General features: G+C 32.5%; 1 protein-coding gene across 3 annotated transcripts; it reads right to left on the reverse strand.

The window, feature by feature from the left end:
• Nucleotides 1–8,771: 8,771 nt before the first annotated feature.
• Nucleotides 8,772–82,084, reverse strand: Tfpi (tissue factor pathway inhibitor). Of its 3 annotated transcripts, none has more exons than XM_077799058.1 (8): nucleotides 81,859–82,084; nucleotides 43,615–43,737; nucleotides 36,613–36,810; nucleotides 33,049–33,087; nucleotides 28,595–28,771; nucleotides 27,932–28,027; nucleotides 11,982–12,161; nucleotides 8,772–11,019 (listed from the first exon to the last, which is right to left on the reverse strand). In XM_077799058.1, the coding sequence occupies exons 2-8, from the start codon at nucleotides 43,733–43,735 to the stop codon at nucleotides 10,913–10,915; spliced, it is 918 nt and encodes a 305-aa protein (XP_077655184.1). In that variant the 5' UTR covers nucleotides 43,736–43,737; nucleotides 81,859–82,084; the 3' UTR covers nucleotides 8,772–10,912. The 3 variants fall into 3 exon arrangements, with proteins under 3 accessions (XP_077655184.1, XP_077655187.1, XP_026244863.1); XM_077799061.1 differs by lacking the exon at nucleotides 81,859–82,084 and adding an exon at nucleotides 44,409–44,488; XM_026389078.2 differs by lacking the exon at nucleotides 81,859–82,084 and adding an exon at nucleotides 44,065–44,144.
• Nucleotides 82,085–144,179: the final 62,095 nt, after the last annotated feature.

Here is a 144,179-nt window from a genome sequence, read left to right on the forward strand (position 1 = left end):
AAATGAGAGAAGCTGTGATGACTGGATTTTGAAGATTTTCTCCCTAATTAAATGTCTGGATGTGTATAGCTTGTGAAAAAGTGAACAAAATAAACACTTAAAAGTTTTGTAACTTATATTTAACTTTACAATATTAAAGACTTTCTCATTGAACAGTGGCAGATATTTTCAGTAAAAAAAATTGTAATTGTTTATTTCTTCATCTTTGGAGTAGCAATTTCTTGGCAAAATGGATGATTTAGGTAGCTCACAGATGTTCATATTTTGAAACTCTTTGGACATTTCCCTAGAGTGATTTACAAATTTTGTGGAACATTCTGTTGAGAGTGGGGATAATGTTAAAAATAAAAGACTATTGGAAGGTCAAAGTTCTTAGCTTTCTGATTGAAGGACTAAGAAGAGGGAAGTAGGAGTTTCCTCTGGCTTCTAACTTGAGAGCTCCTGTCACTTAGAAGGAGATTTTAGTATCACTGTATTATAGACTTTGCAAAAATACAGATTAAAATTGGATTACAACCTCCAAGACATTGAGGCTCATAGTTGACTTGGTGATTATTAACAATTAATGAAGTACAATAATCCATCACTAATGTTGGAAGAAATTGGCTAAATTTGGCTTCAAGTTCAGTTTGTTTAAAACTTATTAGGACAGGAGCTGGGGTTGTAGCTCAGCGGTAGAGTGCTTGCCTAGCATGAGGCACTGGGTTCAATTCTCAGCACCACATATAAATAAATAAGATAAAGGTCCATTGACAACTACAAATACACACACACACACACACACACACACACACATGCATAAAGTTATTAGGAGAAATTATGGATCAAAATAAAAGATTTTCTACTAGAAAAGCCTGATTTTCATTAATTTATTTTTAATTAAACTTGTTTAGTTTTTTAAAGAATGGTTTAAAAAGAGATTCAACTCTTTTAAAAATGTTTAAAAAGTTTTCATGAGCCTGAAATGCTTCGATCAATTGGTGTAAATCAGCTGCACAGGAATTATTTTCTCCAGAATATATAATGTGGAGGTGCACATATTCACTGCTTCAGAAAATGCTTTTTGGTAGTAAACAAAGCCCCAATATTAAGGCATTTGGAATCTGTCAAAGTGAATTAAATAGTATCATGGGAGCTTCTCACATAATCTTTTGATGTTTGGAAATTAATTAGGGTCTAAAAAGAAAAATCGCAAGTATAAACATTTTAGAGATGGCAAGCTGTATCACCCTAGGCTACTTTTGAATATATACTGCTTAATGACTCCCTTACTCTAGGATGTGGAAAATCAACAATGGCCATTACAGAACATTTTGGGAATCACCAAATATTGATATTAGATGCTTTAAAATAACACTCTCATAGAATTGTACAATATTCAAACTGCAAGAGGTTTTGTTTGTAGGCAATCTAGTCCAATACATGCATTCTAATATGAGGAAATGTGGGGACAGGGAAATTAGAACAGTTTCATCCACCAAGTTAATCTCAGTATTTGTATAAGAAACAACTATCTCTTAGTTCACACTATAAAACTTTCCTCCAAAGCCTGAGGTGAAGTAAAGGCATTCAACATCTCTATATTTGATTAATTTTGTCTTTCAGCAAAGCACTCCATAAATATAATTGAAACACCAACTAGTATTAAAGGATTTCTCACAATGGCTTAGGGCTATTAGCTAACGGAATTCTAACAATAGATTCTAACAGCTATTCCTTATACTTTAGAGTTCCTCATGGGATCATCTGTGGCTTCCTTCTATTCTTGCTATTAGAATTTATTTTTATTTCTACTTCTGTATATGAATTATTCCTCTGTGTTCTTTTCCATTCCTTTAGGAATTTTCTCTTTGTTGTTAGTATTTGAAATTTGTTGTGTGTGTATATGTGTGTGTGTGTGTGTGTGTGTGTGTGTGTGTGTGTGTCTGTGTGTGTGTTTATGATGGGGTGTGCTGTGGGGGAGTTCCTTTGCTGGCTATGATGACCATTTTAATAAATGGAACAAATCAGTGTCCTTTCCTTCTCTACCACTTTTCTTCTATTTTATTTCTTCTATTTTCCAAGAACTTTTGTAACTTCAGGGTGTGCTACTGAATACCCATTTTTTCCATCTCTATGGCTTTTTTCATTCTTAGATGTTTTTAAAATTTTGTTTCACTACTGTATTTTAAAAAATGGCTTATTGTATTTGAAATACCAAGTTTCTTCATAATGTAGTTTTATTGATGTCTTATTTGGCTTTGAATACTAATTCTAAAGATTATACTTAATAGGAAAATATTCATTTTTATGTCTTTCAATAACATGTGAATTTTCTCTATGGATTTTTTCTGAATATTTTAGAAATCATCTTTTATGGGATTTATTGTTAGGTACCTTTGAGTTCTTTCTATTGTGACTGCAAAATATTTTCTATTTTTAAATTTTATATATATATATATATATATATATATATATATATATATAATGCTTTTGATTTCATAGGTTGAACTTATATACATCAATCTTGCTGAACACCAGAATTATTTTTCTTTTTCTTTTATTAGTGCATTATAGTTATAAATAATAGTTGAGTTCGTTTTGACAAAATCACACATGCATGAAATTTAATTTACTCCATTTCAGTCTCTGGTGCCAACCCTTTCTCTCTCTTGCTCCCTCTCCCTGATCTCCTTCCTTTACTTTATGGGTCTTTCTCTCACTTATTTATTTTAGATTGGTGTTTCATGACATATGTATTTATATATACCAAAGGTAGAATTCCTTGTGATTTTGTCCCCTTTCCTGTCCCTCCTCCCTCTCTTGCCATCCCCTTCATCTACTCTGCTGATCTATTCAATATCTTTATGATATCTGCTCCCACTTTCCTTATTTTGTGCTAGTTTCTGAATATGAGAGAAAACATTTAACCATTAATTTTATGAGTCTGACTTATTTTGCTTAACATGTTTCCAGTTCCATTCTCTTGCAGGCAAATGTCATTGTTTTATTCTTCTTTGTGGCTAAGAAGCCATTGCATGTGTTTATACACACATACGCACACACACACACACTTGTTACATTCATATATATATATATATATATATATAATTTATATATTATATATTACATTTTTAATCCATTTATCTATTGATAGGCATCTGAGTTTAGCTATATATTGCACTGCAATAATGATTGATATGACTGTATCACTATAGTATGCTCATTTTACTGTCTTTGAATAAATAGCCAGGAGTGGGGTAGCTAGGTAGTATGGTTATTCCATTCCTAATTTTTTAAGAAATCTCCATACTACTTTCCTCAGTAGTTGTATCAATTTCTAGTTCCATGAGCAACATATTAGTGTACCCTTTCCCCATGTCCTTGCCAGCATTTATTATTATTTGTATTGTTGATAATTGCTATTCTAACTAGAGTAAGATAATTTTTTTGTGTAGTTTTGATTTACACTTGTCCGATTGCTGGAGTTATCGAACCTTTCTTTCATATGTTTGTTGGACATTTACATTTCTTTTTTTGAGAGACGTCTGTTAAATTTTTTTGTCCATTTATTTATTGGTTGATTTGGAATCTGAGGTGTTAAGTTTTTTGAGCTCTTTATATGTTCTAGATATTAATCCAGTCACTGGAATAGCTGGCAAAGATTTTCTTTAATTCTGTAGGCTCCCTTTTCATGCTCTTAATTTTTTCCATTGCTGCACAGAAGTTTTTAATTTGATAGCATCCTACTTATTGATACTTGGTTTTATTTCTTGAGCTTTAGGGGTTTTGTCAAGGAAGTCAGTGCCTTCACCAATATTTTTGAGTGTTGACCCTTCATTTGTTTTTCTAGCAGTTGCAAAATTTACGATTTAATTCTTTGGTCTTCAATAAATGTTGATTTGACTTTTGTGCAGGATTAATAGGTTACTAGTTTTATTCTTCTACATATAGATATTCATTTTTTTCAGAACCATTTGTTAAAGAGGCATCCTTTTTTTCCCCAATATATATGGTTGGCACCTTTTTCCAGTGTCAGATAACTGTATGTGGGTTTGTCTCTGTGTCTTGTATTCTATTCACTGATTTTCATGTCTGTTTTGATGCCAATACCATAGCTGGTTTTGTTGCTATAACTCTGTAGTGTAATTTGAGATCAGGTATTGTGAAGCCTCTAGCATTACTCTTCTTGCCCAGTATTGCCTTGGCTATTCTGGGCCTTGTATTCTTCCAAATGAATTTTAGGATTGTTTTTTTTCTAGTTCTACCAAGAATGCCATTGCTATTTTGATGGAGATATTTTTTGTAATCTATATAACATTTTTTTGTAATATGTCCATTATGACAATATAAATTCTTCCTATCCAAGAATATGAGAGGTGTTTGAATCTTCTCTGGTCTCCTTCAATTTTTTTTTCTTCAGTGTTATCTAATTTTCATTGTAGAGATCTTGCACCTCCTTGATTAGATTAATTTCTGAGGTTCTTGTTCTGTTATGTTTTGCTTTTTTGCCTTGAGATTACTGTGAGTGAAATATATTTTGTGATTTATTTCTCAGCAGAATCACTGTTGGAGGATAGAAAAATTATTGATTTACAAGTGTTGATCTTGTATTCTACTATTTTAATGAATTCACTTATCTCTAACCAGTTTTTGGGGTCTTCTAGAGATAGGATCACACCATTAACAGACAGATATAATTTTACTTCTTTTCTCTTCATGACTGTTTAGTTTCCTTGTCTTGCCTGATTGTTATGGCTAGAGTTTCAAAGACTGTATTGAATAGGAGTGGAGAGAGTGGATATCTTTGTCTTGTTCATGATTTTAGAGAAAAAGCTTTCAGTTTTTCTTCATTCAGTTTGATATTAACTCTAGGTTTGTCATATCTAGCCTTTATAATGTTGAGATAAGTTCCTTCTATCACTACTTTCTCCAGAGTTTTTTAACATGAAGGGGTTCTGGATTTCACAAAAGGCTTTTCTGTATCTGTTGGAATGATCATATGATTCTTGTTCTTAATTCTATTTATATTTTGAATTACCTTTATTGATTTGCATATGTTGAACAAGGCTTGCATTCTGTGGTGAAGCCCACTCGATGATGCTACCTTATATTCCTGATTTATTTTTTAATATGGTTTGCTAATATTTTATAAAGGATTTTTACATCTATGCTCATTGGGCTTATTGGTTTGTAGTTTTCTTTTCTTGATGTATCTTTGTCTGGTTTTGGTATTCCCAAATTCATAGGATGTATTTGGGAATGTTCTCTTCATTTCTATTTTATGGAATAATTTGAGTGATACTAGATTTAGTTCAACTTTAAAGGCCTGGTAGAACTCAGCTGAGAAACGCTCTGGTCCTGAACTTTTCTTTGTTGGAAGACTTTTAATTGTTCTTTTGATTGCATTACTTGATATTGGCCTGTTTAGGTTTTCTCTGTCTTCCTGGTTCAATTTAGGCAGATTGTATGTGCTTAGAAATTAGCGATAGGGGTGCATTGAAATCACCCCTAGAAATTGGTTGATTTCTACTAGAATTTGTAGTTTCTTGGAGTATAATTTTTAAAGTAATTTCTAATAATCCTTTGGATTTCAGAAGTGTCTGTGGTGATATCTCCTTTTTTTTAATCTCTTATTTTGTTGATTTTGGGTCTTCTCTTTCTTTCAGTTATTTTGGCCAAGGGTTTATCGATTTTATTTATCTCCTTAAAGAACCAAATCTTTATGCATTGATTTTTTGTATTGATTTTTAATTCTCAATTTTATTAATTTGGCTATGTTTTTAATTATTTCGTGTCTTCTACGGATTTTTCTTAAACAAAAGTCTTGAGTTCGAGCATTAGATTATTTATTTGGAAACTCTGAATTTTTTTTCAAATGTAGATACTCAATGCATAAATTTTCCTCTTAGAACTGCCTTCATACTTCCTGTCTCAGAGATTTTGATATGTCATATTTCTATTTTCATTTGTTTGTAAGAATTTCTTCATTTTTTAATTTCATTTATTCTATGATTCACTCCTCATTTAAAAGACTATTATTCAATATCCCTGTGTTTATGTGGATCATATAATTTTATTGCTGTTGATTTCTAGTTTCATTTCATTATGAACTCACAGGATGCAAGGAATAATATCAGTTTTTGGTATTTGGTCAGATCATATTGTGATCTAAAATGTAGTATATTTGGAAAAAGTTCCATGAGCTGCTGAGAAAGTAAATTCAGCTGTTTTAGGGTGAAATGTTGTATTGATGTCTACTAGAACCATTTGATTTATAGTATCACTTAGGTCAGAAATATCCTTATTAACTTTATGTTTAAAATGACTTCTCTATTGGCTATGCTGGCTATTACCCAACATTGTAGTATTGAGGTCTATCTGGGACTTAACGTCAAGAATAATTTTTTAAAAATATAACATAGACAGGGTCTTGCTAAGTTGTTTAGGGCCTCACAAAGTTACTGAATCTGGAATTGAATTTGCAATCCTCCTGCCTCAGCCTCCTGAGCCACTGGGATTACAGGAGTGCACCACCATATCTGGCTTGGATATAGCAATCTTGACTGGCAATTGTTTTCTTTTAGAAATCAAAATATCTTATTGCAGGCCATTCTTGATTTTAAGGTCTGGATTGAGAAGTCAGAAATGAGCCTCACTGATTTGACTTCAAATGTGTCCTGGTGATTTTTTCTTGAAGGTTTTAATATTTGGTTTTTATTTTCTATGTCAGGCATTTTGTTATGATGTATCTTGGAGAGGTTATTTTTTATCTTGTCTATCTAGAGTTGTATATGCTGCCTGTATGTGAACATCTATGTTGTTTGTAAAGTAAGAAAATTTCTGCTATTATCTCACTGAAGATATTCTTAATATCTTTAGCATGTATTTTCATGTACCCTTCTATCTCAGTGACTCTTGGATTTGATCTCTTGATGCTGTCCCAAAGTTATTATATGTTCTGATTATTGTTTTTTATTTTATTTTTCTCACATTGCATATTAAATATTCAAATTCATGTATCCTATCTTCATAGCCTGAACTTCTGTCTTCAAGGTCTGGAATCCTATTTTCTACATGACCTAATCTGTTGCTGATACTTTCAAGTGAATTTTGAATTAGATTCATTAAGTCTTTCATGATCAGGAATTCTGAATGGTTTCTTTTCAATATCTCTATTTCTTTCTTAAGTAGGTCTTTCATCTCCTGTATTTGAACTCTTATTTTTTTCTTTGTATCTTTTCTTAGTTCACTGAACATGTAAGTAATTAGTTCTTCATAATCCATCTCTGAAATTTCATTCACTTTCATATCTATAGATTCCTTTGTTGAGGGATGGTGGATTTTGAGAGTAGATTAATTTACCTGTGTTCTCATATTTAAGAGGTCTTAAATTTGCACATCAGCTGAAATGTATCCCTCTCCCTATTTTATACACATGTTTTTTTTTGTGTGTGTGTGTGTATAGTTATCTTCTTTTATTCTAGGGATTTCTCTTTGTTTTTGATACATGAGTAGATGTCCTGAATGGAACCTTGGGTTCTCCTGTGGTTGTTCCTACTTGGGTCCTGGTGGTTGGCTAGGGTTTGTGTCTCTCCAGTTCTATTTGTTGAAGTATTGAGGCTTCCAGTGGGGCTTGTTGCTGTGTGGAGTGAGCGTCTCTCATGTTTGGCTTAATTGTGCATGTTGCTCAGCAGCAGGATATCTGCTCTGTGAACTTGAAATGTTCGAATCACTTTCCACCCCAATCCCCACCCCCGCCAGAGAAAGAGGGAGCCAAGAATAGCAATAATGTTAGAAACAGGTGTAAAGCCTTAAGATAAATGTTTGGTAGCTACTTTGACATCTATAATACTAAATGCTGCCTTTAAGAAATGGAGAGGTCAGCATTTTTAAGAGTAAAAAACCTGAACTAGATCATGCATTAGACAACCAGAGTCTACTGTGTTGTCCACTGTATTAATAATAAAAAAAAAATCCTTCCTCTAAAAAAGCTCTGGATAATTTTAGCTAAGACAATACTTATGTGGTATGAGTAACTCAAAGCTTTGGCCTGACAAGAGCAAGGTGTCCTGTTCTGCATAGCAGAATGCAGGAAGCCAGTCACTCCCCAGACTATAGTCCCCAAGCAAGCACTGACTGCCAAGAGTTGGAAAACCCAAGTACAAATGCTGATTTTACATAAGCATGATAGAGCAGGAAAAGTTCACTAGAAAATAAATAATCCTTCTAAATAGTCTGCAAATATTGTGTCACTTTTTCTTGCTTGTTTGGTCATGAAGGTGATCCAGATTAACTACAATAGTTAGGACTAGAAGTCATTTATATAATATGCAATTGTATGATATTTTTTTAGATACATTTGTTTATATTTATATGATTATATGTGAAATGACTGATGTAATACAAATGTAGCAGAGTAAACAGAATATATAGAAATTGTTAGGATGTAGTATTAATATATAATATTTCTATGACAAGTAAGAAATCATAATATATGGATATAATGAAATGGAGATTATTAGCTAACTACATTTTAAAGAAGTAAAAGCAGAATGGAACTCTGGCAATAACTTTTTGATTTGTTTTGTTTTGTTTTAGGACTCTGTGTCTTTGTGATAAAGCACACTATATTCGATTCCCAGCACCACAGAACAAAAACCTTGAAAACCACCAAATATTTTTAAATAATAAAAAATTTCACAACAGTCAAGTTTATTGGTTAGAATAATAAATTTTACTTCTTATAATGAAAAAAATAAAATCATTTGAGCAATTGATTTTCAGCATGACCACTTAATTCTGACTACAAAGAACAAAGTAAGAAGATGCACATATGTTCTGTATAATGTAATTCTGTATAAAATTCACAGTTAGATGCATTTAATAATACAAAATAAAGGAAGACAATATCATGTTGGAAATTCTTATTTAAAATATAGTAAAAACAATATTCACATGCATTAAACACTGCAAACTATCTCAGTGTATGCTTTCTTGTTTAAGTAATAAACTAATGAATTGTCATTGCTATAAAAAATAAATGAGTTAAATCACCAACATGCTGTTTATATGTCCCTGGTGGCAACTAGCCACTTGACCTAACAACACGTCTGTTATTTAACTATTGCTATCCAGGAACAAATGACAGCAGAGCATATTTCATGAGAAATTTTGATTTCCTGAAGTTTCAAATTCTATAGCAAAGACACAGTTCATGACAATTATTTATGTACCAAACATTGAAAATAATGGTATAAAATTTTCTTTCAACCAAACAAGTTGATATTATTTTGTGTTGATATTTTGTACATTGTATGTTAGAACTTTTCACATTTCTCTCTTGAAACACAGTGACTCTGAAGATGGCATCAGCCAAACCCTGACTTTAGATGAAGATCCTGGAGAGCATCACATTTTAAAATACAAAATCAGCTTATAAACTTAGTGATTAAAGATACTGAAGTAGTTTTATTAGGTAAATTCAAAACTATATACCAAAATTGTGGAGGTGGGATTGTGGTGTTAAGATATGGAGTAGTGGAGAAATATACTAAATTTCTACGAAATTAACTCAGTGCTGATGGTATAGGATACAGTAGAGCGCAAAAAGGCTGGGGGTTGGATGGACTTGACGGGAAAGGAAAGAAGTGGATTTGGAGAGGATTTGTGTTTTTTTATATGAGGAAAAATAAAAACTTTAAATTGAATTAAAACTTTCAGTGTGGAGGAAGAGAGAGAATGATAATTCAATAGCTTAGGAAAAGTAATGAAACCAAACAGACAAAGTGGTTTGTTATTTCTAGATGACAAGTTCAAGTGCCCATGAGAGACTTCATGGAAAGTTATAGAAGGTGAATGTCCAGGATGCTTTTGAGTGCAAAAGGGAGTGTGCTCATTACAGTAGGAAAGACACAAGTTTGAATATAGGATAGGGCTATAACTCCACAGAAATGTTAATAAAAACCCCTGAGTGCATAGGACTCAGATTTTCTTTTTTGCCAATAATTTTCCTGCCACAAAAATAACTTTTTTTGAGCATTAGTTATTGGTTGCACTGTGTGCAAAACCTAATGACTAAATACAGGTTTCAAATTTTCACTATTTTGGGTGAGAGAACAGTTTATCAAGTTATAAGATTAGGAAGTACATACAAAAAATTCCTGTGTTAGCCATTAGAACTTTCCTTTTCCATAAAGTTTTTTCACATGAAGTGTATTTAACACACGATTATTCAACTATTTTACTGATAGAATGGGTCATAGACAAAAGAAAATTTAAGCCAATCAAAATCAGGCAGGCACATTATGCAGTGTACTGTTCTTTGTTCAAAGACAGCTTGGCTCACTATTGATGGAGGTACTGATAGGTGCAAAAGGTGAATAAGCCATGCCAATGAATGGAAGCACAGGACAGAATTGTATTATTATTGGTGATTTCTCAATGCTCAGTTGAGTGATCTTTATTAGAATCAGGTGTTTTAAAATCATTTTATATGTGAAACCCAAAGGTTTGCTTGTTCTTTAATAACTGCATTTCTGAATCTGGTCATAGACTATAAAAGATATCACTCATACATGATTGTTACAAATAAGTGCAAACATATTCTCAAATAGATGGTCATAAACTGAGGGGAAAACCTAAGTTTATGTGATTAGTAGTATGATAATTTGTAGTTAAATGAGGAATAGTTAGGGCTCAAGTTATAGAATAAATTCACATTAGCTAGTTAATAAATTGTACCTAGAATAAGAAATTCGACCAGATTAGAAGAGGAATTCTGATACAAATGGATTAATAGCAGGTATAAGACTAGAAAATTACTTAATTAACAGGTCCATTAACAATATGTTAGCAAAGGGGAAAATAGAAGCCATAGTGAAATGCTTTGTATAAAATATTTAGTAGAATTAATGCTTTCATAGTATAATATTTATATATTTTTAACAAAAACTTCTTCAAATAGTATTTTTACTGGCTGCTTCTTTCTTTTTCTTTTTGTTTTAATTAGTCCTTCTTTTGATATTCTTTGGATGAAACCTGCAAAAGGAAAAACAACACATTTATGAATGATAAGGAACAAAATTTCTTATAATATTGAACCTAAAGATGTTATTAGTTTAGCTAGGCACACCTGTAATCCCAGCAGCTTCTGAGGAATGAGGATCCAAGTTTGAGGCTAGCCTGTAAAATTAGTGAAACCCTATCTCAAAATTTTTAAAAAAAATTTTAAAAACTCAGAATGCAGCTCAGTTGTAGAGGACCCTGAGTTCAGTTCCTATTAATTTGAAAAGAAAATAAAAGGTGATCAGATTAAAAGAAAGTGATTTTGCAAACATGTATGAAGACATGAATGGTGTGAATATACTTTGTGTACAATCAGAGATATGAAAAATTTTGCTCTATATGTGTAATACAAGTTGTATTGCATTCTGCTATCATATATAACAAATTAGAATAAAAATTAAAAAAAAGAGTTAGCAAAAACGGATAACCATGTGCTTCACAAAGGATTCCATGCTCAACTTATTTAGCAGAGTAGAAATGTGGCTGTTAATGATTGGTGGAATTATGGATGATTCTTATCTTCTTTATATTTTCATAGTTTCTACTCCATTATAAACATCATTTTATATTCAGAAAAAAATAGTATATATGTTAAAACTTTGTACATTGCCAGAAAGCTTAAAGGAATTTTGGTATAATTCTTTAAAATAAATTCTTAGTACATAAGAAATTGACAAAGAAAATGAATTTGTTAAAAAAAGTTAATGAATTTGTCTTAATTGCTTATTTTTCAATGATGACACATCAAGAGGAATTATGGTTAATGTATTATGTGACATCTAAATTTAGTTGAGAAGAGAATATTTATTAACTAAATCACCATAATTTGTTTTGTAAAATAAGGGAAACTAATTTCATATTTTGATAGATTAAAATTCATTTATAATTTCAATACAGTTGCTATTCTAAATACAATTGAAAGAATATTTTCTTACCTTTTTTACATGACCTAATACATGCTCTTTTAGAAGTAAAATTATTTTCATTTCCGCCACATCCACTGTACTTAAATGGGCGGCATTTCCCAATGACTGAATTAAAGTAGTATCTCTTTTCACTGGCTTGACACAGTCCTCTGTCTGCTGGGGTGAGACACCATGAGGGACCATGAAATTCTAAAAACATTAAGAAAACATGGTAAGTATTTTGTATGTAATAGAGAATATTACATATGGTTTATAAATTAGCTTTGTGGCATGTCTAAATAAAGTAGTAATCTTAATGAATAAAAGTAATACATTAATAAAATTTATGACTTCAAGTTGCTAAAAATGCCTAACTAACTGCAGATATACATAATACTGAGGCCTTTCTCCAATGAACATTTGCTGAAGCATGTGACATATTTGTTGAATGGCCAAAGTAGCCTTGCATGGTTAAAGTAGCTGGGCATAACCCAAACAATCACTATTTAATAACTTTAAAAAATTTTTTAAATTATGTGTGTAGTTATACATATATTAAACTATGAACATTTATATACACTTTGGTCATGTATGTTCAACTCAGAAAACAATTTTGATGAGCAAAGTCTCACTTGCCTCATTCACTGTGTGACTCAAGGACTGAAGCTGGAGAAAAGTTTTTTCTCTTAACTAAAAGCATTCTGAACATGATAATGCAATAACAATTTCAAGTACAGACATTTAGGTGTAGTAAATTTTACACTTCAAGGAAGGAGCCCAGAAGAGATGTTTGTCTCAATAACAACATTTTTCTCATGAATGGAAGCATCGGTTCTGAATAAGCTAAATGTATTTGAAAAGGAAGCAACATTGCTTTAATGAGTAAAATACAACATGGACCAGACAGTCAGGTTGATCTGTCAATGGGACTAATTAGTTTCAAAAACAAAAGAAAAAATGCAATTAGGGTAATGAAAATAATAATAATAAAACCCCACTCACTTCTGTAAAGCAATGAAGAGAATTAGTTTCAGTTTAATAGCGGTGTTTAGCTTCTCTGGGAATGTCTACCAGTAAATGGAAACTGGCACTCTATATTAAACAGCTAAACTGCTTGATATAAATAAGGCAGTGCATAGGTAAGTTGCCTAGTGGTGGTGAATCAATGTTAGAAAACTTTAGTGCTTTTGCCAAATGTGAGATGTGATACAGCACATGTAGATGAAGATTTGCCACATGTTCAACATTGTCAGAAAACTGAACTTTGAGGAAATAGTAACCAAAAAGGTACATAGATTGTGTTTAAAACAAGAAGCAGTCCTTTGGCAAATGAACCCTAGATGAATAGACTGTAAAACAGAGAAGTAAAATGGAGCAAAGTGAGAAAAAAAAAACCTGAATTCAATAAATGCATTTTATGCCATTTCCTGATTTCTAGATATTTAGTAGATTAGAGTGTTTTGATATAATAATTCAAGGAATAGAGAAAGACTTTGGAAAATTTGTGAATGAGTAAATACAATGGGAAGAAAATATACAAAAAGTTTTAGAATGACAATATTTTGAGTGAAATTCAAGAACTATAATCCAATTAAGAGTCTTCTTATTCAGTCATTGACTAGGTATGGTGAACAGTTATGCAGATTAATGGATTTCATTGTGGCATATTTGTGCATGCACATAACATAATTTGACCAATTTCATTTTCCAGTATTTCCCCTTGTCCTCCCTTCTTCACCTGACCCCTTTTCTATATCCTTCAACTCTCTCCTCTGGTTTCATGAGATCCTCCCCCCCCCCCTTTTTTCCCTCAAGCATGCATATATGAGAGAAAACTAACAACTCTTGACTTTCCAAATATGGCTTATTTTGCTTAACATGATGCTCTCCAGTTCCATTCATTTTCCTGAAAATGACATGAATTTGTTCATATATATATATATATATATATATATATATATATATATATATATATACCACAATTTCTTCACCCACCCAACTGTTGACAGACATTTAGGTTAGTTCCATAACTTGACTATTGTGAAGTTCACTGCTATAAACGTGTATATATGTATCTCTACGGTACATTGACTTTCATTCTTTTGAGTACATGCCAAATAAATAAACACTGCTTTTAAAAGAAACTTCTAGGATTAGTAGAATGAAAACATTCTTCATAATCATGTAGTCTAGACTTATTCAAAATACATTATCTGCTATTTTAAATTATTGGACATCACATGTATCATCTTAAGTCAAAGTTAAGATGTACTTGGTGAAAATATGTTCTAAACATTCTATAAAATATTGACATTTCCTGTGAATGGTTTATGTGAGAGAATTCTACCAGTTCAGGAGAGGTATGTTGTAATCAGGTCTAACTATCACATAAACTATTCCAGTGGAGTATCAAATTTTCATATTATACAATATAAAATGGTTATCAAAAGTTAGCATTCAATGCCATCACCTATATTCAGAAAGAAAGCAAAGAGGGTAGAAGCAATTTCCATAATTAGATAAACATAGGAAATTGCTATTTTTATTTTTTTTCACAAGCACTCAGGTGGCTTATATTCTCTATATATTATAAAATAATATGACTTATACATCAGTTTCACTTTAGCATTGTATACATAAAATGTATCAGCCCACAGTAAGTTGCAGATAACATGTGAATGTACTTGTAAATTTGTTAAGAATATGTTTATCAACAAATATTATTAGCAGCAATGCCTTCTTTAAGGCCTTACTTCAAGATAAAGAAAATTTTCTGGGGGAACACACCTCCTTCTTTCCGCCAATACAACAATGTGTAGTAATTCTGTCCTCAAAATAAAAATCAAGGCAGGTTCCCAACTGTGGGCATGCTAGCCTAGTACAAATGGGCCTATGGACCCTAGGCTGGTGGTACTGCAAAAGGAGACGACTATCAGAGAATAAGAGCCAGGAACACTAGTTGATAACTATAACTAGAAGAGACTGTTTCAGCAGTGGTGAATCCATGGAGGACATGCAGCAGGTATAAGTGGGGACATTTACCATGGCTTCTGTTTTTTTGTTTTTTTGTTTTGACCATTCAGCAATCCAACAATGTTTAGTAATGACTAAACCTACTGAGAAGTCAGAGGGAAAGTATTCCCCATAATACAGGGCAGGAGGAAGGCGGGCTTGTGGTTTGGGAACAATCCATTAATGGTATAGATACCATCAGAGAAAATTTCCCTACCAGTTAAATTATCCAAGGCACCAGATACTTTTTATGACTTCTGACTCTGAGAGTGTCCAGCTGTTGCCTCTAACAGCCCGGGATCTGTTAGATCTGTGTGCAGATGTGCATTGCTCCTCTTGGAGGATGCCAGCCACCACCAACACAAAGACCCTAATAAAGGCACTTGGCTTGCTCTATCTGATTTCCATCGCTGCTTACACAAATAATCAAACACAACGCAGCTTTGACTAAGTTAAAACTTAACCTTAGAATCTAAGTTTCTAAGAATAGACATAAGAATATTTCCATAGTGGTTTAGAATTTAAAATTAATCACTGAGGATATTGTTTAAAAGTTCAATATAATTATCATCCATTTGAGAGTTTTTACAAGGTAAATATTCTTCAGAACATGAATTATAACTGAAATGTATTTAAGATCTATTTTAACTCTGACCCATAAGACTATCATTGGGTTAATATGGAAAAAAACACAGTAGAATTAAAATAAGGAAGTGTATAATTTCTTAAGAATATCCTAGCCTCAGGAATTTGGAGTCCTTTGTTAGAATTCAGGTAAGTCTCCAAAGGTAAGGAAATTGAATTTTTTGCACCCTACGAAGAGATAAGCTTGACTATTTTCAATTAACAAAGTATTCTAGAAGTAGTAAATCACCTATTCAAAACTCAGACTTTTATAAAATCTACAATAAAAGAAAATATACAGGGATTGAAGTAATTGTGTAATGTGATTTCTTTGAACTAGATCAAAATTATTCACAGAAATTTAAGATACAATATGAAGCCATTAACTTCACCATTATTCATTTTCAAAAGATAATTTAGTAACCAAATGCATTCTGTCTTGAATCTATCATTATTATTAAGTTGAATAACTTCTGTGTAGAAGGATTTTGATAGGTTTCAGAATTCAGATTTACCCCACATTTTTTTTTTCCTGTCAGTAATAACAGTCATCCAGTATGTTAGCTAAAATGTAAGGTGGTATATCAGATTCAGTTTCACAAGTAAAGTGATTTATGTAAATTTACTTTGAATTTTGTACAGGAAGCATTGAATCTTATATTCACTCTGAATGTTTATTGTAGGGTCTTATTTTTTTTCATTTTACATGCTCTTTAAGGTTTTATTTTTAAAGAATTGAATATTGTCATTCTTTTATGATTTTTCCCATATATTTTTTCAATAAAGAGAAAAATAAATTTAAACAATTATTATAAATTGCCTTTTTAAATTTTCAAATAATATAATAGTACAACAAATGTAAAACAAAAGTTCCTTCTAATTTGATTCTTGCACTTCAACCATACTCAATGTTTGGGTAAACATTTTCTCCAAAATGTTTGCCTATGCAAAACTATATTAATACACTATTTTACATCTCATTATTCTTCATGACAATATTTTGTGGATATGTTTACATATTTTATCTATGCACAGTATTTCATGTTATGAATGGATTGAAGTTTATTTAGTTAATTCATTTCTCATGGATATATAGATTACTTCTATTAATCTTTTATTTTCAGTTCCAGACAATGGCTCATGAATGTCTCTGTATTGGGCCAGATGCTTCTGGAGGATATATTTCTAAAAGTGCAATAGTACAAAAATTATGTTTAATTTATAATCTGGCAAGTGTTGCTGAAATTTTCAATAAAATTTTACACAAGTTTATATGCCTATGATGATGTTTAAAAGTACATAAACATTATTTAATGAAACAAAGACCTCCCTTCTGTGCCTTTATTAACTATGCACCACTTTTTTTTTAAAAGAGAGAGAGAGAGAGAATTTTTATTTTATTTATTTTTTAGTTTTCAGCGGACACAACATCTTTGTTTGTATGTGGTGCTGAAGATCGAACCCGGGCCGCACGCATGCCACATTCCCAGCCCTGCACCACTTTTTTTTACCTCCCCACACCAACGAAAATAGAAGTATACTAAATGGAACAGGTAATTGTTTACAGTTCTCTGAGGTTTGACAAAGGATCACTTACACAGAATCTAAGGTGACATTAAATTTAAAATGCATTATTTTATTTACAATTTACAAATAAACAAAAAAATCACACTATAATACATGATTGATTCAAAGCTTCATCATAATTACAACCATGTTAACATGTTGAAAAATATGCACCTTAGAAAGAATAAAATGACTTAGTTTTGTGTCAACACACCAAACACACACACACACACACACACACACACACACACACACACACATATAAAGCCACACATAAATGAGAATGAAAAATTTTATATGTTTTCCATGAAGCATAAAACTGAGATGGTGTCCCTCAGTGGGAAAAATAATCATTCCAGAGTTTTAATAGATAATGATCTTAGACGTTACAATTCTGCAAAATAAAGTAATTTATGTTAATTTAGAATAGATTGATTTACTTTATATTGCTGGGGTTCCTCCAACAACATCTTTTCATCTTTTACTTTACTTCATGGTGAGTTTAATTAAAAAAAAAAGTAGAAGAGAGAATAAAATGAAATATTCTAGAATATTGACAGCAATTGTTTCTTTGTAATGTGAATATGGCCAATTTAGATAGATAGATAGATAGACAGATGACAGACAGACAGATAGATAATCTGAATTTACATTATTTGAGTTACATAATATAGATAAGGCCTTAGAGGGAGTCCAGTGTCCCCAAATGGTAAATGAAAGGCTGGAGATCTGTACAAATCTGTTTCTGAGTAGGAATAAATAGTAAATCTGCCATTCTCTCTGTGCTAAAGAAAAGAACTTATCACCATTCATTAGACCAGCAGTGTTAAACTGGCAGGGATTTAATTCCATACCATGCTCAAAGGAGGACAGGAATTGAGAAACCAGTCACTTCAGGGATTATTTTTGTTTTCTGTGTGTGCTGGACCACGTAACTGAGGGTGAAATATAGAAGGTGACAGGGAATCTGAATTCAAAAGGTCACAGGGACTAAATTGTAAGAAATCTTGCCCAGACAGGAAAGCCTCCACAGATGAAAAATGAAAAGAGAAATTGACTAGAAAATTGCTGGGGTGGATTTCTTTTCCTAGATACTGCCTAATCCATGAACAGAGTTCACAAAGTCATGACCACTCAAGGATTTTTCTAAACAAACCATAAAAAGAGAAAACAATACTAAAATGATGAATTATCAAACAACTTTGAATGTAATTTTTTTCTAGGACAAGTATGTGTGAAATACATTAAAAAACTTTGGGATTGCAAAATTAAAAACTCTGTAAGATTTTAATAAAATGTGAAAATTAATGTTCATTTAGTTCTTTGATTGTCTTTTAAGGAAGAATGGGATTTTAATAAGCAGTGGAGATACATGGGTATATGAGTAAAAGAAAGTAATACCACAACAGTTGGATCGTTTGTAGTTGTTTCAGATATGGTGCAAACTCTAGGCTACTTCGCCAACAAAATAAATAGAAGAGGACAGTTGGATGCAAGACTGGAAAAGTTGATTTGGCCACATTAAGAAGGTTAATGTTAATATATTTGGATTTTATGAAATAAACTTTAATGAACCATTGAAATGTTAATATATTTGGATTTTATCAAATAAACCTTAATGAACCATTGAAATTATGTAAAGATTCTGATCTTGCTTAATGAACACACTCATCTAGGCATGTGTTGGTTGAATCTAGTAACTTTCAATAGAGAAGGCTATAAAGTGACCCTTGCTATTTTATCAGAAGGAATAAAATAAATCACCAGTCTCAATGTAGGTAGAAAGAGAGCAACAAATAAGTCAAGTGTTTCTACACTAGGTGACTTAAAAGATGGATTATTTTTATAATATTATGAAACATCTTTATAAAATAAAATATAATTGTTTCATAATTTATTTTTTTATTGTGTCTTTCTTTCATTTTGGCTTTACTTAGAAAAATCCCTAAAGAAAGATAGGATTAACTATCCCACAAATTAGCCAGGATCTTGGCAAAAAAAAAAAAAAAATCCAAGATGGATGACTCAAGAGGTTCTGAGAAGACACAATTTTAATTTTGGCATTACTCAAAGAATGTGCAATATTTCTGTGACTCTAATCTCTTTTAACAGCTGTACAGTTAAATCATTTATTGATTAAAATCCTTCCTCTATTCAACAGTTACATCTGTAGAGAACAAAACCACCTTGTACTTATTATTCTTATGATTCCAGTCTTCATTATAATTTCTATGATGCAGAAGATGCACAACTCTTGTTGAACTGAACTGAAATTAGTATGCAGATGTGCAATTCAGGTCATAGAGTTGGAAAGACAAGTTTTACAAGTCTTCTAATCAGAAATGATATCTAAATGTGCAAAAATAAACTTGTATTTTTAATTTTGTTTGATGTTTTCAAGTGCTATATGTTATTTCAGATAACAATACTTTGAAATATATTAAGATACTTCAGTTGGAGATTAAAGATTTTTTTATATTAAAATTATAAATAACATTTTCAAGTAATACTCCTTCATTATGTTATTTCTTTTTCTGCTATAAGCCTGAGATGGAACTAGGTCATGATTATCATTATCAATATCATCAAAGACAACCTCAAAAATTAATACTTCTGAGTTCCTTTTTTTTGTGTGAAACATGGGATTAAAATGTTTGTATTGTTTAAATATTTACAAATATCCACTTATAATCAATGAGGAACTTGAGCCTGAGAGAAGTTGTATGATTCTTTTTTTTTTTTTTAAGGTCACAGAGCAAGTGGAGAAATAAGAAGTGGAATTTAAAAACACATCTTTGTCTATAAAGTCAGTGTTCTTAACCACTATATGTTATTCAGAGAACTAATCTGAAAATTAAAAAAAAATTAACTCAACAAACACGTTTTAATGATTTTTTTTTCAGCTAAAGAGAAAGCTGGCATAATTTCTGACTCATATCTGATCCGCAAATTGCCTCTTCACTCAAGAGTCCACAGTGTCCTAGATGTGTCTTAACCATAGTCACATGCCTGGATTGGAGGTTATCAAGTTTGAACAGGAGAAAGATAAATAATTAAAATAGATCTCCAAACAAGTAGGTGGGGAACAAGTCTTGGGGATGACTGCACTGAGCCAACTGGAGTGTTCCAGTGTTTGAAGGCAAGAACTTTATATTGGCATGTTCACTCTGGACTGACTCTAGATAACAGACCAAAAGTTCCAGGCTTTTATGACCTCTGTGATCATATCTCCACCAGTCAAACTGATCCATTTTATGGCATTAGCTATGAATGAAAGCTAGAAACACCACCCCATGGTGTCCCTATAAAATGTAGAGTTGGGATTTTCCGAACGAACAGGTTTTATATCAGTGCTTCTCAAATTCATTCCTGCATTCAAGTAGAAAAATGGCATTCAGAGAATTACACACAACAGAGTCACGTGAACTTTTCTAAACTATTCCTATCTCATTCATAACCTGCCCTGTTGCCACCAATACTATACTAAATTTATATTACAATGAGGATCTCTCTCTCTCTCTCTCTCTCTCTCTCTCTCTCTCTCACTTTTTGGCAGAACATGTCTTATCAAATTAGTAGTAGTAATTTATTTTCTAGTAGTTTGGATTGTATTACTCTGTAAATAAATTTTGGTTAATAAATAATAATAATAGTTGTATAATAGTTTATAACTTTAGGAGCTGTAAAGTTCTTTCTTCTTTTCTTGTTTAAAAGTATATTCAGGTTGAGAAACTTTTTTCTGGAAGACTCTTATGACTGGGACAAAAAGATATCTTTGGTTGGACTCAAGATGGTCCAGGAAGAAAGAGGTTAGAAAGACAGGCAGTGGTCAACTAGGGTGATAGCATTTGGATGGCTTCAATTTTGGCAGAGATGAAGTGCTACATTTTTGGTTTTTTTTTTTTTTTTTTTTTTTTTTTTTTTTACCAGCACTCCTGCCAGGAAGCAGAAGTCCTGATGGATGCTCTCCAAAGGATTTTCTATTTTTGGAAAGCTGTCTTGCCAGAATCAGCAGGAGGCACCAGATTTACTATGCGGGCATATTGAGATTATGAGGGATGTTTTTATGCTTCTTGGTTTGAGAACGAATGTATTTGAAAAGCAGGATCCTCCTTTGGAATTGTAGGTGGGTTGTGGTGAAATGGGGTTTTTCTGAATTGTCCGCATGCTCATGATTGCTGGGGTACACAGATGAACGTGTAACTCTTTGGGGGTGTTTTCTTCCCCCCAAATGGTTGTGCATTCCTCTACAGGTAATCAGTCACATCTTCACAAGAAAAGGCCAAGTATGTGGGAATATTCTGTTGCAAATCTGTGAATCAACTCTATCAGTGCTGGTATTTGGCTTTTGATTAGGTCCTTTATCAGCATAATCTTCTTCCAGAAGGCCGATGATAATCAAAAACAATTTTAATGTATTTTTATATATGAATATATGTATATGCTTTTATTTTCTTTCTATGTCATTTTTCCCCACACATATATGATATCTGGCCACTAGATCATACATTGAATACAGTCAGGTCAGAGAGGGAGTTTCAAGTAGCCAAAATGGTCTTCAACATGACATCCAATCATTCTCCCTGGACTTGGTGGCTGTCATGGAGCAATGTGGCCCTGGATGAAGTAGGTAGGTGTTCCTTTCCTCAGTCAGGGAGCAAGTGCCAGAGACTGGGTTTGCAGCAGGCTTTTGAAGTCTACCCAAAGATGATTTTTTCCAAAATATCATAAAGTTGATGTAGTCCCAAGGCAGCTGTTAAGAGTTGATGTATAGAAGCAAAGGGGGCTGTGAGAATTGGGAAAATAACTCACTTTTTCCATGAATGGTCAGGTCCACCCCAAAGGCCCAGAACGGATATGAATACTTGAGAATATTAGTTGTTCTTTGCTAGTTAGTAATTTACCAGTAAGATAGTGAGAGGACTATATTAACTATGCATGCAAATGTTAAAACTTTATTAATGGCATTCTATCAAAGACATCATAGATACTATATAAATATTAATAAATGTCAAAAGCCCAAATATTAACATATTCATAAAATGCTATCCAATGCTAATAAGGACATGGATACATAAATGCAGAAGGTGATCAGAAAGACTTGGAAAGTATGATCAGCTTTCTTCCAACCATCATTTGTTCTTTCTTTTGTAACTGTGGATCACAAAATTAATAAACAAAAAAATATGTAAGTCATCTGTTATGTGCTTAACACTGGGTTAAATGCTGGGGGAAGGGGTAGGCTATAAAATATATAATACATCATCTTTTCCTTCAAAAAACTTGTAATATAGTCAATGAGGCAAAGCAAACTCAACATCAAATAATACAAGCATTTAAAAGAACCACACTAGGAAGCCAGAGGAAAGATGAAGAAGGCGTCTTTCTTTTTAAAGTTAGTGAAATTCAGCATAGATAAGAAGATGAGGAGGGCCAGTGAGTGTCAGGTGAGAGATACCACATAGACTATCTCATGGACTGAAAAGTGGATGACCATTTGTGTTTAATGATAATGAATAGACAGAAATTTCAATGGACAATTTTTATATTTAAGGGAGAAAATCTGGACTGGGTAGAGAGCTAATAGATAATGCCGACAAATTTAAACCAAGTATAGAAGGTTAAATGAACACAGGAAGAATACATGTGTAAAATTTTTTCTTGTTTCTTTTGTTTTTTCTATAATGAAGCAAAAATATATAAACTTTCTGATAGCCTTATCATAAAATCATGGATGTGCAGAACAAAAACAGTGATGTCCAAAAGATCATACATAATTCATCTTATATATTACTCTCTCTCCATATATATGTATACATAAATACATTTAATTGACTTATATCAGGTATCTGACTTTCTTATGTATTATACTCACATATAATATCTCTCCATTACATATGAACTTCGTGATAACTGTTTCTTTCATGTCTATATTACCTGGTTTGTCTGAGCCAATATTACTTCATGTTTATTTTGGGGGCATATCACATCCCATTAAAATATACATATTTTAAGTAATAAAACATTTCATAGGTTTATCAAAATGACAGTTCAGCTTTGCTGCCAATGCATGTATATTTAAAATAACCACATATTTTAAACTTTTTAGCATTCCCTTTTACTGTCCCTATTTTCCCAGTTTAGATTTATATTGTTTGAGTAAACTAAGTAGAATTTGGAGCAGATTCACAATCTGAACAAAATAGACCAGACTGAAAATGGAAAAAAAAAATGAATGCCTCACTAGAAAAAGCAATAAAATTTAATGAATGGTTGCAAGAAAAAAGTGATCAAATTACATTTTCAAGTGTTCAAACTGGAATAATAGAAATAAAACAATGGCAGAACTTGGAATGTGTGGAAAGTTGGAAATATTAAAAAGGTGAACAAAATGATACAAATACTCTGCTTTTGCTTTTGACATCCCATGATATTTTTGCATGCCACTGATCTCAACTTGTTTTTAATTAACACATCTAAACTTGTTGTTTCCATGCATAGATTTATTTAGTTGTAGTGTGAAATCTTCTTTAAAAGTTAGTTGTGATTTTGAGACTATATTTCTTGAGGTGTTAACCTGAATAATTAGATTTTTTTTAAGTGTTTGAAATATCTATTTCTCCTATATATTGGAACTTACAGAGTTGTTTTTACAGATGAGAAACCAAGGTCTGGGGAATTAAATGTATTTCTCTGAAGTACAAGGGGGATAATAACACTTGGTAATAGTATTATTTTAATAGTTGACAAAGTATCAGGCATTGTCCTGAGAGATCTGTACATTGACCATTACTATGCCCATTTTACAGTGGGAAGGTAAGACTCCAAGTGGTTAGAGAAATATCTTAGGGCCACATAGCTATTAAGTGCAAGAGTAGTGATTAGAACCTATATATATATATATATATATATATATATATATATATATATATGGTTGTAGATGAACACAAACCCTTTATTTATTTATTTTTATGTGGTATTGAGAATCAAAACCAGTGATTCACACATGCTAGTTAAGCGCTCTACCACTGAGCCAAAACCCCAGACCTAGAACCCATATCTTAGAGCTACAATATCATATGGTCAATCACAGGGGTGAAGTGGAGAAGAACAAGTTGTGATATGTTTTCATTCAGAAGATTATGCATAAACTCCACTCATCTAGAGAAACTGCTTTAGAAATATTTCTCTCACACATATAGAGACACATTTGCTATAGCTAAATATCCTCTTAATTCAGCTGATTAAATCAAATAATGCTCTCATTTGTACTCCAGGATATGCTTACAATCTTTCTTTTTCTTTTTGTACTGGGGATTGAATACAGGGATGCTTTGCCACTGACCTACATCCCCAGCCATTTTTATTTATTTATTTATTTATTTATTTACTTTGAGAAAGGGTCCGGCTAAATTGCCCAGGGAGGCCCTGGGTTTGGATCCTACTGCCTTAGCCTCCTGAGTTGCAGGGATTATACACATGCGCCACAACATTCCATTTACAAATCATTTAAAAAATGGTCTCTAAGGAAGAGTAAGGTACAGTCTTCAAAATCACCCATATAGTCTGGTAGCAAAATGATGGAATAACTTGTAAGTAGAGGTGAAATGTAAAAATTTAAAAAAAAATTGAAATATATAAATAAAAAATTAAACCTCAACTGTGCTTAACCTTGAGTTGAGCGATTACTTAAAAAATATATACTCAAACCAACATACAATAGTCTAGTAGTTACAAATAAGTAGAAATTTAAAAATAGTTTACCAAATCATTTTCTAGTAATGATAAACACTAGACAAAATTTCTGAAACACTTTTCTAGTATCATGAAGAGAAACATTTGAAATTATAATTGCAAATATCCCACTTAAATGATTGATGATAATTAAATTTTAGAATATTTAAATACTGTAAGGATTGTTATTTAATGGAAATATTTTTTAAAGAATGCTGTTTATGTTGTATAATTCCTTCACACTGAGTTGAAACTTGTAAGTTTTACATCTTTTCAAAAGAAACTGATACAAAGATCCTTACACATTTGTTAAAAACCTTGAATAACAAGGTTTCACCTAAGCCAAGAACTGAATTTCCTTAAATTATCATCTAATGTATTAAGATTATTGCAAGCAGTGATGAATGTAATTTTTTTTTTTTTGAGCTGAGAAATTAGGAGATCTTTATAGACGTCAGTACACCCCTTGGATGAAGCAGAGGAGGGATTATCTTGGTTTTGAATGGAGAGGAGGGATATCCCCACACTGCCTTCTGCATCCTGCACAGGGCAGCTCAGGGATCTTGCAGGTCTTAGGAAGAATGCAACCCTGGCTTCATTGCTAAGCTCCCCATGCCAAGCCACCCTTACTATATAAAACTCTCAAAGTAGTTATTTTAATATTATTTCATGTTTTAGGTTAGGAAGATTGAAAAACAAAAGACAAGGAAAATAATATATCTTATGCTTCTAGAAAAAGAGGAAAAAGTATCAAACGAATATAGATTTTTTGAGGCAAATATATACAATCGAAATTTTAGAAGTTTTCTAAACAAATGAAGGAAGAATTTGCCTTAATTTTAAAGGCAATTACTATGAAAACATATTTTAAATGCCTACTATTTTAAATAAAATCCTTATTTATAGTTTCTTTTAAATTTGTACTGTCATTTACTTCTTTCTTAGTTAATAAATTATTTTATAACCACTTATTTATTACACTTCAATATGCTTCTTCATGAAAGCATAGAATGGACATCTATCAGAGTATTTAAAGCCTGTTTAAATTACCTTCTCACCCCTTTCTTCATTTCCACTTTTTTCCTGGTAGTACATTTGCAAAAAATCATGAATTTTATACTTCATTAAACATGGAGGTAAAAGAAAACTATTTCCTAAACTACTCTACTTATTTTAATGATAACTGATTTAATATCTCCCCTTTAATTGGTGTTGGACTCAAACAGAAAATACTGAAGCATTGAAAAACGATTTCATACATTTGTAGACCTATTGTATCACATGTATCTTTAAGCCTGTTAATTTTGTCATTATAAACTTTCACATCTTTTAAAACAATAAAATTTAAAATTCCTTTGACATTTAATATTTAAGTGTCTAAAACAAAACATCTTTGAAAGATATAGAGCTGGTAGAAATAAACAATGCAATGAAACCACTTATTTTTACAGATAAAAAAATAAAAAACACAAAGATACTCATTATAAGGAAAGCAATATTTAAAAAATAAAACATAGGTCAATTTGGTGTTAAGGAAACTTTCCTGATTATAACATCAAAAATTCTGAAGATAGTTTGAATTTAGCACATCTTTCAACTCCCAGAGAACATTTTCATTCCTTTTATGGCCTCTTATGTGTTAAGCAACTCCTGACTACCTATGATTTAAAGAATTTGCTAACATGTGAGACAACCATTCTTTCTTGAAGATCTCAACACAAACAAACATTTTGCAGGGAGATAGTTATGCTTTAGACTTCAAATACTAATCCTCATTAATCAGGAGGACATGGAAGGGTGGGGATGCGGGTGTCGATTTGGAGGTCTAGATTGGGTAGGACTAAAGGGTGAGAAGTGTACAGACACAACCTGACTTAAGAGTATTTCAGATTTTGAGAACATATGCAATGTTTCCTCTTAGGTCTCGAGTTCCTTACACTTTCCAGTCATTCTATAAGAATGTTTCAAATTCTCTTGTGACTCCCAAGGTGTGGTTCTCAGACTAAAGCAATAGTCACAGGTGATTGGGTAGCTGTGGGTCTAATCTGGATGTTGACAGACCTCATTCCAGACAACTCTCAAGCAACCTTTGCAGTGCTTTAAATACATCTGGGCAGAAATTTTGTTTTCCTACTATTTTTTTGTTATAAATAAATGATATTTTGATTGTGAATCCCATCTGATTCAAACACATGACCAGGGTAGTTAACTCGTGGACCAAACTCTTATTTATTTTTATACTAAGGTTATAATCTTAATAGCCACAGAAATACCTGCATCTCATGTGAAGTTTAGAGTTGACATACTTAGATGGACTGCTTCTAAGTGTAATCCTCAATTTCTGAATGAACTTGTGATTTTTAAAATTTAGGTAGAACTTTATACTGTTAATTTTCTGCTTTTTAAGTGTGTTTCTAACTGTCTAGATATTTGTGTTTTCTGTTGTTTTCCAGTACTCTCACTATTTTCTGAGCTCTATGTTTGAGGGAACATTTCATTTATCCTTTTAAAAAAATCTAATACATATATGAACAGGGTAGAATCCAAATGGGAATCCTGAAGAAGTCCAAAAGAAGTTTCTGTCCAGAGTGACATGCCTTTTGGGGATGGTTACTAAAAACACATTTTGTAATGTGCCCTCTGACTAATACCAGAGAACTTGCCCAGGGTCAATGCTCAATTTAGACCACTTTTGACATGCCACTTTCAATTCAATGATTTATCATCATATAGTGAAGCTAATCCCTAGTACTATCTTATACCATAAAATTGGCACCAAATTAAATATCATATGAAAGTTTCCATGTGGTACATAAAAGCCTACTTCAAAGCATACTTAGGAAATTACATACTTAGGAGATTAGGAAAATTATCACTTTTATAGGATTAAAAGTCTTACACACTTAGAATCTTACTATTTTAACATGCCCATTATTAAATTAAAAAGTAGGATTTATTTTTTAACAAAGAATACTTCTAATACACAAACCATTTTCACTATTACTATTTTAGTATTTTTCTGAAATATAAAATGAGATTCTTACCCCAAAGGCTGGGAACTTTGGTAGGTTGGGAAGTCACAGAGATATTGTTTATAGCATCAAGCTGCTTTCTATAATCATCCACCTGGAAATCATTCACTGGAAAAAGTACAGCCCAGTATGAGAATATTGTAATATTTTTGTATTTGTACACATAAAGCAAAGCACAATTTTACTCACACTGTTATGTTAAATTAACAAATACTGAATAGGGAATGTAACATAAGGTAATGTTTCCATGTTCTTGGTTAAAAAAAAAGTATAACAGTTAATGTGTAAGTCATCTCCTTAATAATCAGCAGATAAAACTTATTGATTTAGGGTGGCTATTTCAAATTTACTATTTGATTCCAAATTTTGATAAGAATAAAATATTTCAGCAGGCCTACAATTATGCCAAAATTATACTATACCATTATGTGTAAAATTAAATAATGTGTCATAAAGATAATATGAGATCTATGGAAACAATTTAAATGTCTTACTTCTCTATGCTTTGTTTAAAAAACAAAATCAATAATGAACTTCTTTCAGATCTAATCATTACAAGAATATCTTCATTTACATGGCTAAAACAAACCCTAGATAAATCTGAATGTCTTCTATGATGCCTTATTTTTAAAGGGTGCCTATGAATGGTTTAAAATGAGATGGAAATGTACTTACAAACATCCTCACAGGTGTTCCTGCATTCTTCCAACGATTCAAAGTTGTTTGGATTGCCCAGGCACCCACCGTACTTGAAACGCTCACATTGCTTTGACTGATTGCTATAAAAATACCTGGTAATATAACCTCTACAGATTCCAGCATCTTCCTCCAAAAAGCAGAAATCTGGCTTTTCTAAAAATCATAAAAATATCAGAAAGTAGTATTTTTTGGTAAATAATTTAGTTATATTCACTAAATTTATTAATAACTAGCTGGTATTTAAAGAGTAAACTTGAAGAATAATAAGTACAAATCTCACTTTTCTGAAAACTATATAATGTGCAAATTATTCACCATTCTATTGTAGTATTTAGAATAATGATTATACAACCATTGTCACACACAGTTTTTAAATTAGCTTTTCAATCTCTGCATTTCTCACAATAAATCAATAGAGAATTAACTTGTTTCTTTCATGAATGGAGTGAATAAATGATGTGGGGTTATTTTATCATGTGCTGTCCTTGTTTTGGAATTACAAATTAGGATGGTAAATTTTGGTTTAATTATTTATATTGAACTTTGTGCATCAATATTTAGGAAAGGTCTATGAATCTTTCATATTATTGAGGTGTAGGGTATCATTAGGTAATGCAGTACCATGTATTGCTTCATTAAGAATGGCTTAAATTTTAAAATTTGGAAAAGAAGATTTGAAGGGTACGGAAGCTTTCATGGTTATTCTTAGAAGTTCCTGAATTCTTAGGCTGAAATTGATATCTGTGGTAGGTATGACATCCTCCATTGCTGCAACTTTTCTTTTCTTCAAGCACTGGAATGATTCCAACAGTGCAGAGGCAGAAAGGAAATACATGTTCAAGGATTGAAGAGGCTTTGGCAAAATCTAATACCACTTCTTTGATAGTGCTCCAAACCAGGCTAAACACAGCTGTCACAAAAGTTGTGATCTACATTGCAAGCTCTTTCTACATGCATACTCTGTAAAGAGAATCTAGCTGATTCTCAAATGAATATGATCACCAAGCTCATTGGGCTTGAATATTGTGAACAAAGCTCCAGTTTCTCCAGTTTTTCTTGTAACTCCAGTATTATAGTGACTAAATGTTGCTTTTATATCTTACAGTAACTTGTTCTTCTATCTCAGGGAACCAATGCCCACCAGTAATATACTATGAAAAAAGTAATTTTTTTGTAATCTAAATGATATCTACAGCAGTTGCAGATCTGGAGAAGCAGCAGTCCCCTATTAAAAAGTTGTTAATAAAAATTCCTATTTTAGTATAATTTAAAGCTATCATCTATGAATTCTAAATGTACCAATTTGAAGTCAATTTATGTTTATCACCTCTTTTTTTAAAGTAAATCTTAGTATGATTTCCCTATTTTCTCCTATTTTTCAGAAGTATCTACTTAAATGGCCAGTTAAATTTGCATGTATTTAATACATGCAACATGATGCCTTAAAGCATATATACATGCTGAAAGTTAACATGCATGATTTCCCATGGTTATCATTTCTGTACTAGGAACACTTAATACCAGTTTTACTAGCATTCCTGGAGATTATAATATGTGGTCACTAACTATAGCCACCATGCTGGATGATAGGTCTTTACAAAGTTTTCTCCAATCCAACTGTAATTATGTGTTTTTTGACTAACATCTTCCCAGTAACTCCCCACCAATCACCTTGACCTCTACTGGTAACCACTACTGTACCCTGTTTTTAGGTCAGCATTTTTAGGTACCATATATATATATATATATGAGTGAGAAAACATAGTGTTTGTTTCTCAGTGTCTGGCTTATTTACTTGATATTCTTCAAGCCCATCAATGTTGTGGTAAATGACAGAATTTCATTCTTTTCTATGATTGAATAATATTGCATTTTTAGAACATATCATGTTTTCTTTGTCCATTTATCTGTGGATGATCACCTAGGTTCATTCCATATCTTGGCTTGTTGTGAATAGTACCTCAGTCAGCATGGGGGTGTAGCCATCTATTCAACATATACATTTCATTTACCTTTTATTTATGCCCAATAGTGGGACTTCTGCATTATGCATTATTTCTATCTTTAATTTTAAACTTTTGAGGACTCTCCATACTGTTTGCCATAGCACCACACAAATTCACATTCCTGATAACAATGTTATCTTTGTCTTTTTGATAATATCCTTTCTCATAGGAGCAAGGTGAAAACTCACTGTGGTTTGATTTGCATTTCCTTCATTATGCCTGCTGTTGATCTTTTTTTTTGTTCCACATAATATACCTGTTTTTCGAAGTGAATGATATTATGACTTACATTTAAGTGAAATATATGGGGGAAGGAAATACAAAAAATTCTTTAATTTTTCAAAAATATTTAGTTTTTAGTTGTAGTTGGACACAATACCTTTATTTATTTATTTTTATATGTGGTGTTAAGGATCGAACACAGTGCCTGGCATGTGCCAGGCAAGTGCTCTACCACTAAGCCACAATTCTTTAAATTTTTATAGTACTTTTTTTTTATAAGGGAAAGGAAAGAATACATTCAACTACTATCATTTTGATTTGTTTTAATTGGTATGTACTTATAAAATTTTATATACTCTTAACAGAGGATATAAAAGTTTTATGTTTAAGAGAAGTGCATAAAATATTGATTATAAAGAAAAAAATATTAAATATAATTTATGCTGATATACAATTAACAAATTCTGCATCTGAAAGTTCTTATTGTTCATATGTGGCCCCATTGGCAGACATGAATTTATTTTAGTGCACAGTTGAAAACGCAAACATGATTCTTAGGCCTACAAATTAAAATATGGTTATAAAGCAAGAAATTAGTTTCCCATGTCCGTAGATAAAAGAAGTACCATTCTTTCAAAATTGCATACACTTGTTTGCTATAACTTGAACTTAAAATTGAGTGTCACAGAAAGTACATTTCTAAGCTATATACAAATTTTCATAAGCATAGAATTTCTAATGTGAACGTTTGTTTGGACCTACATATTTGGAAATTGCTTTCCAACAAACTTTTTCCAAGGCACTGAAATGAATGTCTACTGTCTTTGCAACTATATCAATGTTACAGAGTCTTCAATTTCAAGTTGATTGAGGTCTTCCTTATATATTTGTTTTAGCATTTAATCATTTTTAATGTTCATGTAAATATAGTTTTAATATCTAGTTTCCATGCTTCTTATCAATCAAGAATAATTAGCTTCTGAATTATTAAAGACATTATATAGAAAATTTTATAGTAAAAAAATTTTCCTGCATATACTTTTTCTAATTTTGTTTTTGGGAAAAGTCCATGTTTCAATGTTGGTATTTCCTTTCATGAAAATAAACCAGGCACAGAAAAATAAGCACAACATGATCTCACTCGTATATGGAATACTAAAAAGTTGATATCATAGAAGTTGGAAAATATTTTGTAAATAAAACTCCCTTTCTAAATATGCTGTGTTCTTTGAAGTTACAGACAGTTAAAACTTCATTTACTTGAAGTGATAGTCATTACTTCCCTACAAGTAGCGTATTTTAGAAATTATAAATAAATGCATATTCATGTTGCTTATAAAATTTTGCCATTGAATTTGTACAGTTGGATTCAAATTTTGGTCAGTGAGTTATGTCTAAAGAATATCAATAAGTTATAAATTTTCAACTCTTTCCTCCACAATTAAATAAAAAAATGAACTTTAAATTTTGTATTTTTTCACATTCTGAGTTAATAACTTCTTCTCATTGTTTAAATGTAAAAAGCCATAAATAGTAACTGGAATAAATCAGTTTCTAAACCTATATGAAGAGGAAATTGCTTTTTTTCCATCTGTTTATAATGTTGTTTCTTGTCCTGCTATGATATATTCACTAAAAATACTCAGTTCTTATAAATAATCATAAATAATTATTTTTAAAAACCACAAAATCAAAGATGTTCATGCACAGAAAATAATGCTGACAAAGGTAATTATTAGTTGCTACATAGCGCCACTGTTTTTTGCATATAAACCTATTAACAACTCAGAGACAAGCATCCATTCAGGTAGAGATTGAATGAAATTTGCTAAAGCCACACAATGCTGAGATTAACATGGGATAGGAGAGTAAATACCTAAACTGGAAAGGCAATTTACTGGAGAGGCAACACTTAAGTCATTATTGGAAAATGTTAAAATAGCATGTGTGGCTCTGGATTATGAGTAATATAACTCTAAATACCACGATGCTTTAGAATAAGAACAAATACAATGTTTGGAGCCTCTTCCACCAAATATCATGTAAATTATTTCTTATTTTTCATCAGATCCATGGAAACAGAACACCATTTCAAACATCATATAAATGTATGATCAACCTTGTATCAGAGAAACCTAAGAACTGAATATCTAAATGCCTTTTGCATGAATTCTATTAACATGTATGTAAATGAATGTTCACCTTTTTTAAATGTCTTCTTTGATATCTTCTTTGGATAACCTGCAATAAAAACAATACATGTGTATCAATTGCAAGAGTTTATAATGTAATATTGTGACTTTGAATTTAACAAACTAGGATAATATATTCATTACCACTTAGGTTATCCTTGTACAGAATATCTTAAGAATTAAAATTCTTTTCATTTCCTTCAAAGATTATTTTTCCAATTATTGTAACCACAAATCCACCACATTTAAGAAATATACTTTAACAAATAAATAAAGACATAAAATTATACATAGTAATGGGTTTCCATGTGCTATTTTGATACATGCATATGAGGTTTGAAGGAAGTTAAACATATCTTCTCAAACATAAATCATATCTTTAGAATGAAAACTTTAAAATTTTTTTCTTCTAGTTTTGTGAAACATATAGCACTTAGTGTCATCTATTGTCACCCTAGTGTGCAATAGCATACCAGAACTGCTTGCTCCTATTTAACTGTAACTTAAGACCCACTAATCAACTTCTCCCAGGATACCCTCCTCTGCTTTGCTAGTGTCCCCTGCCTCTGGCTACACCTTTCTACTCTGAACTTCTATGATATCAACTTCTTAGTATTGCATATGTGAGAGAGATCATGTGGTGCTTGTCTTTCTGTGTCTGTCTTCTTTCACTTAACACAGTGATCTCCAGTTCCATCCATGTTGCTGCAAATTACAGGGATTTCATCTTTTTCGTTTTTGTTTTTTGGAGGGGGCAGGGGAGTGGGTCAAATGTGCTTCATTTTAATAGTTTCTTTCATTGTCTTTAGGTCCACTGATATTTTCTTCTGTGGACTTAAACTTTCTTACTTTATATATTATAATTTTCAGGTTTAGAATTTCCATTTAGTTTTTTGTTTATATTTTTCAGTTTTTTCCTATATTATGTTCATGCTTTCTTCAAATTCTATAATGTATTTGTAATAGCTATTTGAACATTCTTAGCTGCTACCTTTGTCACCTTTATTGTTTCTACCTATTTCATCGAGTCATTATTTTCTCCTAGTTATGGATCACAATTTGCGTGTTTTTTTAAACGTTTAACATTATTTGCAAGGACAGATGATAATTTTTTAAACTACCATACTACTGATGGATGGATTTTGTTGTCTTCATTTAAAGAATGTTGAAGTTTCTTTTGGTGGGTAGTTAAGTCACTTGAGGATCAGCTGGATGCCTAAAGGTTTGTCTTAAAGATTTGTTGGGGCAAATCCAAAGTACTTTTCATTCTAGGTATAATTTAGTTCTATTATAAAATTAAATTCTACATGGTTTTCAGTTATGGGGGGCTTCTGGAATTGTTCTATTAATACATCCATGATAATTATTTCCTCAAACTCATCAGATTTTTATTAAATAAGTGCAGAATTTTATTAAGAGACAAACTCAGAGGGAATTCTATCCAGATTTCTGAGTTTTATTTTCCCTCTGTGCAAATTCATTGTCTTCCATATATTGTTACTAAAGCTACATCTTCCCCAGCCTCCTAATCCCCAGTCTCCATCTCCTTCAGTCAAAGTTTCTACAGTGCTGCTTTGGGGTTCCCTCCCCTTAACAGTGGTCTAGAATGATTTCATGCAGAAAGCAGGGCAGACTGTGAGGCTCATCTCATGCATTTCCTTTCTCTCAGTGATTATAATCCTGTACTACCTTTTGATTAATGTTTAGAAACAGTTGCCTTGTATATTTTATGCAGTTTTTTTTTAAAGTTCTTTATGTTCGAAATGAATACCCAGCTCTACTTAATCCATCAAGGCTCAAGATAGAACTCTTTCCTTAGGTGTTTTTTTTTTTTTTTAAAGTCTAGCAGCATTTTTTCTATACACCAGCTATATCCCAAATAGTATCCTACTGTATAAAAAACACAGGGATTCATACAACAATATTAAGTGGATTTTGAAGAGATAATGAATGACGACAAGAGATTTACATTTATTTGTGTGCTTGTCCATTATGATGTTTTAAAAGATTAGAAGATGGGATGTTACTAATGACAAATGATTATATTTGATAACTTCTAAGTAAAAAATCTTTTGCACAATGTTGAATAATAAGACTTCTGAATTAGAAAAAAAAAAAGGAAACAGATGTGAGTGTCAGAGAAAAGACCAGTTGATGAAAATAAATTGGCTCCAAGATAAAAAAGAATTAAAAACCTACATTCTTTTTTGCTACTGGGGATTGAACACTGAGGCCCTTTATCACTGAGCTACATCCCAGCTCTTTTTATTTTTTTATTTGAGACAGGGTCTCCCTGAGTTGAGTAGGGCCTTACTAAATTGCTGGGTCTGGCCTTGAACTTGCAATCTCCCCACCTCAACTTTCCAAATCACTAGGATTACAGGTGTGTGTCACTTCAACACCCGACCCTGGCGGGTTAAAGACGAAAGAAAAAATGCAAAGCACATGTCCTAGTACCAGATAAACAGTAGTTACTCCTGCAATAAACAACAATTATTACTATTGAAAAAACTACAAACTTTACCAACTCTAGAAGGCAAAAAATTGAACAAAATTATTATGAAAACTAAAGAAATGGGCCAACCATGCCTCTAACCAAGGTATCTGATGACCAAGAATGATTTTCAAATCAACACAGGATACTTGGCCCCAGCACTTACAAGAGAAAACAGTGTGTAGAAATCTTTTATGGTTGGAAAAGGACCTAGCAATCACAAATCCCAATGGTACCACTGAGGACCACTGAGCTGCCTGATCTGTGCTAGTGACATTCTTATGACATCTATGGTGAGAGAATGTACAGCTGCTGCTTTGCACAAAACAAGGTATCTAGTGTTACTAACTGAAGATGGTGCCTCTATATATAGCACAACTGTTCCGGCAAATACGGAGAACATGCCATGGGGGAGTATTGTGGAAGAAGCTGGGGAAATTAAATGACTCTGATTCTTCTATATTTCAATTATCTGCTATTCTGAAGAATAAACTGAGATGAAAACATTCCAACTGTTTTTTTTTTCTATTGACCAGTATTTTCTAGTTAGTACCTTGATAGTCTTAAACTGAATTTTCAGGTTCATTGTCTAAAGAGAAAACAGCTGTAAGATCATTGTGTACAACTAAGCACAGATAAGAGGTCTTTTCCTACCAACTCATAGCTAAGAAGAGAGGCTGAATAACATTTATTTTATTGCAAGTCTAAACTGTCCTGTAGCCTTAAGTGTTTTCTTCCCACTCTATTATATAGAAGAGTGGACTACAATAAAACAGGTTTAATCAGCTTATAATAATAACATGAAAACTAAAAATAGAATTTGATCATGAAAACCAAAATATGGAGATATATATATATATATATATATATATATATATATATAACAAGTTATTTAGTTATCCAAAAGGTGTATATATATATATATATATATATATATATGACAAGTTATTTAGTTATCCAAAAGGCATATATATATATTTCTTTGATAAAGTTAAAATAACATTCCATTACTTTTTTCTGAGATTATCAACTCTATGATTAGACTCAGTAGCCACCAAGATTCTTGGGTCAGAAACCTACCAACTGCACATTTTTCTTTGCACTCTTCCAGACTTTCAAATCGATTCTGATTTCCTTCACAGCCCCCATATACAAATTCTTCACATTGCTGAGTGAAAATATTGAAAAAAAATCTCTTCATCATAGCTTTGCATGGCCCATCATCTGCCTTCAATGCACAAAATGAATGCATCAATTTCAGTGGTGGCAACTCAGTATCTAGAAGGTAAAAATGGAAAAATAAATAAATAAATAAAACAGGCAATGTAAAAAAACATGTACTCCTCCACCAAAGCCATAATAATGTTCTCTCTTTTCTTTTCATTTCTTTTTTAATATGTTCCTATTTTAGGGAAAGTATGACAACAATAAAGCAGGCTCATTGCAAAACATGACAAGTTATTTAGTTATCCAATAGGTGAACGTTTATTAACTAAATGAGATTCACCTTATCAACTGTTAAAGTTTATTTTTCATCAACTATTAAAGAAAATATAGTATATCTTTTCTAGACTCTTGATAATTATAATTAGTTAAATATTTACCAGTTGATAGACATGGAATTCAACAATGACAATAAGGCAACTTAACTAAGAGAATGTGTTCACTCACTGGAATAGAGACCTGCTTTTGACTCAGGTTTTAAAGACAAATGCTAGTGGGCAATTTTTTGAGTTTCTCTTCCTAATCCATACGTGTGTCACTTTTTACACATGAAACATCTTTAATAAAAATGTTTAGTAATGTTGCAAAAGTTCAAACAAATCTTTCTGTTTTAAATGAAATGAAGAAATTTCTTGACCTTGAATTATAATTTTGATATTTACTTATATTAGTCACAGAAATATTTCCTATTATGGGAAGGATATTCACAAAAAAGAAAACATCGAAAGTTTTAAAATTAGATTTTTTTATCAAGTCCAGTAATATTAATAAACAACTAGTTCTGTTTACAGAATTTTCCAGTGAGATAGCTTTAAAATTATAGTTGATTGGGGATGGGTTGGGCATCTGGTGGTCAAATCATAAAAATTTTAGTTAGTCAGGAGAAGTGTATTCAGGAGCTCAATTGAACAGCATGGTCATTCTAGCTAATAAGGTAGTTTCTTATTGAAAAATGCTGAAAGTGGATGTAAAGTGTTCTCACCACAAAAAAAAAAAAATTGGTAACTATGTGAGGTAAGGCATGGATTAATGAACTAGATTTAATCCTTCCACACTGCACATATAATGTGCTAGATTTAATCCTTCCACATTGCACATATACTTTAAAACGTTATGTTTTTCAAGAATTTTTGTAATTGTAGATAGACAGCATGGCTTTACTTTTATTTGTTTATTTTAATGTGGTGCTGAGAATCGAACCCAGTGCCTCACACGTGAAAGGCAAGTGCTCTGCCACTGAACTACAGCCCCAACCCTGAAACATCATGTTATACACAGAAAATACATATCATCCCATTTATCATTTTTAAAAACTGAAAAGAAACTAAAAAAATAAATAAATAAAATTGTGATTGGTACAACCGAATAATGACCAAAGAATGCTATAGAGTACTTTTCAGATATTGTCTATGTATTGAGTGTATGTACACACACACACACACACACACACACACACACACAGATTTCTATCAGAATTTTGTATTGTTGTGCTGTTTGATATAAGTGACAATGATTATTTATGGACATGTAAATTTTCTCTTAACTACCAATACAACCTTTAAAACTTTTGATCACTATTTTGATCTATTTGATAACTGAATTGGCATTTTGTATTCAAATAAAATAAATTGAACTAACAGGAATGAAAGAATAATACATTTTTCAGACCCCAAATTTGATAAGATAGAACTAATATGTGACAGAGGATATTATGAGAGAGGGAAACTTTCAGCACCAAACACGATTGTTGTGGACTCCCTTATTAATAAGCTATAATATTGGTCAAACCTTTAACTAAATTTGAGTTCTGTGTATTTGAGCATTTGCATTTCAGCTTTTCTGGGTTTCTATTCAATTGGCCCAAAGAGTTTTGTGTTTGTGCTTTTGGTTTTTTTTTTGTTTGTTTGTTTGTTTTTTTTTTTTTTTTTTTTTTTTTTTTTTTTTGCTACTACAGGGGTGCTTAACCACTGAGACACAAATAGCCATTGTTAAATTTATTATTATCACTTTTTAAATTTTGAGACAGTCTTGCTTCAGTTCTCTTTCTTCAGCCTCTCAAGTCACAGATCACAGTAATAAGTCACCATATTCAGCTGCCAATATAGTTTTTGATTTTTTTTTACTTATAGCATGGTGTCATCAAATTTAATCAATACACATAGTATTTGCAAATAATTCCATCATAATGAATTAACCATTCATTAATGTATACAAGTTTTAATTTCATTTGCTTTTTTCTATTTCTTTATCTAATATTTTATGCTGATAAACTTTTCTGATAAATCAATATTGTCTCCCAAAGGTTTCTGTGGCATATTAAGAGTTTCTGAGCAGGCAGGAAGCTGAGGCAGGAGGATTGCAAGTTCAAGGCCTGCCTTGGCAACTTAAGAAGACCTTGCCTCAAAATAAAGAATAGAAGAAGCTAGGTATATAGCTCACTGATAAAGCAACGCTGGGTTCAATCCCTAGTAACACACACACACACACACACACACACACACACACACACACACACTTTCTGATACCTAATGATGTGCACTAAAATTCATACTTATCATAATAAATACTTTTATTCGTCCTTGATATTTCTATTTTTAAAAATTTTATGCAAAAATATTTTCCTATATATTTTAAAACATTAAGAATTTGTATTTCAGAAGGTTGCTGAACATACTTTCCATAGATCATTATCCATATGTAAGCAAAAATGACCTGTGGGGAGAAAATATTTTCTCCCTTTAAATACTGGTTATAATTGTCAAATGGTATATTTGATATGATATATTTATAAATAATTATAAAGTCTGTTCATATTCCCTGTCTTAAGAATTTTAGAATGCTATAACTCATATTTTGAATTGCTAAACTGTGAAAACCTAGAGTTTTGCCTAAGGACCCAAACTGATATATTTGACTTACAGAAGACCAACAGTTAACTTAAAGAATTGGAACTATGAGCTTGTATGCTCTGCACACATTTTGAGGGTACTGAAAAAAAAACTATCTCATTGATTTGATAAATATCTGATGTCAGAATCAGACCTCAGAATTGCTTAAATACTTTAAAGAAATGAACCAGGAATAAAAATAACCTGGCATTTTGAATCTTATAGCTATAAACTGTTAACTCAGAAATTTTTACAGGTCTTCTCATAGAATACTATGGATTCTCACTCCCAAATAAAGGTGACTTTAGAACTTTAGAGACTCCAGTAATTGAAGCAGTGTTTCAGGTAGACTCCTTTAGTACAGATCAACACCTATGATATACACAGGTAAACACATAATACCCACATTTCCAAATATATTCAGGAAAACATTCTTATTACTCAAAGATTTAAATGAGATTCATTTGCATTAATAGTTACACTGCTTTCTCTCAATATAGTTGATAGTCTTTATCATCCAGCTAAATCTTTTATAGCTCTCATCTGGAATCACCTGCCCGAGATTCAGCCTGCTATTCAATAACTTCACCACAAGAGTGTGTCAGTGTACCACAAAGTAAAAGATTGCAAACCAAAGCGTCCTTATGTAGTTATTGTAACAACAATAGCTAGTATTACTGAGTAATTACTTAGCACAAAGAGGTACACACAAAAAGATATTCTAATACAAAGATTTTTAAATAATTATATCATTTGATGATCTCAAGTTTCTGAGATTGACATTATCTTAATTTTACAAATTATGAAATAGCATTGCATAAAATTAAGCAAATATTTCTCAAAGTCACACTATAAGTGATGGATGTAGCATTAACTCCCAAGCAGTTTTACAGCAGAAATCTCACTCATTCTTAATATCTATGTGATATTGTCACATACCTCTATGACTTATTTATGGCATGATTTAATTATAAAATTTTTGCTCAATTATTTATAATTTTCTTAAATTTACTCTATAAAAATAAAAATAGTTTCAATAATGAAAGGTGATAACTCCATAGCAAATGGCTAAAGAAACACTATCAACTTTAATTGACTGTATTTTATTAATATCATTCCTCTTATTATTCCTTACTGCCATGCACAGTTTAAGGCATTTCTTACAGAAGTTTTGTATTAGAATACCTTTTCATGCATCGACCTTGTGATCCATACTTAGGCACAGCATCCCTAAAATGAAGGATTATTTCTGTGTGTTGTCTGACACACAGTGCTTCACCACTCCACTTGAAAGAGATGGCAGTCTTCCTTGTTTTCCATTGCTTACTCAGATAAATTATTTGAATGTTAATAATCCTTTGCTGATCATGTATCTGTTAGGCATTGTGGCATCTCAGCAAGTGAACAGTAGATTGGATAGCAGCAACCCCTCTCATGGAGTATGTAAACCTTGCAGACTTACATAAACATTTGGGAGATTCAGAGTGCCTTGCAAGTCTTTAACAGGATGCCTACCTGAGGGAATTAAGGCTAGCTTTCCTGAGACTTGAAATTGAGACCTGAAGAAAATGTCTATAAGTCGGGATTATCTGCTTCTGATCACAGGGACAATATCATAGTAATTGAATCTGGGGTAGCCACACAAATAAAATTATGGTTTGCATTCAACCATTTTTATAGTTGATTCCAGGTTTTTTTTGTTCCACAGTTGAGAATGTGTCCTGGGATTTTGGATCAAAGGCTCAGTAAACTATTTGGTGCCTGAGGAAATGTCATGTCCTGTCTGTTAGAACTCTCATCCTTGGGTCACTCCTCTGGGAAGCTAGAGCTCTCAGGTAACAGAGGCCACCTGCCATATGGCTCTCTGACTAAAGAATTCAACTTCTATTGAAAGGAAAAATACAGATAGGTTCTCTTTGCCTTCTCTTTGCCAGGAAAGTGTGCCAGATGCCTTTATGCTGTTTCCAACCATGTGGAAGTAAGTTATGACAACACTTATTTACAATTTGGAACACTGGAATTCAGAGGGTTTAAATAACTTTTAATTTCACAAAGGTATGAATGGAAAACCACCTCTGTGAACACAGGCCTGCTCAGTTCTGATTCTGCTGAAACATAACTGCCTTTCTCTAAATGTGTTCTGCTAATCTTGTGTCTCCTAGTCCAAAAGCTTAAAAAAATCAGTACTTTTATTTATTATTGTGTTTTCTTATCAAGAAGTTTATCCTACATCCTCATACCTGCTGTTTGGGCTGATTGTTTTTTTAAGTCTACAGTTGACTGTGAGAGAGGTAGAAAAATTCTGTATATTTTTCTGTAAATGATAGTACCTTATTTCAATGAAACAATATGTTTCTATAAAGTGATGGTATGATCTTGGCATCATGTGACAAGTTGTATCTCCAAAATTGAATTCATTCAGATATGGTATCATGGTGTTGCAAGATCAATGAAAAATAAAACAGAAAAAAACAAACAAAAAACAAAACAAAACTAAGACTATGTAACAAGTAAGCCAGGTGGTCTTCAAGTCTATGCTATAATCAAAATCGTTTCCTTTCCATCTAGGTCAGCAAGCTACCTTGTAGTGACTTTAAGATTTGACTTAATTATTGACAGGCTAATTCTGGTTTCCTGGATGACTGTGGCATCAGCAACAATTTCCTGCCTGACTGTGGCAGCTCCTACATAACTGGCATACATTTTCTCAGTCCTTCGAGGGAGACTGGACAGAGAGAACACTGGGACCCATTCTCTTTGTACCTCCCAAGATGAGCTTGCCTATCTTTATCTTGTTGGGATATTGTCCTCAACATTCCTTGTCCCCCTAACTTTCAGGATGTCATTACTTATCTCATTCCCATTTGAGAAAAGAGTTAAATAAAGGACTAAAAATCATCTCATAAGGTCCACATTCCTATTGTCCAAAGAACAGAATGGTTTTTATTTTCTTGAATATCTAGGAAATTTTTATAACACTGTATTTCCAAGCCAAGTTCTCAGATCACCAAGTTTGGATGAGTTGCTTTCTCTTTGTATCAAGAGCAGCAGCTTCTGCATGCTCTTTCGCTCTGTGCACTACATTATAGGGAAATGGCCTGTCTACCCTCCAGGCTCCCCTCTGAAACTGTGAGATTCTTAAGTATCTGGTATCAATCATTACTGTTTGCTTTGAACCAACCCATTTCAGGCACACACACACACACACACACACACACACACACACAAAACGTATTCATACATCTTTGTTAAAAGGGAATACACTGAAAATCATCAATTTAAAGTGGTTAGAGATGTGAAATTGAAATATGTATTTATGGAAATGTCTATCACAAACTACCAAATAAATGATAGAGGCTATCACAATGTTAATATTCTCTATTACCAATAGCTTGAGATGTCTGTCAATAATTTACTAATTTGCTACAAAATATAACTTTTTACATAAAGTATAAATCTAGATAACAAATGCTATGAAGCCCTTTCCTTGTTCTATTTTTCATTAAAAGTATGTTCATTTTTATACTCAAGAGTTTTTTGAGATTGGAACTAACTCCCATTACAAGGTCCTGTGGAACTCTTCCAGACTAGATTCTTACATTAGCTTCCTTTCTGAAATTCTCTTTTTGGAGATATGGGCAATAAGGAGAGAATGGCTGAAACCTCCAGTATCTGTAGTTTCCTTTTCCATCCCACACTACTTTCTCCCAGTTAAATGGTGGCATCGTGTTTCTTCAGCATTTGCTCCCTGCAATATTTCAGAGCGACTTCAGTGTTTAATATTGTAGCCCAGAGAGTTTCTTGCTCTGGTGATTTGATTTTGGACTGAGTTTAAAAAATTATCATATCACGTATAAGAGGTGTCCAAAGAGAAATAGACTTTTTAAAAAAAATCCTACATGAAGGAAAAGAAAAAAAAAACTTGAGAAGTTTGACCAACTAAACAAGATAAATGTTTGTAACATTTTACCTGTGATATTTGTATGTTCTTCATCTTCCTCAGGAACAGCATTAAGAGGCATAGGGGCAAGACTAAGCAGCAGACATACAGAAGCCCAAAACACGTGTTCTTTCTTCATTGCATAAATCATCTCTGAAAAATCAAAACATACCTAGTAAATACAGTGCTGATGTGAGCCCATCTCTAGCCTTGCTGAAATGCAAATTTCTGTGACTTTAAAAACATAAGCATGTACATCTCTAAGACTCATATATGCCATGAATCATATTTAAAATGTGTAGGATACATTTAAATTTACGGAAAAAAACATTATTAGTAAATAAAGTTAATAATATTCAACTATACAGGTCATATTTCAACACTGAAAATACAATTTCAAGGGGCAGTGACTAAGAGCCATGGGTAACTGCTAATCTGTACAGCTGTGTGTATTAAGGTCCATTTCATGTGAAATCATACTTTCCATAGTTCTTACAGCTATTCTTATTTTTCTTGCATTTTTCTGTTATGTTCTTAATGCAACTTTCAGTTAATAGTTCTTTCTCCCTTTGCTCTGATCCCTCTTTTAAAGAGGAAACACATTTTCAGAAATTCCAACTTTGTTTCCTTTGCGGCATATTTGTTTATAACTCATTTCCTAACCAGGTTTTCTATGAGCTGCCAGACAGACAGAACTGTAGACCCCCCAAAATGATTAACATTTCAGCCAGTCCCCCTTGCCTGTTCATCCTCCCCAATTTAGACTGATCTGTTTTAAGAGTCTCACAGAAAAGTGACTATAAGTAGTGAGCTAACCTTCTTACCCTTGAAGGGAAACAGATTTCAGCAGGAGAGTGAGGCTTTTCCTGTTCCAGAATGATTTAAAGGTCCAGAGCAAAATAATAATGGGAAAATATGAGCAGCTCTTAAAAACAAAATGAACTCTCCTTTGAAACTAAAGGTGAAAGGAAATGTGTAATGTTCATGCAGCAGAAAAAGAGGAAAGAGGTAACACGTGCTCATGTTCAGCCACTGACGCCTGCAGAGTCAGGAAGGAAAGCAGTAAACACAAGGACAGGGTCAGATATTCCACCCAAAGCAATTTAGAGACTTCTCTGGGTTTGTTGTAGTCACAGACACAGTATGCACCATTATACGAAGGAATGGTATACCAGTGAATTTAGGCAGTCTTAAATGAAAGAGTAATAAATTCAATTTTACTTTAAGCTTCCTTAAACAATCACTGTGAAATGTATGATTTATTTTCTCATGACACATGGGAAAGTTTAGCATATATCTGATGTTTAGTCAGTGGCAGGATTATATATCTTGTCATAGCACACTATGTGAATCCACAAAATATGTATGCTTGCATACATATACACACATGTATAATATATGCACATGTGATTGTGAAGGCTCTTTCTACTAAACTTCTCGATATCATCTTATTTTTTATCATCTTATTTTTGAAGACATTTTTCAGTTTTTCTATTTCCATTTGATTCTATGGTATGCAATCCCGCTAGACATTGAGTATAACATGTAGCATTTTTTTTTTTTCATTACATGGCTTAAATTAGGTAGAAGTTGAGTGCTTAGTGAAGAATTCAAGAATTAGGACTCCAAATCTATCAAGTTACTATCTCTAAAAAAGGAAGCCTAACGTCTTCACCAAGTTTAGTCATTAAGTCTTTGGTTTCAAGAATCCAAAGTAAACTTGGACAAATTTAAGTCAAAGGTAATTAGACTTTGTTCTAGAAAATGGGACCCATGTGGGACTAGAGGGTAGGTACACATTGCATGACAGAAACAACCAGAGCTAGGACACTACTGCTATCTCCTCTTGCTGCTAAACGATTTGCAAAGTTTTATTCTCCCACTGCAGCACAACTTTTTCTACATAGTTGGAAACAAGGTCATTTACCATTTTTGAAATTTTAAACCACAAAGTTTCATCCATCCAAATAGTGTGAATACTCTTTATATCCACTAGGGTCAAACAATTCATAGTTTCAATTTGTGAAAGTGCCACACTTTACCCTAATACATTTGAAGTGAAGCACTTCAGGAGAACTTCATGGATTTAATGGGCCCTAAATAAAATTTAGTGGACCCTTAACCAGTCAGGAACATGGAACAAGAAAATGCAATACCTTGGTAAGTGTGTATGGAATTATGTTTTAGGGGTGGAGTGAATGAGCGTAGTTACCTGAAGGAGGGGATTGTTGCTTCCAGAAGGAAGAGTGTCAACAGGCAAAGCACTGTCTATATACTACAGCACACTATAGCTAAAATAATTGTGAGGATGATAATATAAACAATTTAGTTGAGCATAGGATCTATTGACAAAGAGTTTTTAAAAATGGGGGTTTTATGGTTGCAGAGTAAATATTTTGAGGATATGTCTTTACATGTAAAGGAATAATTTATCTGAAATTCAATTGAAAATGTTTTTTTTTCTTTTAATAGACTTTTTTTATAAAACATTTACAGAAAATTGGACAAAGTTGGGTGGGAAGCTGGAAGATAGGCATTTGCTTTTTTATAACATTGGATCCAGTGAGACATGCTAGGAAAGGTATGTGAAATGCTTTTAACTAATAAACAGTACAACAGTTTCATAGGTCTGTCTGTCTGCTAGAGTTGATGTATAATAATACTAGATTTCAGTCTAAATCATTTCTAAGTGGGCTTCTGTTGGGCAACCATTTGATTGAAACAAAGGAGGTCTAGATGACACATTTGGTAAAAAAATGTTCTCTCTTAAAAGTCCTTGTATGCTTGTTCTCAATACTTTTGAAGGGGGAATATTAATTGTTTTCACTATCAACTTATGGATTACTATTATTATTTTATAATCACATTTTACAAATGTGATCATCTATGCCATTTCTGTTACAGCATACTCATATTAACAGCATAACTGTTTTATGTTTTTTCTTCCACTAGTGTACCAGCTTCAGTGTTTCTCAATGAATCCTGGACCACTGCCTTTTCTTTCACCACTGACAGTTGCTCCACATTTCCCACTAAACTCTAGGCCAACATTCAGCTGCCAGTTGGTGTCAGGTTCAGGACGCTATCCAACTCAGCAGTGTTTTTCTATTGACCTCATATCTTTGTTTTATTTTCTTTTGTTCAAATGAATTACCTTGAGCACTGTAGGGCTCTTAAGAGGATGTTCAAAACTCTGAATAAATCTAAACAAAATGTGGTAGCTCTACATAGTTTCTCCCCAAACCTTTTATTCTTAGCGTTTCCTTTGTAGTCGCTTCCAATGTACAATGAAATCCAGATGCCTTGGTAAACTAAACGTCTTTTCATCTACTATAAAGGAGCACATACCTTGGCTGGAGTTTCTACTTGACCAATGGCTTTCTCTAGAGGCAGTAGCTAGGCAAACTCAAATGTGTTTCCTTCTCAGATTTCACTCCCTTGGACTACAAGATGGTTAAAGGCCCAGTGAGCTCTAGATCAACCAGTTTCATCTTTCATTCTCCAAGGTATTCCATTACTATTCCATTTTCCCAGCATGTTCAAACCCTGTTATGATATATCCCACACAAACATTTCATTTTAAATTCTTGGTGTTATCTAACACAGTTTGCCTGCTTTAGATTTACAAAATAATTTTTAAAAACATGTAAAGAGTGTATAGAGACTTTATAAACCTGACATCATGATCATGATCATGATCATCATCATCATCATCATTTTGGACAGGGGATTAAACCCAGAGAAAATTAACCACTGAGCCATATCTCTAGTCCTTTTTAAAAAATTATTTTATTCCCTGACATTCTTAACATCATTCATTAATATGGTGCATTTGTCACCATTAGCATACCCAATATTAATCCATTATATTAATTGAAGTCCTTACTTGAAGCAGGTCTCTTTAGTTTCCACTATTCCTTTTTCTGTTCTAGCATCCCATCCAGAATACCACATTACTTTCAATTGACATCTCTTCTAAGGATCCCCTGGCTGTGGCAGTTTCTCAGACTTTTCCTTGTTTTAAACGTTCTTGGCAATTCTGAAGAATGCAGAATTGGCATTTTGTAGGATGCTCCTACAAATTTGTCTGATATTTTTCTCATAATGAAACTATGATTGTAAGTATGGGGGAAGAAGATCATAGAGTTAATATGCTATTTTTATCACATCATACCAAGGAGCAACATTCCAACATGATTTTTGACTGTTGATATTGACTTTGATCACTTGGTTGGGGCAGTTCTTGTTAGTTTTCTCCAGTGTGGAGTTATTTCTGACTTTCTCTTGTCCATACTATTCTCTTTGGAAAGAAATCACTACATACATCACACTTCAGGAGTGGGGAGTTATGTTCTCTCTCCTTGAGATCAGAGTATGTATTAAAATTGTATGAGATTCTTCTGGAGCAGGTATTTGGTCTCTTCCACTTGTTAAATTATTAAAAGCTTTATTTTTATCTGCATGAATTAATGGATATTTGCTTTATATTTTATATCATCCTAAAATACAATTTATATTCTTTTTCAAGTTGTCCCCAAGCTTTGGCCAGTATGAAAGCATTGATCTGGCTCCTATACTTATTTACCACAGCTTCATTAATGTGGGTTTTCAATTTTTTTAGTGTCTCTTTATTTTCTGTTGCTACAAGATACTCTGGGCTCATATTGTTAGTTTCTATCCCAGTCACAGACGCAGCCATTTATCTAAAGAGACCTAATTCCTATCATTGGAGATTTATGCTAAAAAAAATGTTCTGGGCACTTGGTATGTTCATTGTTACTGGGTGTCACTTCTTTTAGGCCCTCTCTTGGACAGTAAAAGAAATGCCTTTGTATACTGCCTTAGGTAGAAGAGGACACTATATTTAAAAATATCTATGTCCTCTTCTGTGGCTGGATTTTTCACTAACATAATGGCCTCAAGTTGCATCCATATTGATGCAATAGCAGGATTTTCTTCTTTATTAAAGCTGAATAATATTCCATTGCTTATGTAGTAGATGTTTTTCTCCATTCATCTATTGAGGAATACTTGAGTTGTTTTGTCTTGGCTATTTTGAATAATGCTGTAATGAAAATTGGAATGCAGATATGATTCTGATATCAGCTGTTTTTAGAATGTTCCTAGAAATTGTATTAATAGATCATCTAATAATTCTATTTTCATTTTTAAGTAACTTTTAAATCAGTTTTCATTGGTGCATTATAATTATACGTAATAATGGGATTCATTGTTGTCTTGCACATAATTAAATCCATCTCATTGTATAGTACTTTCACTGTTCCTCCCCTCTTCCCTCCCTTGATCTGCTAGCTCTACTTCTGTTATTGCTGTTAGTATTTTAATTAATGCATTATATGTGTGTGTGTGTATGTGTGTGTGTATGTGCATGCTGGATGTGTTGTGATATATGGATATAGAATAATTTGGTAGATTTAAATCTGTGATAGTTCCAAATGCCTTACCCTCTTCCCTGCTTTTACTCTTTTGGCCTCCCTTCTATGTTTGTGACATCCCATCTTCTTTTTTTTTTTTTTTTTTTTTTTTTTTTTTTTTTGTACTGAGGATTGAACTCAGGGGCACTAGACCAGTGAGTCACATTCCCAGCCCTATTTTGTATTTTATTTAGAGACAGGGTCTCACTGAATTGCTTAGCACCTTGCTTTCTGCTAAGGCTGGCTTTGAACTTGCAATCCTCCTGCCTCAGCCTTGAGGATAAGATGCTCCACAACATTAATTATCAGGGAAATGAAAATCAAAGCAATAATGAGGTGCTGCCTCAGCCTCCAGAGCCCCTGGGATTACAGGCTTGCACCACTGCGTCCAACTGACATCTTTTTTTTATTCCTTTCTTTTCTTTAACTTCCACTTATGAGAGAAAACATTTGACTCTTGACTTTCTGAGTCTTGATTACTTCACTTAGCATGATGTTCTTTATTTTCATCTCACCAGCAAATGAAATAATTTCTTTCTTCTTTATGGCTGAGAAAACCCCATTGTCTACATCTAGTTGGTCATCTGTTGATGGGCATCTGAGCTGGTTGCAGTTTGGCTATTGTGAATTGTACTGCTCCAAACATTGGTCTGTACGTATCACTATAGTATATAATATATTATTTTTTTGAATAAATACCCAGGGGTGGGATACCTGCTTCATGTTTTTCCCCTTCCTTTGGGGAATCTCCATACTGCTTTCTAGAGTTGTATTAATTTGTGGTCCTACCCACAGTGTATAAACATACTTTTTCTCACACATCTTTACCAGCAATTATTGTTGTTGTATTCTTGATTATTGTCATTCTCTATGTAATGAGATGAAATCCTTGTGGTTTTGATTTTATTTCCCTAAAGAATAAAGTCATTGATCATTCTTTTCACATATTTGTTGGAAATTTGCATTTCTTCTTCTGAGTATATGTTTAGACATTTTTCCCATTTATTTATTTGGGTTATTTATTGTATTTTGTTGTCTTTTTTTTTTTTTTGGTAGTTCTTTGTATGTTCTGGATATTAATTCCCTATTGGAAGAGTAGCTGGAAAAGGTTTTATTCTTTGGGTAGGCTCTCTCTCATGTTCTTCTTTCATTTTTATGATGAGCCACCATACCATTTTCTATAGCTGCTTCATCATTTTACATTTCCACCTAAAGTATGCTAAGGCTCCAATTTCTCCATACCCTCATTAACACCTCACCTTTTAATTTTTTATGATAGTCATATAAACAAGTATGAGGCAGCACCTCATTATTGCTTTGATTTTCATTTCCCTGACAATTAATGTGGATCATCTTATCATATACCTTTTATCCATTTGTATGTTTTATTTGAAGAAAAACATGTTCAATTTCTTTATACAATCTTCAATTTATTTATTTATTCACTTATTTATTGTTTTTATTGAGTTGAAAGAGTTTCTTATGTATTTTTGAATTAATCTCTTATCAGGTATATAATCTAAAATATGCTCTCTCTCTCTCTTTTGCTTCTCAGCCATGAGGTTAATGATATTGTTCTGGCACACACCCTTGCAGTGATGTGCTACCTTTCCCAAATCAATCTGGCCAACTGATCATAGACTGAAGCCTCTAAAACTCTCTGCTTATGATAATGACAACAAAGTTTGAGTAGGTATCAACAAATTCAATGTTTTTGAGCATCAGACTTACTGCCAGAGACCTCTGAGCAAGTTAAAAATCTTACTGCACCTCAGACATGAGAACACCATGGAATCAATGATAGTATTTGAATGGCAAATATCAAGCAAATAAAAAATCTACATATATATGTTATAGAATCTCATAGATACAGATCAGCAACAACTATAATTCCTATTTTCATTACAAATTCCTGAGAGGATTAAATATATCCATTCAACTAATGTTTTGTACTGTGAGTTCAAACCTTCAAATCTGCTATTTATTCAATACCACGTGTGATCTCAAGGTCAGCCAGGTTATTTAGTCTTAGGGAATATATATATATATATATATATATATATATATATATATATATTTATAAACTTTTACTAAGGTATGATTATATTTATTGTGATGCATGCATATTTGACATAATAACAGGCAAATATTAAAATTCTTTTATGGCAAAAACACATTAGTCCTAGCCCTCTTCATCTTCTTTATTCCATTACTCCTTCTTAGAGACAATTAATCAAATTTGTACATTTTATTCCAGCATTTTTATATGCTTTAAGTACATGCATACTTTTACATATTACACATAAAATTAGGATGATGAGCATTATGTAAGTTTCTATAAAAACTTTCAAGAGATAAGATCTTATAAGGTCTGTAAGATTTCTTTTTTTTTTCCTTCAGTAAGTTTTATTATATGAGAAGCACTCAGAAATCAGGAGAAAACTTAATGTAACTCAGTGTCTAGTAAATTATTCCAAATGAGGGGGAAATTCAACATCTTTTATAGCACTCAGAATTCTCCTGAAGAAATGCAGCCATCATTTCTTTTCTTTCTTTCTTTTTTTTTTTTTTTTTTTTGTAATTGGGGATTTGGCCCAGGGGCACTCAAATGCAGAGCCACATCCTTAGCCATTTTTTTTTTTTTTTACATTTTATTTAGAGACAGGGTCTTGCTAAGTTACTTAGGGCCTCACTAAGTTGCTAAGGCTGACTTTGAACTCATTATCCTTCTGACCCACTCTCCCAAGCCCCTGGGTTTACAGGTATGCACCACTGTGCCTTGCCCATTTATTTCTGTTTTTATAGATAGCAGAGTTAAATGTAAAAGAAGACCTATACATGTCTGAGTTATGAAGGGATGTGGATTCAGTCTAGTAAAAATGCACATACAGACCTAAATGAACAGAAATATATCCCTTGTTCATGGATAAGAAAATTTAACATTAAGATGGCAGAATGCCCCAATTTGATCTGCAGTTAGTGAAATCCCTTTTAAATCCCCAGCAGTTTTTGTTTTGCTTTTTAAAGAAATTGACATGATAATGTTAAAATTCATGTGGAAATTCAAGAGATCAAGGATAATCAAGATAGTCTTCCAAACAAATGAAAGACTCACCTTGATTTCAGAACTTAACTAAAAGCTACAGTCATTAAGACAGTATGACAATGATATAGGATGCACATGTACATTAATGGAAAAGAATTGAGAGTCAATAAAAATACCCATATGCCTATGGTCATCTGAACTTTGACAAGGAGGGGGTCAAGACTATTCCAGGGCAGGGGGGAAAATAATCTTTGCCACAGATGATGCTGAGATAATTGAATAGGCTCATATAAAAGGATGAGATCAGACCCCTCCCATTACCATATACAAAATTAACTCAAAATAGATCAATGACCTAAATTCAACAATAAAACTTGCAATATGTTTCAAAAATATAGAAAATAATCTTTGTGATCTTGTGTTAGGCTAAGTCTCTTAAACATGACACCAAAAGCAAAATAGCAAAGGAAAAAAACCAATTGGATTCAATAAAGTTTAGAAACATTTCCTACAAAATAATTTCTCTAGAAAAAAAAAACAGAGGCTGAAGAAAAGCAAAGATAATTGAAAATGATGTATCTGATCAACAATATATGGTGAAAATATAGTCAAATGTTTCAATCAAAAATTAACAGTGAATAGAAAATATTTGAGAAAAGTCTCTCTATAATAATAACATTTACAGACTTTTATTTCTTGTCGTTATTTCCTAAGGAATCTGTATAAGAATTGATAACATAGCATTTATGTCATGTTAGATATTATAAATAATATAGAGATTATTTAAAGTACATGGAAGGAGATATAGAGATTATATGCAAACACTATGCCATTTTATATGAGGGATTTGAGCATTTATAGATTTTGGTATCCTAAGAGGTCCTGGAACTAATCCCTCACATATATACAGATATTATTATATATGTGGAATTCTTATTACAACTCAATGATATTTAAAGATATGTAGCCCAATTTTAAAAATGGGGAAATGGTATGAACAGACATTTCCTTATAGAAGATATTCAAATAAACTATAAAAATATTTAAAGATGCTTGATATAATTAGTAGGGGAGTCAAAATCAAAATTATGAGAAGTCACTTCACACACACTACAATGTCTGTGATCAAAAAATCACATAACAAGCATTGGCAAAGATTCCACTTTTAAGTAGTGAAATATGTGTTCACATAAAAACATGCACACAAAAGTTCAGGACAATAATATTCATTAGCCAAAAAATGAAATAAATCCGAATATCCAGCTGATAATTAATAAGTAAAATGGGCTATATCCATACCATGAAATACTAAGGAGTTATGTCCTGATGATATTACAACATGGATGAATCCAGTGAATATTATGTAAGTGAAAAAAACTAGTAATTTATGAGGTGTCAATGATAAGCAAATCTTATTTATTTATTGTTGAGGGATGATGGTATTGGGTGAGAGAAGTAGAGGGAATGTTATTTCATCTAGTTTCTTTTCGTGGTTTTAAAAAATGTTCTCAACTTGGATGGTATTTCACATTGAGAGATTGGATAATGTTCTCAAACCCTGTAATTATACTGCTAAAACCATTAAATTGAACTCTTTAAATGGGTGAATTATATGTTTTACATGAATTATATCTCAAAAACGCCATTTAAAAAGTAACAAAAAAAGGAAAGAAAGAATATATGTTCCCCCCTCTAATAGCTTGTCTTCTCATTCTATTGATTATGGATTGCTTCCTTTGTAGAAAATTTTGGTGTAAGTAGTTTCTCTTGTCTATTTTTGCTTTTGTAGCATATGCTTTTTAATCTTACATCTAAGAAACCATTGTCAGGATCAAGGTCCAGAAGATTTTTCTTTAATTTTTTTTCCATAAGTTCTTCAGTTTCACTTACTTTCTATAATAACCAAATTCATAGAGGCACAGAGTACAATAGTGATTCCAGAGTCTGCAGATTGGGAAAAAATGGAAGTTTTTCAATGGTTACAAAATTACAATTATGCAAGAGGAATAAATCCTAGAGATCTGCTGTACAAGTGATTACTATAAACAACAGTGTTTAATATTTCAAAATGTAAGGGTATATCTCAAATTAATTATTCTTACAATAAACAGAACAGAAACTAGGGGACACACACACACACACACACACACACACACACACACACCTTTGAGAGGTGTTGTTTGTCTATTACCTTGATTGGGGTGAATGGTTATCTTGGGTGTTTCCATGTATTCAAACTCATTGTTATGGTTTGTATATAAAATGTCTCCTAAAGATTCAAGTGTTGAAGTCTGGTCCTCAATGCAGCAATATTCAAAGGTGGGGATTTGGCAAGTAATTGGATCATGAGGGTTCTCACCTCATCAATGGCTTAATCTATCGAGGGACTCATAGCTAAATGAACTATAAGGAGTTGGTGTGAAGTGTAGGACATGGAACTTATTTCGAAGGTGTGGGTCCTTGGGAGTACCCTTAGGGGTGATACCTTATCCTGAACCCTTTTCTCTTTCTCTGTTTCCTGGCAGCCATGAGGTGAGCAGCTTTCCATTGCCACATCCTTCTGCCATAATGTTCTGCCTTATCTCAGTACCAAAGCAGTGGAGATGGTCAACCATGGACTGAAACCCTGAAACTGTGAGCTAAAATAAAATTTTACCCAGTTTAGTCTTTTTGCTCAGGTATTTTGTCACAGCAATGAGAAACTAACACACTCACCAAAATATTCATATTAAATATGGGCAATTATTTATACATAATTTAGATCTCAATAATATTATTTCAAAACACAACAAATTATATGAATAAATCTACATTGAAACATATTCATCTATATTAAGCAAAACATGACTTCTTATGTATATCTCTATTCTATAACCACATAAATCATTCTAACCTACCTTTTTGATTAATCTATAAATTCCTACTCCAACAGTGAGAAAAAAGACTATCACTATCAACTCAGCCACTTAATTGTTCATTTCTCATACATATGTATGCCAGTATTAGAATTATTAATCCATATCTTCATAAGAAAAAATTTTGTTAATAGCAGTGCAGTGTTTATGTGCAGTTCCTTTTCCCTTTACATTTGCATATTCCACTCATTTCTAAATTATTTGAGCTACACTAACCCCCATAACTATTTCAGTAAGGTAGTTTCATACATTTGTAATATAGTATGATTTTCTTGTCACAGTGTGTGTTCTTCCTGGTTGTCCTGATCCAGGAATGCACTCTGTCATTGATTCATCTATGTAGTATCATAGAATAGTTGACTATCTAAAAATTCCTGTACTTCCCCCATTCACACATCCTTTTTTCTTTTCTAATCTCTGGTGATCTTTTTATTTTCTGTATAGTTTTGCCTTTTTCAGAATGTCAAAGAATTGTAATCACATAGTATGAAGTCTTTTCAGGTGGTGTTCTAGTATCAGTGATATACATTTAAGGTTTTTCGATATCTTTCTATACCTTAATAGCTCTTTATTAGTTTTAGACCACTAAGTAATATTCCATTGTGTTATTTTACCACAGTTTTCTTACTTATATATAGATGGCCATCTTGGATTCTTCCAGTTTTTCTTAATCATGACTAAAACTTCTATAAATATGTGTTTAGTGTGTATGTGTGGACATAAGTTCAAATCAGTCAGACTAATATCTAGGAGAGTAATTGTTGGATCATATATTAAAACTATGCTTACCTTTGTAAGAAATTGATGAACTGCCTTTCAAAATAGTAAAGCCATTTTGTATTTCTATTTGCAATAAGAGGACTTTGTTACTTACACCATTGCCAGTGTTTGGGCTGCTGTTTTCTTAGGTTTTAGCTATTCTAATAGGTTCTTCTTCCACTTCATTATTGTTTCAAGTCCCAATTCCCTGATAATAATGATAAACATCTTTTCATGTGCTTATTTGCCACCTTATATCTTCTTTGTTCAGGTGTCTGTTCAAATCTCTTTTACATTTGTAAATTGTATGTCTTCTTATTGTTGAACTTCAAGAATTCTTTTACTCTTTTGGATATATGCCTTTTATCAGATATGAGGTTTGCAAATTTTTTTATGGGGGGAGTCACATATTATATTGTTTTCAGTGACTGTCAGGATGCAACACTCAGTGTACTTGGTTTTGTGGGATTTTTGTCTTTTTATTTATTTTTTTTTTCTGGTTGTGCATCACATCACACTAGTGTACTTGGAAATTCACTGATTTCAAAAAACATTTACTAGATGTCACAAATAGTTCTATTTCTCAGAGTCCATCTGTTAGAAAGTACAATTGGAATATTTTCCTTGATATTTTGATTTATGTTTCTTGACTTAACATTTACGTTTTTCTGCAGATGCATAATATTTTTACTTTATTTTTTTTCATTTGGTTTATATTGCTCTGCCCAGGAAACTATAGCATCACTTTAAAACTATGGTTAATCAATTTAAATTATTTTTTCCCAAATGTTATAACTCTTAAATAATCCAATCTCTATTATTTTAGGTTTCTCAGTATGGACGCTGCTATAATGGTGCTTATGAACCCAATCAGTGGCTGGTCTTGTTCAGAACACAGTATTCTCAGTTAAAGAATCCCTAAAAAACAAATGCCAAATGTTATCTTTGATATAAGGAGAGCAACTAAGAACAGAGCAGGGAGGAAGAACATGAGAAGAAGATTAACATTAAACAGGGACGAGAGGGGGGAGGGAAAGGGAGAGAGAAGGGAAATTGCTTGGAAATGGAAGGAAACCCTCATCGTTATACAAAATTACATATAGGAGGAGGTGAAGGGAAAGGGGGAAAAAAACAAGGGAGAGAAATGAAATACAGTAGATGGGTAGAGAGAGAAGATGGGAGGGGAGGGGAGAGGAGAGGGGATAGTAGAGGATAGGAAAAAAAAGAGAGACTTTTTGAGTTAAACATTGATTAAATTAAATAACCAAGCTGATAAAAGATATGAAGGACAGAGAATTCAAGGTTATCCTGAGTGAGTTGTGCTAGTCATACAATAAGGAACATTTGAATAAGTCCTATTTGGTGTGCATATTAGGGAAACATTTACTTCTGGACACATTACATAGTTATAGCTTTCACATGAGGACCTATCTGAGGGCCATTAGAGACATAATGGGAGCTTGTAGATGTTTTGCTGTATCATCATCATCATCATCATCATGAGGCAGAATCATTTCACAATGGGAAAGGTGTACAGCTTATTGAATAATAGGTCATTCCCAGTTACCTGTTGAAGTTTATTCCCTATCATTCTTTTTTCCTTTGGCTTTATGGACACAAAATTTTGGCTCCATTGAAGCTGCTGATTCTTAAATAAACCAAACTCATGCTAGATTTAGTATTTTGAAATGGCTACTTCCTGTTCTGGAAACACTCTTCTACAATGTAATGGAATGGCAGACTCTGTCTTTCATTCAGGACTCTGGTCAGATATTCCCTTCTCCCCAAAATTTCCAAAAGATCTTTAAGTACAATATTTAAAAGGAAAACCATCACAAGTTTCTCTGTCACTGTCTTCATAATCTGCTTTTTTTAGGTTCTTTGTCATTTCATGAGTGAGTTGTAGGAGTACTTTATATCTTACATATTATAGATATAAATTCCCAGTCAAATAATATATATACACACACACACACACACACACACACTCACACACACACATTTGTAAATATATAAGATATATACATTCATACATATGTAATATTTCCACATCAGTAGGAAACTATCTATCATTCTACTACATTCTGTCTCTATGAACTGCCTGAAAATTATAAATTATAAAATTATAAATTTTTTATGACTTCTTTCACTTAGCCTATATTTTCAAGCTTCACTAAAGTTGTGATATATATATATATATATATTCATTTCTTTTTACTGCTGAAAATATTGTTATATTGATATGCCACCATATTTTTGTCCATTCCTCAGTTAAAGAACATTGTGCTGTTACCACTTTGTGGATATTATGAATGATGCTTGCATAGATTTTGGTGTGAACATATGTTTATATTTCTCTTGGGTATTAAGAGTAGAATTGTTGGATCAATGGTATATGTGTCCCTTTTTCATTACTGTAATGAGATTACTAAGGCAAAATAAATTTACAAGGAAAATATTTTTGTTTGTTTGTTTGTTTAGTTTTTTCCTCACATAATTGATCTTGGAAAGTCCAAGATCAGGCAGTCTCATTCACTTGGTCTTTGGTGAGGGCCTAGTGATTGATTGCATCCTGTTAGGAGCTCATGCAGCAGTGAAAGACTATATTGCCAAATAAAGCCAGAGGGTATTTCAGGAGTTGGTCTTAGTCATAACAACTTGCTCTCACAAAAGCTCAGGATCCCATGAGAGCTATCTTAATCTATTTCACCTGGTTCTTCTAATTACCAGCGACCTTCTACTGGATGACCTCTTAGAGGTTCCATATAATTTATCCCAACCTCTACCCTAGGGACCAAGCTCTCAACACATGAAGTCTTTGGAGACAAGCCACATACAAACCATTGCACACTGTAAATCTACATTTAACAATCTGATGGACTGTCAGACTGTTTTCCAAAGCAGCTGCACCATGTTACATTCTTATCAATAATGTCTTTCTTTATTTCTTTCTTTCCCTCTTCCCTCTCTCCCTCCCTCCCTTCCTTCCTTCCTTCCTTCCTTCCTTCCTTATTTTCTTGGTACTAGGGATCGAACCTGGAGCACTTTACCACAGAGCAACATCTTCAGCTATTTTTATTTTTATTTTGAGACAGAGCATCACTAAGTTGTTCAGGCTGGCCTAACACTTGAGATGCTCCTGCCTCAGCCTCCCCAGGTACTGGTATTAAAAATGTATGCCACAGAGTTCAACTCTTGCTTTATTTTTTAAATAAAATTACCACTACTCATATATTTACTTACGTTTTTAGCTTCTACCACTAAAATGTTTTCTATTCTTATATGCATGTAGCTTTATTATTCCTGTCAGTTTTACCAAAAAGTAAGGAAATAAGAGACAAGTAAGGGAATAAATCTATCAATAATTTTTTCAATTTTATTCTTTTATGTTTGTATCTATTCCAATTTTCTCAATGTAAATAATTTAAATATTTGTGAACGTAATTTTATGTTCTACAAATACACTTAATATATGTGTAAAAGTTTACTTGAGTGATACATTTTTTTCAAGTCAAATAAGGAAAATAATGATTGTTGAAATTCAAGCAATAGAGATATGGTAAGTATGTGGAGAGATTACTAAGGAAAGGTATGCTTAGAAGAGAGGCAGTAGGTCAAAAGAAATGCATTATTTGCTTCTTCAGAATTTATGCTCTGAATTTGCTTAATGAGAAAGAAAAAAAATGGCCTTTAATGAAACTAAGCAAGGAGCTTAAAATGGAAAGGAAAAAAGGAAGACTTTGATATTTTTCACTTGTTCATATGAGCTCTTTTATGGGAAGGCAACTCATACCAAACTATACTTCTATCCTAAAAGAAATAGGATACGCATCTTAGAAAACTGACACTCAGAAACAGAGTATAAATTCACTAAATAGGACTAGAGATTAATGTTTGAACCCACATCTCTATGACTTCAGAGTTCATGCTCAGTTTCCCATACAAGGCTACCTTCACAGAAATTGGCCCAACTTTTCCTCCAGTTGCCTACAGGGTGATTGTGGTTTGCTGGTACATGACTGCACTGGAGATGGCTATCACCCATGTGGAAATCAAGTGCCATTGCTCAGTCCAAGTAATCTCCCAAGCTGTGTTCCAAGTAGCCTCTTTCTTTCTCCTTTCCTATCTTCTTTCTCCCTTTTCTCTCCCTCTTTGCTTTCTTTCCCTTTTTATGTTTGTCTAGTGATTTAGAGGAGTGGTCTGGAGTACAGGCAGAATTGTGTTATATTTATATTATAAATTTATATTAAATTTATATTAAAGTCCTAATCTCCAGGACCTTAGAAAGTGGCTGTATTTGGAAGAAATAACTTCAGAGAGCTAATTATGACTTCAGGTGACTGAAGGTAGAAACAGATGCACAGAGGAAAGGATCATCTATAAATGGAGAGGGCTAAGGAGAAATCAACCCTACTGATCCCTTGATCTCAACTTCTAACTTCCATAATTTAGGAAATAAATTCTGTTGGTTGTTTTATCTGTATGTGGTACCTGTCTTGCAGCTCTAACAAACTAATACAAGCTAACCACATAGAACTTGAAATGATTAGTTCTGTGACTTACTAGTTATATAAATTTGATAAAGTATGTTTCTCTCTCTCTCTCTCTCTGTGTCACTATTTATTCATCTATAAAAATGAATATTTATGAGATTCTACCTCACAGTGTTTTGTGAGCATTAAAGGAAAATGAATTAGAAATATAACTAACTCAATAAATATTAGCAACAATTTAATAAATGCTAGCATAATTTTATAAGTAATTCTTATTTCCTTGTGTTTTATTTGTTTGTTTTGTGCTGAAAATTAAACTCAGAACCTCATGCATGCTAAACTTAACCTGCTTTACATCTAGGCTACATCTCTAGCTCCCATGTAGTTCTTGATACCATTTTGGGTACACTGTAAAAGCAAAAGATCATAGTCAATTTAATGATGAGAATATCATCTCAAACTCTTAGAAGGACTAAAAAATATGAAAAATAACACTGATTTAGAAAGAACTTACAGCCAAATTGAGATTTATTTTCCTTTTAAATTGGTTAGGTATGGAAATCAAGAATTGGTAGACTATAAAGGAATAAGGTGAATCAATATACATCCCAATGTAAAATGAATGTTCTTCTAAAGGTTCAAATCCATTGGAATGAAAATATTTTGGAATTTTGCTTTAGTGCCTAGAAGAGAAAAACTCAAAGGGAATGGCAATGGATATTTATGTGAACGAGAATTTATGGGATGGTCCAAAGAGCAAGAAAGTCATATAGACTGAAAAAGACTAGCAGTATATTGATATTATGGTATGTTGGAATTAATCTAACCATTATGTTTATGGTCCATTATTTTGGGAAAGGCACAATACAACTGATAAGAAGTTATTGATTTATCATTATTTCTGGATACGTATGTTATTTTGTCATCTTTGAATTTATTTAGAAAAATCACATATGTATTATAAACATGGTACTAATATACTTTAAATTTTCTGTTTCAAATTATCTTTATTGATTATATACTTTTAAACATAAAAATTTTATGATTAATCTCTAGGTTCAATAAGTACTTTGCTTATGTCTAAAATAAAGAAATTTTATTTTTGACTGTTTTCTTGTGGTCTACCAATAAAAGGCAGAAAAAGAAAAGAAAAAAAAACTAAAAACAAATCAACAATGATGAAAAATATAACATGAAGAATCCTTCCATTTTCTCCTCAGCAGTTCTATACTACGATCCTGGTTGTGTTTATTACTTCCATCTACTCAATTTGGCAGGTCTCCAGGGGGCTATGCTTCTGCCCAGGAAAACTCAGCAGTCTGTCTTTACTGTTAACCTCTGTACCTTTTCTCCCCCCTGTATTCATTTTTCATTTTGGGTGAGTTTGTGGTACATGAATATCAAGGAAAATGAATGAAGAAAATGACTGTGGTATGGAAAGAAAGATAGCAAAGTAAGTGGTAATTCTCATAATTTCTTACTCTCTTTTAATGGTTTTGAAAATACTTTGTAGAAATAGTATTTTTAACTGAAAATTCAAAAATATGCACAATAAGGAGTCTGAAAATTGATTTTTTTTGTTAAAAATATTTCTTAGTAGACATAAGTCATGTTCCTGAAGGGAGAACATGCAAAATCTCAAGAAGAGATCTGAGAGCCAGATTTTTCTCAGGAAAAAAGTATAACCTTAAAAAAAAATACATTGTGGGAATGCAAATGTTTGGGTAGTTTCCCAGGAGAGATCTGAGACTGTAACTGCACATTTACCACATACCAGTCTAACAAGTCAGCACAGAGCCTTATTTATCTCTGTCAGCTTTCCCCCTGGATCCCACATTCCTTGGGCCTAGAGTCAGCACCATAAGCATTATTTTGGCATCAAGCTTATTTATCCAAGACATAAAATTAAGATAAAATTGTAGTTCTGGAAATATGGTATATATGTCACATTTATTTTAAAAATGATACTGGGAGTATAAAAATATATCATTACAAAATATTACACATTTTTTTAAGGATTTACTATTTTTTTTTCAGAATGGATTCTTATCTGCTAGGCTACTGCATCATGACAATAAAATAGTGTAACCAAATGGGCAGGGATATTGAATTTATTTGAGAGGCACACACTCTCTTTTTTGATAATGTTTAGGTGGCAAACTCTAGAGGCAGAACAAGATCCTGGATTACATCAACCCAGAGCATCCTTAATGAATTAAAAAAAAATAAGATTTATGGAGTAGAGGCCAAAGTCCAATTTAGGAAAATATAGTGAGCAAATATATTATCTCTCAATACTTTTTTTCTCTTGAAATAATACCTTAATTGTGGCTTAAAACAGATAGTTAGGCAATATCACCAAGGGAAATCTAGAACAAATATCAGTTTCTCTTATCACTAATCTTAAAAGTACAACTGATTAAGTGATAGAAGTTTTTATTGAGATTATTAATATAAGCTTAAATTTAGTGAGTTTCTTAACTTAATCTCTATACTCCATAGTGATTATATTTTTTACTGTAAAAGTAGTTCTACACACACTTTTCATCCACATGTATATAGAGAATTGAGTTTCAGCCCAAATCTTAACATTAGTGAAGCATGTGGGTCATAAAACTAAGAAAACATGGAATTTGCCTCTTGCACCTGGGAATAGGGTACAGAAGTTCACCTAGTAGTCCAAGACTGAACGAATAAACTAGAACATGACTATACAAAAGAATGTCTAAACAAGGAACTTGAAAATCTGTGAAGTATCATATTTTTTCTCCCACAAACTTAGAAGAAATAGAAACCATTTATATACACATTAGAATAATCTTGGCTGAAAACAACAGTTGTAAAGAGCAAATTCTATTTTATTTGAGATCACTTTTAAGCACCTAATTATATACTCTTGAATTATCTGGGATCAATTTTCATATTGTATATTAATGCCTTGTTTGGGTTTTCTCTCCAGATGCCTTTCATACCATTTGGTAGGTAAATTACAGTTAGTCAATATATTTATAATAATTGTAATGCAAATAGCAGCTTCCATTAGCTTTATTATTATTTAGTTTTTCTCCTTTGTTTCCTTTAGTTACGTTAAGGAAATTTTATCTTATCCTAATTTTATAAAGGAAAGAGACAGTGTGGTTCAAAATTATAAAATAAATTCTCCAAAAAGAAAAGAACCTTGAAAATGGCAGTGGAGGTATATCTCACTGAAGCAAAAGCCTTTAATTCTTATCCTATACTAACTATATCTGTGAAAAAAATTAAGTATTAGTATAGTTTATATTTACACATTGACCAAATTAGTATGATTTGTTTTGATAAAAATGGCAAGTAAGAATTGGAAAAAGGCACCAAAGTCTTGATAAAGAAAATTATCATTTTACAACGAACTGATATTCCAACCCATGTTGTAGGAACAGTGTTTGGAACTCTGGACATACAGTGTTATGGAAGAAGTTTATGTTGATAAGTAAATTGGTAAAAAATTGATAAAATCCCCCACATACTTAATGTAGGCAAACTTCAGTGAAATAGTCCAAATTAGAGATCTCACAAGAAGACTGAATCAGACCCTGTTGAAGGTGGCTTTCCTTTGCTATCATCTCCAAACCAGCCAGCAGAGTTTGAGTGGCTCTTGACCAGGGAAGGACACAAGGGACCTTGTTCAGAAAGCACACAGAAGCTGTCTTGTTCTACTGAGACTGCTATAACAAGATATCACAGACTGGGTGGCTTAAACAACTGAATTTTTTTTTCTCAAAGTCTAAAGGCTAGTAAATCTTATATCCAAGTGCTGGCCAATTTGGTTTCCTGTGAAGATTTTCTTCCTAGATTGCAAATGGTTGCCCTCTTCTCAATAAGTCATCACATGCCCTCTCCTTTGCATGTGCATGGAAAGAGAAAGCTCTCTTTTTTCTATTTTTTAATAAAACCATTAATTCCACTGGATTTAGACCACAATCTATCATCTCATTTAACCTGGTTACCTTCTGAAAGTCTTATCTCCAAACACAGTTACACTGTGAATTAGGGTTATAATGTATAAATGTCAGGGAAGATAATTCAGTTGAAAATTGGAATCTTCCTGGTCTTTCATTTGTAAATGTGTCTCAAACCATATCCCTCTAACTTTCAGGATCATGCCCTCATTAACTGCCATGAATGAAAAGGAAATACTGCTACTGTGTCTCATCTCAGCTCAAATGATGTCTCCTTAAAGTACTTCTTTGGAGACCAGAGACAAAATTGCTCTATGGTTATGTTCTATTACCTTTTATGCTTTTAAAAAAACACTGCACTTGTAGTATGCTGAGCATCATAAGTCAATCCCTCAAAACCAAAGGCTGAATGTTTTCTCTGATATGCCAATGCTAATTCACAGTAAGGGTTATGGGGGTTAGGAAAGAATAGAGTTTCTTTGAATTAGGTCAAGGAGACTGAAGGAGGGGATTAGGAAAGAGGGGCATGAAGATATGGTGGTAGGAAGGATAGTAGAATGAAACAGACATTGTTACCTTATGTACATATATGACTATATGACCGGACATGTACAACCAGAAGAATGAAAACTTCTACTCCATTTATGTATCATATGTCAAAACACATTCTACTATCATGTATAACTAATTAGAACAAATTTTAAAAAGTCATCATTGCATGTATCCCTATCACATTATGTAACTATTTGTGTACCCTCTGTCTTTTTTTTTTAAAATCAACTATATGATTTTTACATGCAGAATTTGTATCTGTTTTCTCTGCTACTTAATAAACTTAATGAATACTTGTGAAAAAAATCAATGAATTAAAGGATCAGTTAAAAATTTTTCTACAGAAAATAAAAAGTCACTGGCAACATATTTTCAAAAATATATAAGTTAAAATTATCTTAAACTGTATGAATAAATGAGAACGTATGGATCTTGATTACAAATTAATCCTCTATTAGAGAAGATAATAATTATTCAACTAAATATTTCTTCCTTTTCCCTGCCCTCACTGCCTATATTCTGCATTCATAAAGTCTGATTATTGTCATTCCTACTGAATGGACAATAAAAAAGTCACACCAACATCTGGCCACAGCTGATTTGCCAAAGGGGCAATATCTATACAGAGTCAGCTCAACTGCTGGTCTATAGAGAGAATGGTTGCACAGACACCCACAGAGGGCTGAATAGTGAGAGTATTTTAGAGAGGCTGTCACAACCCAAAAGTGTCATGATACATACATTAAAATATGGAGAATTTCTTTTTATATTTTTTATAAAATGTGTCAATAGCAACATAATAAATGCATTCATAGGGTTTTTTCTATGTGTATTTTGCAACCATTTTAGTATTTCAGAGCATTTTACATTAAAAAAATCTATGGGGCTGGGGATGTGGCTCAAGCGGTAGCCAGCTCACCTGGCATGTGTGCAGACAGGGTTCGATCCTTAGCACCACATACAAACAAAGATGTTGTGTCTGCCGATAACTAAAATAAATAAATAAATATTAAAATTCTCTCTCTTTCTCTCTTTAAAAAAATCTATGGTATATTCCTGTTGTGATATAATTTCTATGATTCTGTTAAGCTTTAAAACTTAAATGGTTCATAATTTAATCAGTGAGTGAAAATTTTCCCCACATGGATATGTATTTTGTTTAGAACTATGTATGATCCTTTAACCTAATAAAATCACACTGATAAATAATTATAAAGCTATGTAACATGCATTCACATTTGTTTAAGCAGAGAAAATTATATTTTTAAGCCATGTGTAAAGTCATCAGGGCAACATAAATTTTGAAAGCTGTACACAAAAATGAATGTGTACTTTCAGATCAATGAAAATGATCTTCATAGAGAAAAAGTGGTCTTCATAGAGAAAAAAGGATAGTTTTATAAGGCACTGTATTAGTTATGTGAAGTCATAGATACATTTTGGACAGTTTTCTTCAACTTTTTAAAATGTCTTGGTCATCTTGTGTTTTGGTTTATGAAGCACCCAAATTCAACTCAGGCAAGAATAGTTTGTGCCCCCTAAGGAATAAATCTTTAATCTACATTAATCATTATCCATTTCTCGGAAATTGGTTTAGATATTTCTACATGGTAAATCTGTGGTCAATGAGATGTGAAGAGAAATATGCGGTCTTGCAGGGTTCTAGATTAGGCCCCTTTGAGAATGATCTTTGATGTAAATGTGGCTACAGGAGACATGGTTTCTCCTTTGACTTGTTCTGTCTCATGTTATGCCTGTGACTGAAGTGGCCATCAGATAACATTGAGCAAGGCTGACCTAAAGTAAAACAGATTTGCTATGAATGATGGAAAGAAGAAGATGGAAAGAACCTGAATTCTATATGACTTAACCACTCTTGAAGCATTCTAGTTCTGTATGTTATATAAAGTGGGATAATAAGTGCCACATTATTTAAGCTGTGTGTCCTGTAGTTTTCCTTATTTTTTTCCTACCAGCAGTCAAATGTAACCTTAAAATTATCTTGTTTGCTTTTAAGAACAAGCTATTAAATAACTTGCTAAACATATATATTTTTTTAATTTGAAGGTGCTTGAAGGAATGAGAAAATTAGTACTACAAACCACTGGCCAGAGTTCATTTTTCTTGTCTTTAAATTTGTTTTGACATTAAAATATTGCCAAATACTGATTTCAAAAAACATTTCCGGTTAATTTTTGAAAGTTTGACTAAAGATAAAATATGGGAAACATGAAGCAAAAATCTGCAACTGATAAGTAAATTAATATTAGAAACATAGTGTTATTTAGAAATAAAATAAAAAACAAATTCCCAAACTAACTGCAGACTTTATTGATCATTTACATATACCAAAAAATTGGTTAGTCAAGTAGGAAAACTGCTATTGGATATGACTTTTTTTTTTAACAAGAAGTCATAATTTTCTGGAGAATTGCTTAATGTAAAATTTCCTAGGAGTGAAAACACAACAGTTTATATTTTAAATTATGATCATTTCACTGATTAAAAAAAGCTTATCCTCCCTTTCTTTTAGATATACAAGTAGTTGTCAGGTTTGGTTTTATAAAGCAAGGAAGTTTCTCATAAGAATGAATATGTTAAAAGCTGTTCAGTATGAATATACAAATTCTTGTTTTTCATAATATAAGACTAGAAATAAACATAATCTCATTGAAGGAAACAACAATATCAGGCAGAGTGAATATCTTGATGTTACAGTAAAATGGCATACAGCATGAATCAACATTTTTTTTTTAAATCAAAAACTAAAACAAAGGCAGGTCATGGAGTTATATACTACTAGAGCTAAAAGAAAAGATAAAGATAAGTGTCAGAATTATCCTGTATTTTTAATGAGGAAACTGATACGCAGAGATTAATTTTCTTTTCAAAGTCTTGCATTTGCATACTGGCAGAGCTTCAACTCAAAACTCCAAAGTTAGGCAACTGAAAGCTTCACAAACATCTTCTTCCCGACTCCTCATAAGGAATTTCCGATTACTTACAATCTAGAAATGAGCATTTAGTCAAACCATAACTAGGCAATTTTAATTTTCTGTTTTGGGGGCCAATGTTCTACTAGTAAATATCTAATTCACAAAACTTATCGATTACAACATTCATTTTTCTTATTTTTGGGATGCATATTTTTGATGAAGAAAAAATAATTTTTCCTATATAATAGTAGGGAACATTGATTCTTTTGGCCAGTTTAAAAGAGATGAGTGACAGCCCTGCATGTGGAGAAGGAAAATAGAAGTAGTAAAGGAGGTAGGTGTGTCGTGGGCGTGTCAGGTGAAAAGAGAATGAGAAGAACTGAGGAAATGTAAACTTGTAAACATGTTTTTTTAAAATTTGTGACTGAGGTCTGAAGAGAATGTGACATACTATCCATGGTTTACTACTAAAATACAATGAACATGAAATAAAATAAAAACACATGATAAAGGAAATAATGCTAAACTTTCTTTGTGGTAATGAATACTATTTTATTATACCTGAGTTGTCTATAAGTACTAAGACTCTAATGGAAAAAAATGTGGAATTATTTTGCCTGGATATTATATTTAAAGCATAAGACTTATTTTTAAAGAAGGTAGTATTCCTTTTTAAAAATTAATTCATCTTTGTTCATCACGATGATTCTAATTTTGAAATTAACTCAATATGTTTCAATTCAGAGTTCTTTGTACTATGCTGCTTTGTTGTATTCATTGAGAAAGTAAACAAATAAACCAAATGAAGATTTGTGAAAAATACAGTTCTCCTCGACTACTAACGCTGGTAGCTTCAAATTGAAGGAAATTAGAAACGTTCAAATGTATAAAATAAATTTTGGTTTAAAGGGAGGACGAAAAGAATTAAATATATTAAATGTGCTTTTCTGCTATACATGCTAAGGATGAGAATAATATGGAGAGACCTTTGACTGCCTATGGCTATCTTTCCTGCCTTTTGATTAGCTCTTTTAGTTATCTTATTGTTCAGTAAGATAGGCATAGGCTATATCAGGATCAAATTATCTGTCTATCTCTTAGTTAATTAATATGTTAATTAAAATTAATCTACTAATTCACATAGAGTTAACATCTATTTTTAGGAGGTATACCTATTTGTAAAGACATAGAAAGATAGTGTGGACTTTTATGTGAGTGTTCACATTAAGCCTTTGAGTTATGGCTTAAGTCAGGTTGATATTACCTTTTTTATTACAAGGATCAATAGCTAAAGCCAGGCCAAGTTTTTTATTTTCCTGTAAAGTCTGTTTTCATCCCCGTTTTTGTTTCTGCTTAGACAGATACATTGGAGACTTCTCCACTTTCTACTTCTTATTATCTCAGCTTGTGGTGTGAGAAATGGAAAACAAAACATTAGCTCATATTCCTGGAGTGATAGAGAATACATATGAAGTTGCTGGACTTAAAAACAAAACAAAACAAAGAAACAAACAAAAAAGCTCATATATAGAAATTTTCTACAAAATATTACTGTATTATGTCTGTTAGGGTAAAAGGAGAAAAATGTATACTCAATATATATGAGGCTATGTCTAGAACATTTGGTTATAGATAAATGACAAATCAGGTAATTTACTAGAAAATTGTTATGTCTTCAAATATTAACTACAGTTTTTATCCTTAAGAATACTAGACATGGCAAACCAATAGTAATCTAGTTTTTCAATCCTATGAGAGCATTTCTCATAATAAAAATCAAGGTCAATGTAGAAAGAAAAAAAAAACAGAATTCTTATTGTCCTCTAAAGGAAAGTATTTGGGAGGGATCTGTCTGAGTGTAGTTCAAGATTGGAACTACAGCTGGTGGTGACTACACCCATTTGTTCAGATGACATCCTGAGGTCAACTTCTCTGAATCATCCCTCTAAAGGAACAGGGAGCTCCAGCCAGCTGAGTCACGCTCTTCCGAGAGCTGTTAATAAGTGGATCTTCAGCCACTTCCATTCAGACAGTAAAATGTCAGACTCATGAAAGAATAAGAACCAGAACCATGAGCTGCCCTGAGAATGATAAGCAATCGGTACTACTTTCTTTTTAATTCACAAGATTCAATAGTTTTGTTTTTCTCTATATTCCTAATTCTGAATGTTCTTTATTTTACATTTTTATAAAGGTTAGATTTTAAAATTAGCATTTCTTTTTTTTTCCTATTCAAATCCTACCTAGAATATAACCATATAATAAGATGAAACTTCTTGTTAAATACCATGCTTAAGGAAGTGTGAATCAGGCGGTATAGCGATACCAGACTTCAAACTATAGTACAGAGCAATAGTAACAAAAACAGCATGGTACTGGTACCAAAACAGGCGGGTGGACCAATGGTACAGAATAGAGGACACAGTAACCAATCCACAAAACTACAACTATCTTATTTTTGATAAAGGGGCTAAAAGCATGCAATGGAGGAAGGATAGCATCTTCAACAAATGGTGCTGGGAAAACTGGAAATCCATTTGCACCAAAATGAATCTGAATCCCTATCTCTCGCCGTGCACAAAAGTTAACTCAAAATGGATCAAGGAGCTTGATATTAAATCAGAGACATGGCATCTGATAGAAGAAAAAGTTGGTTATGATCTACACGCTGTGGGATCGGGCTCCAAATTCCTCAATAGGACACCCATAGCGCTAGAGTTAACAGCTAGAATCAACAAATGGGACTTACTCAAACTAAAAAGTTTTTTCTCAGCAAAAGAAACAATAAGAGAGATAAACAGGGAGCCTACATCCTGGGAACAAATCTTTACTCCACACACTTCAGATAGAGCCCTAATAACCAGAATATACAAAGAACTCAAAAAATTAGACAATAAGATAACAACCCAATCAATAAATGGGCCAAGGACCTGAACAGACACTTCTCAGAGGAGGACATACAATCAATCAACACGTACATGAAAAAATGCTCACCATCGCTAGCAGTCAGAGAAATGCAAATCAAAACTACCCTAAGATACCATCTCACTCCAGTAAGACTGGCAGCCATTAGGAAGTCAAACAACAATAAGTGCTGGAGAGGATGCGGGGAAAAGGGCACTCTTGTTCATTGCTGGTGGGACTGCAAATTGGTGCAGCCAATTTGGAAAGCAGTATGGAGATTTCTCGGAAAGCTGGGAATGGAACCACCATTTGACCCAGCTATTCCCCTTCTTGGTCTATTCCCTAAAGCCCTAACAAGAGCATGCTACAGGGACACTGCTACATCGATGTTCATAGCAGCTCAATTCACGATAGCAAGACTGTGGAACCAGCCTAGATGCCCTTCAATAGATGAATGGATAAAAAAAATGTGGCATTTATATACTATGGAGTATTATTCTGCATTAAAAAATGACAAAATCATAGAATTTGGAGGGAAATGGATGGCATTAGAGCAGATTATGCTAAGTGAAGCTAGTCAATCTTTAAAAAACAAATACCAAATGACTCCTTTGATATAAGGGGAGTAAACAAGGACAGGGTAGGGACGAAGAGCTTGAGAAGAAGATTTACATTAAACAGGGATGAGAGGTGGGAGGGAAAGGGAGTGAGAAGGGAAATTGCATGGAAATGGAAGGTGATCCTCAGGGATATACAAAATGTCATACAAGAGGAAAGGAGGGGTAAGACAAGATAATACAAATGGAAGAAATGATTTACAGTAGAAGGGGTAGAGAGAGAAAAGGGGAGGGGAGGGGAGGGGAGGGGAGGGGGGATAGTAGAGAATAGGACAGACATCAGAATACATCAGACACTAGAAAGGCAATATGTCAATCAATGGAAGGGAAACTGATGTGATACAGCAATTTGTATACGGGGTAAAAGGGGGAGTTCATAATCCACATGAATCAAACCGTGTAATATGATGTATTAAGAACTATGTAATGTTATGAACGACCAATAAAAAAAAATAAATAAAACATTGATTCTGAAAAAAAAAAATACCCTGCTTAACTTCTTTGATTGCAATTTTCTGGGGTTGTAGAACAGAGATTTGATTTTTTTAAGCTACCTCAAATTCTAACAAGCATATTAATTTATAAGTGAATAAAAACTTATCACATTGTAAACTTTTGTGTCCTGCAAAGGATCTAATGTATTAAATATAGTAAAATTATATATTATACAGCATATAATTAGCTGGGCACAGTAGCACACACCTGTAATCCCAGTGGCTCAGGAGGCTGAAGCAGGAGAATCATGAGTTCAAAGCCAGCCTCAGCAATTAGCAAGGCACTAAGCAACTCAGTGAGACCCTGTCTCTAAATAAAATAAAAAATAGGGCAGGGGATGTGGCTCTGTGGTTGAGTGAGTGCCCCTGAGTTCAATCCCTGGAATCCCCCCACCAAAAAAAAACATACAATTAATGTTCAGCTTTGCAGATATTAAAAATTGAATCTGTTTATTAAAATGAAATCAAAACTTACAGAGATTTTAAAATGATATAATATTTTCCCTTGGCTATCAAAAGCATAGTCTCTTCTCTTTTTGAAGATTTCTTATTTCTAAAATATCTTATCTCACACCTACCTGAACTCATGTCAATTTTATCTACCTTTGAAATGTTTATCTCGCCTTCTTTAGTATATTATTGTTTGACACTTTCACTGAATATAACTATATATACTCTTTTGTAGAGACATTGACACACATTTCAGATACATGTTTTATGCAGGTGTACAAGCTCCCAGGGGATTTTAATAAAGCTGTGAACTCCCTTTTAAAGTACAAATAAATACATGAACATATATTTTTTTCACAAACGTTCTTGAAGACCTCCCATGGACCACCACTCACTGCTGTCCTTTACAGGTGAGTCTTTCAGAACCTATTAGGAGGGATAGGAAGTCACTTGTATCTCTCTATCCTCGAAATAAGTAGATAAAAAAATACAATGCACGTAATTGGTGGTGGGAACATAAGTGTGATACAGAAAATATTGGTGCCTCAGTAATATTTTCACTTTTTTGAGATAGCTAACTAATGATTGCAAACTTTAAAAGGTTTGAAAAGAGTTTCACTCAGAGTTGACCACATATAAAAACAGATCTCCCTTGCTATGTGACTTTGAGGCTAATCTAAACAACCTATGATTAAATGTCTTCCCTCAGTTGGTGTGTTCTTTAACAATTCCTTAATAAAACACATATAAAAATAAGTTAATTCTGGGAAGTCTGAAACTAGAATAAATTAACAGCACTGATAGGAAGGCCTGAATACTTCTAAGATTATCTAAAAAAATTTATAATCCAGCTTAGTTCCAAAACAAGGTTGCCATCTTTGTTATGTACCTGTTTTCTTTCTCATCAGTTAAATAGACTTGCTCAATAAGATTAAAACTTCAGAACTTTGGGCCTACTTTTTCTTCTCTTAGGTGCAAAGTCTCTGGTCTAATTCTTAGGTCCTTGATTCACTTTGAGTTGAATTTTGTGCATGGTAAGAGATAGTGGTCTACACCCAAATGACTTAAAATAAGCATACTACAGTGATGCAGCCACACCAAAGTTTATAGAAGCTAAATTCACAATAGCTAAACTGTGGAACCAAGTTAGATGCCCATCAATAGAAGAATGAATAAAGAAACTGTGGTATATAAACACAACACAATGGAATAATTACTCAGCATTAGAAGAGAATAAAATTATGGCATTTGCAGGTAAATGGATGGAGTTGGAGAATATGATGCTAAGCAAAGAAAGCCAATCCCAGAAAATTAAAGGCCAAATATTTTCTCTGATTAGTGGATGCTAATCTATGATTGGGGGTGGGGTGGGGTGAATTGGTTAAAGGGAGGGTAAGAGGGGTAATGAGAAATGGGTGGAATAAGATGGACATTATTACCCTAGGTATGTGTACTACTGCACAATGGTACATCTCTATATCATGTACAACCAGAGAATTTAAATGTTACACTGCATTTGTAATTATGATGAATTAAAATGTATTCTACTTTCATGTATAAATAATTAGAACAAATGTAAAATTTTAAAAAATACAAAACTTAAGTGAGATACATAAGAAACTGAATAAGGTACACATTCTTACACAACTAACATAACCAAGTCCCAACATTAATACAAATTATGCAAATAATTTTGTTATTCAGGTTTATTTTACTTGTCTCAATTGTTATTTTTAATAACAAGCCAAAACTGTACTCCTTTTGAGTAATAAGCCAAAACTGTTGCTCCTTTTAAAGAAAAGAACTTTTTAATTTGTATTTACTCTCCCTAGATTTCTATAGATAGAAATAGCTGAGGAGCAGGGGAGAGGTAATAATTAGGAGAAATGGTGACAGGAAACTATCAGAAACTGCAATCTGCAGTTCCTGATAAAACTTTTAGGCTCCAAGGAATTAACATTGAGCACACGTAGTTTTGGTACCTATTGAAGAAGTGACAGCTTGATTGATTTTAAGCATGTAGAACTCATTTGTCATCTAAAACAGGAAAAAATCAAATAAAATAGCTTTCCAAATAGCAATTATCAAGCCCGGCATGGTGGCATGCACTTGTAATCCCAGCAGCTCAGGAGGGTGAGGAAGGAGGATTGCAAGTTCAAAGCCAGCCTCAGCAATTTAGCAAGGCCCTAAGCAATTCAGTAAGACCCTATCACAAGATAAAAAATAAAAAGTGCTGGTGATATGCCTCACTGGTTAAGTATCCCTGGGTACAAAAAAACAAAACAACAGCAAGGACAAAAAACCTAATAACTATTATCATAAAAACACAATGAGTAAATAAACTAGTTATTTCAGATGAAATAACCGTTTCATAGAAACAGAAAATTTGTTTCCTTATATAAGCACACAATATATATAGTCACTTGAAGGAGTTCTTGTGATATAGCAGGCAATAAATATTGTTTTTTTATACAGGCAAACAAATATATCATAATACCTGTGCTCTTAAAATGTTTCATTTCACTTTATTCCTTTCTTGTTGATTAAAGGTATCATTAAAATACAACTAAAAAAAATAGTCCTACTGAACATGCACTAGACTCATCCTGCCATCTGAAAACAAAAAGGAAAACAAAAGCAAAATATATAAAATAATATTGGTCAGTGGAGGGAACAGATCCAACAGAGAGGAAGGACAAAGTTTATCCCTATGTTCCTATATCTCTGGTGTAAGGCCTGAGGAGAGGTTTCACACTAAATTTCAGGGGGCTCAAACTCTGAGAGAACCCAGTGGTCTCCCTGAGTTTAGGAGGCCACAGCAACTATGGCATGAGACCTTCTGGGAGACCTCAAGCATTCAGCCACATACTCATTAGAGCGTGCACGACAGAGAATCATTCAAGTCCGGATGACGAATCACTTCATCCTTGTGGGGACAACATGGGGAGCACACATATAACTGGAAATAGTTCTTGTTCACAAATTGCAAAAAAACACAATTATTGAAGCATCAAGTTGAGAGTTCAGAAGGTTGTTTGCCTCAGTAGTAGAAAAAAATTAACCACAGAATAAACATTGCTTTATTCCTGCATAACAAAGATTAACAACAAGAGAGCAAAATACTAAACTGTTTTCCAACAATTTTAGTAAAACCCAGAAACAGAGCTCAAGTATATTAGAAAAATACATGATATATAGTACCCAATAAGGTAAAATTCACAGTATCAGTTATCTACATTCAAATTGCTATCTATATAAAGTACACTAAGATATACTCCACAATGAGAAGAGTCAAAATGCATAGAAATAACATAGAAACTAGAGTTAGTAGAGAAGGATGAAAACTGCAATGTTAACTGTATTCCACATGTTCAAGAAGCTAAAGAAAATACTGAGTGCATTAAGTAGAAGTTTAGAATGTAGAGACCAAATCAAATTTCTAGAGACAGAAACAATAATATGTGAGATGAAAAACGCATTAGATGGTGTCTACAAAACGAGTAAGCACGGCAGAAGAAAGGAATAGTGAACTTGAAGAAATAGAGACTGCAAATTAAAATGCAAACAGACACAGACTGAAAGTCATGAACAGAGCTTTTGTGAACCGTGAGGTAACTTAAAGCATTTTAATTAGTTTATATGTAACTAGAATCCTGAAAGAGGAGAGAATATTGAAAGAAATAAAATAGCAGTATTGGAAATGAAGATCTATATAAATGAAAAAGGAGACTGTAAATCTAAATGTATTCTGAATAAAAACTTTAATAGCCAAAGTATGGAACTAACAAAGATGGCCTTCAATGGATAAAGAAAATGGATGAATAGATAAAGAAAATGTGGTATATATACACAACGGAATATTACTCAACCTTAAAGAAAAATGAAACTGGCATTTGCAAGTAAATGGATAGAGCTGGAGAATATTATGAGAAGTGAAATAAGCCAATCCTCAAAACCATAAGTCAAATGTTTTTTCGTGATATGCAGATGCTAATTCACAATAAGGGGACAGGAATAGATGTACTTTGGATTAGGTAGAGAAAAGTGAAGGGAGGGAAAAGGGTAGGGAGGTAGGGAAGATAATAGAATGAATCAGACATCATTACCCTACATAAATATATGATTATATGACTGTTGTGATTCTACATCATGTGCAATGAGAAGAATGAGAAGTTATAGTCCATTTATGTATGATGTGTCAAATGCATTCTACTGTCATGTATAACTAGAACAAATAAAAAATATGTGTTTGAAATCAATATAACAATATTGTGGTGCATTGGTTATAAAGTATGTGAAAACAAAATGTTTGACAACAATAACACAGAGGCCAGGGAGGGAAAATATAGGTAGACTGTGTGAAGTTTCTCAAACTATAAGAGAAGGAATTTAATATCATTTGACGGTAGACCATAATAAATTGAAACATCCATTAAAATTAAATAATTACAGAAAGTACAGCACCATGAAAGATCAAATAGCAGTATATATAACTCTCAATCTAAAAGAAGGCAATACACACACACATGAAGTGAAGCAGGAAATGAAAACAGAATCAACAGTATAATGATAACAATGTTGAGATTTAAAACCAGGCATGCCACTTATCCCATCAAAGGAGAATGGTGCAAACATTCCCACTTAAAGGCAAATTTTGCTTGAGAGATGGAAATAGCAAGAACCAATTACATATTGCCTTAAAAAACCCAAATTTTTATGTGAAAACACAAGTGAAAAATACAAAATATTTTACCATGTTGACACCAATCAAAAGAATCCTAGGTTAGGTATGTTAAAATAAAATAAAATTTAGAGCAAGGGATGATAAACACAGCTGTTTTACAGTGATGGGGAAACTCATCAAGAGGACAAAACAATCCTAAATGTCTAGATACCCAATATCAGAGCTTCAAATCACATGAAGTAAAAACTGACAATATAAAGAAGAGTAGATAAATACAGAATGACATTCAGATATTTAAGTAACTATGTCTCAATATTCAGAAGGAAAAGTAGGCAAAAATATTTCATGAAGACATTGAATATTTGGTTTGCACTATGAAATAACTTGATCTCATGGACCTTTATAAAATATTCTATTCCACGATGGCATAATACATGTACTTCTCAAGTGCATACAGCCATTTGTCAAATTATATACTATTCAGGGCCATAAAATGAGTCTTAATAAACTAGGTGTCATTCAAATTGTATATACCCTTAAACTAATATAATTAAATTGGAAAAAAAAACATACAAGAAAGCTATCTGAAATCTTTGTGGAAATGCCAAAGTAATTGAAAATAATACTTTTCTTAATAACTTATGGGGGTCTATGCTGAAATCACAGGGAATTTATAGAATATTTTGAACTGAATACAAACATAGCATACTAAAACATTGCTAAAGAAATATTTAGGGAGAAATATTCAGTAATAAAATAACAGAAATCAGCATAAAAATCAATGAAATAAAAATAAAAATAAAGTCAATGAAACTAAAAATTGGCTTTTTGGCAAAATATACAAACTTGATAAACCTTTAGGTAGACTGAGAAGGAAAAAAAAAAAACAACAAAAGCAAAAGGCTCAAGTTAATAAACTTGGCAACTAGAGGTTTGCATTACTACATTAATACATATTATTAACTTTATACCAATAAATTTGGCAAACCAGATGAAAGATACAAATTCCTGGAAATACACAAAACATGATTTAAAAAGCTTACTCAAAAAGAAATAGATGATCTGAATAGTCCTGTAATTACTTTTTTAAATTTAATTATGTACTTTCCCAAATTTCCCACAAATAAAACTCCAACCTCAGATGTCTTCATTACTGAATTTTATCAAAAATTTTAAGGAGAAATAATTCCAATTTTATAGGAACTCCTCCAGAAAATTTAAGAGATTGGAGGGAATTCTTGCCAAGCCTTCCATTAGGGCAGAATTATCCTGATACTGATACCAGAAAAAAAGACATTATGAATGTAACAATGTGATGTAAAAATGTTCCAAATTCCAGCAAGAAGACCTTGCTTTCATCTTTATTCAGGAAATCAACATTAAAATAATTGTACTTTATTAATATGTTAATTAAGAAAATATGAAGAGATTTATTGTCAATCTAGAATTCTCAATTCTAATTAATATAATTTTTAATAGTCTTTTATTCTGGTAAGAGAGATATAACATGAAGTCTGCCATTTTAACAATTTTTAAGTATACCTAGTTATATTCACAATACTATGAAATCATCACCAATATCTGTTTCCAAAATTTTCCATCTCACCAAACAGAATCTCTGTACCTGCTAAGCAATTATTCACCATTCATTGTGTCCCTGGTAACCTCTAATCTACTTTCTAATTTTATGAATTTCTCAATTTTAGATATTCATGTATGTGAAATCATACACTATTTGTCCTACTGTATCAGGTTTATTTCACTGATCCTAATGTTTTCAAGGTTCAGTCATGTCTCATGTTTTAGAAATTCATTCCTTTGCATTGGGCATATTTGAAATCAGTAGCACAAGAAAGGGTGATAACAAACACATGACATTTTTATATAAAACCATTTATCTGGGATGAAACTAATCTGGGACTTTAAGGCATCCTAAATGGACTTCAAAAATATTATCAAAATATTTTCAACAAACACCATTACTCTGGAGAACCATGCTATTTCTGAGATTACCTCCATTTTTAAATATTGGGAAATGAGGAAGGAGATGATGTTGTTAGGCAAATTATTTTGGAGTTCAAAGTTTCAATGGTAAAAAAGCACTGGAGGGAAGCTCAAATGAGGTTGGAAGCAGAGCATGGTAGCACCAAGGGTGTGTAGTATAGTATAGGGCTGCTAGTGCACACTATATATGGTAATAAAAACATACATTTTTATCAATGCCTACTGATGGATGTGTTCACATTCTCAGTGTTGAAATCAACTTCTCATGCTCTTATATAAAAAATACACAATATTTTTTCAATCACATTTGGATTGATTGAGAAATTGTTGGCAGTAAATTCAAGTCTCTACAGAGATCTATTCCACCAGATAAAACAACTGAGATAGAATTACTGCAACATTGGGACTCCTTCTGTGGTTCATGGTATCCTCTTATTTGTTTTAAAACAATTTTAAAATATAATTATTCCAACTAACAGAGGATATAGGATCCCAAAGAGAAGTCAGAGAGAGCTGAAAACGGTGAATTTGACATGGGACCACTTCTTTCTGCAATTGATGGTTTGAAGAAGAAGGAAAGTGGCTATGACCACCAAAGTGGCTTTTGGCAACTGAATCCTAGGTTCTAGTTCTGTAAGACATGTCACTTGGAGATGTGAAGATAAGACAATAATAATGAGTCCCTGGAGTAGACACATGTAATACCGAGAAAGCATCAAGAATCTCAGAGAGCAATGCTCTAATCTGAAAAGAACTTACTGGGAAAATGTGCACTTTTTCATTTTTGTGATATTGGACACCCAGAAACAAGGGCTTTGATACAAACTTCATGACAATAGAATTCATATTTCTCCCAGTGCACAAGGCAACAACAATATAAAAACAATGTAGTGTTCAGATATTTCTTTAAAAGGTAGCAGAAGCTACTTTTGATGCTGAGTATTCAAAAATATATTTTTTATATATGAAAAGGCAACCCATCAATTTAATTTACCTAAATGAGTTAAATTAGGAAGACAATAAAGAAAAAGGGGAGGTTAGTTGGTTGGGGAAGGTGTTTATTAGAAAACTAGATGAGTTGGATTGTAGTACAACTCTTTTATTTTTTTTTAAAGAGAGAGAGAGAGAGAGAGAGAGAGAGAGAGAGAGAGAGAGAGAGAGAGAGAGAATTTAATATTTTATTTTTAGTTATCGGCAGACACAACATCTTTGTTTTTGTATGTGGTGCTGAGGATTGAACCTGGGCCGCACACATGCAAGGTGGGCACACTACCGCTTGAGCCACATCCCAGCCCCTGTAGTACAACTCTTAAATCTTGTCTACATAGCAAAAACAAACAACAACAACAACAACAACAACAAAAAACAATTATAATGACATAATTAAGCCATTTTAATCTATACATTATAATTTATTTTTTAAAATATACTAACAAATTAATATAAAAAGTTTTTATTCCTAAGAGTGTTTGAAAATTTTATTTTGAATACTTCCCTTCACTTTTCACTTTTGATCATGTTATTGGCAGTAAAGCAAATGCTTACAGATAAGAGAAACAAAGCGAACCAAAATAAGCTTGTCTGGTTCATCATATCTGATAGAGGACACATGTGTCACCAAAGTGTCCCAACAATGTTCCATGGTCATCTGAAGAAGACAAATTTGGTTTCCCAACATAATACTCAAATTATTGAAAGTATTTAAATGTTTACTCTTGCTTTAAGACTTCGTGTTATTATGTTAGCTATCTATGTTTGCAATAATATTTGCAAGGCTCTATTGATCCTGTTAATAATATTTTATATCATTTTGTTAATTCGTAGTCCCCAAATTTGCATTTCATCTAATTTTTCAGAGCCAAAAGTTAGGCAAGATACAAATAATATGACATCCAACAATCATGCACTGGAATGATATATTAGAAAGAATCCTTAAAATGATTTATGAAATGATTTTGTCAAGTCTGAAAACTTTGTAATATTTTAACACTGTCACAATTTTCCCTCTCTGACATAAACATTATGCCTTTACATATAAAATATAACTCTCTGGGCTGTGTTTCCTGCTTGGGTTTTGCTCCTTGGGTTTATGTTATCTCATATTGTACAAAGTCATTTTGTGACCAGTTTCCAGAGCACTGAGTCACAGTGTGGCTGTTGCTTATCTTTTTTTTTTTTTTTTTTTTTTTTTTTTTTTGCCAAAAGAGACTGTTCTTGTTTCTCATTTTCTGATAATTCTTTAATACAAATGAGCTCTTTCCATAATTAAATAACTATTTGTCACATTGTAGTCCTGTGGATGTGTGCTGTTATATTTTGGGCTTTTCTTTGCTACCAGAAGCAAAATTTAATATCATTTCATAACCAAAAGGAACAGACAATACTCATGTAAGCATGTAATCTGTTGCTTCAATTGACAAAATTTCATGGTATTTAGTTTTTTTATGATATATATAGATTTGATCATAAATATTCTTATTTAAGTATCTTAGAATATGAGAGAGCCTTAGATAATTAAGTATCTTAGAAACCAAATAAAAATATTTCCATAGTGATTAGTTAATGAAGGCAAAAATATTTGAGTTAGGTTATAAGAATTATAATGTTTATATTTCCTTTTTAAAAACATCAACTAATAGCAATGTAAAAAAATTCTTTAAACAGGAGATGATAGATGGTTGATATTATAGTTCTTTATATGTTAGTAAATAAAATTTTATAACCAGATACAATTACTAAAGAATTCATTTACAATTTTAAAATAATAGAGAAACTGCACCTCATCAACTGCTCACAAGAGTGTTCATGATCTGATACACATAAACAAACGTTGCTCATATATTTGCTCAAGAACTAAAGGCAAATGCTAAGATCTGAATTTTGCATTGTAACATGAGTCTGCTTTGTTTCTGAGGAAAAGTTGATTTTCATTTTAAAGGAAGAGATGGTAGTTCTCCTTTCCCGGTCCTCCTCGCCTGCTTTTCCCCCAAGAAAAAGAATTAAAAGTTATTTCTCATGGGCTAGACAGCATATTCCCAGGTACTCACGAGTAAAATCTCTGACGAAAGTTCTTGGAAAGATTTTTTCAAAACGGACTTGAGGCTATTTTGTTTTCCCTTCCAGGTATTGAAAAGAGGACTTAACTTCTTCACTTCTTTTAAACAGATCAAGAAAGTGGGAAGTGGAGAATACTGAAAGAAATGCAATCTGATCCTGCTAGCAGGGAAAGAGTGAGGTAAATTGGAGGATTATCCAGCCCAAAGACACTGTGTGTTTAGGAAGAGAGAGGGAGCCTTGGAGTCTGTTTCAGAGATCACCAGCTGGGAGTAGCCTGGCTTCCTGTTAGGTCATGCTAGCTCTGACTCTATTTAGTCTCATTTTGCCAAACTCTTCAAAAGCCTGCTGTCCCCCCACCCCCGCCCCCATTGTGAAGAAACAAATGAAGGAAACAGTTTGCACTGTTTCAGATGTTACAGGAATTTTTAAATAACTTTTTTTTTCTGCTTTCCAGGATTTTTTTAAACTTTATATATTTCATTACATTGTTAATAAGTGATCTTTCTTTTTGCAGCTGATTTCTTATCTTCTTCAAATAATTTCACCCACACTGTCAATACACTTCTGAAAAAAAAAAAATATATATATATATATATATATGGATTATCCAAGGTCACTCGGATAATGTGTTGCCAAATCAAAATGTCAGGCTATGAACCCTCTTTGGCTACTTGCTTACTTTGCAACTTTGGCCAAGTTATTTAAATTCTCTCTGCCTCAGTTTCTTTTGGTCTAAAATGGTAATGATAATAATTCCTAGGCTTGATAAACATACTAAATGGATTAAAATGTGGAAAGAACTTAAAAGGCAAGCCTCAGCACATAGCAAACCTGCAATAAGTACTATAATTATTGCTGTTGTTCATATTATTATTTTTACAGAATATGTAAATATTTAGAGAAGTTACACAGCCTTGTGCTGTTATAAATCTCTATCATTGAGATTAATGCTTGGTATTTCCTTAATGGAACTATGGTCATAACAAGCTAAGATCACTGGAGATTTGATAAAATGGCAAAATCTAATTTCACTTTGAATGCTGAAGTCATTTGAGCCCCTAACCCCAAGTTCCTTGTTTTCTCCATCTCAGATTCTCTTTGCACTTTTCAACTTTCTCACTTATTTCCTTTCACCTTTAAGCCAGAGGTAATCTTTCCCTTTGTGTGCAACTTAATTGCTTTATTTAATTCTTGCAATTAGACCCTGAAGATCTGTTCTGTATGCTCATTGCACAGGTCTAAGAAGCTAGGTCCTGTGTACCGGGCTGTGATTCAAATCATGCAGCCTGAATTCAAAGCACAGGGGTTAAATCCTTCCCATGATGCTTCCTCTCCTATGTTCTGAATTTCATAACATTAACACCGACCATATTGTTGCCTCATGTCCAGCCCCTCAGCCATGACTCATGTTCCCCTCTTACTCATGTAGTTGCAGATAGAGGCTTTGTAGGCTCTCCTGAGGTAGACATAAATTGTACCCATCAGATTTCCTTTCTTGAAAACTTGAAATAAGATGGAAAAAAAGTAGACATGACGGCTAGACTCAATGAAAGAGTGTGTAGGGAAGGCCTACACAACACCATAATGGTTGTGTTCAAGATAATGATGTGAAGAAAGCTAGTTCAAGGTGAATGATGAAGAGAATAGAGGTGAGAGAATATGTAGACTCTGAGAGAGAGAACTAGGGAGAGATAAAGGCAGGAGTAGGAGTGAGAAGCCCGTATTAAGAGTTTGAAATCAAAGACATACATGAATAACTTATCTTCAGTTTTTGATACCATTAAGTATCTCATTTTTTTTTCAATTTCTAAATGAAGATTTTTTTGTTTTTAATCCATCTCCTAGGGAAGCAGGAACAATTAGATATATGTCAGGGATAAGGGGGAAATACTTGACTTGTCTTCCTATCCTTTCTGTGGTATATTATATCATTTATTTGAGGATGTTTGCTGCCCTGCTCTCTGGTCTCTCCTTGGTTTCCAGTGAGAAGAATGTATTTCCTTCCCCATTAGCACCAGATTTTGCTACATTAGCAAATTGGGCAAATAGAATTAATAGAAGAAAATATAAGTGACAGCTGAGTAAAATTTTTATGGACTTCATGGACAGTTATTCAGTTTTATATTCTATAATTCTTGTCCAGTTTTTCTGCTAGATGATTATTTAGTTTGCAATAAGGGCTGTTCTTTCAAACTGGATCACAAGATGATTAAATGGAGCACCCATACATGAAGGGGATTGAGATGCTCCCTTTGCTGGCAAAAGCTCTGCAGATTTAGGGGTGATTTGCTATCAAGCATAATTTAGGAAGAAATGAATAATGCACATCTTGCTTCCATATTTTTTCCCCTGGAAGATGTAGTAGGTTGACTGTATCCATGGGACCACTAGAACCCCCCTTTTTGGAACTCAAAAAAGGAGTTCTTTCTTCTTCCTACATTCTTCATTGCTGGGTATGAAGTAATTTGAGGAGAATGCTTTCTGGGAAATTGATTTATGGAAAGTCCCAGATTTAAACAGAGATTAATTAAACAATAACATTAAACAGCAACAAACTTGAAATATGTTGCAGATTAAAATAAATTTGTGTTAAGCAATGTAGTTACAACGAAAGGGTTTTCAGGAATTTAATAGTCATAAGCAAGCTGACTCCATCTGTAGGAAAATTCCGTTCTTTCAAATTGTTTGGATTTTCATATGAATATCAGAATAAATATACTCTTACAAACTTGAGTACCAGAATCATTATGTTACTTATTTTATCTAGCTCATTTTTCTTACTAATAAGATACAAGCTTAGATAAGTTTTAGTAGAATGGTTATTTAGAAGTGGCTGTAACATGGGGGACCATGAAGATTTCATCATGATTGGAAGGGTTTTTTTTGGTTTTTTTTTCAGTCTCACAGAATGCTTTCTGAAGTCTTAATCATAGCTTCCATTATTTAAAGGTCAACATCTTCATCAAGTGACCTTTCATCAGATAAAACTACTCACTAGAAAAACAAAGAAGGCTAATATTTATATGACCTATGTCTAAGCATTCAGTTTCTCAATAAATATTACTACATATTGAAAATTTTAAAAAAAATCTTATGTTTCACATAGAGGGAGACAAAAGCAAGCTGAATTTTTTTTCTAGTGTTCTAGAATCAGATTTTCTATTTTAAAGAACAGGTATTCTTTTCTTTTTATAAAATGATGCTATTGTCTTCTATATAAGTTTTCAATGTCAATGTGCATGGAAGGTAACAAATAAGCTGCTAATATCTTACGTATGTGGAACTGAAAACATTCCTATTTTAAATGTACTGATTTTTCTTTTCAATAGCCTTTACCACAAAGCAGGTGACATTCTTGGCAAGATGTGTGAATTTTAACACACAGCTCTCTCTGGTTGCCATGCATGGCAAAAAAAAAAAAAAAAAACCCTTCTGAATTTCCCTCTCAGAGGAGGCTTCTTTTTGCCTCCATTTCTTTTTCTCTTGAGGAAAGCAAGCAAACAAACTTTATTTGTGCTGGAGCTACATTCCTCTTTATGATAGCATTCTCAGTGTGGAATGTTCACATCAATTTAAGTCTTGCAACATTAAGTATAAATCTTGCAACAATTTTCTTGTGGTACAGGAGAAAACACACAAGAACAATTTAGCATTTCCCTTTTTGTTTATAGTTTTTTTTTTTTTTTTCCCTGTTCTGTGAGGAATTGATATGTGTTAGGAGTGTCTAGCAGACAAAAATGTCCTGTTTCTTTCTGTCTTTTTTCAACTCTGTGGAAAATAGGAGGGGGAAAAAAAAATCAGGACTCAGGCTTTTTGCTCAGTTTGCTTTTTTATCCTTTTTGAGAATTTTGCTAACAGAGAAAAAAAGTCCAGATGGAAAAGGAAGCCTCCTGTGAGCATTCGATAAGCAGTAGAAAAAGTGCCCAAACAAAACAGAAGAGAGATCAGTGGACTAGGGGAAAGGGATTCAGAGGGAAGGAGGAAGAATGGGAAAGGGAAGAACAGTGGAATGAATCTGACCCAACTTTCCTATGTACCTATGTGAGTATACCGCCCCACCCACCCCGCCCCGTGAATCTCACCTTCATCCACAAGGCACTAATTAAAAACAAACAAAAACAAAAACAAAACCCCAAAACAACAAAACAACAACAACAAAAAACCTGTAAAAATAACATAAATATCATTAAAGTAGAGGGAAGGGAAGGGGGGGGGAGGAGAAAGGAAAGGAAAAGGCAAGGACTAGGGACTGAATTAGAACAAATTATATTCCATGCTTGTAATAATTATGTCAAAATAAGCTCTAGTACTATATATAACTAAAAGGAACTAATAAAAAGGAAAACTTTTTTTTAAAAAGTGATCAAACATGGTCCAAGTCTCCTGTCCCAGGTTCTGCCATGAGTGATGAAGATAGCGTTGTTCTGCTAAGGGTATTCTCTTAAAGTTCACATTTCATTAGAAGTGACATTTTATTTAACACAGAATCATCATGCCATTAGGTACCAAAAACTATTCTAAGTTAATTAGCAATCTGGGCTAAGTGAACTTGAACTCATTTGATTTTAACCACTCTGTAAGATAACACATAGAATGCTTAAATGCCTCGAAAGTATTAAATCCGAGTCTAGAATCCTTGAGTTTAACCATTTAAACCATTTTTTATTATCGCTAATTTTATTTATCATTTTCATGGCATCTTTCTTGAGCATTGTTATTGGTACTATATTAGTATATATGTAATTTGTGGCACTCATTTATATAAATTTAGTATGATCTAAATCAGGAAAGTTGGGTCTATATTTCCTTCCAATTGGTATAGCAGCAAGCTCTTTATCCTTCTAGAATAGACTATCCTTTCATTTCCAAAAGGATTCTCAATAACTTTAAGTTCACCACACTGTGTGACTTAATAGCCTTCTAGATAAAACATTATTTCCAATCCCAGGTTCATCTGTCTTTTCAGGATAGACTCTGGCACATTGCATGAAAAATCTATATTTTCATTGCATGAAAAATGTGTATGTACATACTGGGTTTGAGAGACAATTTAATTGACATCGTAGATTGTCTTATTGATTAAGAATGCTAAGGTAAATGTGACCTCAGAAAGAATTATCCCTACATCCCCATTCCCGTTGTTTCAGGCTGTTGGTAGAGAGCTAATCTCCTATCCTGGTCTCAAAGATCCTGGCTGATTAGATAATGTGATGCTGTCCAGGATTTCAAAGCACACAAGACCCAACAACCATCCTCATTGTTTTCTTGATTATAATCTCAATGTTTCACTGAGGATCAACTGAACTAAAGAAGAATCAGTTTCTAGACTCTTTTCTCATTTCCTTCATTGAGAACAGAATTTCATTTTAGAGATGTTCCAGTTTCTGCAGGTAATAATGTAGTGGTATAGACTCATTACAACTTTTCCTGATTTATTGACCTTCTCAGTAGTTAAGTTTTGTATTTGCCCCAGATTCATCAATGTAACATATCAACACTCTGGGAGAGCTAATTCCTTGTTGCAGTGGGTTGTCTGTGCGTTGTAGGTTATTTGGCTGCAGCACTAGCTTCTGGACACCAGATGCCTAACAACTGTCCTTCAGTGTTGATAACTAAACATGCCTACAGCATTGCCTTCTGCACTGCTGGAGGACAACATCCTCCCCAATTGAGAATAGTTGTTTTACTCTGAACCCAACTCCTGCAAACCTTATCCCATCTGGGAGTTTTAACTAACTGATCCTCTACAGACTAAATAGATGTCCCTCTTCTCTGGAACCATTCCTCCAGGAATTTTCTTTTGTGAGCTTTAGGGCTCTCTGGTGTTTTCATACCAAAGTTCATCTGGGCATAGAATGGGGCTGTGCAACAGATGTTCATTTCAAATAAAGCATAATACTAGTAAGTTTCCATTTTAAAAATTAGTTAGTTACAGAAAATAAGCTAAGTATAAAGAAGACAAAATTCAAATAATACACATTCATATGTATTTTCCAGCCATAGGCATTATGAATAAATTGTTCTCAGTCATGGATCATTCTGAAAATAGAAATATATTTCTTTTCCAAAAAGGGAGTATAACTTGTCTATCAGAATGTGATCTATTTTTATTCAATTAACTTTTTTATGTTTTATGGTTCTCTAACATTATTTTAAATAGTTTCATGTTCTTTAATTGCAAAAATATTTGATTACTTATTAAAACAATCTCCTGTTGTTAGAAAGATCCATGTTTATAAATGATTACCAAAGACATGAAGTCCAGTGGCAAAGTATTCTAGAAAGCCTGTTAGTTATCACACTGGTACCAATTATGGATTTTTACTTCCAAGAAATTCAGTAAGCCCCATTACAAGAAAATAGCAGGTTGTTGCGACAGCTCCATGGATTTCTACATTTTGTTGTGCAAACGAACTCATCTTCAATAGTATAGTCTGATACTAATAAAAGATTTATCACTCAGGACTAAGATTCTTCCCTGGGAATATGGAAGAACAGAATTTGAAAGAATAGAGATGCTTATCTGATAATATTTTTCTAGGTTTGAAGCATCAGAAAGAAGTTTAAAGCAAGAGTAAAATTGGTTGAGCGTTGAGCAGAGGAGAAAGTGTGCTAGGAGTTTATTGAGTTTATTAAAAAATAAGACTTAGATCAGAATACAAATTCACCTAAGTGAAGGTTAGGACAAATTATATGTAACGTGTACAAAGGTACATGAAAATGTATCTGTATTTCATTAGAGTCAAAGGTTATGTTCATAACCATATATAATCAAAATTTTTTTTCATTTATTTTTTAGTTTTTAGGTGGACATACCATCTTTATTTTATTTTTTTGTGGTGCTGAAGATCGAACCCAGCACCTCGCGCATGCCAGGTGAGCGCACTGCCAATTGAGCCACATCCCCAGCCCCAAAAATGTTTTTAAATGACACTGGACTATTAAAAATTGAATATAATTTGTCTTTTTAATCTATCTTCATCAATTATATTTCTAAGTGCTATGTAATAACTGAGTTTGGATAATAATTTTTAATTCAAAATATAATTCTACTTTTCTCTCTTAGTATGTTTGTGTTTTCACTAATCATTTTAAGATGAAACAGAAAAAAACTGATATTGGCCCATGTCATTTGGAACTTTGAAGAGAAATGGCTCATTAATGTGATGGTTTTGTAATTACCTATTTCATTTGGTGCCATGAGACACAGTCTATAAAAGCAAAAATGAATGGCAGACAGAGTTTGATTTTTGGTAAGAATCATAATGGTATTGCAAACAGATAATCTTTGTTGTAGACACATTTAAAAAGTTATTTTCTCTAAGAGTGTGAATTTTTATTAAACTATTTTTATTAAAAAATTTATTAGTAATTCACAATTGCTAGACTGTGGAACCAACCCAGATGCCCTTCAATAGATGAATGGATAAAAAAAATGTGGCATTTATACACCATGGAATATTACGCAGCACTAAAAAATGACAAAATCATGGATTTTGCAGGGAAATGGATGGCACTAGAGCAGATTATGCTTAGTGAAGCTAGCCAATCCCTAAAAAACAAATACCAAATGTCTTCTTTGATATAATGAGAACAACCAAGAACAGAACAGGGAGGAAGAACAGGAAGAAAAGATCAACATTAAACAGATACACTAGGTGGGAGGGAAAGGGAGAGAAAAGGGAAATTGCATGGTAATGGAGGGAGACCCTCATTGTTATATAAAATCACGCATAAGAGGTTGCGAGGGGAACGGGCAAATAAACAAGGAGAGAAATGAAATACAGTAGATGGGGTAGAGAGAGAAGATGGGAGGGGAGGGGAGGGAGGATAGTAGAAGATAGGAAAGGTAGCAGAATACAACAGTTACTAATAGGGCATTATGTAAAAATGTGGATGTGTAACAGATGTGATTCTGCAATCTGTATTTGGGGTAAAAATGGGAGTTCATAACCAACTTGAATCTAATGTATGAAACATATGTCAAGAGCTTTGTAATGTTTTGAACAACCAATAAAAAAAAAGAAAAAAAATTTATTAGAAAAAATTCAAAGTAAAAAAGTATAAAATAACTTAGTGAATAAATATACCTTCTAGGCATATTTATTGAGCATCAGCTGTGTGACAATGATTGGTGTAGGATTTTTAAAACCAGCAAGAATGACAAAGATAAATCACTTTGCTTTGGCAAATTTTATTTCACTTCAACAAAATGACTCTTATTAATGATCACAATTCTAACTTAGTGAATGATGCTACAGCAAACTGAAGAATGTCTCATCTTTTAATATATCTCTCTTTGAAAATCCTTAGGAAGAAGTTATTCCAAAACTTCATGTAAACTTATCTTCTTTCTAATGTCTACAAAATTGTGTTAGTGTATCTTGTGAAGGTTTTTGAGGGGTTATCCAATACACAAAATGTGAAGACAAATTTTTATTCATTGCATATTCTGATAGATTTTTAAATTTTGAAGTTGAATCCAATGTTTGGATATAATATTTTATATCAATGTCTAGTCACTAACCCTGTGATATTATCCATGACAACTCTCTCAATGACACTGTATAAATTTCCTTTTAGTCTTATAGGCAAAAGATGTCAGGCTATAATTTTAAATATTCAATTCATTGAGTAAAAGCAATGTAATTTTTCTTTAAATATTAAATATTTTATTTTTGTTCCACTGGGACTTTTTAATTAATTATGTTAATTATGTTATTTGACCATTTTTAATTATGTTATTTGACCATTTTTCCATTAAGGTATGAGTACATTTTATTGATTTATGACTTATCTCTTTTGAGAAGCTAAAAATTGAGATGAAAACTAATCTGTTTTTTGCTTTTAATGAGTTCCAAAATTTGGTTCTAGAAATTAAAATCAGTCATTATTTGCTAAAGAATTAGGGACATACTATGTATGCATATTATTTGTATCTCTATACAGATATATGTTTAAGGATATACAGATGAATGTTTAAGGATATAATGAAATATTTTCTCTATTATTATTTTCAATTGTCCTAAAACAGAGAAATCTAATGATAGTAGCAGTAATATAATAACAATGATACACATTACTAAGTACCTATTACTTGTCTAGTATTCTGTTGTACATTTTACAAGTAACTAATTTAACCCTTAAACAATCCATTGAAGTGATTATTATTATCTTAAATTTAATGGAGTCTGAGAATTGAAAACCTTCATTAAGTTGACTCAAGTTTTCACACTTTGAGAAAATAAGTAGCCATGCATAGTTTAAATCTGTTGCTATCCCTTGCTTAGAAAGCTTTCCTGTGGGCTCTGCTACATTCACACCCACCACACAAGCAATTAGAGGCAGAGTAAATGAAATTCTGAATTCCATTTATCAGGCCTCTTTTATCATAATGAAAAGATTTTTTTATACTCTTCCTTCTTTTATCATGTTTTATTTTCCTAACACAAAGAACTTAAATTTTTTGAGAAAGATGGGTGCTTGATTGAGGTCTTCGGATGGGAGAAAATTGGAATGTGATCAAAGATTTTAAGAATAGAGAGGAAGATAGTGGGACTTCATATTCTGTGAAAATGATTCATTCTTGCTGATAGAGAGCATGGGACCATTTGTGGTTAATTACTGCCCTCTGTTGACAGCACGGCATAGAAATTTTTATTTATGTTAAAGAGTAAGGTAAAGTTAGAGTTACAAGGCCATTTATTAAATCCCAAAGCATTGTAATGCCTTGCCCAACACCCATAGCTAGTTACTGTCAGGACAGGATGATACTCAATGGGTCACCACTGATGGCCAGTTTTGTGTCAACTAAGTTAAAAACAGTAATTGCCTAACAACAGTATTTTGCGCCTGGCAACATTTTTCCATTTTCTGAGCCTCAAACACAAAGTTTATAATAGTAAAAACAATTAAAGAAATTATATTATTTTTAAATATTTAAATTAAATGTTTATTCACTTAAAAATAAATGTTAAATCAGACAGTACAGAAAAGTGGAAAATGGAAAATAAATATCTTTTGGTCTCCACTTGATTCCAGGGATGGCAAGGATTATCTCTTTCTACATTGTTTCATCAAGTACTTACTTATACTTGTCTATAATTTTTTTCAATGTTGACAAACTATGCTCTTTCTTTCTTTCTTTCTTTCTTTCTTTCTTTCTTTCTTTCTTTCTTTATTTTAAAGCTTAAAACATGTCTTAGAGAGTGAGGTTGGATGTTCTAAATTTATTCCATCGGGGGCGCTCGATTTAGGTTTGTCTCACCATTGATGAATTTTCATTTTGATGACCCAATGAAGGTGCTGTCTGCAGGCTTTTTCATTAAACGTTACCCCTTTTTTCTGCTCTTGTGTACAAGAAGATTTGAACAACAGAATTTCTCGACTAAAATTTAAAACATCAAAGTAATTATCCTTTTACATTCTTTCAGAAAGCAAAAATTGATTTTGGAATGCCAAATATTATTTTCTCCAAATTGCTGAATGTCATGACCTGATTCAAATTCATAGAGGACTACACAAATTATTCACATTAGTTTTCAACAGTTGCACTTGGAAGGCAAGGAAACTTTCTATACTAAACAATTTATGCCACTCAAATTTATTATATGTAGATCTATATGTAACATAATAAATGTTAAAATATTCTTCCTGTTGGTAACTGGATGAACACGGACTACTCAAACTGATAATATCATGACTTACTCAGAATTTTAAAAGTTGTATTAAAATTTTAGTTTCATGTGTTTTTTTAGTTTTAAATTTTGATAGTCATTATAATTTATATGTTGAATTTGTGTCTTACTGAATGATTTCCCATGCTTTGGAAAAAAAAAACACTTTTGAAACATGAAATTTTAAATTATTTAGATTTAATTTAACTTATAATTTTGATAAAAATTTCAAATTGCATATACTTAAATAGAATTGAGCACAATGACAATCTTGATTATGGTATTGACTTGATTTAAATGAATGCAAGGCATTAATGGTATGGAATGAATATATAAATACTTATGAATTATATATGTAGTATTTTATTAATCATCTCAGCATAACATTCCAATTAACCAAATATCCAAATATATACCAAAAATTCAATTGAGATATCTTAATATTTCTTCAGCTTTCATTCATATAAAAATTATAGTTTTACAACATATTTTGTCCTTAAGACAAGTATTTGGCCAAGTAAGATAGAAAATACTTTATGTAATAATTTCAAAACTTGATTAACAATTAACATATGGTTACCATAATGCATTGCTGCCTCTCATCTCACTGGAAGACCAACAGAGCATTTATAGAATTGTCTATTCATCAACTTTTTTGGAGGAGGGTACTGGGGATTGAACCCAGGGGCACTTAATCACTGAGCCACATTCCTAGCCCCACTTTGTTTATTTATTTATTTATTTTTTTAATTTTGAGATAGGGTCTCCCTAATTTGCTGAGAGCCTTGCTAAGTAGCTGAGGCTGGCCTCAAAAGTGCAATCTTCCTGCCTCAGCCTCTCAAGCCACTGGAATTACAAGCATGCGCCACAGTGCTCAACATTTACCAACTATTTATTGGTTTCCTTTTATGTGCCACTACTAACACTATCACAGCAAATAAACCAAATAAATATTTCTGAATTTTTGAAACTTATAATTTAATGTTTTTCAACAAAGGGGTAAGAAAATATTCAGGCACATAACATAGCTTTTGCCCACTTAATGTGACACATAAAATTTCTCAATTTTTCTTCCTTGGTATGATGAATTTTGACTGACTTGACATCTGGTTTTAGTATAATGCAGTCATAATTAAAAATGCATTTACCAGAAGACAGGAGGAAAAGTCTGGCTTTAATTTAGAGAATAAATGAAAGCAGAGAAATAACAGGAAATTTTCAATGTGCCCATTAGTATCCTCAGTACTTACAATTAAAATTGAAAGTGGAAAGAAACAAGGAAAATATAAATTTTAATTAAGTTTGTTTTTCAGCTTAGATTAGAAAAGATAAGCAGACTATGCATGATCAATTGATACCATACATGTAATAAGCAACACAAAACCACATCTCGACATCCCCATGGAGTCGTCATGATAAGCAGCAATTATTCACATTGCAGGTTCAGGAAAGCAAAGCTAGTTAGAAATATCGTACTTACAAATTCAGTTCCACTAACAGCAAAACCAATTCAGGAAAGAGTATTTTCAAGTCACGATTTTTTCCTGAGTTCTATTGGTATTGTTCAGATCCATATACTGGAAATTAATTAGACAGTTTAGAAAACTGGGCGCCTGCCAAATCTCACTTGAACTGGAAAGAATATAATTTCTATTGCTCTGACAATAGTCATTTTTTTTTCTTTCAATTATCCAAGTCATTCAAAATCCAGGTGAAATTCATTTTCACCAAAAGTCAATCTAAACATTGGGAAAGACAATACCTGGTTTTCAATCCCTTAGGAAAAAATTAAGCACATAACCTAACATTAGTTTGCCATTTTCTTTGGGGAAAAAAAAGTAATAACTGAATTAATAAGTTAATTTGGGGAGAAAAATCTTGAGTAATTAAGAGGAGCTACAATACAGCAACCAGTTAGAGGAACTCACTTTAGCTGGGAGACAGCTCATTTCTAAAAGTAGAAGTGAAGGCTGAGCTAAAGATGAGCTTCATAGAGGTGATTTGTGCAACCTCACAAGATACTGTTCTCAGAAGGGTTCCATGTTGGTTCAATGCTCTATTACTATATTGAAATTTGGTGAAGGGGTTCACATTGCCATTTTGCACTGGGCCCCCATTTACAAAGCCAGTCCTGGTGAGTATATGCACAACAAGATGCAAAACAAGAGCAGATAGACTGGTGGGTGTATGTGAGTATACTTTTATGTTAGCTTTTATTTTACAAATGAAGTAGGAAGTGATTTGTCTTCCTGTGCTGCATTCTGGGTTATTTCCCTAAGACTCATAATCAATCTATTAACTCTTCAGTTAATATAGTAATTGAACTTACTGAATTTAATCTTAGAAGTTCTGCTTTCAAATCTATTCTTTCAAATCTGCTGTTTATCATAATTTGCTGACTTTGGCTTTATGTTTTTGGTGTATTGTTTTTTGTCTTTAATAACTTTATGCCTACTTATTTTCTGGTCTTTTTTTTCTTTTATGTGTTTATTCTATTTTTGAAGATTTTAGGACACCAATCATCCTGTTATCTTTGCTAATTTTCACTTATAATGCAAATAATTGTGGAAATGAACTCATCTTCACGGTACAATCATTTGTGAGAAATCTATCTTGGAAGGTGTCTTTCCAGAGAGGTTGTGCATTTTCATGTATCAGGCTTCCCAAATGACTTCTTAGCTCATGTGGGAACCTTCTGTTATCATATATGACAGGCATTTTAATTTATAAAGTTGGTATGATTCATGAGGTTTATAAGAATAACTGTCATGATAGGAAAGTTGTGGTAGAAAATATATAATCTATGATGTCAAAGATATGACAATTTCCTCTTGAAAATGGTACTAATGTGCAGGAAAAAAAAAGCTGCACAAAACTCTATGAAGATGTTTGCTTTAAACTTAAAATATTTTTTTAAAAAAATTCTATTAGTATTTGTATATTATTAAAGCTGTGCAAGTTTTACTTCAAATTTATTAAAAATTTACTGCTTTAAGTTATTAGAGAAAATGAAGAAACTACTAAATTGTAACATTTGGGGTTTACATATGAGGTGTCCCCCAAAAAATCTCATTTATAAGACAATGCAAGAATATTCACAGTTGAAGTGATTAGATAGTGAGGGTTGTTGATTAATACACTCATATGAATTAACTGGATGGTAACTATAGGCAGGTAAGTTGTTGGAGAAAGTAGATTACTGGGGACATGACTTTGGAGTTTATATTTTGTCCTTGGTGAGCAGAGCTCTCTCTCTCTGCCTCCTGGTGCCATGTCCTGAGCTGCTTTCTTCCAACATGCCCTTCTACCATAATGTTCTGCTTCACTTGGAGCCCACAGCTATGAAATTGGCTGAACATGAGCTGAACTTCTGAAATTGTGAGTCAACATAAATTTTTCATCCTCTATGTTGTTCTTGCCAAGTCTTTTGGTCACATAGATGAAAAATCAGGCTAACAATAACTGTTGTAGTATTTTATTTTCTTGATCTGCTATTTTTTTCTTCAGTTTTCCGATAATCAATTAGCAGTTTAAAAGAGGAATGCATTTTACTTTTAAATATATTATGTAAATTTAGCCAGGAGTGTTAGCACATACCTATATTATCATCTCTGAGAAAGGCCAAAGCTGGAGGATTGCAGGTTTGAGGCCAACAGACTGATACAATACTTCAATTTCTCAAGTAAACAAATGGTTTTAAATAAATGATATATTGTTCCAAAAGGAAAATCTAATATTTTCTCAAGATTAGAAGACTCATTGGCCATATTCTCTGATTGAAATTTTTAGAAACAAAGAATTATGACTCATAAAATAGATTTAATAATAAACTTAAGAAAATTCTTTTTCTTAATGTTTTTATATAATTTAGTAGTTAAAAATCACATAGCCATACATACTTCATTTTGCCTAATATACATTACTCCTTGTTATCAATAATAATATCTGGTAATGCCTTGAAGTATCTGGGTTACAATCCATGACTCCTCAATTCAGTGAAAGAATAATCCTTGAAACATGATCAATGTTTTGCCAAATTTTTTTTTCAAATTAAGAAACACATTTTAGAATTTGTTTCCAAAAAAAAAAAAATGGGAAGATAGTAGAGTTTTCTAGTTACACCTTTGTCCCCTCCACATACAATTTCTAATTCTTTTTATTTTTTAATTTGTTCTAGTTAGTTATACATGACAGTAGGATTTATTTGACACAAGAAGAGTGAAGCAGAAGGCATTGCAATATCAGACCTTAAAATATACTACACAGCAATAGTAACAAAAACAGCATGGTATTGGCACCAAAATAGACATGTAGACAAATGGTATAAAAATAGAAGACACAGAGACAACCCACACAAATATGGTCATGTCATACTAGACAAAGATGCCAAAAACATACATTGGAGAGAAAAATTGCATAGTCATGAAATGGTGCTGGGAAAACTGGAAATCCATATGTAGCAAAATCAATTTCTGATGTTTTTAACATAATGTATTAGTGTGGTACATTAGTTACAATTGATGAAACAGTATTGAGCCACTACTGTTAATTAAAGTCTGTAGTTTACATTAAAGTTTACAATTTTTTACAGTACTGTTGGTTTTGACAGATACATAACATCATATATCAAAACTATGGTATTGCAGGAAATGGTTTTACTTACTGCCTTAAAAATCACCTGTGCTTCAACTATTCATCTGTCTCTTCCCCATCAACCCTAGGATCAAACCACTGGTTTTGTAAATGTTTTACTAGTTTTGCCTTTTTCAGAATGTCATATAATTAGCATCATATAGTACTTTAGACTTCCTTTTTTCTTAGAAATATGTACTAGAATTCCTCCATACATTTTTGTGACTTAACAGCTCATTTGCTTCATGGCTGGATAATATTCTGTTCATAAGGATGTGTACTGTATTTGCATATCTGCTCACCTATAGAAGAGCATTTAGTTTGCTTCCAGTTTGATATAATTATGAATAAAACTCCTCTAAACATTTCTGTACAGGTTTTTGCATGTTTTTAATTGATGCATTATAGTTGTACATAATGGGGAGATTTGTTCTACGTATTCGTACATGCACAAAATATAGCAAAGATAACAACATAATCTGGCCAATATCACTCCTCATCTGTACAGGTTTTTGTGTAGAGATGTTTCACCTTATTTGGTATATACATAGGGGTATGATTTCCTAATCATAAGGCTATATTTAGCTTTTTAAGAAATTGCCAAACTCTTTTCCAAAGTGGTTTTAACATTTTGGGTTCCCATTAGCCATGAATAAGATTTTCTACTGCTTTATATCTTTGCCAGTATTTGGCACTATACATTTTTTTTTATTTTAGCCATTCTAATAAGTGTTTAGTAGTATTTCAATATTGTTTTAATTGGAAATTCCATATGATATTGAATTTTAAGATTTCTTTACATATTTTGAATATAAATCCTTTTGTAACAAATGTTTTGGTAATGTTTTCTCACAATCTGTAATTTGTGTTTTCATTTCATCCATGACTGACTGTTTATTTCCAGCCAGAGTTGTTTTTTGGAAATAGTCTTGAACATTAGAAAACAGAATAAAGAGTACAGATCATTATTCATTAACTCATTTTTCTTTGCTTGAATGGAAAATCTAAATAATATTCCTTGATTTAATCTGAGTGGTCACTGGATGTCACTGTTGTATTACCAAATATGACTGTTTTGTTAACATGGACAATGATTTGGGATATTTTGTAAATAAGCACTTTATTAAAAGAAACAAATCCACGTCTTAGGTGCTTTTCAACAAGATTTAGGTCAAAGCTATAAGGTATATCAAGAATTAGAAAAAATTAAATTTACATGCTAAAAATTTCTTTTTATGCTTACAGACATGCTTCAAATATCATTCATTGAGAAAACTGTACAGAAATATAAAAAATATTTGAATAAAGACTTTTTTCCAAAATATAGGAGTGAATTTTAGTCTACATATACTATATACTAACATTTAAACTTTTTTGTTATTTTGCTCTCAAAACATTTTAAATCATATGTGCATATAAAATTTTTATATACACTCGACTACTAAAAATTTATACATTTAATGTAAAATCAGGTTAAGTTCATCCTGTATACATTGTCCATTGCAATCTGATATATTACTGAAAATTTTATAGTTAAGATTTCTTAGGAAGAATCTATCTGAAGAAAAGCAGTTTTACTCCATCAGCATATGACCAAAGATATCATAACCAACAGAGAAATCTGTTTATTTAGATAAGGTTATTTTGCAAAATAATCTTTTAGCCTAGATGTACTACATGCATTATATCATTTAATTATATTCATAAAATAGTATAATGCATATTTAAAATATGCTAAAACTGGTCAGGCACATTGACAATGGCTCATGCCTATAACCCAAGCACCTCAGGAGGCTGAGGTGGGAGGATGGCAAATTTGAGGTCAACTTCAGCAATTCAATAAGACTCCCAACATGAGGTGCTGTCTCAAAATTTTAAAAAATTAGAGACTGTCTCAAAATTTAAACAAAAAAAAAAGGATCGATAATGTAGATATATGGTAAAGCACACTAAGTCCAGCTACTAGTCATATAAATATATATGACTAGTAACTATATATATATACATAATGTATGTATATATATATATAGTTATATATAGTAACTTCATATTACTTATGATATTATGTCATACCGATCATTCCTAATTTTTATGAAACACAGTCACTTACCCTAACAGCCAAATATTTTTTAGCAAGAGATAAACTTCTGCCTTTTTAAAAATGCTGCTATCTGTGTCTCCTATTTGTAATTTAACATCATCAGGAACTGACCATGCATACTAAATATTAACATTGTACGGTAAAATATTTCAGAATACTGGAAATAGTAACATATATTTCTTTAGAAATATGTTGATATCTTTTGTTTTTCTCTTTTCTTTTTATTTATTTGCAATGCTGGAGATCAAGCCTACAGCCTTGCACATGTCAGGTAAGTGCTTAATCACTGAGTCACAAACCCAGCCTGATTGAATTATTTAGAACTATCGCCCAGGACAACATAAGTAGAAATTGTGTACATAGGATTCCAAAAAATAATAATGATAAATTAAGGATAATTAAATAGTATAATACATTAGTTTTAGGAAAATTATGGTAACCAAAGAGTAACTAATCTATCATCTATCTATCTATTCATCCATGTGGGACTAAAATGTTGTTAATGGAAATTTTCATACTCACTCAACATTGACTAGAATAAATTAAGCAAAATTAATATAATTTAATATGTATGTGCATTAAACTGATATAAGCATTTATTACCCCAGTTAATTATTTACTATGCATTATAAAGTGGGAAAACAGTATAAATATGTATATCATCAAAATGTGCTGTTGTCAGGCCTTTTGGTCACAGCAGTAAAAAAAAGCTGCCTACAACAAAGAGTATGTGCACATGATAGGTATAATTATAATAACTATTTATAAATGATATGTCACATTTTTAAGATCAAAAGCTTGGTGATATTTAATGTCTACTGCCAAAAAGTTTTCCTGTAAAGGAATCATATGAACAACTAAACTGGAATCCCAATTAAGTAATTTTCAATAAGAGTCATGTCTGCCAAGTTATCCAGGATAATTTTGCCAATCAAAATAATAGTTTTCTCTCCACAAGCAATCAAAAATAAAGGCAGGGTTTTTTCCCTTGAAATTCTCTTTTTAGGAAGAAAAATGGATTGTGTTTGACATGGAAAATAGGAAGTATGCATGGTGTTTTATTCAGCTTCATCACTGTGACTAAAAGACCTGACAAGAACTTTTTAGAGGAGAAAAAGTTTATTTGGCTCACTGTGTCAGAGATTCAGTCCACAGTCAGACAACTCCATAAAAGGTTCTGGCACCCAAACTAAACTATAAATTTACTAATATTGAAAATAACATTTCAGAAATGGTGTTGTAGAATTTGATCATGTGTTTAAATGTTTTTATGTAAAAGTTAATGTCCACTGATAGCTAAAAGACTTCTGAAACAAAAAGAAGACATTTACTTAGATATTAAGAAAATTACGAAGATATAGTTACAGAAACCTCATGACATTTGCATTTGAACAGAAAGCTAAAGTAATATAACCAAGTATCCCATATAGATGTCCTATGAGTATAAGGGAACTCAGTGTGTAATTGTTGTGGCTTAACAAATTTGTAAAGAATAGGTGGATTTTATAGAAGGTGGAATTGACAATATGTAGAAAAAAATGAGATTTTTCTGGACCTCTTGCTATATAAAAGTGAACATTAGATGAATAGAAGACCTCAGTGTGCTAATAGAAAAGAGTAAAAGGCTCTATATTTGTTATTTTAATGTGAAGAGGTATCTTGCTTAAGTCCATAAGAATGAAATAGATTTATTTGCACTTTACTTTAGTGAAAGACACATTAGAGGAAATATTTTTAAATAATTACAGATTTGGAAAATAACATCAAGGGATTAGAACCTAAAATACACAGAATTCTTGTCCATTAATTTTAAAAATATAGGAAACTAGAAGAACAATGTGAAAAGTATTTATGGATTTTTTGGAATTATCCAGTGAACTTCATGAAGAGATGTTCAAATTCACTAATGATAAGATAACCACAAATAATTAAAGAAAGGTTATAGAATTAATGTTCATTCGGATCTGTCTCAAATAACACCTTTTATTATTAATATCTCTTTATAATTTTCTTTCATCTTAACTACCCAAAGCGCCCAGGTTTCGATAGACAAAAACTATTTTCTTCATTGCTACCATGTTATATGCATCTGATATGAAAGAAATAGAAACCCAAACAATATTAAGTTTTGGAGAAATCATAGAAAGTTGAGAACAGACTTATCTTGTGATGCAAATATAAAGTAGAAGAGGAATTTTGTAGGGCAAATCCCTTTAGTGAAATCATGACTGTGTATTTCCTATGATACTGCAGTCCTATTACTGAGCATATGCCAACAGGGCATTTTCATGATCCATTATTACTTGTCTATTTGTGACAGCAGGATATTGGGGTACATAAGTGTCCTTATGCAGACAAATGGAAATATGAATTATAATGGAACACTGTACAGACATTAGAAAAAAGAACTTAATAAACATGTGACAAAGACTTTAAAATATAATGTTGAATGAAAATAAGTATACAAATATTTATAGAAAAATATTTTTTGTAAAACTTAAAAGCACATATACTAAACAACATGTCTTTTTAAAAATAAGCATATATGCATATTAAAATTATACCATGCCTGGTGATGTGGAAGCCAGTGGAGGATAATAAGAAAAGTTAAAAAAAAAAAAGGGGGGGGAAACAACTGAATAAAAGTCAAGGAAAAAAGGCTTGTACAGATGGTAACACTGGCAGAAGATAAAGGGTACATTTAATTAACTTCTTCCCCTTACATGATAATAAGTCATCTACATATAGTGTATATATATATATATATATATATATATATATATACACACACACACACACACACAAAATGTGACATTCATATGTACATGTATGTATTCATTAACTGTTCAATGTTACACTTTTGGAGAAATTAACAATTTGTTACAAAATAAAATAAATTTGTTATATATTTATTTACTTCCTGCATGACTTGATAATTGTTCTCTATTTTTCACTGAATTGACACTTCATCCCAGAATAGTGGTAATGTATAAACCTTTATTTATTCTTTTCCTCCAATTATTGAAACTAGTTCTTTAATCTGTAATTCTTTATTGTATGCCTAGGAATAGTCAAACAAAATTGTTTTAAATATTTTTTTTCTGAAACTTAATTACAAAGTTTAAAGAAAAAAGTATAGATATAATAGTGAAATAAACTAATTACAGCAACAATATTGATCAGTTATAAGAAGAGACTACTTTTCAATTTATCTTTTGATAATGTAAATTTATTGCTGACACCTCCAGCAATGACTCACAGACTAATTCTTCAATATTTAAATTGGCTTGACTATGTTTGCCAAAACAGAACATGATAGAAAAAAAAATAACCCAAGTAAAAACAAAAGTAAGTTAGACATTGAAAAATACTTTTAACTAAAATTCTAGCAAAACATACAAATTATGACTGATTTTACTTGATCAAAAAACAGATAACTTAACAAACAAAATACCATATATTCCTTAAGGGAGTTCTGTATTAATTTTTCTAACATTTACTGTTGGCCTAGCACTTGCTTTGTATTCATCACCTAATTTAATCCTCAGAAGAGCCCCATGAACTAATGTGTTTGAAGTTCAATTGAGAATTATGATTAACTGCATCTAAAGTAAGCAGAGATATTTATTTAATACAGGAAATGAGTGCTTACAAAATTATTGAAAGGGCTGGAGGTAATTCATAATTGGGTCCCTAAGAATAACTTCTAGCCAAACACCAGAGAAGAACCAAAATACTAGGGGTTCTGTCTGAGAAAATCAACAACATGGAGTATCTGGTCACTGATTCTAGAAATTACCTTCACCACAAGGATAGAGCAAATTAGCATTCAGCAGAAAGGAAAAATCTAGTAACCCACTGCCTGGGCCAGAAAGCAGGAAACAGGAAACTGCTGTTGGAGTGTAAGCATCTAGTCTACAGAAGGAAACAGTTACCTTGGGCTTAGGCCCCCCCCCCCCCCCATAGTGATTTAGATGTTAACTCTGAGTCTCAGGCAAAGAATCACTTTACAAAAATTTAAATCACCTCCACAGCTGTAGTTGCAAGTAATCTAGGAAACTTACCTTTTTAGTTTCCTATCTGGGTTACTGAAATGGAGCTGGAATGTGTGCTGAGTACATCAGTACACTTCTCAGGAGCACACATTTAGGTAATGTCTCATGAGTTAAAACAAATTCCTCTTATAGAAATAACCCAAAGAGATTTTTCAATGTAGAAAACTTGAATAAAATGCATGTTTTCCAAGAGATGGAGAAGTTTTAAGATAAACTATGAAAACTATAAAAATTGACCCAAAATTCTCTAAATGATCAAGTAATATGAAACCAGTAGTTCAACCTCCTACTTTGTCAAGAGGTAGAATGGGAAACATTCTCAAAAATATCACAATGAATAGTAGTGTTTATATATAAAATAGGTGATTGTTTATATTTTAAAAATGCAAGATCATACTTTAGAAAATAATTCTGATTATAGTTACATCACAATTGCCTGGCAATTAAAATTAGGAAGATAGGGGCCTTTAACCATCTCTGTTCTGACACTTACTTGGACGCACCCTGAAGTTTTTACCTTAATTTGTCTTCTCCATTTAACTTTCTATATTAATCCCTCTAAGTAATTTCAGTGTACATCAAACTACAACCTAAGTTTGGCTTGAGAATTTTAATCTTGTATTTTATCTAATAATATTACTTTATCAATACTTGCATAAAACTTTTATTTTAATGAAGTCATCAAATTATTGTCTACTTCCTTTCACATCTGAAGCCATAATTATGTATTTATACTTATACATTTAGAAATAAAATGACAAAGATTTGCACCCTGACTTGTGAGCTCTTATTACATCAAGAAGGGGGTAAAATTAAATATTATGTATCTATATCCTAATCTATGGCAATGTTCCTATATATCTTTTTATTTACCTATCATGATTTTCACTACTACCTATAGCTCAAAGGATACCCAGCGTTTTTCAGTGCCAGAGTATAGTTTTACTCTCATTTATTAGATGTATGTAGAAAATAGTTTAATAAATGAACTATGTAGAGTTCAATCATTTTTAGGGAGTTATTTTCAATTTAAAAACCTATTGTATAATAGAACTAACTTTAAATTTTTATGCCATAAAAGCAGTCTTATAGCTATTTTAAAGATTTTAGAGAGCAAAACATTTTATTCAAGCTAAATAAATTCATAAAATCTTGTTTAAGAAGGAAGAATTTAATTTAAAGGGAAAGTAAATATACTTTGACTTAAAAATGCTTCATATTAATAAATAGAATTGCACTATATAACTTGTTTCATGTTATTGTTTTCTGTAACCAGAAAGGCAAAGAATGAAATGGAATGTAAAATGAATATGATAAGGAACAATTAGCACAGTATCAGGAATAAATACTAAAGGTAAAATGATTCTTTGTCATTTGGCAGAGTAATAGTATCTTGTTTGATTTTTCATAAATAAGCTTTTTACTATTTATGAGGAAGCTGGAGCATGCCTATATATTTGCAAAAAGTCTTTTTAAAGAAAATGCTGTCAGTTCCCTCTCCAACTCCATTCTGGAATGTAATATTTTGAAAGCAAAATACAATGCAGTCAGGACCACCCAATTCAGATCGCAAATCTATTAAGCTGTCTGCTGTTTACTAACCTGTTGTTAACTTGCCCATGTTAAATGATAAATCTATCAAACCTGACTACTATTTACATCCATTTTCTTACCCATCACTATATCTGAGGTTTGTTTTTTCCAACCTAGGACATTTTGAAAGCACATTTAAAAGATATTCAAACTCACTACATACTCAATGATATTTAATTGCACATTAAATATAAATTTTTTCAGTAACAGTGCTTTTTTTTATTGAATCTTGAATCCAGGGGTGCTTAACCACTGAGACATATCAACAGCTTACTATCTATATCTATATCTATATCTATCTATCATATATATATATATATATTTAAGACAAGTTCTCACTAAGTTGCTTAGGGCATTGCTAAGTTGCTGAGGATGGCTTTGCAGTTGCGATCCTCCTACCTCAGCCTTAATAATATATTATCTTTCACAAATCTTCCCATTAAGATAAACTTAAATACCTTTAGTCAAGTCTGATTACAAGAATGGTCTTACACTGCCCTCATGGGTTGCCCTTTGCTTCCAAAATTAAGAAAGTGCTGTTCATTTGTGTTTTTTAAAAATGTATATTGTTCTTTTAACACATTGATGTGAGATATCTGTTTCTTACTTGAGCAATTAATTTCAGCAGAAATTCCAATCATTTATATTGTACTTTATTTTTAAAAATGATTGTTATTTCTATGGTTCCCATGTACTTTTCTTGCATACAGATAAAAAATATATGCTTTACTAATTTCTACATAATAATTTAGTATGGTTTAAGATTTTATGTTTAAATGATAGTTCTTTAAAAGTTAGGTGTTTTACAAATATCAAATTGTAATTTTCTTGAAATGGATAAAAGGAAAGTTTATATTTAAAAAATAAGTTTTTCATTCACTTTAGCCACTTGAAAGAAAGAATAATTTGACATCCAAAAAGAAGACAAGCAAAATCTCAGAACAAAAAAAAATTGATGATTTAAAAGGAATAATTTTAGCTTAATGAATAACTTCCTATAGTGTCATCAGGTTCCTGATTTTGATGTGAAATGTTTTTAAAAAAATTTCACCACCTGACTTATTAGAACCACTGATCTGTAACATTAATTAAGATCATTAAATTGCCCCATTGTCTCATCACACTTCCTGGAGAGCAGAAGGTAAGACTGGTGAATTCCGTGGGCTGGACTCATTGCTATGCTTCCTTCATCATGAAAGTGCCTTCCTGGAACTGATAGCTCAGGGATGTTCTGATTAACAAATGTATAATTGTGTTGTGTGATAAAAGATAAAGTTTTAAAGAGATACCAAAGCCTGTTAAAGAATCTCAAGTACCATGGCAATGGCTTCATCTTAATCTCAGTGTCTCCTGGTTATACATACTCTCATGGTGGAAGAATGTAAGGGAATATCATGGTCCTATTACACTTCCCTTTTTCCTGCCAAGTTACATAAAATGTTCAAATGTCTATGCATACTTTGGGAAATAGTTTTAATAGAAATATCCATATTTCACACTGACTGTATTCTGACCCCATTATAGTATATTAAGATAAATTTGGAGTACATTAGCTTTTTCATTTATGCTAGGAGGGGACATAACTAATTTTTCTTAATTTATAGGTGCAATACTATTTAAAGGAAGAGAATGTTCTATGTAGAATTGTAGTTATGAAATGAACAATTTTTTGAATTCTAAAGGCATGTTTAAACAAACAGAACTTGGCCATATCTTCAAAGAATAGGTTACTTATACTAATAATAGGTTATTATTTGAAACTTAGAAAGTCTTAGAAAGAAAATCAATAGGAATCTTTTAGTTTCAAACTTTTAAATGCTCTGTAACATCACAGTTAGGAAACTATTGCAAATAAGAGAGAGAAAGTTAGCTGATTTAAAATGTATCAAAACCAAACGTCGTTTTCCTGCCCTTGGAAAATAGCAATAACATTTTTGAAATTGACTTTACTTCCTTCAGGGTCCATACTAACTCTTATTCTTAAGAGTCTTTGATCAAAAACAACGAAAATCTGAAAAGATATTCAATATCGTGTGCTAGAATTCTTCACAAATTGGCATCAAAAGCTTAGTGGAGACAGTATGGACTTCAGAGTTTCACACATCTGGGTTTTAATCTTGCCTCTGCTGCTCAATAATTCTGAAACCTCTGGCAAGTTATATAAAGTAGTTGAGACTGAGATTTCTCATCTGTAAAATGAAAACAGTGTCAAGTTGAGACTGAAGCATGGCCTTCAGATTCTAGGAAAACATTTTGCAATAAATACTAGATTTGCAAACCCAAGACTGACTGGATGTTGTATAATCAGAAATCAAATCTTTGTAACTGCTTTTGATGTGCATGAATAATAATAACAGCTATAAAAGACAGTATAATCATAAATCATGTGGTTTTAAAGGTAGTAGAAAGTGAGGCTCCTGTGAAAATTATTTTTGTTAAAATCATGTTGATTTAAAAAGTTAGCTTGTAGAATGTTGCTCAGTGTTAGAGTATTTGTCTAACATGTGAGGCCATGGTTTTGAAACCCAGCACTGCAAAAATCACCACCATCACTACCACCACCATCATCATCGTCAATCTTGAATGAAAGAAAAGTATCATGATATTTTTTTAAATCAAAAAATATGAAACTAAGGTATTTAAATAGGTTCCAATCAGGAAGTAAAAACCATCTTATATTGAAGTGATGCCCACAGCATCACACTGCTGTTTAGTTAAATGTTGGTGCCTTTGGTTCCCAAACTTTCAGGATAGTGCACGGCACCAAACGTCTGCAATAATCTCTGGCAAATGATATGTTTAGAATAGAAGAGAACATTTCTTCTAATAATCATAGAGAATAGTAATGTCAGGTCTGGCTGATGTTAATGAGCAGTGAAAGGATCTTAATGAAACTGTATGATGTGTGAGCTTTGTAATTGCTGCAAGGCTTGGAAAGGAAGATCTGAATTCCCTTGATTAAAGGAGGTATGCTTCAGCAAGTATGCATGGACCATCTTATTGTGTGACATTTCAAGACACTCATAGGTTAGCTGCCCTGGGGCAGAAAAATTAGATATGGAATTTCAGATCCAAAGGGGGATTTTATTTGGTAGCAAATAATGCTAAATTCTGGAAAGGAATAGCATTTTTTTTCTCTTTTTTACATGCTCCAATGAATTTATGCAATAACTTTCTTCAGATTTTGTTGAGTAAAGAAAAAAATTTTTTTTCCTTTTCATGTACAACAACCAGATTGCTGCTCTACACTATGCTTCCCTGGTCTTTAATGATCTGGAGAAGGTTCCGAAGGGAATGATAAACATAGTACTTTGTTCATCCCTGCCAATGGTCAATATGCCTGATGGAATAGACCGAGTAGGCATGTAAAATACCAGGAAAATTGCTTCTAAGTGGAAAGAGAAAATCTACATGGTGTATGGCCTGAAATACTTCTTGGGGCACTGGCCATCACACTCTGCTTTTGTAAATGGTATTCTAGAAAATGCTGGAGAGATGAGGCACACTGAGCAGAATAAAGATCAAGTACAAAAATCAAAGATCATCAATATTGTTTTATTTTCAAAGTTGTCTAAAAATAACCTGTAAGTTATATTAACTTTTTTTGAGCTCTTTCTTTATAATGCAAAAGTATATGAGCTATATACTTAGTGGGCATTCTGAGTATGTAGGTATAATGGATCAAGTTTGCAGATTATACATGTTCATGTATTTTTTTCATGATAATAAATGGTGTGAGATGAGTCCTCCAAGGAAATCTTATCTCTTCCTATTATTATATATCTATTAACACCAAATCAATATTAATATCATCATATAGGTATTTCTTTAAATATATTATAACAAAAAAGGTATTTGAAATTTGAAAATACTATTTTGTTTAGCAATGCCTTGAATAGGAATTTATTTTGTAAGTCTTAATAAATACAACACAAAAATCATTAAAAATGCAACATCTTGAATTTATTGTTTATATTGTTAGAATCTTCAGTTGCTCAGTTGTCCTATACTAAGATTTGTAGATGACCATCATATCTCTTTTTGTCAAGAGGTCTTTGAAGAATTCTCCTTTCTATACGTATAAAGTCAGTGTTAAGCCTTCTCACATGGTAAATGTTCTAAAAGTAAAAGAAAATCATGTAACTCCTCTGAGAGGATAAATATAGCCTGTATGCATCATTGTGAAAGAGAAGAGATTAAGTTGTTCCCTGGAAGTTGCAGGTATGAATTGAGAACACTAAGTTATAAGGTTGTGTTAGAGATTTACTTTTTATTTAGTCAGTAAAATTCCTGTCGAATGGTCCCTGCAAGTTACATGATTCAGGGTTTAATTCCTCAATAGTGTAGACTCCTCCAGGATTACAAAAGAGATTAAATAAGCAATGACTCTTCTCACAATTGGGTAGCAACCAATTTATCTTTCTAATGTTAACTTGTCTAAAAGACACTCTCATATATTTATGTCTTTCTAGGAAGCAAGCTATCAATATCTCAAAAATAGGGTTAAAAACAGACTAGATAAACTATTTAAATTAATATGCAGAAGTGAGAAAAACTTTTTATATTATAAGGGACAACAGTGAGAAGCTGGAAAGTTTTAGCACTATTTACACACATCATCTATAACACATAATCAAAGAATAATAACTTTCATCAGTATGATCTCTGTAGCTGCCTGATGCAACTCACCAGAATAAATAAATTATCTCCTAGTTTTGAACGGTGATAAACACAAATGCAGCATCGAATTGTAAATTGCTGGGTATATAATGAGGCAATGGGATATTTATAAAAATAAGTGTCAAGAGTTGCTCTTGTGTTACCACCAATGATTATTAAGTCCAATATTCTTTTCTCTTGTCAAGTATTCCCTAAGAATTTAGTACTTTTATTTTTTTTCCTAAACACATCAAAGAAGAACTTTTTAAAATTTAAATTTACATATGTTGTTGGTAACCATCCTTAAACTAGAATTGAAAAATACTGGGCTCTCAAAATTTTAGCAATATTTTTCCAACAGTCAGATTTTATTGGGCGGGGGCGGGGGATAAACTCTTAAAAATTTGTGTAGGAAAATTGAGAAATTATTTAGTTGTTCTCTGAATATTTATATCTGAGATGATCTGGTGAGAGTACTTTAGGGATTTAGAAAGCTATCATGACTTTAAGTCCAGAGATGTGTCTGCTCTTCCTCACAATTGACTCCTAGTATCTTCCACAGCACCTGGCACTTACCAGGTGTGAGTTGGTATTGTCATCCATACCCTCCACAGTACAAAAGAGAATGTTTCCATCATTATAGAGATAGTTTTCCATAGCAGTTTCTTATTCCCTTTACAAAAGCTAGAACCTTCTAATATTCTTAGAAGCACCACTCAGAGAAAAAAAGTTATTTTATGATTCCATTTAATTTATTTATTGTTTCCTTGTAGTATTACACACACTAAAGATTCTTTTTGCAAAAAACAAAGACAAAAAAATCTTCAAAGCAATCTTAATTTCTAACTTAGGGACAGGATACTATGGGAAATGTGATCTCATCACTGTGAGTTCATGCACCAGAAAAAGAAGGAAACATACTTTTGGAGAAGTAAGACTTTTTCGTTAAATAATGAAATAATTGTTTTTGGAAGTCCAATTGAAAAAAATGACAAAATCATGGAATTTGCAGGGAAATGGATGGCACTAGAGCAGATTATGCTTAGTGAAGCTAGCCAATCCCTAAAAAACAAATACCAAATGTCTTCTTTGATATAATGAGAGCAACTAAGAATAGAGCAGGGAGGAAGCGCAGGAAGAAAAGATTGATATTAAACAGAGACACGAGATGGGAGGGAAAGAGAGAGAAAAGGGGAATTGCATGGAAATGGAAAGAGACCCTCATTGTTATAAAAAACTACATAAAAGAGGTTGTGAGGGGAATTGGAAGGAAAAACAAGGAGAGAAATGAATTACAGTAGATGGGATAGAAAGAGAACATGGGGCGGGAGAGGGGGATAGTAGAGGATAGGAAAGGTAGCAGAATACAACAGTTACTAATAGGACATTATGTAAAAATGTGGATGTGTAACCGATGTGATTCTGCAATCTGTATTTGGGGTAAAAATGGGAGTTCATAACTCACTTGAAACTAATGTTTGAAATATGATATGTCAAGAGCTTTGTAAGGTTTTGAACAACCAATAAAAAGAAAGAAAGAAAAAAAAAGAAGTGAAGAAAACAGCAAAAAAAAAAAAAAAGAAAAAGAAAACCAACATACTGAGTAAGGCATTCCTATGGTGACATCCTCTGAGAATGTCACATTTTACTAAAATTGTCAAAGCAAAACTAAAATATCTGCTTTGTGACATTTGTACTAAAGATATGTGATGGATGGGTGAGATCCTGACATAATCAATTTAATCAAAAACTAAAACATTAGCAAGTTGTGGTCATCAGCTACAAGATATTTTCTTTTTTTTTATTTTTTATTTTTAATTTTTTATTGGTCGTTCATAACATTACATAGTTCTTAATACATCATATTACACGGTTTGATTCAAGTGGATTATGAACTCCCACTTTTACCCCGTATACAGATTGCTGTATCACATCAGTTCCCCTTCCATTGATTGACATATTGCCTTCTAGATTCTGATGTATTCTGCTGTCTGTCCTATTCTCTACTATCCCCCCTCCCCTCCCTTCCCCTTTTCTCTCTCTACCCCTTCTACTGTAAATCATTTCTTCCATTTGTATTAACTTGTCTTACCCCTCCTTTCCTCTTATATGATATTTTGTATAACCCTGAGGATCGCCTTCCATTTCCATGCAATTTCCCTTCTCACTCCCTTTCCCTCCCACCTCTCATCCCTGTTTAATGTAAATCTTCTTCTCAAGCTCTTCGTCCCTACCCTGTCCTTGTTTACTCCCCTTATATCAAAGGAGTCATTTGGTATTTGTTTTTTAAATATTGACTAGCTTCACTTAGCATAATCTGCTCTAATGCCATCCATTTCCCTCCAAATTCTATGATTTTGTCATTTTTTAATGCAGAATAATACTCCATAGTATATAAATGCCACATTTTTTTTATCCATTCATCTATTGAAGGGCATCTAGGCTGGTTCCACAGTCTTGCTATCGTGAATTGAGCTGCTATGAACATCGATGTAGCAGTGTCCCTGTAGTATGCTCTTGTTAGGGCTTTAGGGAATAGACCAAGAAGGGGAATAGCTGGGTCAAATGGTGGATCCATTCCCAATTTTCCGAGAAATCTCCATACTGCTTTCCAGATTGGCTGCACCAATTTGCAGTCCCACCAGCAATGAACAAGAGTGCCCTTTTCCCCGCATCCTCTCCAGCACTTATTGTTGTTTGACTTCCTAATGGCTGCCAGTCTTACTGGAGTGAGATGGTATCTTAGGGTAGTTTTGATTTGCATTTCTCTGACTGCTAGCGATGGTGAGCATTTGTTCATGTACTTGTTGATTGATTGTATGTCCTCCTCTGAGAAGTGTCTGTTCAGGTCCTTGGCCCATTTATTGATTGGGTTATTTGTTATCTTATTGTCTAATTTTTTGAGTTCTTTGTATATTCTGGTTATTAGGGCTCTATCTGAAGTGTGTGGAGTAAAGATTTGTTCCCAGGATGTAGGCTCCCTGTTTATCTCTCTTATTGTTTCTTTTGCTGAGAAAAAACTTTTTAGTTTGAGTAAGTCCCATTTGTTGATTCTATTTGTTAACTCTAGCGCTATGGGTGTCCTATTGAGGAATTTGGAGCCCGATCCCACAGCATGTAGATCATAACCAACTTTTTCTTCTATCAGATGCCGTGTCTCTGATTTAATATCAAGCTCCTTGATCCATTTTGAGTTAACTTTTGTGCACGGCGAGAGATATGGATTCAGATTCATTTTGGTGCAAATGGATTTCCAGTTTTCCCAGCACCATTTGTTGAAGATGCTATCCTTCCTCCATTGCATGCTTTTAGCCCCTTTATCAAATATAAGATAGTTGTAGTTTTGTGGATTGGTTACTGTGTCCTCTATTCTGTACCATTGGTCCACCCTCCTGTTTTGGTACCAGTACCATGCTGTTTTTGTTACTATTGCTCTGTAGTATAGTTTGAAGTCTGGTATCGCTATACCGCCTGATTCACACTTCCTGCTTAGAATTGTTTTTGCTATTCTGGGTCTTTTATTATTCCATATGAATTTCATGATTCTTTTATCAATTTCTACAAGATATGCTGTTGGGATTTTGATTGGCATTGCATTGAACTTATATAGGACTTTTAGTAATATTGCCATTTTGATGATGTTAGTTCTGCCTATCCATGAGCAGGGTATATTTTTCCATCTTCTAAGGTCTTCTTCTATGTCTTTCTTTAGGGTTCTGTAATTTTCATTGTATAAGTCTTTCACCTCTTTTGTTAGGTTGATTCCCAAGTATTTTATTTTTTTGGGGGATATTGTGAATGGAGTAGTTGTCCTCATTTCCGTTTCAGAGGATTTGTGGCTGATATACAGGAATGCCTTAGATTTATGCGTGTTGATCTTATATCCTGCCACTTTGCTGAATTCATTTATTAGCTCTAATAGCATCTTTGTAGACCCTTTTGGGTCTGCTAGGTATAGAATCATATCATCTGCAAATAGTGATAATTTAAGTTCTTCTTTTCCTATTTTTATGCCTTTAATTTCTTTCGTCTGCCTAATTGCTCTGGCCAGTGTTTCCAGGACTATGTTGAACAGAAGTGGTGAGAGAGGGCATCCCTGTCTTGTACCAGATCTTAGAGGGAATGCCTTCAATTTTTCTCCCTTCAGAATGATGCTGGCCTGTGGTTTATCATAGATTGCTTTTACAATGTTGAGGTATGATCCAGTTATCCCTAATTTTTCTAGAGTTTTGAACATAAAGGGATGCTGTACTTTGTCGAATGCTTTTTCTGCATCTATCGAGATGATCATATGGTTCTTATTTTTAAGTCTATTGATGTGGTGGATAACATTTATTGATTTCCGTATATTGAACCAACCTTGCATACCAGGGATGAATCCTACTTGATCATGGTGTATAATTTTTTTGATATGTATTTGAATCCGATTCGCCAGAATTTTATTGAGGATTTTTGCATCAAGGTTCATTAGAGATATTGATCTGTAGTTTTCTTTCTTTGAGGTGTCTTTGTCTGGTTTCAGAATCAGGGTGATGTTGGCCTCATAGAATGAATTTGGAAGTTGTCACTCTTTTTCTATTTCCTGAAATAGCTTGAAAAGTATTGGTGTTAGTTCCTCTTTAAAGGTTTTGTAAAACTCTGCTGTATACCCATCCGGTCCTGGGCTTTTCTTAGTTGGTAATCTTTTGATGGTTTCTTCTATTTCCTCTATTGTTATTGGTCTGTTTAGGTTGTCTATATCCTCCTGACTCAATCTGGGCAGATCATAAGACTTAAGGAATTTTTATGCCTTCACTATCTTCTATTTTATTCGAGTATAAGGATTCAAAATAATTTCTGATTATCTTCTGTATTTCTGAAGTGTCTGTTGTGATATTGCCTTTTTCATCCCGTATGCTAGTAATTTGGGTACTCTCTCTTCTTCTCTTTGTTAGCATGGCTAAGGGTCTGTCAATTTTATTTATTTTTTCAAAGAACCAACTTTTAGTTTTGTCAATTTTTTCAATTGTTTTTTTTGTTTCAATTTCATTAATTTCAGCTCTGATTTTAATAATTTCTTGCCTTCTACTTCTTTTGCTGTTGTTTTGCTCTTCTTTTTCTAGGATTTTGAGATGAAGTATGAGATCATTTATTTGTTGGTTTTTTCTTTTTTTGAGGAATGAACTCCAAGCAATGAATTTTCCTCTTAGAACTGCTTTCAATGTGTCCCATAGGTTCCGATATGTTGTGTCTGTGTTTTCATTTAACTCTAGGAAGTTTTTAATTTCCTCCTTGATGTCTTCTAAAACCCATTGATCATTCAGCAACCTATTGTTCATTCTCCAAGTGATGCTTGATTTTTCCTTCCTACTTTTATCATTGAATTTCAGTTTCATTCCATTGTGATCAGATAAGATGCATGGTATTATCTCTACCCCTTTATATTGTCTAAGAGTTGCCCTGTGACATAATATATGGTCTATTTTTGAGAAGGTTCCATGTGCTGCTGAGAAAAAAGTGTAACTACTTGATGTTGGGTGGTATAGTCTATATATGTCAATTAAGTCTAGATTGTTAATTGTGTTATTGAGTTCTATAGTTTCCTTATTTAACTTTTGTTTGGAAGATCTGTCCAGTGGTGAGAGAGGTGTGTTGAAGTCTCCCATGATTATTGTATGGTGGTCTATTAGACTCTTAAACTTGAGAAGAGTTTGCTTGATGAACACAGCTGCGCCATTATTTGGGGCATATATATTTATGATTGTTATGTCTTGTTGGTGTATGGTTCCCTTGAGCAGTATGACGTGTCCTTCTTTATCCCTTTTGATTAACTTTGGTTTGAAATCTATTTTATTAGATATGAGTATGGCCACTCCTGCTTGTTTCTGCAGTCCATATGAGTGGTATGATTTTTCCCAACCTTTCACCTTCAGTCTATGAATATCTTTTCCTATCAGATGCGTCTCCTGTAGGCAGCATATTGTTGGGTCTTGTTTTGTGATCCATTCTGCTAGCCTGTGTCTCTTGATTGGTGAGTTTAAGCCATTAACATTTAGGGTTATTATTGAGATATGGTTTGTTCTTCTAGCCATATTTATTTATTGATGTTACTAAACCTGATTTGTTATCCTCTTTGACTACTTTCCCCCCTTTACTGTCCTACCTCCCATTGTTGGTTTTCAATGTTATTTTCCATTTCCTCTTCCTGTAATGTTTTGCCAAGGATTTTTTGAAGAGATGGTTTTCTAGCTGCGAATTCTTTTAACTTTTGTTTATCGTGGAAGGTTTTAATTTCATCTTCTATCCTGAAGCTTAATTTCGCTGGATACACGATTCTTGGTTGGAACCCATTTTCTTTCAGTGTTTGAAATATGTTATTCCAGGATCTTCTAGCTTTCAGAGTCTGTGTCGAGAGATCAGCTGTTATCCTGATTGGTTTACCCCTAAATGTAATCTGCTTTCTTTCTCTTGCAGCTTTTAAAATTCTCTCCTTATTCTGTATGTTGGACATCTTCATTATAATGTGTCTAGGTGTGGATCTCTTATGATTTTGCATATTCGGCGTCCTGTAGGCTTCTAGGATTTGGGATTCTGTCTCATTCTTCAAGTCTGGGAAGTTTTCTCGTATTATTTCACTGAATAGACTGTTTATTCCTTTGGTTTGGAGCTCTGTGCCTTCTTGTATCCCAATGACTCTTAAATTTGGTCTTTTGATATTGTCCCATATTTCTTGGATGTTCTGCTCATGGTTTCTTAGCAGACTTGCTGAGCTGTCTATGTTCTTTTCCAGTTGAAATACTTTGTCTTCATTGTCTGATGTTCTCTCTTCTAAGTGATCTACTCTGCTGGTAGTATTCTCAATTGAGTTTTTAAGTTGGTTTATTGTTTCCTGCATTTCTAGGATTTCTATTTGTTTGTTTTTTATTACCTCTATCTCCCTGTGAAATTGATCTTTTACTTCCTGGATTTGTTTGTCAATGTGATCTTTCATTGTCTGATTTTGCTGTCTCATGTCTTCCTTGAGACTCCAGATAATCTGAAGCATGTATATCCTGAACTCTTTATCTGACATTCCATCAGTTGCAGCTATTACCTCTTCTAATGTTGAGTTGACCTGCATAGCTTGTAGTCCTTTCTTTCCTTGTCTTTTCATACTGCTCGCGTTTCTTTCTGCTTGGTGCAACTGTTGTGTTTTTGAAATTTACCCCCTGGCCTGTCTTTCCAGTGGGCCGCAGGTATCTTTGCTCCCCCCGCTCCGGCACCTTGCCGCTCCCCAGTGTGCGCCACAGACTCCAGCCTCAGGGCGATTGCCTATCAGGCTCTGCGCCCCTCCGTGCGGAGAAAAGGAGCTCCCGCAGTCGAACTTTGCACGATGGAAATCTGTCTGGAGCCCCTCGATTTCGCTGGAAATTGGCGGCGGCCGACTATGGGTTCGGGCGGGGCGGCCCAAGCCGCTCAGGGTGACCGCCGCTTGCAAAAGCGGTTGCTGGCTCCGGGACTTGACTTCTGCACCCGCCGCGGTGCCACCTGAGGAGCCGGTTATCTGTGGCCGCGTGGTTAGGGACCGGGATGGAGAAACAGCTGCTCCCAGAGCGAGCGCTATGCCTTCCGGGGGAGCCCGGATGGCGGAGGCCCACTGCGGGTTCGGGCGGGGCGGCCCAAGCCGCTCAGGGTAACCGCCGCTTGCAAAAGCGATTGCTGGCTCCAGGACTTGACTTCTGCACCCGCCGCGGTGCCACCTGTGGAGCCTGTTAGCTATGGCCGCGTGGTTAGGAACCGGACAGGTGGGGTGGCTGCTTGCAAAGGGAGAGCTAGGCCTCCCGGGGGGAGCCCCTTGCCGGAGTGGCTAATGTCTGCGGACTAGACCTCTGTGCCCGAGTGGCCGCCCAAGATCCACTTCTCTGGGACAAACTGTCACTTCCAATAAACCTACCAGATCACGGCTGCTCTCCTCTAAAGGGAATTATGCTAGGAGTTCCTCCGTATGTAGGCTGCAGCTGTCCAGGTGGGTCTTTCTTATCCCGTTAAAGTGGAGACGTTGGAGTCGCTGCTTCCTCGCCGGCCACCATGTTGGATCCCCCAAGATATTTTCTTATTGCTGCTTTTAACTTAGATGTTTATTGAATACTGTTTAATCAACAATTAATATCCTGTCACTTTCATCTATGAAGAATGTAACTTGCCATTAAAAGTGTTTGATGAAGCCTAAATTGTCCCCATGCACTTAAGTTCCTAATCATTAATTGAGACACTAGAATTTCATGAGTGGATTCTTTTCTTTCTAGTCCCCAATATTACTCTTTATTGAATTAATAAGTGCAGTACATTAATAAGTGCAGTATATTGACTAAGTCAGGCAGGTAGCTGCTTGAAGCAATGACTTCCTTGCCAAAGTAAATAGCTGTTAACCAAGCATAGCAAAGATAACTGAGCAGTCCAAATGACAAGAACAACAAAAATAAAGGCAATAAAGTGTGAAATTAAAAGTTAAGCTGGGTAGCTAAGATGGGCAAAAAATGACTTTTTAAGAAATCAAATCTTTTAAAACCAATTAAGGCCATCAATTTATTAACAACAGGTACAGTTTATATTTCTCTAGAAATGTATTCCACACTGTCCACCTAAAACTGGATAAATTTATTGCATCTGCAATAAATTTGCCAAAGTAAATTTTTTACAATGTAAAGTAAATCATCATTTTCCTCATTGTTAAGGAAAAGTAAATTTCCACAAAATCACTCCCCAAATCATGGAGGCGAGGTGACACCCACTTCTCTGAGCTAGGAAGCCCCAGAGTCCCACACTCATTAGGCCAGGAGGGCAGAGTTGGAAGATGCAGTGGAGTGAACAAGTGTTAAAAAGTGTGGCAGCCGACCTCCTGTGAGGCTGCTGCTGGTGGGGATGGCAGTGTGCTTCCAAAGAGAATTCTGCCATTCGTGGTCCAAGTTTATCCAGTGTACAACAGTGAAATTACAGAAATCTCTAGTAACTACAGCACATAGTAAAACCTGGTGTTTATAGGCACAATAGCTACATGGCTTTCCTGATTAATTACTTTACAGTCTCATTTTCCTTCTTTTAAAAAATGAAGTTTATACTATCCATCTCTCATGAATTTGTATGGGTTAAATACAATGAGATATAAATATGATATTTGGAATTTAGAGTCTTTGGGAAAATATGTTTGGGATCCACCCAATTTATTTACATTACAGGTGGAGCCTGTTCATAGGTATACCGAAAGAAGTTCTGGGAGATTCAAGGTGAAGGGGTCACAGAGGGAACACTTTTCCCTGGAGTGTCCTCACACAGAACTTCATTAGGGCTTTCACAGCCTAAGGGACGCCATTGATTCTGATCACTAAGCCTTTTTATCGGGCACTCTTTCATCTCCTTGCATTCTGTTGCCTGCACCACAGTCCTAACTTTGTAGCATTGATCTTCACGGCTCTCAAGGAGCCACCAGCCATCACTTTAATGGTTGTTGGTTTATAACTATGGACTGTTTTTTCTCTCACTCTCATTTTAGCATTGTCCCTAACTCCTTCTGTGCCTTTTAACATTCACCATGAATGGCAGAATTCTCATTGGAAGCACGCTCCTGGGCTACAAAATCAGGAGTCAATACCAATTCACAGATCAGCAAATAAATTTTCTAATTTATCCATAGAGAATAAGTAAATAGCCTTTAAATATTGGGTTTCAACACTTTAAAGGAAACAGAGTTGTTGAACATTCTAGGTGCCCTTCAACAGATGAATGGATAAAGAAAATGTGGTATACATACACAATAGAATATTACTCAGCCATAAGGAAGGATGACTTCATGACATTTGCCAGCAAATGGATGGATTTGGAGACTTCATGTTAATTGAAATAAGCCAGTCCCAAAAGGCTAAAGGTTTAATGTTTTCTCTTTTATGTGGAAGCTAACCCACAATCAGGAGGAAGTGAGGGAAAGAATAGAAGTTCAATAGATCAGACAATGGGGAATGAAGGGAAGGGAAGAGGATAGGAGAAGGAAAGACAGTGGAATGATTCTGACATAATTTCCCATATACATATATGAAAACAACACAGTGAATACCACCATCATGTACAATAATAAGAATGGGACTCTAACTAGAATAAGATATATTCCATGCTTGTATAATTATATCAAAATGAATTCTGCTTTCATGTATAACTAAAAAGAATCAATAAATTTTAAAAAATTATACGTACAAATAGTCTAAAGAAAGAATAGATAAGATTTTAACAGGTAAGTTTCAAAGGGAAATTTGTGTGGTATGGTTTTATTTTATGGTTCTAGTTCTACTTATTAAAATATGAAGAAGTTACACATTTCAGTTGTAATATTTGATGATTATGAGCATTATAAATTTCTCTCAAAATATTCTTTTGAATAATGTGAGTTACAAAGAGACATTAATATCACAGTAAATAACAGCAGCAGGGACATTTGAGTACCTTAATGGTGGATATGTTATAAAACCCAAAGTTATCCAAGAGTGAAGCCATAAAAGGTACAAAACAATGCTGAGAAAAATAAAGTGTACCTAATTAAATAGACAATCTCAACATTGTTAAGATGTCAGATCCCTCTCCCCTATTTATCTACTGATGCAATTTTACACAATTAAAATTCTAGCAGAATCTTTTGTACAAAATGGACAGATTTATTATAAAATTTTATAGAAATATTAAGGATCTAGTATACCCCCAAAAAATCATTGAAAAGAAGCAAAGTTGGAGAACTTACCCTACCATATTTAACTTAAGAAAGGACAAAGTAATCCAGACTGCTAGGTACTGGCCAGGGTAGATCAACACAACAAAATAGAGACTCAATATCTAGACACATATTAGATATATTAGAAATAGATAGATGTTAAAGATGCCACAGTGATTGGGAAAAGAAAATTCCCATCAGCAAGTGATGGTGAGGACATAAGAATATTCTATAAAAGGACATACTTACACAGCTGTGGATGTATTACTCACTATTGTTGTGCAATAAATTACTCCAAAATTTAGCAACTTACACACACACAAAAAAAACATTCTTTTAGACAATTGTTGAGGGTAAGAGATCTAGGACTGCTTAGGTGGGTTCTCTGATGCAGAGTTGCTCACAAAGTTATAATCAGGTTGTCAGCCTGGGCTACAATCACATCATGGCTCATCTAGGGCTGGAGAACCTAGGTTCAACCTCACTTTCGTGATTGTTGGGAGCCCTCAGTTTCTTTTGCTCTTGACTGCTTGAGTTGAGGCTTTTGTTCTTTTCATTGTGGGTCTTTTCATAGGTATGTGCACAAATTGCCACTTGCATACCCCAGAATGAGGTAAAATAAAGACAAAGAGACAGAGATGGCCCAAAATACAAGAATCAGCTTTTAAAATAGTCTAATTATGGAAATGACTTATCATTGTGTTATCTCGGTGCTACTGCTCACATGGAACAAAAGTGGTAAAATGTGGGAGGTAATGCAGAGAAGTATGAATGCCAGGAAGTAGTCACCATCTTAAATACTGGCTACCATATAGAAATTAAGAAAAAAATAAATGTATAAAGCACTCAGAACATTTCCTGATACAGCAGACACACTGTATGTTATCTATTTCTATTATGACTACACCGATTATTTTTATAATTGAAAACCATAACAAAATTGAGATATTATTATATTAGACTTATAATTTTTTTCATCTTACATCTATCCCAGCATGATTGGTAGTTAGTTCTGTGAAACTGATATTTTGAATGCAAAGAAATCATTTTAGTGTTTACTTCAAAGTTCTTAGAGTTCAGTCTTTGCATGAATACAAGGACTGTCATTTTACTGTCAATGCAAATTTAGAGAACTACTCTCATAATTACAGGCTGACCTGATTCCATTATGTTCTGTGTTGGAACTTTATCCTTGCAGACTTTGATAGATAATACCATGTGTCAATTTCCAGTTTCAGTGTCAGCAAGTAGAGCCGAGGTGCCAGGTACAAACTGAGATGATGTTTCAATGTACAACAATTTGGATGCCAGTGTTAGTGATTTGCTTCCTCTGGGTCAGCTCATCTTCCTGACATTGAGCTCTTACTGGCTCAGTGCTCTGGTTATATGAGGTCAAAATAAATGGAAGCAATTGTGTATGAATCTTACAGGACACACATCTTTGTACAAAAAGTTGTTAATTTTATTGCAGCTTAATATGTTCCTTTCAAAGTCAGAATCATAACCTCTTGGAATTTTCATAGGTTCAATGAGTGGATTTATAGCATCTCTGAATTTAATAGGTCTGCTTGTAAAGTAAGGAATCATAAAACTTTAGATTAGAAATAGGTAAGTGGTCCAAAATTAGGTGAAGAGTATTTTTTAGAACCATTGTTCCATAGGATATTAATAGCTGTCACATGATGTCATTGGCATTTGTAAAATCTTGATCATCTATCATCCATTTACCTTTCACAGTAATCCCCCAATTCATTTTTTGGTAAATTATTTTTCTCCAAGAATGAATTAGCTTAGACTAATTATAAAATAGACTGAAGCAAACTTTCATGCTAAAATTGTACTGGTAAGTGTAATTCAAATGAAAACATATGGGAACAGAAAATGAGACAGAAGGAAGAACTGAAAATACAATTCAGTACATCACTAACTCCTAATAATTAAAATTCAGACATTGATTCAGTCATGAAGAATATATCCCAAAAGTCAGTTTAAAACCACTGCTAAATTGGTGCAATCACTATGGAAAGCAGTATTGAGGTTCCTCAGAAAACTTGGAATGGAACCATCATACCATGGTTTGACCTAGTTATCCCACTCCTTGCTTTATACTCAAAGGACATAAAATCAGCATACTACAGTAAGGCAGCCATGTAAATGTTTATAGTAGCTCAATTCATAATAGCTTAACTATGGAACCAACTTAGATGCCCTTCAACAGATGAATGGATAAAGAAGATGTGATTGGGAACTGGAGTTGTGGCTCAGTGGTAGCGCACTTGCCTGGCATGTGTGAGGCACTGGATTCGATTCTCAGTACCACATAAAAAAACAAATGAACAAAATAAAGATATTGTGTCCATCTACAACTAAAATATTTAAAAAAGAAGATGTGATATATATACACAATGGGATATTACTCAGCCTTAAAAGAATGAAATTATGGCATTTGCAGGTAAATGGATGGAGCTGGAGAATATCATACTAAGTGAAATGAGCCAAACCAGAAAATCAAAGGCCTAATGTTTGATTAGCAGATGCTGATCCATAATGTGAGGGTTGGAGGAGGGGATGAAGGGACTTTGGATTGTGCAGAGGGGAGTGAGGGGAGAGGAGGGAGTGTGAGGATGGGAAGAATGGTGGAATGATATGGACATTATTACCCTATATATATGCATGATCACACTACTGGTGTGACTGTGCATCATGTTCAGCCAGAGGAAGGAGAAATTGTGTTCCATTTGTGCACAAGGTATCAAGATGTATTCTACTGTCAAGTATAACTAATTAGAACAAATTAAAAAAAAAAAACACTGCTAGTTCTATTTCCTATCTCTCATTAAAGTCTGTCCCTATGCAGCATTAAATCTTCCACTCTTTTTAGTTGTGTTGACCAGCTCTTCTTTATCATTTAGGGGAAGATGGAGGCTCCCTTGAGATGGTATTTTTGGCATTGGTGCTACTATTGCTTTTAATGGAGAACATGGAAATCTGTTCATCATCCAATATAGGTTGAAACAACTGTCTGAATTATAAGATTGTTGCTTGCACCCTTTGGGAATTACAAAACAATGGGAAGTATGGAGACTGTGAGAACTACAAAATGAAGCTGCTGTCTGAGAACAGGTCAGTCAGAAGAACCTTGAAAGGTCCATACACAAGATGTGTGTTTGGGGGAGAGGTAGTTCCTGAATTCAAAGATACTAAATGATTCCATTTTCTAATCCTCATTCATCCAATAATAGAAAAATAAATGAGGTATGCCACAGTCTGGCTGGGCAAACTAACCGGCGGGGGGGGGGGTGACGAGCAACTTGTGAAGGTTGATACAGCAGGAGCAGGAGCCTCTTTATTGTAGGACAATAGAGGTATATATACACTTAACTGATTATACACAGCTTGTTTCAATTAACATCCAGATACATCAAATGGTCATTAAGGAATCCTCATCATCTTAATAATTACACACAGCTTAACTTAATTGACATAATCTAGACACAACCGTCAGTCATTAAGGAATCTCTATCATCTTAATGGCTCCCTGGCTTACTTCTCAAACCACTTCTCTGGGCAAAGTGCCAGGCACCATCTTGACCCTAACAGAGGTATTTATCCATTTATCCAAAAAGTTTTTAAAAACAAGTTTGCAACAATTGGATTCTCAACCACTTGTGGATATAATAAAAACTGTCAAGTTGAAAGGACTTATTTTTGATAAAATGATAAAAACTTACATAAGACTACTTGGGAATTTTGATAGATGTTGCTCAAGTTGGAAGTTTTTAGGACATGTGAACTGTTAACTCCTTGTGGTGGAAAAAATACAAGTCAGTGTGTAGCAGCAAGGTAAGATCTGAGTAGCTTGCAAAAGGACTTTGAATGTCTAGTCCAAGGGTTGGATTTATCTAGGGATAATAGAAAGAGGGGAAGAATGAGAAAGAGAGGAGCCCAGCTGAGAGCCTATTTGGTCCAGAAGTTGAAAGGGGAGTTGTATGTGCAGTAGATACTGTATTCCCTCTGCTTTGGAGCTGCATGTGAGAGAGTTTCACTGAAGACCATATGGTCATTTTCCTTTCTCCCTTCACATTTCTCTAATCCTGGAATTGTATGGGTAGGAAGAGAAGATAGTCTATTTGGATATGGAAGAACTTTAACTTTTGAATTTTTACACCTGCTTGGGGAAATTAATTATAAAGTAAGGCTGTTCCAGCACTCAAATAGTCAGGGAATTTTTTTTTTTTAACTAAGCATGAACATTTGTGAGGTCAGCTCAGATTTTATCTTAGACAAAGACAAAATGGTCTCCAGAAATAAATTTTCAGGGGCTGTCTTCGACAAAAAACTAAAATTGTAAAGTTTTTGAATGTCACCTATCTCCCCTGTTCTCTCAATATGCTGATACTGTAATATTCATTTTTTTTATTTTCTATTTTTAGAAATGAGTTAAGGAGATTTCCTTCTTCTCAATAATAAGCTGACATTTCCAGCATGGGCTAACTTTTGCTCTGCTATTTCCTTGAAAGTGTCCTTTAAAATATTTATTTTTGATTATTGCATAATTTATTATTTGTAATAATAAATTTGCTGCATAAATTATTATTATTATTAAAATTATTATTTTAACTTGCAAGAGAAGTTAAAAAAAATAAAATGCCTATTAAAAGTAAACTTAAAAATGCACTACACAGAGACAATCACTATTATAATCTTATTTTATCTTTCAATAAATATGTTTATACATAAAATACAGATTTCATATACATTGTTTTAAAAATTTTATGGGTACATTATATACATAATAGTGGGATTCATTGTAATATATTCATACATACATAGCATAAATGGGTAAATTTAATCTGTATACATCTTCCCTTTTCTTCCTGACCTTCCTTTCCCAAGCCCCTTCCGCTGTCTCTCTTCTATTCCCTTGAGTCTCTTTTTCTTTTCCTTTTTCTCTTAACTTCCACATATGAAAGAAAACATATGACAGATGAATTTCAGAGCCTGGATTATGTCATTTAACATGATGTTCTCCAGTTCCATTCATTTTCCTGCAAAGGACATACTTTCATTCTTTGTTATGGCTGAGTAAAACTCCACTGCGTGTATATGCCACATATTCTTTACCCATTTGTCTGTTGACAGACACTTAGGTTGGTTCCATAATTTGGCTTTTGTAAATTGTGCTGCTATAACCATAAGTACGCACATATTGCTAAAGTACACTTACTTTTTTTGGAGAAATACTGAGGAGTGGTATAGTAGGGTCATATAGTAGTTATGTTCCTAGTCTTTTATGAAACCTCCATACTGGTTTCCATGGTTGATGTATGAATGGAAATCCTACCAACAATGTATAATTGTACCTTTTTTTGACTACATCCTCATCAGCATTTTGGATACTTGCCATTCTAATTGAAGTGAGGTAAAAATCTCTGTGGAGTTTTGATTTGCTTTTCCCTAATTGCTAGAGGTGTTGAACATTGTATCATATATTTATTGATATCTGTGTTTCTTCTTTTAATAATGTATATTTAGATCATTTATCCATTTATTGATTAGAGGGTTTTTTGGTGTTAAAATTTTTAAGTTCTTTAAGTATTCTGGATATTAATCCTCTATCAGAAGAATAGCTGACAAAGATTTCCCCTATTCTGTAAGTTTTCTCTTAACGCCCTTGTTTCTTTTGCTGTATAGAAGCTTTATAATTTGATGTCATCCCATTTATTAATCCTTGTTTTTTTTTTTTTTCTTAAGCTTTAGCAGTCTAATGGAGGAAGTTAATGCCTGTTCCTCTATGCTCGAGGGTTGACCCTATGTTCTCTTCTGGCAGTTGCAGCGTTTCTAGTCTAATTCCTACATCTTTGATGCACTTTGAGTTGACCTTTTTGCAAGGTGAAAGATAGGAATATAGTTTTATTCTTCTACATATGAGCATCCATTTTTCTCAGTACCATTTATTAAAAAGACTACCTTTCTCCAACATGTGTTTGGAACATCTTTGTCATGTATCATATGACTGTATCTGTGTGGGTTTGTCTCTCTCTTCTATTCGGTTTCATTGGTCTTTATGTCTATTTTTGTGCCAGTATCATGCTCCTTTGTTACTATAGCTCTGGACTATAATTTGAAGTTGTAAATTGTGATGGCTCCAGCAATGCTTTTTTTTTTTGCTCAGAATTGCTTTGAGTATTTGGGGCTTTTTAATTCTTCTATATGAATTTTAGGATTTTTTTATGTTCTGTGTAGAGCTAAAAGATCTTGATGGGGATCACATCGAATCTGTATATCACTTTTGGCAATATGGACATTTAAAAAATATTAATTCTCCCTTTCCATGAATGTGGGAAGTCTTTCCAGCCTCTACTGTCTTCTTTATTTCTTCAGTGTCCAATAATTTTTATTGTAGAGTTTTAACTTCCTTAGATTTATTCCTAGGTGACTTATTTATTTATTTTTTGAGGATATTATGAATGTAACTATTTTCCTGATTTCTTTCTCAGTGAATTAATTATTGGTCTATATAAAAGCTGTTGATTGTTTTATGTTGTTTGTGCATATTGCTACTTTGCTAAATTTGTTTATTAGCTCTAGAAATCTTCTGGTGAAGTTTTCTTATTTTTTTTTAATATAGGATCACATCATCTGCATAGTGATAATTTGGCTTTTTCTTTTCCTTTTATGTCCCTTGTATTTTCTTCTCTTGCCTAATTTTTATGGTTAAATTTAAAAATACTATATTGAATAAGAATGGTGGGAATAAACATCATTGTCTAGTTTCTGATTTCTGAGGAAATTCAGTTTTTCCCATTGAGTTTGCTGTTGATTTGGTGTTTACCATATAGAGTATTAATAATGTTTTTTTGTAATTTTCTTCTATCCCTGATTTCCTCAGTGATTGAAAGTTTTTTCTGCATCTATTGAGATGATTATGTGATTTTTGTCCCTAATTCTATTTATGTGATAAATCGTGTTTATTGATTTGCATATGTTGAAACATCCTTAGAACTAAATCAACTTGATCATGAGCATACTTAATGTATTTTTGACATGACTTACTAATATTTTATTAAGGATTTTTGCATCTATGTTCATCAAGGATATTCTCTAATTTTCTTTCCATGACATGTTCTTATCTGATTTTGGCTGCATAGAATGAATTTGTGAGTGTCCTTGTCCATCTCCCAATTTCATGAGCATTGGTATTAGTTCTTCTTTAAAGTCCTGGTAGAATTCAGCTGGGGATCCCCTGGTCCTGGGCTTTTATTTTTTGGAAAACTTTTCATTATTGCTTCAATCTCATTGCTTGTGATTGTTTTGCTTAGGTTCTCTGTAACTTCTTGGTTCAGTTTTGTTAGGCTACATGTGTTTAAAATTTTGCCCATTTCTTCTAGATTTTACAATTTATTGGAATATGTTTTCTAGTAGCCCCTGATTATCCTCTGAATCCCAGAGATGTCTGTGGTGAAATCTCACTTTTCATCTTAGTTTTATTAATTTGAGTCTTTTTTGTTGTTGTTATTTTGGCTAGGGGTTTAGCAATCTTGCTTATCTTTTCAAAGAACCAACTCTTTGTTTCATTGATCCTGGTACTATTATACACACTGTGTTTTACCTTTTTCTCTTTTTCTTTCTTGGGGATTGAACCCAGAGGTGCTGTATGCTGAGATACATCCTCAGTCCATTTTTATTTTGAGACAGAATCTCACTAATTTGCTGAGGCTGGTCTTGAACTTGTGATCTTCCTGACTCAGCATTCCAGCATTCCACACTCTATTTAAAATTGATTTTAAACATCACGTATGGCCATTTCTCCTTTCATCAATTTTAAGGGTTCTCTTGAGTTTCATTGTATGGATATCTCAGTTTGTTTAATATTTGCACACTTGGAGATATTTTAAATTTCCCATTTTTTAAAATAACACTGAGATGAATATTTTTGAAAATTTCAATCTGATCTTTATTTTACTTATTATGATTAATTTTCACATTTTTTGTTTTTATATTTTGTTCATATTATTGTAGTATGTTTTCAGATTAGACCATTAGTTCAATATTTTTATCCTTACTCTTGGATAAAAGTTGATCTGGTTTGAAAAGAGTTGTGCTGGACCCATGAAACATTTAATTTTGAATGCTTTGACATTTCTTTTTATGTTTATATCCGAATGCTATTCCTCCACAGAGAGGGTTATGATCCAATATGCCTTAGGCATTCATGGTTGGGATCTGAAAAGCACAAATAGAGAGGGAGGGCAGAGGAAATTGTAGCCACTTGTATATAAGTCACTTCTGATAATTACTAAATGTTCCCTTAAATACTCTATTCTCTTATTTGAGGCATATTGGTCAGAATAGAACTAAACCATAGTTTACTGAATGCATACTAATTTTATGACTCCTTCCTTCCTTCCTTCCTTCCTTCCTTCCTTCCTTCCTTCCTTCCTTCCTTCCTTCCTTCCTTCCTTCCTTTCTTTCTTTCTTTCTTTCTTTCTTTCTTTCTTTCTTTCTTTCTTTCTTTCTTTCTTTCTTTCTTTCTTTCTTTCTTGGTACTGGGAATTAAACCCAGGGTGCTTTACCACTGAGTTACATTCTCAGGAATTTTTATTTTTATTTTTTAAATTTTGAGACAGGATTTGGCTAAGTTTCTTAGGGCCTCACTAAGCTGCTGAAGCTGGCCTTGAATTTGTAATCCCCCTGCCTCTGCCTCCTGGGCCACTGAGATTACAGGTATGCACTATAGCATCTGGCTGATTTTATGACTATTTTCTAATATATATATATATATATATTTTAGTTATATAAAGTGTGAATTGCCAGGTACTTAATTCAAACTCTTCCTATGTTAATAATCAGATACAAATCTTTTGATGAAATTAATGGTTTGTACATAATTAATCATTTTCATGTTTCCACAGATGGGATTATTTGATCATTTATTAGGCTTACCTCAATAAATCCCACATCAAATAAAGCATGTAAAGAAAAATAGGCCTCTCATACATTCTTAGTTTACATGTTATATAGTATGTATAAAGTATATATAAATACTTGCCTTAAATATTATGTAAAGGATAATAAATATTTTAATAATCTAATAATAATGTAAATGATAATAAAAATCATATAAATAAAACATATATGGCTTTGTATTCTGCTGCCTCTCTCTACCCCATCTACTGTAATTCATTTCTCTCTTTTTTATCCCTTTCCCCTCACTTCCTCTTGTATGTAATTTTGTATACCCCTGAGGGTCTCCTTCCATTTCCATGCAATTCCCCTTCTCTCTCTGTTTCCCTCCCACCTCTCCTCCCTGTTTAATGGTAATCTTCTTCTCATGCTCTTCCTCTCTGCTCTGATTTGAGTGGCCCTCCTTATATCAAATAAGACATTTGGCATTTGTTTTTTAGGGATTGGCTAACTTCACTTAGCATAATCTGCTCTAATGCCATCCATTTCCCTGCAAAGGCCATGGTTTTATTATTTTTTAGTGCTGAGTAATATTCCATTGACAGACACTAGTATGGAAGAATGTATAAACATGGATGTGTAACCAATGTGATCCTGCAATCTGTACATGTGGTAAAAATAAGAATTCATAACCCACTTGAATCAAATGTATGAAATATGATATGTCAAGATCATTGTAATATTTTGAGCAGCCAATAATATATATATATATGTATATATATATATATACATATATATATATTTTTTGGCTTTCTAATTATGTGACATCATTTTCTTTTCTCCCTTTAGCGCAGATAATTAAAATAGGTTAAAAAGGTTTAACAAAAAGTTTTGTTTTTCCAACTACTATTTTTATGAAAAGTAATGAAACCAATTTAATAATCTAGAATTTTATAAGGGATTAACAAAAAGAATTTCAAATAATAGTTTTAATTGTTTGTGTGGTATCAACTTTCTGACTATTTTTAGATACACCTCAAAATTGGTTTCTAGGGGTCTAGGTTGTCACTGATCAGTGGAATGCTCACCTAGCAAGAGTGAGGACCTGGGTTCAATCCTCAGAACCATATAAATATAAATAAATAAATTATAGATATTGTGTCCAATTACAACTAAAAAATAAATATTAAGCAATAAATGTTTTCTAATTTTTTCCCTTTTTACTAAAGGATATGATTTTCAAATTTCCTACCTATTCTTGGACTAATTAAGGACCTGAAATAATTTTGACAAGTTTCTTCTATTTTCTAACATACAATGATGTAATTTTTGTCATTAACTACACAATGATTTGTGCATGTTTCCATTTCTATATTTTCTCTTGCAAGTTCCTCACTATTACATTTCGAACTTTGTAGTTCTTCAGAATCTTAATAAATATATAATTCTTTGTTAAAATGTTTGTCAATTGTTGACTTCCCTTTTATATTAACATCTGGCTTCATTTCACACAAATTGTAATTGTGTGAAATTACAATTTGTGTGAAATCAAAGTAATCAAATTACTTCTTGATAAGGGATAATATTCATAGGCAAATTATATCTACAGATGGGATAATATACTATAATCCATGGATGAAATGTTGGCTTAAATTTGCCATTTATATGATTTAGTTTGTAATTTCCAAAAATTGGTTTTACTAAAGGCAGAAAATAACAAATTTTAGGAGTTTGTTCAAATGAGAATAATAAAAGTGCATTTATAAATGTATTAGGAAGCTATGAATGGTGGTGCGTGCCTGTAATCTCAGCAGCTCAGGAGACTGAGGCAGAAGAATTGCATTTTAAAAGTCAGCCTCACCAACTCAGTGAAGCCTTAAGCAACTTATGTTTGAGATGCTGTCTCAAAATAAAATATAAAAATGGCTGGGGATGTGGCTCAGTTGTTTAGTGTCCCTGGGTTCAATATTCTGTATGAAAAAAATTCATTAGGATAAAACATTAATATGTTGATGCATATAAACACATAAATATTACTGAAGTTTTACACCTCTATAAAATTAGTAATTTATCTTTTTTACAATGTGTTTATGGTATGATTATATGAACATTCCATATGATAAAAGTAATTATTGAACTTTAAATATAAATTATTTTCTTCAAAAGTGCATATGTAATTTGTATCCTTTTTTGATAGAGGACAGAATTCTAACTCTGAAAAAAAATGTTTGATAACAAAAACATTTAGTCCTATATTTTGATACGGAAAATAGAAACTTGTACATATGTACTATATTAATTTCATCTAAAATATGAAATATCTAATGTAATAAAGAAAATTTATAAACTATACTTATTACAGGGTAATACATTAACTAATCATGAAGAAACAGTAAAAACATCTATTTTTTTAAATATTTATTTCTTAGTTTTAGGTGGACACAATATCTCTATTTTACATTTATGTGGTGCTGAGGATCAAACCCAGTGCCCCATGCATCATAGGCGAGCACTCTACCACTGAGCCACAGTCCCAGCCCCTAAAAACATTATTTTTAAAAAACTAATGTTTAACCAGATTTTTTAAAAAAGTAATTTTTCTCTGCACAGATGTGTACAATAATAGTATAATTATTTTCAGATTCATCAACTCTGTTGGAGGAAATGTTATTTCTCAAATCTTAGTTTTTAAACAGGAAAGGGAACTTCTTGTTAGAACATGGGAAAATATTGGATCATATGATCACTACTTTCATCTTCTTTCTCCACATCTGCATACTTATTCTTCATAAAGGCATATCTTATTTGATTAATGATTTTGATTTAAGACTGGGTATTTCTAAATTAACATCATTAAAGAAATATCTAATAATTGTTCATCTTAGTAATAAATTCAATAAGGAATTCATATTTAGTTTGCAATGTTGGTTCAAATCTGGTAAATTTAACTTTATTCTAACATCTGATTTATAATTTAAATATGTATGTGCAAACTTTTATCCATTGTCACTTCCTATGAGGGAGTCCTAAAATTGTTTTCGTATCCTCAAAATACATTGAATTTAAATGGTTCACAATGAATATATATTAGAGCAAGAATATTTAAAAAGAAATTTAGGAGTAGATTAATGTAAATTTATTCAAAACAAAAAAGAGATGTTTAAATTATTGCAAGAATTCTGAAAGAGACTAAAATGACAAATAAATTCAGCTTTGAGCAATTAATTTAAAACAGGGTTGAAATCCATTCATAAAAGATTTATTTCCTTTAGTATAATTTTCCCTCTATTTTTGCTTTAACTTTTAGAGGCGTGGTTTAAAAAAGCAGACCAAATTCTTTTTAAAATTACACAGCTTAAAATACATTTTCTTTGATAAAATCTAGAAATTCATGTCAAATATAAAAGATTTACATTGAACTTTTGAGAAAGAATTGCTTTAAGAGAATGAGTTTTACAAAATGGTTTAATTTTATTCATTTCATTCTTAAATACTAAATTATCTCTTTGAAATTTCTACATTTCCTATGATATTTCAGTGTCTAAATCCTTATTAAAACAATACTTTTGAGAAAAAAATATATTTAAAATGTTTTAACTCTTCACTAAAATCATGAAAACCTAAGTCATGTAAATTCTGGCTTCCTAATTCACATTTAAAACTGTTTCTTGCATGTCTGAAGCACATGAAGTACTTATCAAAGAAACAGAAAAGGGCAGGAAACAAGTGACTATGAGTTAAGTTAAAATATTATAAAAGAAAAAAAATTAAATTAAAGATGATAATACAAGAAAGTCCATTTTAAAAAATTCCCCCGATAAAACTGAATGTCTAGTTTATTTCCCCATAAATCTCTATACATATTATTTTATATATTATTGCATACTGCAAAGTCCAATTTGTATGAATTACACATGACACTGAAGACGAAGAAACTTGTAGAAAAAAAGAAAGCTATTTCATCTGTGGATCATAGATTGGGTTCTGTGCAATGGGTATCTATTTTATTTCTCCATAGAAAGCAGTTCAACTTAGCTCCTTTCAGATAACATTTGCAAATAGAAGGCAAATCACTCAAACGCCATAGGCAGACAGAATCCTGAGTAGCAATGAATGCAATGAATGCGTTGATAAAATGTTTTGTGGAGAGTAAATGTATTTAATTCTCTTCCGGGATCCCCTCTTCTTTCTCCTCTTCCTCTTCCTTTTCCGTTTGTTTGTTGTTATAGTTATTCACCCTGATTAGACATAATTTTATATTATTCTTGCTGGTTATTACTGTATTAAATATTTTCTGACCAATAAATTGATGTAATTGTTACTCAAAAATTTAAAAATTTGTCATCACCTTATCTGTTAGTAAATTCTGGTACTTTCAAATAAGAAAAAAATAATTCAACTTTACACTAAAAGACCACAGTGATTTGACCAACAACTGTTAAAAAAGAACTGGGGTGTCATATATAAACATGGGCACTTAGAATCCCTCACTAACTATGTGACATGCAGAAGAACTTTTCACCCACTTCAGTATGTGTTTTATAGACTCTAGAAAAGAGTCATTTCCCCCCCCCACCTTTGGAGCTTCTTTAAACTTCCATCATAACCTGAAGCCACCAACATAAACACCTTGGTGTGGGATGAGATATACTGAAGAAGGACATAGGGGATTTAGAAGATATTGTTGATTGACTTTTAGTCCTGTCTCATATGCATTTAATCCTAAACCATTTTTCAGAAAATACCCTGCATAAATTAAAAACAAAATTTAAAAAAAGGAATTACAACCAGCTAATCAAATCATTGAGATATTTCAAATAGAATTAAACATTCCAAATAGCTAAGTGTAGGGTTAGCAGTGTTTGACAACCAAATCTGAAAATTCAAGATAATTATATTAAAAGGGGAAAGTAAAAATTACAAATATATTTAATGTTATTTGGGCATACATATTTTATTGGCCTAAATTCCATTTTTCCTCATTGAAAACCTTTTCTAAAATTTAGTATAAATAAAACAAATAATTAAGTAGACATTAATGATACTCTCTACCAACAATTTCTATCTGAGACTTTGGCCTACCACTTAATTTTCTTCTACAAAAGATCCCCTGCAATTTAAATAACAATTTTACTATTATTTTCACAGTAATAGTGTGAGCAGTTACTGAAATCAGAAGTATGCAATGTCACTGATTATGAATGTAAAATATTTTAGGTGAAATAGTTTATATAAATAACTAGTAACAAAGAAAATCTTAAGAATTTGCAATTTATAAAAATTCAAATTTTTCTATGATGAAATGTATTCATCATCTACATTAATATGAAACTGAGATGTGATTATTGTAAATAACCCACATATTCAGCCATCTCTCCTTGATTTTGAAAAAGTCTATAATTTAATTTCTCTTGAAACTGAATGGTGAAACAAGGCAATTTTCTATATGCATAAGAAATTGACTCATAGTCCAATCACTTAGCCATATGGTCATGAGTGGCTTGCAGCTGACTATGGATTTCACATTACAATCAGTGAGGACACATTTTCAAATGCTCAAGAGGAAATTTTCCTCATAATGTCTTACATCTTAAATTATGATATATTCAAATCCATATTTAAGAAAACATTAAGCTTTCATCCTGCTTCCAAGCCCATATTTAAGAAAAGATAAAGCTCTCATCACATAAATATTAAATGTAATAACCTTTAACATGTCTATCCACTATGAAAATCAAATACTACTGAACAGGGCATGACTAGAGAGTTACTAAAGGAAACAAAATGCCTTTTAATGTGGTTTAAACATTATAATTCTTAGAGACAAGACCAGGTACTAGTTACACTAAATTAGTATTATCTTTATAATCCTTTTTATGTGCATATTGATTTTTGTTTTCTTAAAGGTAGCATTCAAGTAAACATTTCAAGCATAGTTTAGAAAAAAATGGAAATGTTTTCCTCTTGAAAAAAACAGTTCTTAAATAAACGTGGTTTATATTTATTTTCTTCATAGTTTTCTAGGCCAATTATGATCTAATGAAATGTTATATGTGGAGATTGAAAAAAAGAATGTATAGTATGAAAGAAATTCAAAATACACAAGAAAGAGAAAATATTTTTATAACAAAGCAAAAATGTAACATTTTAAAGATTAATTTATCCAGTGTTTCTATATTTTATTTTACTTAGATCATAATTTTTTTATAGTTTCTAGAACATGGTCAATTTTCATGAAAATCCACTAAAATAAATAAACACACAGATTATTAATAAAAATTAAAAAATATATTGAATAGCTAAATTATAAATGAAGTTGATTTAAAGGAACTTCAAAGTATACTATAACATGTTTTAAGTGACCATGTTGTTGATGGTATTATTGATTTTATTATTCTGATATTGTAGCATATCTGTTATATTAGATATAGCAATAGATATCTTGGTGTCATTTTGGAAAAGTAAATAACTTTTAATGTTGAAAGGAGGACATACAGAGAAAAGATTAATGAGATTAAACAAAAATAATTCTGATTCTGAATTTAAAGGTTTGATACACTTGTCTTAAAGCTATATCCTTTCATTCTGCCTCCTACAATGTTCTAAAAATAAGGGATAACACAATAACAATGAATATATCTAGTATTAAGATTGTGCTATCATTTCTCAGCAAAAAGATACAGAAATCCCTAGGAAAGCATCTTGTACCAGGTTTGCAATTGCAAATGTATGAGAGGGGGAATTCCTATGGAATAGAATCATGAGGAGGTTGTGAAAGTCTATCAATTCTTTCAAAAGACTCCAAGAAACTGCCCATTAGAGTAGAAAGGTGGTTACCAAAATCTCAATTTGTTCTGGGTGAGGGTAAAGAATGGGAAGATGTTTGCAAAACATAAAAAAATGATAGATTGAAGGAGTAAATAAAGAGATCTATCATAGAGCAAGGATAGTTAATGATTATATTCTATATTCTTGAAAAATTCAGAATGGATATTAATTATTAATTGTGATATATATTAGCTATATTTAACCATTGCACCATATATGTACTTTAGAACATCATGTCATACATAATAAATATTAACAATATTTTCTGTTGATTTAAGAAAAACTATAAAAAGACTCCCTATAGCTAATAAAATTTTGATGGTTTGAGCATCACAAGGGTAATAATAGCTGCTATGGATTAAAATGCATTGAATACATTTTATTCATGAGTTTATAATAAAATAAATATTCCTGGGGGTCATTTATACAAAATAGTAGGAATCAGTTTAGTATTAATATTTTGAAAGAAATGACTGTTATAGTGCCTTTCCTATATAAAATATGCTCTAGGGTAAACAAATAATTGATTAGTAAACGTTTATTTTTATAGCTCTATTAAGCTGTCTCTTATTAGCTAATAGAATGAATACAGAAAATAGCACAACTTTGAAACCCTAGTAAAGAAAGGAATCTAGGCAATAATCATTAGTGATGGTTAATAAAAAATAGAAGCAAGATGTGCATGTGTAAAAGTATCACAGTGAATTCCCTTTTATGTATATCTATCATGAACCAATTAAAACATCAATAGATAAATAGAAGCAGGACCAATAAAGTAGAGGAAGGGGATGGGGGGAGGGAGAAGGGGAAAGAAAGAGGAAGTACTGGTGATCAAAATAGAGCAAATTATATTACATGCATGTCTGAAAAAGTCAAAATGAACCCCCTTTTGTGTATCACTATAATGCATTAATGAAAACATTTAAAAAGAATGCAAATAACAAAAAAGACAAGCAAGAAGTCATTAATGTGTTCTATAATACCATCTAAAAAGTATTCTTGACAAAGTATCAAACTTAATTATGTATTTAAATGTGAATTTTGAGAGATATTTGAGTTAGAGAAACATGCTAAACAAAGAATACAAGTTTTCAGCCAACAAAGTTCAAAATGTGGGAAACTCTACAGAACAAATGACCCAGCTCATTCAATAAATGAATTATGTGGGGGGAAAAAAACTAAATAGAAGAGGGAACTTTTAGAGCTAAATACCTAAGAGTTATAGTAAATGCCTTAGTCCATTTTCTGCTATTGTAACAGAAAACCCAAGGCTGGGACATTTAACTTGTCACAGTTCTGGAGGTTTGGAAGTTCAAGCACAGTACTGACATCTGGCAAAGGCCTCTGGGTTGCAATATCCCATGGCAGAAGTCTGCAAGAGAGAGCTCACTTGAAAACACAGCATGTCCCATGATAAATAACTTCTTAAGAACAACATTCATCCATTCACCTATTGAAGGTCCCACTTCTAAGTCCATTACAGTGGCAATTAAATTTCAACTTGGAATATACTGTGAAATTATCAAGCAATATGATATTAAAATATTACCTTCATTTTTATGTCCTAATTATAAAAAAGAATAATTATACAGATATATGGTAGGAGACTGTCATAATTATACAAAGTACATGTATGAAGATGTGAATTTGGTGTCAACATACCTTACATACAGAGATATGATAAATCGTGGTACAAAGGTGTATTAAGAATTGTAATGCAAAAAAAAAAAATAAATGAGAGCTCATGTATAATGGCATAATTTGCTGTGAACATACTTTATATACAGAGTTATGAAAAAATTGTGCCGTGAATGGATAATTATGAATGTAATGCATTCCACTATTGTCATGTATGAAATTAATTAATTAACTTTAAAAAAGAAATATTTATAGACATTAACTGTAAATAGAACAGAATTAGCAGGAGGTATTAAGGTTTTCCTGAGATGAAACAGGACTCACCCTCACGCACAGACAGGGACTGGGAGAGGGGACAAAGAAGTCCCAGAATCTGCCATCTGGTAGTTGGAGAGTCAGAGAAGCCAGTGGTGTATTTTTATCTGACCAAAGGTCTGACCACCAGGGAGCCAGAGTTTCAAATACCCAGACCATGGGAAGGAAAAGGTGAGATGGTATGGCCTCGTTTAAGCTGTGAGGCAGGAAAACAAATATGAATTCATCCTTATTCCCTTGGTTCTAGTTAGTGAATTGAATGATGCCTACCCAGGTTGGAGAGCGCAACTCACTTTACTGAGTCCACCAATTCACATGCTAATTTCTTCATGAAATATACTCAGAGACACACTGAGAAATAATGTTAAATCTGGACACTTCTTACACAGAAAATTGACAATTAGAACATTTAAGAGTGGGGGCTACAAAATTATCATAAATGCTTATAATTGTTGAAATTAGCATAAGTATAAATAAAGTGTATTATGGTATTCTACTTTGAAATGTATTCTAAATTCTCTATAAAATACTCTTAAAATGTGTCTTTAAAGCAACTCCACAAGAATTTGAATACATTTGTACATAAGCACTATCTTTAAAAGTTTTTTTTTCATAATGAAATTAGATAATATTTATGTCAATTTTGCCTCTTTAATGAGAAATAAAAACAATTGAAATCAGAGCTAACTTACCAGTGATTGGCAACAATTTTCTATGAAGAATGAGATAGTAAGTATTTTAGTTTTACTGATTGTATAATCTCTGTCATTATAATTTCTAGATTACTGCAATGAACACCTGTTTTAACAATGTTATTTTTTTTTTTGGAATGTCTGTGCATTTAACTTATGTTTGATTAACTAGTGCCATATATGCTATGTAGCAGAAACAGAATGGGAGCAGAGAATTAAAACTTTAGTGGGAGAAATACCAAAAGGAAGAAAAGTCAATACTTAGATTTTTTTAGTCAATACTTTAGCTTTTTACTAACCACTTAAAAAATTAAAAAAAAATTTAACAAGATGCTAGGGTGTTTTTTAAAAAGGTTTCTTTAAATTAATTAATCTCTCAATAACATATGAGAGACACTGGTATGTATGAATAGCTGTTTTACTGTAAACAAAAGGCAGAGAATTCAGCATATCATGGAGCAGTAGAATGGAGATGGGTGTAATCTTGTCCTCAGAGGAAGGCAAATGTGAAAGAAAAAAGCAATTCTAAAATGTTCTTACTTCTAGTTCCCTCTGGAAGGAAATTTAAGGGTACATGTGCATACTTTTGGCTTGGTAAATATGATGTTACTTCTGTGGATGCAGTATGAACGTAACCAAAACCTAAGAAGAATATGAGCACGTTGCAACTAGTGACCCAATTCCCTGTAGAGAATTCAGAGGGAAGGCCCATTTGTTCTTGTGCCATAAGGAGAACAGATATGAGTAAATGTAGTACTGCATAAATAAATCTGAGCTGGCATAAACACCTTCCTATGAGCTATGTGTAATTCTGTAGAGGGTACAATGCTCTTGACTTCCTAAGTAACAATGGTGTAGAGAGATGTGGAGGGGCTTCCTAAAGAATGGAACTCAGAGATAGTAATAATCTCCATGGATCAAAAGTTTACAAAATCAGAGCAGGCATCTTTAGTGTTCTGCTGTGGCCATCTCCTAGTGTCCTGGACTAGAAATTTATTCAAATAATATATATCTACTTATGATCATTTCCTTTCACAACTTGTACCAATTGGCTTGCCTCACTCATAAAAATTATCACCCGGTAAATTGTGCTGATATTTGGCTGTTTCTCTTACTTTATTATACTCTATAAGTATACTCCTATGCGTGGTCTATTTTTATATATTATGCAATGGTAAAAAAAAAACCTGTAGATAATGAATAATAGATATTTAATTACTTTAAATTAAAATTAAATCACTTTTAGTTTTTAGGTCTATTGAAGAAGATTTTTTTTAATTATAAGAAGATGCTAATATTTCTCTACAATCATCTTAATAGCATCTTTATCTGACTCTAAACAACCTACATGCACCATGGATAGGAAATAGTAGACATTTGATAAAAATATTCTCAATGAATTAATGGCAATCCATTCCTTATTAAATAGTAAATTTATGCAGTGATTGTTAAAATAACCAAAACAATTTCATGATAATCATAAGTTATGTCATTCAGACAAAGTGCATATTAGAAGGGGAAATGATATTTTGTAAAAGTAATTATAACCATGACAATACCAATCCTACTGATCATTAGAAGTTCAATTGTCTTAAGGTTCTTAATTATAATAGCTTTATTATTCTAGTGAATAGCCAACTTCCATTTTCCACTGTACATGCACAATTTTATCAAGAAAAAAATAGAATAAATACACAGCTTTAATACCATTTGAAAAAAAATCTTAGTAGATTGCTTTGTGAAGTTTTAATATCTGATAAACACAGGTAAACATCCTTTCTCTTTCCAGAAAAAAAATTCTATTTTAATAAGGTACAGTGCAGTCTACTGAATTTTTCTTCAATTTTAGCAATAAAAATATAAATTAAAATCTGTCCTGATGAAAAAATACATCAAAATATCAAATGTACCCCCAAAATACATAGTTATAATTAAACATGCAATTTTATGAGCAGATTTTACTAACTATAAACAATATAATCTTTCAGGTGTTATTTTTATCTTATATTTATCATGTCTGGTTATATTAATAAATCAATCCGGTTATGATTAGAATTTTAAAAGGATATAAATTGGTAATAAATCTTTAGAGTAGAAAGCAAAAGACCCTATATATATTATATTATATTCTAGCCCAGTATTTGGCCAATATTGCTAAAACATATATTTAAATTCCTGTTTAGTGTTAAAAGTAAGGTATGCAATTAAAAAATAAACGCCAATTTTTTCATTTATGTCTGAAAAAGTTGATTCTGAAATACTAATTGATTTAAATCAATTATAATACTGGAAATGATCATCTATATAAATGCTAATTTCTTCTAAAGAAGCCAAATTTAAAATTAATAAGTTATTTAAATATCTGTAGAGGTAAAATAATCTTAATAATAAAGGTCTCCCTTATAAATTCTAGGGTTTTTAAAAAATAATATCCAATTTTTTTGAAAATTTGCATATGCAATCCAATGAGTTTCCCCCATACTTAAGTTTTTGAAATTAAATTTCAGAGCTGAAGGCCTATCAGCTGAAAATACTTTCTTGAAATCAGAAAATTCTCATAAACATATTACAACCATCACAAACAGGAAATTAAAATGATATATTACCATCATCTAAAACTCAGCACATTTAGGTCTCATCAAATATCCCAATAGCTTTTCTTAAAAAAACTCCAGTTTAGAATTATAAATTAGTTGTATTTGTTCTGTTTTTTTAATTGTTCTCAATTTTGATCAGTCCTTCAGTTTTTCATGATTTTTATTTTTTAATATATTTGTTTTATTTACTTTTTAATGTGGTGCTGAGGATTGAACCCAGTGCAAGCACTCAACCCCTGAGCTACAACTCCAGCCCTTTCCATGATTCTTTTGACCTTGACATTTTTGAACTTGATAAGGCACTTCTATTGTAGAAGTCCCATATATTGGTATTTATCTGATGTTTACTCATATTAGGTTATGGATCTCAGTAGGAATATTATGAAAGTGACACTGTATTCGCATTGTGACCTATCAGTGGGCACATGACTTTAATTTTTACCATTATTAATGATTCTGTTTGATGAGAGAAATCACCTTTGTCTACTTCCCAAATCTGAAGGAATTTTTTCAACATTTCATCATTATATATGGTATTTGCATTAAGACTTTTGGAACTGTATAACTTGGTACTTTGGTGAGATTACAGTGTTTTCACTTCATTTATTGCATGCTTTAATTATAAACATTTTTGTCATGAGTGGATATTGGATTTTTTTCAAATACCTTGTTTGCATTTATTGAGTTCATGGCATGATCTTCTCCTCCTGTTGATATGGTGAATAATATTGATGGATTTTTCAAATATTTCCTATGTTCCTATTGTGGGAATAATCTTACAAAGGCAGTGATTCATTGCCCTTTTTATTGTTAGATTTTATTGCTGGTTTGCCAATTTTTAAATTTATTCTTTATATCTATAATTTTGAGAGAGATTAAATGACATCTAATTCTGATGAGGAGAATAAAAGAAAAATAATAAGCTTTCTATCTTCTATTGTAATTTCCTTGTCAAACATTGGCTTTTTATTTTAAAGTTCATAACTTCATTGACAACTTTGAGAACTTTGAAGTTATTTTTTTGTTGTTTCTGCTTTCAGGCCTAATTACACTATGGTAAGATGAAATACTCCACATGATTTCATTTCAAATTATTTTGGGCTTATATTCTAGCCCAGTATTTGGCCAATTTTGTTAAGCATTCGAGTGCTCTTAAAAATGTACATTCTACAGATTCCTGATGTAATGTGTCTACATGTCAGTAATGTCAACTTGATTAACTTTATTCCTGAATGTTTTGTGTCTTTAATAAACTTTTTCTCTCTTTGTTTTCTCAATTCCAGAAAAAAATTGTTATTTACAATATGACTGTGTATTCTTCTCCTTGTAACCTACGTCTATGTTTGCACTGTATTTTAAAAACTGTGTTATTAGATACATATAGTTGTAAGACACTCTTGCCACAATCTAATATCCTTTTCTATTACCTTTTTTATTAGCCTATTTTTATCTTTTATTAGTACATTTGTTATCTTTTTTGTTGGCATTTGTATACTTTAAAAAAAATTACTGTTAGTTTTCCTGAATTTTGTATTCAAGATATTTTTCCAGTAAGTAGAATATAAATGAGCTATTTTAATATGAAAATCTATATTTTTTAATTGAAATATTTAGTTAACTTGCACTTATTCTTGTTGATAGTGTATTTGTGTTTGAATATAACATCTTTTTTTTTTTGCTGTTTGACTCATCTGGCTCATATTTAATTTTATCACTTTTACTTCCTGTCTGCATTAAATTTTCCTTAGAGTTCAGATTTTTCCTCCATTATTTTATTTCCTTTATGTTCTTTGAAAATTTCAGATAGTATACCCAAGATTATATGTCATGTACATAATTTTTATACTCTAATTCTTTATACAAGTTGGTACTTTTATCTCTTATTAAGCAGTGTAGAAATTGGAACACTTCAACTCACCCTTTCACTTTAAAACAGTTCTGTATATTTAAACTCTTAATGGTCACAGAGAAACAGAAACAACCTACTTTCGTGTATACACTTGAGTTTCCTAGTTTCAAAATTGCGATACAGTAGAATGCTTTTTACTTCATCATAATTTACTTCAGAAATAATTATCACTAATTTTGGCATTAAAAGTGGTGTCCTGCTATGATGACAATCCCAAGTATAAGGCCTTGTCTCTGAGACTCAGGAACATAGAGAAGTTGGAAGATCCTCAAGGACTCTTGATGAGAAGTTGAATTCAGCGAAGAACCTGGTATCACTATTGTGCCAAATAAATTATGACAGGGATATTCTTTGATTTTCTTGATATATACAAGGACTATATTATAATTTCATCAACTCATCCATGTAGAACTGACCATATTCTTGTGTCAAGTCAGGATGCACCATGGGCTTTAGTCATCATGAAGAAAGTGTATCCATAAATTCTTCATTATTCCTAGGGTGTAATTTCCAGTTCATCAAAATCCTTTCAAACTCATAAATATTAGTATTGTATCTCATTTAAACTTTCACTTTCTTTTATACAATTTAGCCATACATTTAACAAAACTAATAAATAAGTTATTAAAGAAAATGATTTCTTAATATAGCTTTTATATATTTCATATTTTAAATATGTGAGTCCTCAAAAAATAGCAAATGAAATGCCTCTTTAAATTAAGCATTTTAAAATTGTTATTTTGTAAAGACAATGCCAGCACTTTAAGGTTTTGAACATGAAAACTGTTAGTTTCATAAATACTTACATAGAGGCATTGATTTTTTTAAAAGAACTGAATGGATATATATATATATATATATATATATATATATATATATATGCATTTAATTTTAATAGGTACATAAAACATTAAAAATTTACATATTAATGAGATACCATGAATATTTCAACATATGTATACATTGAAAAATGCTTAAAATCAGGTAAAATACATACA

This window comes from Urocitellus parryii, chromosome 1 (genome assembly GCF_045843805.1).
Source record: "Urocitellus parryii isolate mUroPar1 chromosome 1, mUroPar1.hap1, whole genome shotgun sequence".
Taxonomy (NCBI): domain Eukaryota; kingdom Metazoa; phylum Chordata; class Mammalia; order Rodentia; family Sciuridae; genus Urocitellus; species Urocitellus parryii.

Bases quoted from the DNA above. Each gene is read 5' to 3' on its own strand.
- Tfpi (XM_026389078.2), bottom strand. The intron at 28,772-33,048 runs GTGAACATTCAT...TATGATTTTTAG, and splicing joins AAAGAAGACATTTAAAAAAG to AAAAGCCAGATTTCTGCTTT. The intron at 28,028-28,594 runs GTAAGTACATTT...TACTTTTTCCAG, and splicing joins GAACACCTGTGAGGATGTTT to TGAATGATTTCCAGGTGGAT.